This window comes from Stylophora pistillata, chromosome 3 (assembly GCF_964205215.1).
Source record: "Stylophora pistillata chromosome 3, jaStyPist1.2, whole genome shotgun sequence".
Lineage (NCBI taxonomy): Eukaryota > Metazoa > Cnidaria > Anthozoa > Scleractinia > Pocilloporidae > Stylophora > Stylophora pistillata.
Window position 1 is genome coordinate 43,468,747 of NC_142521.1, and position 134,718 is coordinate 43,603,464.

Below are 134,718 nucleotides of genomic sequence, written 5' to 3' on the forward strand. Positions count from 1 at the left end.
AAAATTTCCCTTTTGAATTAACACAATTCATCCTAGCGGTATTGCACAATTCGCGCCGGATACTCTGAAATATGACCTTGAGAACAGACAGAAATTCAAAGAAAAAATTATTTTAAAACCTTTCAGTCTTAGTACGGGTTTAAAAATGAGCCGTTTTCAAAGCAAAAATTTACTTGAAAAGTAAAAGCCAAACGTTTTCGACACTAGGTCATCATCGGGGTAAATAAGCACCGTCGGCTAAATTAATGTTCCTGATGTTTTGAACGGATTTTTCGAGGGTAGAGAAGGTATTCTTCAGATAAACAGTATCACTTGAAATTACATATTCTGAGTGTGTATGATAATTTCAGCGTGAGAAAATTAGCCAAAATTGAAAGAAACGACGGTAAACGACTTCGAGTTAAGATAGATTCTATCTGTGGCTTAATCAATGAAGAATTCAATATAAAGCAAAAAGATTTCGCTCTAAAAAGAATCAAGAAGGATCTGTTTATTTTGAATAGCGAGAAAGAGAGCCAGCTGTGTTTGTAGCAAAATAAACCCACGAGGGTCGGTTAAACCTTCTCTTTGTTTTGACTGTCTAGTCCTTTCTACCGCTTTCTGCGACTTCGTCGCAGACATCGTCCAAAAGTTACAATCAACCCCACGGCGAGTAAGTCACTGTGTTTTAGAAGCGCAGGGGCGTATTGATAGTTAAGCTTAAAACAGTAGGATAAAGTATTTGAATAAGCTTTGCGTTTGAAAGTCTCCGGTTTTTCTTTTCCCTTCTATTAATTCCTTTTGCAGATTTCTATAAATTTTCTTGTACTTATTTGGCAACAGCGGTTGATTCTTGATGTTTTCGTTGAAAATTTTACGCGGGGATTGCGCGGCTGGCCAGATTGATCCACTCGCGCATGCCCAACGTTTAACCTTGCTTCCAGGTCTTCCTATACTCGTCCTCCAATAAGGACAATTATGGTAAATTCAGTATAAGATTTCAAGGTGCAAAAATATGGAATTCAATAAGTGAAGAAATCTCTCCACAGGCTATCTTTTAAGAAAACCTTAAAAAGAGAAATTATACAATTATATTGATACGCAGTTCCTTAGTTTTACTTTCAATAAGTGATCTATATTGCATTGTAAGTAGCTTTATCTATTGCTTGTCACTATTCTTATGTTGTAAATATGGTTTTTTTTCCCTGTTCTTGCCCCTGTGTAAGGTTAGTTTGTTATTTCATGTCATATATCTATTTATATCTCTATTCCAAGGTTACCTTTACCTTATTAATACACATGACTGTAATCTTTTCTAATTTTTATTTCATAGATAGTTGCCTAATTTTCCTAGCCCTTATTGTTATTATAGGCAGCTAATACCTCACTCTTAAGTTTCAAAATCTATGTAATACTTTTACCTTCTTGGTTACAATGAATATATGAAGTTCATATATTTTGAACTGCGGTATTAGATACGTATAATGCACGATCCTCGCAGTAGATAGCGCTATTTATGCAATAGCGAAAATCAGACCTGAAAAAAATCAGGCCTGTACAGGATTCGAACCACTGACCTCTGCGATACTAGTGCACTTTCACAGGTTTATTTCGAACCAACTTAACGGCCTGCTCCCAGTTGGCTTGTTAGCTCAATTGGTAGAGCGCTGCACTAGCATCGCAGAGGTTAGTGGTTCGAATCCCGTACAGACCTGATTTTTTTCAGGTCTGATTTTCTCTATTGCATAAATAGCGCTATCTACTGCGAGGATCGCGCATCATACGTATTTTACCTTCTTGTTGGTATAAATAAATGTTCATCCTCACTCTGTGTCTTGTTGGAGATGTGTTTGCACAGAGTGTAAGATCCTTGGCCAGGAGTCTTCTTGTGCCCTGGCATGTGCATCAGACTCCCCTCCCCACGCTACGTAAGAAGCTTGCCATTGTCTGTTGTTCAGGAGTCTACACCATTACCCGAGGCACTTTGGGGGTAGACACAATGCTTGCTCCAGCGTCCTCCACCGGGATCTGTTCAGTTGCAACTTGCCTGCTGATGAACTCGTCGCATCGCCTACAAATTGCTTTAAAAAAAAAAAAAGAAAGTTAAATAAATGATATCAATTACTATTTCTAGGTATAAATTAATCAATCAGTTATCAATCAATGGATTATCAGTTACTCAGACGTGAAAAAAAAATGTTGGCAATATAAATTGCACAGTTTCATCTCTCAGTGTAAAATTTGCTAATTTGAGAAAGTTAAAAACTTATAGTGTCTTCTTTTGTTTTTGTTTATGGTATTAAAAATAAACATGAGTAAATCAATTTCATGAGAAAATTTATCGACAGAAGCATTTCAACTTCCACGACCCAACTGGAACTGAGGTGTTGGTGTTGCAAGGCTAGAAATATACATGGATTTTCGGCTATCTATTAGGGTAAACTTGAAAAAATGGCGAGAAAAATAGGTTACGTAGTCACTCTTGCCATTCACGTTTCACGTAAAATGCGGTACTAAATCTCACTAATGTCTAATCTCTCTAACCTCTTTATAATATTTGGAAATTTTGGTGAGTTTACATTGTTGTTTTTCAGAGGGCAGCATAATGAATAAATTGAAAAAAAAAATTAAAAAGCTCGTACTAATCTATTGTTCCGCATATTCAATCTTCTGTTACACCATTTTCTCGTTGCGTTCTTAATTAGACAGTTCTGTATACCGACTCAAAATGATGTTATACATACAGTGTAGGCACAGTTGTAAGAATCTCCTTCTAAACGGTTTCGAGAACCCAATCATTCATAAAAGGAGAATAACTGATAAGAACTACATTCGTACTTCTTGGACAATTTCGGCGATGGAAACGCAAAAAGCGGCAGACGATATTCAAACGAAGAAAACCGAAACGAGTCTCGTGAGCTTGTTGTGCTACAAACACAGTTTGGCTCTCGAAGTATGCAAGTCATTCTTAATTCTAAATAAAGCCAGTCTTTTTGCAATATAATAAATCCTTTATTAACCAAGCTTGTTCGGTTAAGATAGCTCAATATTAGGCTCGTTCTTTCTTCGCATTTTTATGGACCTGGACTTCATCTCGGTCAATAAAAATGCAAAACAAACGCACCCCAAACTTAGCAACTTAGTGAAGCCAAGTTCCCAGACTGAAAATTACGTAAAAATACTCGGTTATAAGACGCACCAAAAAGTCGAGAGTCAACAAAAGGTGTGATGGATCTGAGAAAATTTCACGGTTGCTCTGGCGGTGAAAGCGAATGGTGAAAAACTCCCCCCCGTAAGTATTTCATTTTAAGATTGTCTTTTCTAAATTCGATCGGAAAACGCTCGTTTGGAAGCCAGAAAAAGAAGGCAGCTTTGAAAAGTCTACTAGGGGGAGAAGATGTTCTTGCAGTTTTAACTACAGGCTTTGCAAAAAGCATGATTTTCTCCGTGTTTGGTATTGTCAGCGTGAGAGCTCAACAGACCAGTTTCAGTGTTGGTTATTTAGGCACTGAAGAGTATTATTGCTAATCTCTTGCACAACATTTATTTATGCTTCCGCGGAAAATTCTCTTGAGGAACGTTTTCCTCGGGCTGTCAGGCGTTTTTGAAAGTAAGATCGATTTTCGGCTATCTTAGTTTGCAATATTCCTTGAACTCTTCGTCCACGGCCCTTCTCAATGTTTCTGGAAGTTCAAGCCTGATCTGCTCATGTTTAAATGCTGCGTTTACTACAGTCTTCCAATTCTTTTTGCAGATATTTACAGTCAGTGCTTTTGATTCTCTATTGGAAAATACTGCCGCTTTCCACATTTCGACTGGGGTAAGCAACTACAACTTTTACCCGGGTGGTGGCCGGTTTGTTGACAGGTTCCACCATATTCATGCGCGCTAAAATCGAGGCCTCGTTCTTTTTCGCCCGAAATCAATTGACCTCTGTGCTGCACTTGGTTTTCTGCAAACTTTCAAGTTCATTCTTTCAGACGAGATCGTTGTCGCTTCTTCGCAATGTAAATCACGGTGTGGCTGATCACGATCGTTGTAAGTTTTAGGCTTGCCGTGGCTCAACTCAAGTAATTTGAAAAAACGATATGTGCTTCTTGAATAGACCAATTTCGATATATTTTAACGTGACAGACTAGTGACGAAACTGCAACACCAAAGCGAGGCTCCGGGGAATACGACGCGTATAATAAAAACAAACACACCATTGCAAACACTGCAAGGAGAGCCATGTGCGATTAATAAATAGGGAATATTCTCGGCTTTTTTTTTGGCCCATTGCTGTTCATCTTCGCGTGTAGCATGGTAAAGTATTGTGCTGTTGCGCTTTGCCGCAATGGGAGTAAGAAAAGATCGGTTCTCAGTTATTTTTGCTTTCCTACAAGGCCCAATGAGCAGAAGAAGTCGGGAAGTTTTCTGTAAGCGAGCAGATAAAAAATTCAAGGCACTGGGCGATCCACGAATTTGTTCCTTGCATTTTAAAGGCCCATTTCCAGCCGAGATGCCTTGCGCGCCCGGATCATTTTTCATATATGAAAAATACGCTATTTTCATGGTAGTTGCGGAATCGCTTTGATATCTTCTTTCATCTTACTAATTAGGGCTTTCAAAGTTCCATCCTGAATCATGTGCGTACAATAAACTATCGTAGTATCCATATCAGTAAATAGTTTTTAATTCTTACATGTATGACGGTGAAAAACGTCATTTGAAAAGTTGATGCCGCCGAAGAAGCGGTCTAGAGGAAGGCCGAGTCTGCCCGGCTCAGCAAAGGTTAGTAGACTTCGAGAGTCTGTGTATGATTTATGGAGGGTAAGGAAAACAACCATGGGTTTCGGTAACACTATGGACAGTGCTTTTGCAGAAATGTTATTGCATTGTTCCTACGATGGAACTAGAGACTCAGGGGAGATTTTTTCGAGGTGAGAATAATTATTTGACTGATTTGTACTTGAGATCCTGAGATATGTATGTAAGCGATCTCATTTGTACAAGTCATTATTCTATAATTGAAATGCGTAAAGTAAATCAGTTTTGGCCAATATTGGTTATTTGTTTATGTTTTATTTAGTGTTGACGCCGAACAATTTCTTTCAACATCAGGTAAGCTTCGTACAAGTTTTATTCACAGACTCGATTTATGATTTTTCAGTGTCAAATATTTAGCTGCAAATTTGTTTCCTGTGTTCTTCGCCAAATCTTTATTTTTCTTTTTAATAGTGTTTGTGAATGACTATCAGAGTTCGCCATTTACAACAGCGCGATTCCAAAGCAAAAACAAACGACTACAAAGGATCTCGGATGGAAATGGGCCTTTAAGGAGAGCGACATCGAGATTTCAATTTCTGGTAGAAAAAGTGTACGTTCAGACTGCTATCCGACTATCTTTGATCCAACGAAATCTACTAATACTGTGAGTTCTCGTTCGAAACGTCTTGCCGATAGGAATGCACAGTGTGATGAACAACCGCAAGCCAAGAAAGTTTGTCCCAGAAAGCTTGATGAGGACTCCAATGAGACTTGCGTGGATTTTAGTGCTGATGCGATTTTAGTAAACCATGATCACTCGTACTTTTGCAGCCAGGAACAAGCATCATCGAAAAGTAACGCGAACGGTTCTGGTACTACGCTTCCGAAAGGTTAATGTTCTACGGCATGTCAAACAGACTTGACAGCTGATGAATTAGGTTTCTTCAGAGTACTCGTTGGCCTTCCCAAGAAGATAGTTGCATATATCTGGGAAGGTGACTTCTGGAAATATCGAGAGGTTCCTACTCCAGTTCGATTTCAATATGGATGCAGGGTCTGGCAAAACACCCTCGTCTGTGGCAAGTAATTCGACCATGATATGATTTTCATTTTCACTTTCCCCTTCAGTCACTTTCGGGAGCTTCATTAAATGAGCATTAAACGCAAGCTCAACCAACTCGGCCTTTCTTTTACACTTTCCTTCTGAGGATGTTTGTATACCTCTTCCTTGAAGGAAGGTTCGCAACCACGGCAACTTTTGACGCTGAAAGTATTGTAGATTGATCTCACCTTTTTTTTTTCGACGTGGCCATGACAACGATGATTACTTCGATTTACTTTCAACTCGAAGAAACTACGAATTTACACTAGAACAACGATAATAACCCAAGAAAGCAGTTTCTGCTCGAAGATGTGAACAACCAAAGCTCGATTCGAATGAATTTTGTTTCCCGGAGCCTCGCTTGGGTGTTCAAGTTCCGCTACCAGTCTCTCACGTTGAAATATATCGAAATTGGTCTATTTCGATTACATGGCTTCCAAATTCTGTATCATAACTCATATGGATGCGTCAACTGAAAACCGAGTTCACTACATTGTACATAACTAATACAAAATTTTTTCGCCAAGTCATGAAACTCGGGGCTACTGTATTCCTTTCTTTTGGAGATCAAAAAGAAATTTTTCCGTTGATGTGTAACTTGTTTTCCCACACGGAGGACTAGCCGGGTTTTGCAAAATCTGCATTCCTCGTTTTCCAAATTTTTTCTTCATTTGAATATTTTTAACCGCTCTATTTAGTGTATCACTGCGCCGTTCCATCCCAAATTGCTGCACGTGAGTATTCTGTTTTAGTACATGATACACTTGTCAGTTTTAGACGAAAGGTTCCTGTTCATTTCATTTGATTGGTCCGTCACCAAATGTGACATGTCGTGGATGTCAAGCAGTCTAGGCAAGCGGTTTTTTCCCCTTCCCCCCTCACCCCTCGCTTTGTCACTCGTCCCGAACTTTCCACCCGTTCAATACGCGCATTCAATTAGCAATTAGACATTTGGACCCTTCATGACAAGTTTTGAGTGATTTGACATGTCAAACTCGACGTTTCAAACTGGAATTTTTACTGGCTCTGGTTATATCTGTCTGTTTGTCCCTATCTTCCTAAAAATGATCTTTATTTTTAAATTAAATTACCGTCCACCCTATCGGAAAACAATAGATTTAAAACACATCACTGCATATTAATGACTTATGCCAAGAAGCCAAACGGAATAAGTTCAACGAGAAGAATGTAAGAGCTGAAATCATATTATTCAAAGGTCCTGGACTCGGAGCATCTCAGGCAATTCTTTCCTTAATTTCGGAGAAGATGTTTACCTTGTCGCCAGAATTCTCACTCGTCGACAAAATAACCAAGATAAACGTATCCCAACTCAAATCACTGCACAAGGTTACAATTGGGGCACGAGTTGTTGGAGATAGTGGGCAAGTGTTCGAGTCGCACGCTCACTTTATCGCTGATAAACATGGCCAAGTTGAAGTTGACCGTGACCCGTCTGTGGGTGGATCTTATAACGGGGTTTCAGTCATGGGACTGTTATGGAGCACCAGGGCAGAGAAAAGGAATTCGACTGACGAAATATGATCTCACTAAACCTTATAATGTCGCCCTGTACTGTTTTGATGGTCATATAAATCCGCAGGAATCGAGCGTTTGGCAGCCTTTGTCAAACAAAACGTTTGAGAAAGGGTACATGGCGGATGGAACGAAAAGAGTGCCTGTAAGAGAAGGAAGAATCCGTGGAACCCTTTTTCCTCCACCAGGTGATGGACCTTTTCCCGGAGAGTAACTTCCTTTGCTCGAGCTCGTCACGCAAGGGAAAAGAAAACTGTTTTGCGTGACAAAACAGCTATGGTTTTCTAGGGTTTTTTTTTATATCAATAATTCGCCACTTATCGGGAAAGTGTCCGTGTCCTGGAGAAAGAAAAAGAGTTGCACGAATATTACCTTCTCTAATTTGAATTCTCTTCACTTTATCTGGCATGTACCACTTCTAAACAGTATTGCTAGGCTGCGAAGAGCTTGATTTCTGCGGATTTAACTGTTTCAGGGCGACATGTAAGGTTTAGTGACATCAGATTTCATTAATCGAATTCCTTTTCTCTGCCCTGATGCTGGTTTCTTGCTCCGTAACAGTCCCTTGGCTAAACCTCGGTTGTAGGATACACCCACAGACGATTCACGACAAACATCAACTTAGCCACCTGGCTTATCAGCGATGAAATGAGCGTGCGACCGTTGTCCGCTGTTCCCTACAGCTAAACACAAAAAAAGAAACGAGGAACTAAATCGCACTTGATACAATTCCTTGGCATGGGAATGTCTCATTAATGTGTTACAGAAAAAAAGCATTAATCAGGGTAAGATTATCATGATGTAATCTGGAATGATTCAAGTCGTTATACATTTATCTTAGTTATCTTGCCTATGAAAGAAGATTTAAGAGACAAAGTAAAAATATTTATGACCACAAAAATCTAGCCTCATTTTCGAAGCCTTCTCAAAATTGACCCCGGTTGAGAAAGACTGGAAACTACGTAAGGCGAAAGTCGAGGGATTTACGTAGTAAGTAGTTTGATAACAAAATGGCTGGGAGTTAGCGAATATCGCTAAAATTTTGTTGTTATTGTTTTTATGGCTACTTGCTCCTATTAAGGCGAAGCCATAATGTCCGAGATTTACCGGATATTCCTCTCTCTTTGCCTTTGTTTGTTTCGGAACATCTTCGGCGGTTCAACGCTTGGTGACGATTTTTCGGATCGCTTCGAATGCTACTCGGAATTAGTAGTACGTGACCACACTGTTTTCCGGAGCTACCTATTGTTTATTTCGGAAAACTACAAAAGGCGATAAACATCTCACAATCATTTTAGGGTGGCGTGTGAAAAAACAAAGCTGTCAGTTACAGGAATGTCTTCAACGGTGTGATCGGTGCTTCATGAAAATTAGAGGAAGCTTATTTTTTGAAGAGAGAACATTTTACCGTTGATTCAGTGAATTACGCCCAGTACATCCCAGGATAAAGGGGCTGTGACGCCACAAAATATGATAAACATCTCGAAATAATTTCAAAGTGGCGTCTCCAGCTTGGAGTTGAAAAAAGGCTTTTCCTTGCAGAAATATCTAAATAGGTTTGATCTGTACATCCTGGAAACTTTGAAGTGACCCTACTCGATGGAATTATAGGACACTAAACCTTACGGCACCGCCCTGAACTGTTTTCGCAGGAATCGAGCTCTTCGCAGCCTTTGTCAAGGAAAACGTTTGAGAAAGCGTACAAGGCAGATAAAGTGAAGAGAATTCCTGCGGGTGATGAACCTTTTCCCGTTGAGTAGCGAAAGTTTGACTTTTGTCTGAAAAAAACCCCATTAGTCCAGGCTCGAATAGTATTTTTGTCGATTAGAACTCAAAAGGAATTGATAGGGTAGCAACCGGATTCTGCTTTATAGTTTTACAGGTGTACGCAAGTGTCGTGATCTCTTAAATGTGACTACGGTGTTGGACATAAATCGTTTAGGTTTTTACCACCAATCACTCTTTGAGTGGATCGCCTCTGTGTACCCTATAGGTCGGAATTTTGAAAAAAATTTGTGCAAGAGATGGGCAGCGATCAATCTCATTTATCGCGCGCTGAAAACCTAAAAAAAATATTTCCGTGATGCAAGGTGATCTTAAAAGAGTAAAGAGATGCAAGATGTGTCTTTTTCCGATGGTTTGAGCAATTTTCATTAATGAAGCTATTCCTAAACTATCTTAGTTGTTTCATTCCCCTAACCAGGCTCCTTTCTCTCCTCTTTGTAATCCCAGACTTAAGTCTCTTTCTCGCTGAAAAAGGGTAGGACAGACGTTGGGCTAACTTTGCAATAACAGCAGAAGTTACATAGATTAAACAGTTTTAAGTAAAACTCAATTTAAAAGTGAAAAACGAGAACTTACATCATGGCTCATTTCCCATTTCGCCATGGTTTCCACACATGAATTGATTTAACGTTTTATGATGCTTTGGCATTCTTTTGGAGAGGAGAGTTAATATAGCATCTAAAATGATTTCATTCTTAAATAACTATTGATGCAATGCAAGGGTACTATTGAGGTAAAACAATACTAAACCTAAAAGACGCAAGACAGATGTGAGACAGAAAAAAATCCCCTTAACAGGCCTACCCTGGGGTATTAAGTCGCCGTAACTTTGGGCGACTTTGGGCGATTTAAGGTGACTTAAGGCGACCTAAGCAAAACTGGCGGAAAAAACATTGCAACTTTAAACGATTTAAGGAAACTTAAGGCGACTTAAGGCGACTTTGGCAACTGAAGGCGACTTAAAGTGATTTTATTTGACTGAAGTGATAAAATCGCCTTTGATCATCCTATAATGTTAAAGAACGCTATATAAGTAAATAAATAAATAAGTAAATAAATCAAAGTTAGCAACAGTCTCTCCATAAACCTTAAAGATATTTACAGAATACCTTGCAATAAACACAATAGTCATTTTGGTTAGTTGTGTACGCTCGTAAGTCACCGTAGTCAAAAATATTCAGATTTCAAACCAATTTAGCTAAAAGTAATCAGACAGAATTACCACAACAGTTATTGTTAAATTATAAAGTCAAAGCTAGACTAAGTGAATAAATAGCCAGGAAACCAATTTAGCTCAAAATGTTTAGAAAGAATTACTACAACAGTTATCGTTGAATTATACAGTCAAAGCTAGTGAATAAATAGCCACGGCCCACTTATTCAAAGGCTGATTAATCGGGGTTTCTTTATCCTTTTTGTTCAACAGCCTTTCTACAATAATTTTCTCTATTCTTTGGAGGGCATCCAATCATCAAATTGTAGACAAAACGAATTGTCCTGAATTTTCTTTTAAAGCTTTCAGATCTGAAATCGGATTTCACACTAATCCTGGGTTATCTTAACCCAGCTTTGAACAACCCGGCCCAGGAAAACATATTACGGGTTATATGCCCAACATCAAACAAACCTATCAAAAATATACATATTAAGATACACATTTTTAATTTAAAAAAAAGAGACATAATTTACATCAAACTATCAATACATTTCCCGCATAATTAACTAAAAATCAATTGATTATTTAATTATTTCACAAAGCCTCGCAAATTATAAAAATTATTATCTTGGTAAACTTGTCTCCCATATTTTTTGCCACTTGCACTGTCAATTTTGGCATGAAAGCTTGACAAGTCGCATGCCTTCCAACGGCATCCAAAATTGCTCGGTCCTTTTTAGCGACCCAACCACTTTGTTGTTCTCCTGCCTCAGTTTGACAAAACACTCCAATACCATACTGAGAACCACCTGCTAAGGTCTTTCTCCGCTGTTAATGGGGTCAGCAAGACGTTCTAAGCATTCAAGTTTTATCTTTAGCCTGGTGGCACTATTACAGGTTTAAAAGCATTTATTGTTACCTCACAACTGTCCAAAGACTAACGAGTCACGACGAAATTCTCCAAGGGATAACTGGTTCTCTGGTCTCCGCCATTTTAATTATCCCAGCAACCTTTGCGTCGCTAACTACTTTTTATGCTTCGAAGTTAGGAACGGGACGACATTATAGGGTTTCTCTCGCCAAGTATGCCCATAGCATCTGCTATTACCAAAACATTTCCTTAACTATACATCGAATTTACTATTTCTTTCCGCAATGCAAGCAGGTAACCAATCAATAGACACAAGGTGGACTTTTTCGGTGGGTACGGATTGGAAAGAATGCAGGCCATAATGATAATGTGCTCCTCGAGGGAAGAGCACGAGCGTGGTGTTTTCATGGAAGCGGTCGCCCAGTTTAGCTTTCAGAGTAAATTTATTAAAATTTCTTTGATGATTTTTTTTTTGTTGCACAAATAAATTAATTATCTCACTGTACGCTTTTCAGCAGGCTCGCGTGCGTGTTGTTACGGCTCACCTGCACTTTAGTCACGAGACAAAACTTATGTCACGTGATCATATATTTCTAGCAGACATGTTCGTTGTGAAAGGCTTTTCTTGGCTCAGAAGTAGTTCATGTATGTTGATCATCAAACTGACGAAGAAGAAATGTACAAAAAGACTATCAAAGTCTCAGGATAGATAAATATTTACGCCTTTAGTAGGTTCGTTGAGCTACAAAGTTGAAATGTTTTCAGTTGGTCGAATACCATGGTGGAACTACCTAGTACAGATCAATAAGTTTATGCTGGAGAAATGGCCCACTTTTGTCATTCTTTTACTCTGGGTAAGTTAAGTGGATAAAATTTAGCTTCTTTTAAGTTTAGTTGACTTTTCATAAAGTTATTTATACTGCACAAGGTATAAGTGAGTGGCAAGAATTCAGCCTTTCTCCAGAATACCTTTCTATCGTTTAAACTTGATGATCTGATACTGTAGGTTTTTTGTGATTCAATATTTATTATATCCTGATGATAATAAACAGTGTCTTGGATTTCATGATGAAAAAGTTGCTAAAAGGGTTGACAGAAATTTTTTTGAAACGAATAGCTGTTTCAGTAAGAAAATGGAAGAGTATACACTCATATTTCCTCAGCAATCTAGAAAGCGTTCGTAATTAAACAGTCCTTTACACTCAAGTTATCAATGCTGTGGCAATAGGGACATGTTTTCCTTGTGCCCCTACCATTTTAGAAGGTGAGGAAGGAGGCGGGGGCACTTATTCTAGGAGGGGACGCTTGTTTGATATCATGGACAAAAGCGTGGGAGCTTCCTCGAAGAAATTCAGTATGTCGTTTTACTTTAAAATGAAATGCATGGAAAAAATAAAACTTTTAGCGGTATGCGATAGCCTCCGGCCATTTCTTAGCAAGCTATATACTATGTATATCCCTTGACTATCGGCTTACGTAGTTTCCAGTCTTTCATGGCCGGAGCCAATTTTGATGCTTTACAGTGCTTTAGTGCTTTACTGCGAAGGATCGTTCTCATATACGTCTCATAACCGCAGTTCACACATATGTTTCATATGTTTGTTGTTGTTTGATTTATCATCTACGGGTTTATATCGAATTAATTTGATGGCCTGCTCCCAGTTGGCTTGTTAGCTCAATTGGTAGAGCGCTGCACTAGTATCGCAGAGGTCAGTGGTTCGAATCGCGTACAGGCCTGAAATTTTTTTCAGGTCTGATTTTCACTATTGCTCTAATAGTGCTTTACTGCGAAGGATCGTTCTCATATACGTCTCATAACCGCAGTTCACACATATGTTTCATATGTTTGTTGTTGTTTGATGCTTTACTTGTTTATTGAAACGCTAAACTAAACAATTTGACTATACTAAGTAAAGCGCACCGGTGCTTTAAAAATCCAAACTAAACTAAAAAACCCAAGGAAATAAAAAGATGAAAATAAAAATATCGAACCTCAGCATCAGTTCCAGCTCAAAGCAAACTTTTCGCTCAAGTTCAAGTTGAAATTAAAGATTTCTGCGCGACTGAATTCATTGGATGAGGGGCTCAATGAGGTAATGGCTTGTACGGCTAAAAGGAAGAAATTTGCTTTTATGTAGCTCAAAACTTGTGTAAAAGTATCTTCCGGAAACTGTAGTAACTAACTCAAACACTTGTAGCAAAACTGTCATATTCGAATTTTTGTCGTAAACAAATCTTTGGCCTTCCCTCGCCCATCCCCTTCGTTTAGGAAATTGTTTAGGAATACCACTTGAGTTTTACAGATGTTGAAATACTTTGTTGTGCTTGAACAACGCTTGTAAATTCGCAAACCAAAAACACACACACACAAACACATGCACATACGAAAAAAAAAAAAAAAAAAACTCATACAGGAATCGAGAGTTACAATATGCTTCTGGTTCTTTTAGTTATCCCCCTCACTAAAAGTTTCTCTTCTTTACGTGGGCTTATGCTGCTGCTTTTAGACAATTATAATCCACACATTATTGTAAAAACTAACAGTTTGTTTAGTACTTACTTCCGATATCACACACCTAATATTGGAATAAAGAGGAGATAGAAAGATATAGATCATAAACTGGTTATGCCGGAGTTTCACACTAGAATCTTAGAAAAATTCCACTAATAACATGTCGACAAAAATTAACCACAGAAGAATGGCAATGACTGATTGATAAGGATAGAAAAGATAACAATAACGATGATGATAAGGACGATTATAATATGAATTGCGAGTAAAAACTTAGTAGAGGTAGTCAAATTAAAAAAAGTCAGAAAAATTGATATCTATTACCGCTGCTCATGGGGCTATTCACCAGCCAGGAGGTCCGTATTGGGAAAAACTGTGCCCGAGGTCTTGGTACTCAAGACAGAGGGCACAGTTTTTCCCAATACGGACCGACCTATGCTGGTGAATAACATTTTTTTTTTCTAACAATTAACAAAATGATTGCCATAAGAACCCGAATGATTTAGGGCTATAATTACGAGTTTAATTACGGGAAAATCCTCCATAACGATAACAATTTGTTAGCGAGTAGATGATAAAGAATACAGACGTTATTCAAATTAAAGAGAAAGCTATCACGGAAATATTTTTAATTTGTAAATGTAACTGAAAAAGCTTCGGAGCAAACTTTGAAACATTTTTGACAGGTAACTGTCACCATGTCACACCTGTCAACTGAAGAATAAAAAAAAGCGTACGCTTTTCAATAAACAACAGTTCTGGTGTGACAAACACACACGAGTTAAATGACAATGCGGCGACCTTCTCGTAAAAAAAAAAAAAAAAAAAAACACTCAGAGATCTTACAGAAAGTATTGTTTATTTCCAACGACGATTAATTTTCGAAGATTTCCCTCTGTACCGTCTGAAGATGTCACGCAAAGTCAATCTGTAAGTGAATGCAAATGTGTGTTCTGAGTTGTTAGTCTGTTTGTTCGTTTTCTGCAATGGTGTGTGTAAATCCACAGGCTTATCATCTTAAATATCCGTGGTTTCGGGTTTCTATGGTAATGGGTCCTGTAGCATTTACATAGCCGTTATAAATGTAGTTCAAATATATTGCCTCTAGAATTTGCCCCTAGGAGTCAGTCTGCGTTTCAGTTATCGAATTTCGGACCCAGCCACCCTACCCGATGAACAAAAAATGTGAAAAACTGTATTCCCTGTCGGGGCCCCAAAGGTACTACTTTGTACTTCCGGCGGATGTCGTAAGCCAAGATCGACCAATAAGAATCGAGATAGTTTTTGTAAACATTCTCAGGCAAACCCATCGAGTGTTAGATATGTAAGTTTGAATTTGCTTTAATGGTTATTAACGCATGTTTGGAATTCCTTTGAGTACCCCTCATGTCCGGATTCCCAGAAGGGCTCCAAATCTACGAATTTGCGTTCCATTTTCTCGTAAACCGTTGAATGGAATGATTCAAAACCGAGTCACCGTAACAACTGGATAATCCTTCTGTGGCCTGTTGAATTTCGGTGGGAAAACAAGACCTAGAAGGTAAAACATATCTGTCTCGAGTACGAGGTGGTGTGCCGGATCTGGATGCCTAAGCTGCCTGCCTTGTCGCATTTCTTTTAAACTATGGAGAGCAAGCTGAGTTAACCGCCGAACTTTGAAAGCCCCAAACGAGCGATTTTGAGGCTTTCTGGCAGAAAAAACACTTCCAAACAAGTAATGAACTATTGAGCTTTATTCTGAGATGATTTTTTTTTTGAAGACTGACTACTAGGGACAAATTCTAGAGGCAATATATTTGAACTACATTTATAACAGCTATGTAAATGCCACAGGACCCATTACCATAAAAACCCGAAACCAAGGATATTTAAGATGGTAAGCCTGTGGTAAATCTGTCTTTCTTCGACAAAAAAGCTTAAGTCAGTGAGACTCTTTCCAGCTAGACATAAGGGGATTTAATGCGACTTTTATTTATCAAATTCTTCCGGTTCCTGATGAGAAATTGATGGAAGAAATGTCCAAATTCAAGGGATTTGCAAGAATAGGCGAAAGTGTATTTAGAGAAGAACTCAAATACTTCGCACAACGTTTCAAAAACGAACAGATTGTGTTGAAGAATTCAGATATTAACGAATGAGAGTCACATTGATTAACGTAATTGTTAGCCTGCAACCACCTCTCGTTGTAACTTTCTGAGTTACTTTTTGTGAAGGATTATTAACGAAGCTTGATGTTCTGCAAAGTGAATCGAGCGAAACGGATACCGCCCGCTGTGAGCGGGCCGGATAGGGAGAATACTGCCCGCTCTCGGAACCAATCAGATTGCAGGATTTGTAGAATACCGCCCTCTCACGAACTGAGAAAAAAAATTCTCATATTAGAGGGCATTTCGACAAATTTGGCTACGATACTAGTTTATCATTTTCAATTCTGTTTAAAGTGTTGCTCAGATACGATTCAGATACCTTACAGGCACCTTTAAAAATCCCGAAGGCCTATTTTAAAGCTATTCTTTGGTAGAATTAGTCAGTAAATAGTGTAAATATCCCTTCTCGATACAGGTACGCGAGTTAGTTTAGCACTTCAGTATTCTTCATCCTCACTCTCTGTGTCTTGTTGGAGATGTTTTCGCAGAAATTGCAAAATCTTTGACCAGGAGTCTTCTTGTGCTCTGGCATGTGCACCAGTCTCCCCTCCCCACGCTATGTAAGAGTCACCACCCAAATCTTTAGAAGATTTGTTGTAAGAGGAATCACAAAGAGGGGAGTAAGGTGGCTCGATGAGATGTCCTGCTTGGGGATAATGCAGATTAGTGCACAAATGCTCTTTTCCATTCTCCTTCAAGCGATCAACAATGAACTTTACCGCAAATTCGGCGGGGATGTTCAAGTCGTCAGTTCCAGAAACCAGCATCACTGGGCAATTGATGTTCTCAACTGGTGTTATAGCTGAGTATTTGGAGACTGTTGGATTCATGCCGTCGATGTCAGTTGATAGAGCAAAACGCCAGATGCTACCTTTCTCTGAAGACAACACTTCGCTAGTGTTAAGGGGGATCATATCAGAGACTCTCCCTTTTAATTGGAAAGGGTGATGGTAGGCGATTACCAAAGGTGAAATAGCAACAATGGCCTTTATTGCTGCGATCTGATAGCTTGCCATCAACAGCGCAATCCATGACCCATAACAAATGGTGTGCATGCCTATACCATGTGGAAGGACTTTAGGGTGACTTACAAGCCAGTTAGCAGCTTCTTGAAAGTAATCCAAGTTTATTGAAGATGGAGACAATGGTTGATCATAATCAATGTAGGCTAACGCAAGAGTAGCGAATCCATGAGATGCCAACAGCGAAGCCTTAAATTCCACTAATCCACCTATAGTACCGAGCAGATCTATCACTCCTGCAAAGATAACATTGACTAACTCAGTTCAAGATATGTCAAATATCAGCAGCGAAAATCGTATGATTGTAAGACTGATTGTAAGACTGATTGTAAGACTTAAGAAGACTAAAGAAAGGCGGCAAAAACTATGAGACGCTCACCAACTTTAAACAGCTCAAAATGTCGGATGCGCGATAGCAAGTTCCTTCACGAGCGTCTTGATAACATATCTAGAAGGGTGCTGTTAGCTGCTTTGTAACCTTGTTAGCTTAAAGTTTATTCCAATATACTTCCTGCCGGGAACCAGCCCTGACGAAACGTTCGACATGTCTTAGAAAGAAATTGAAACGCTCAATACAGACCTCGATCTTATACGGATCACTCAGTTTTGTTAAGTATTAGATTTTAAGAGGATTGTCAAATCAACACACGATTTAACTGAATTTACAGTCAAGAAGAAATGAGACATATTCACACTGAACCAATATTGAAACTAAGTTTTTTAGGCTAAAAATTACACTAATGGCTTTCAAAGTTTTGGTGTGTATAACATGAGTGAAACCCTCCAACATTATTGCATTGAAAACAAGACAGCTAAATGACAATAGTATTTGAAATACTTCCAAAATTACACTAATGGCTTTCAAAGTTTAAGTGTGTATAACATGAGTGAAACCCTCAGACAAACATTATTGATCATTATTGTATTGAAAAAAAGACAGCTGAATGACAATAGTACTTGAAATACTTCCAAAATTACACTAATGGCTTTCAAAGTTTTGGTGTGTATAACATGAGTGAAACCCTCCAACATTATTGCATTGAAAACAAGACAGCTAAATGACAATAGTATTTGAAATACTTCCAAAATTACACTAATGGCTTTCAAAGTTTAGGTGTGTATAACATGAGTGAAACCCTCAGACAAACATTATTGTATTGAAAACAAGACACCTGAATGACAATAGTATTTGAAATACTTCCAAAATTACACTAATGGCTTTCAAAGTTTTGGTGTGTATAACATGAGTGAAACCCTCAGGCAAACATTATTGTATTGAAAACAACACAGCTGAATGACAATAGTAGTTGAAATACTTCCAAGTTTATCGTGCAAAATTGATTCAAGCCATGTGTGAGCAATTCCTCTAGTAGTAAAAGAGCCCAAGGGGTAGATAATCAGGTAATAATTTCTGGAAGTTTTTGAGGCTGAAGAATAGGGTACGGACGCGTGTACCGCAATTCTCATCAGCTTTAGACTTCACCTCGTTTGCAAAGCCTTGACTCAAGCAACCTCTATGCAAACCACAAGAATACAAATTGACGTCAATGTGTTGATTTGTTTGTCGCACAAATCATCTTACTCCAAGGTTTTCAACTTTTCGCTGCTGGGCTCTTTATGCAGCTTCTTAAGAAAAAACTAAATGGCATTAAGATTGGCGTCAACAGATATGATCAAATTCGTCCTCAATTGTCAAGTTGTTCAAAATAAAGCTACTCAAGAAACAGACAAGTGAAGACGTAAAACGTCCGCACCCTAAAATAAACTTACGCCGACCCAGGTCATCGAATACGATGTTTCTGATTTTTCGTGGGAAAATGACATAAATGAGATAAATAACATCTACCTGTTGTCTCATTTCAAGAGCCCTAGCAAAGTGGTGAACTACTTGGGTTAATTGAGACACGGTTGATCTCCTATCAGCCTGGCAAAAAGCTATGTTATCATTGCGTAATATAAAGGTATATATTACCAAAGATCTCAGTACTAAACTTGCCTTTCCAATAATTTAGAAAGTGCATCAAAAAGTGAAATACCCCGATAATTAGACACTAGAGGTCTAGAGACTTTTTAAAGCAAATTTTCGTGTAATGTGCTAGGAATGCTCGTACGGCATATATAAAAAAAGAATTCTATTTTAGAGCTTTGATTTCTTTAATTCTATTAATATTCATTTCGTTGTGTTGGATGATGATGTAGGACGTCAATAGCAAATTCCTTCACGAGCGTCTTGGTAACATTATTTTTAGAAGGTTGCTGTTAGCTAATTTGTGACCTTGTTAGCCTAGAGTTTGTTTCAATAACGTCAATGATAATTGAAATATTACCAGAGGCTACAACAAATCTTAACAATACACACTAGTGTTAAGAGAGATTTTTTTTCTGTCTCTCGTGCGTCTCACGTCTTTCAGGTTTAGTTTTGTTTTACCTCAATAGTATCCTTCCATTGCATCAATAGTTTTCAAGAATGAAATACTTTTAGATGCTATGTTAACACTCCTTTCCAACAGAAAGCCAAAGCATCAGGCAATGTAAAATCAACTGATGCGCGGAAACCATGGCCAAAGGGGAAATGAGCCACGATGTAAGGGTCTCGTTTCTTTTAAGTGATGTTTCCTTGTGACTGTTTCCTTTATGTAAATTCTGCTGTTATCGCGAAATTAGCCCAACGTCTGTGCTGCCCTTTTTCAGCGAGAAAGAGAATTTCTGCTATGAGAGTTAAGGTTGGGATTACAAAGAGAAGAAAAATGAGCCTCGTAAGGAGACTGAAACAACTAAGATAGTTTAGGAATACCTTCGTTAATGAAAGTTATTAAAACTATTGAAAACACTACATCTTACATCTCTTTATTCTTTCAAGATTACCTTGCGTCACGGAAAGATTTTTTTTTTAGGTTTCCAGCGCATGATAAATGCAATTTATCTCTGTCGATCTGTTAAAATAGCTGAGCACAAAGTGTTTTCAAAATTCCGACCTGTAGGATGCACAGAGGCAATCCATCGAAAGAGTGATTCGTGGTAAAAACCTGAACGATTTACGTCCGACACCGTAGTCACATTTAAGAGATCACGAAACATGCGTACACCTATAAAACCCAAAAGAGGATTCCGTTGCTACCCAGTGAATTCCTTTTTTTGTTAAAACCATTGAAAAACACTACATCTTGCATCTCTTTATTCTTTCAATATCACCATGCATCACGGAAAGATTTTATGGGGGGTTTCCAGCGCGCGATAAATGACTAACGAGGTTTTTTAGAATAAATGTCAAACTTTCGCTACTCACCTGGAAAAGGTCCATCATCCGGAGGAATAAAAAGGGTTCCATGGATTCTTCCTTCTCTCACAGGAATTCTCTTCACTCCATCCGCCATGTATCCTTTCTCAAACGTTTTGCTTGACAATGACACCAAAGAGCTTGATTCCTGCGGATTTATGTGACCATCAAAACAGTTTAGGGCGATATTGTAAGGCTTAGTGACATCAAATTTCATCAGTCGAATTCCTTTTCTCTGCCCTGGTGCTGGTTTCATGCTCCATAACAGTCCCATGGCTGAGACTCCGTTGTAGGATCCACCCACAGACGGGTCACGACAAACATCAACCTGGCCATGTTTATCAGCGATGAAGTGGGCGTGCGACTCAAATATTTGCCCTCTATCTCCAACAACTCGTGCCCCTAGCGTAATCTTCTGCATCGATTTGAGTCGGGATACGTTTATCTTGGTTATTTTGTCAACGAGTGAGAATTTCGGCCACAAGGTAAGCATCTTCTTTGAAATTAAGAACAGAATTTCCTGAGATGCTCTGCGTCCACGACCTTTGAATAAAATGAGTTCTCTTACATTCTTCCTATTGAATTTATGGGTAGACGGTAATTTAATTAACAAAGACTATTTAAATGTAGATAGGATGAAACAGACAGATAACTAAAGCCATAAAAGTATGCGCATATTGGACGGGTGGAAGGTTTGGGACGAGTGACAAATGGGGGTGGGGGGGGTAGATAAACCACCTGCCCAGATTGCTTGACATCTCCGACATGTCACACTTGACGGACCAATCAAATGGAATGAAATGGAACCCTTAATTCGTCTAAACTGACAAGCGTATCATGTACTAAAACAGAATACTCACGATCGAGGCTGGAACGGCGCAGTGATACACCAAATAAAGCAGTTAAAAAAAATTTAAATCCAAAGGAAATTTGCAAAACGAGGAATGCAGAATTTGAAAAATAGGGCTGGTACTCCGATATGGGAAAATAAGTTACTTATCAACGGTAAAATGTATTTTTTGATCCCCAAAAGAAAAATACAATGGCCCCGACTTTCACGACTTTGCGAACAAAACTTTGTATAAGTTATGTGCCGTGTACTGAGCTTGATTTTCAGTTGACACATTCATATGAGTTATCAAACAGAACTTGCAAGCCATGTGTTAGAAATTTTAGAAGCGGATAATTGATTTTTTAAATTGCTTGAGTTGGCCGAAGACAAGCCTAAAACTTACAACGATCGTGGTCCGCCACACCGTGATTAACTTTGCGAAGAAGCGACAAGTCAATTGGCTCACACAATCTCGTCTGAAAGAACGAAAACGAAATTTTGCAGAAAACCAAGCGCAGCTCAGAGTTCAATCAATTTCGGGCAAAAAGGAAAAAGAGGCCTCGATTTCAGCGCACATGAACATAGTGGAGCTTGTCAACAAACCGGCCGCCACTCAGGTAAATTTTGCAGTTATTTACTTAAATGAAATGTGGAAAGCCGCATCATTTTTCTCAGAAGAATCATTGAGCGAGTAATTTTTGGTTCGAAGTGGAGGTATTTCTCTTTTAATTCACATAGCTAGGTATTGCCGAACAGGAAATTATATCTCAGCTGATTTGGTCCAAAAAACGGGTACAGATATTGAACTGTATGCACAAAAACCGGATAACGATTCAGAAAGAGCCGCAGCAATCTTTTGGGGACTTTAAGCAGTCAGGACGGCAACGCCACGAAAGACGTCGATTAAAAAATGAGTTTCTACTTTTGATTATAATTTCGAAAATGGCTGAATGTGTTTACCGTCTCATAGGGCGCCAGACCTCAAACTCCAACATAACGCATAAAAGTAGCGTTGAGTTCCAAATGTAAATTAAAATAACTTGCCGCCGCGGTTTCGTAAGATCTCTGTTTTTACAAATAAAAATCTTTCGGCGAAAGTTTTCTCTTTAATTTGAATAACATTTGTTTTCTTTATAACTCACTCGCAATCAAATTGTTAAGTTCAAGGAGGATATTCCCGTAATTAAACTCGTAATTGTAGCCCTAAATCCTTCGGGTTATTCAAATTAAATTTGAATAACATTTGTTTTCTTTATAACTCACTCGCTATCAAATTGTTAAGTTCAAGGAGGATATTCCCGTAATTAAACTCGTAATTGTAGCCCTAAATCATTCGGGGTCTTCAAATTAAAGAGAAAACTTTCTACGAAAGATTTTTATTTGTAAAGGTAGTTAAAAGGCTTCCGAACAAATTTTCAAACATTTTTTGGAAAAGTAACTGTCACGATGTGACACCTGTCAATTGAAGCATACCCATTTGAAGAAACAGCAGTACTTGTGTGACAAACACACACGAGTTAACTGATCATGCGACGATTTTCTCGTAAAGAGAAAAACAGAGATCTTACGAAAAGTATTTTTTATTTCCAACGACGATTAATCTTGGAAGATTTACCTCTGTTCCGTTTTAAAATGTCACGGAAAGTCAAATTGTAAGTGAATGCAAATATGTTTTGGAGTCGTCAGTCTGCTTGTTTGTTTTCTGGAACGGCGTGTGTAAATCGGTTATTCTTCCACCGAAAAGCTGAAGTCAATGAGACTCTTTCTACCTAGACACAAGGAGATTTAATGCGACTTTTATTCATCGAATTTATGCGTTTCTGCCGTGAAATTCACAACGAAAGTGTATTTTAGGATTTTGAACTGGTGCTGAATAAAATTCTTTCTTAGCCTAAACTTATTACTTCGTTTGTATCTGTGCATGTCAAACCCATGTGTAGCTTAAAGGTCAAACAGGGATTCACTAAATTGGTCACTCACTAAATTGGCTCGCCATTAAGTCTTGTGATCGCCTTCGTATGAAATTGTTTTTTTGTTGTTGTTGTTGTTAAGTCCGCGTTTACTAGTCCGCGTTTTATTAGTCCGCGTTGTACTAGTCCGCGTTGTACTAGTCCGCGTTGTACTAGTCCGCGTTTTACTACTCCGCGTTTTACTAGTCCTCGTTTTGCTAGTCCGCGTTTTACTAGTCTGCGTTTTATTAGTCCAGCCCAGTCCAGTCCAGTCTACGAAATACCATATGCCGTACGATTTTTATTCACAAGTTGTGTAAAACAAACTCACTCGCTCCGCTCGTTCGTTTGTTTTACACAAAGAGTGTATAAAAATCGTACAAGCGAACTAACTATGAAATAACTTATTTATTATATACATACCGAGATTCATAAGCAAACAGAACTCAGAGATAAACATATCTTTATTTTCTTACAAAGGAAAGCAACGCGCGGTCAAGCCGCTGTTCGGGAGTTGCACTGAAATGGCTTCCTTGTAAAATACTTCTTTACATCTAAATTATCAAGCGAAAATGCCGTTAAAATGCAGAACTAGGTAGAATCAATTAAGAAATCCTGAAAATATGTCGAAATAGTTCTATGGAAGTTCAAAATTTGAAATAAAGAAGTGAAAACCCGAGACTTAATATTTTTGTTTTTGTTTCGCCTTTCAAAACAAGAAATTCGTGGAACAGAGCGACATCGTGTTTGGTCTTTTTCCTAGTGTTTTCATTTTCCTGTCCGTCTATGAACTCTTCTACTGATGAATCTAGGCTCTGAAAACGGTTAGTCTGATTTGAAGCCATCTTTCTAAGGAAAAATGCGCCTAAGCTCTTAGAAATGTGCAATTTGTCAGTCAAGAAGAGCGGCGAGCGAGCGAGCGACACGGTTTTGTTCACTTGTGAAAATAATGATATAGCCAATCAGAGCGTCGATACGTCCTTTTTCACCAGTGAAAAAAAATCGTATGACCAATCAGCTGGCTCCTCTAGCGCGAAGAGACTATTTTTATCGCGATGCTTTTTGGCGCGTAAATCTCTTTATGTATATAATAAAAGTATTTATCTTTTCATCTGCAAACGAGTGATATAGAAAGAGAAGTAAATAAAATTTGTCATTTTGGTAACAGTTTTGAATGACATTCACCAAGTATTGACTTTAATACTGCTGCAATACTTTACTGAATATGAATATATGAATATAGTTTATAGCTGACCACTTGCAGCCCAGAGGATGAATTACGGGTGCAGTGTAAGGTTGAGAACAGACGTCAGCATATCAGGCGCCTCTGGCAGCCGCTTCAGTCTATCGATCTCACCTTCCCACCCATCCCATCCCAGGGGAGGACATCCATCACACAGCAATCTCGTGTGTGGGAAATTAACGTCTCCTATCCCAACCCTGCAGGAGACGGGACCCCCATTTAATCCTCCCTATCCGAGAAGACTAGAATATCTAACTATTTCTTGATGTTATAGAAAGGTAGCAAATTCTTCTCAATTATTTTAAGACCTTGAGTGTTGGTCCGGCCGGGGCTCGAACCCTCGACCTCCCGCACAACAGTCCAGCGCACTATCCATTGAGCTTACCGGGAGGCGGTTATTCTGCTTCAACAGTGCATATAAACTCACAAACCAAACACTCACACACAAAAATACTCATATAGGAAACCGAGAGTTACAACACGGTTCTCGTTCTTATAGTTGTCTTCCTCACAAACAGCTTCTCTTCTCACGTGTGTCTATAATGCTGCTTTAACAAAATTATAATCCACATATTATTGTCAAAACTAGCCGCAATTCCTTTAGTACTTACTTCCACTACCAGACGCCTATTATTTCAATGAAGACGAGACAGAGATGATAACCTGGTTATGGTCTACTCTCTACGAGCGTCTTGGTAACATTTCTAGAAGTTTGCTGTTAGTTGCTTTAATTTGTAACCTTGTTAGTTTAAAGTTTATTCCAGTATCGGCTCCCCGCCGGGAATCAGCTCTGAGGATACGTTCGACATACTTTAGAAAGAAATAAAACGCTCAATACAGACCTCGATCTTACATGGATCACTCAGTTTTATTAGAGATTGGATTTTAGTAGGATTGTCAAATCAACACAAGATTTAATTGAATTTACACTCACGAGGAAATGAAGCATATTCACGTTTAACAAATATTGGAACTAAGTCTTTTTGGGCTAAAAATTAAACTAGTGGCTTTCAAAATTTTGTTGTGTATTCCATGAGTGAAACCCTCCAGCATTGTTGTATTGAAAACAAGAGAACTGAATGACAACAGTATTTGAAATACTTCCAAGTTTCTCATGCAAAATTGATTCAAGTCCTGTGTGAGGAATTCCTCTAGTAGTAAAAGAGAATAGTAAAAGAGCCCAATTAAGTGGAAGTTTGAGGCTGAAGAATAGAGTACAGACGCTTGTACCGGAATTCTCATCAACTTTAGACTTCACCTCGTTCGCAAAGCCTTGTCTCAATCAGCCTCTATGCAAACCACAAGAATACAAATTGACGTCAATGCGTTGATTTGTTTGTCGCACAAATCATCTTTCTCCAAGGTTTTCAACTTTTCGCCGCTAGGCTCTTTATGCAGCTTCTTTAAAAAATTAAATGGCATTAAGATTGGCGTCAACAGACGTGATCGAAACAGTCCTTGATTGTCAAGTTGTTCAAAATAAAGCTTCTCGAGAAACAGACAAGTGATTACTTAAAACGTTTGCACCCTAAATTATACTGACGCCGACACACGAGGTCATCGAATATGATGTTTCTGATTTTAACAAATTAATTGTAACTGTAAACTACTGCATTTCTGGAAAACCTTCTCAGTTTCCTTTTTGTTTATGTTTGCTATGTATTTCATCTTGATTAAGTTTAAGCAAAAAAAAAAAAAACCTTCCAAGAAATTAAGACGAGTTTCAAAATTTGCATGAACTATCCTAAGCTTTAACTTTCACGTCGTAGATTGCCTAGTTTCTTGCGCCCATATTCTCACTTCACAAGCATTTTGGATTTGACTGTTAGAGGCCTTCTATTCCCTGCTCTGTGCTTTCAAAATATTATCTTTGTGACACTAGTGTGCCAATTCCCCTTCGTCTGGGAAAATGTCTAAGAAAACCGTTTGAGTTTGACAAATATTGAAACACCAGCGAAAATATCGCATTAAATCTTTATTCTTTGATACAATTTCCAAATTAATTACATTGAACAAGTCAATTCAATTGATTTGAGGACAACTTAAAACAGAATACAAGATTCATTTAAATAAGCGGGCCGCCCTGATTATTTACAAATCAATATTTTACAGAAGTTTGTTACAAGGGCGAAACGATACCTAGTTAAAAATGTCTAAATCATGTATGTTCTTATACATTAAAAAATGAATACTAAACCATGGATTACCCTTCGATGTTGTGAAGGTGGTAAATTTAATTTACTAAGGCACTCGTATTCAATATATTCCTTGCCGAGAATGAATCTCCTGGCCCTGCGTTGGATTTGTTCTAAGTTAGCAATATTTATTTTTGTGTAGGGTGACCCACACTACGCAGCTGACAATATATTCCAAACGTGATCTTGATACTAAGGCACTCAAGCTTAAACAATTTTTTTTTGAGGGAAAATGACATGAATGAGATAAATGACATCCGCCTGTTGTCTCATTTCAAGAGCCTTTACGAATAGGCGAACTACTTTTAGCTTAGGTTAATTGAGACACAGTTGATCTGATCTACGTGGCAAAAAGCTATGCTGTCATTGCATAATATAAGGGAATATACTACCTAAGATCTCAATACAAATTGCCTTTCTAATAATTTAGAAAGCACATCAAGAGGTGAAATGCCCCGATAGTTAGACAACAGAGACCTAGAGACTTTTTAAAGAAAATTTTCTTGTAATATGCATTTCGTGTCGGAATGCTCCTGCGGCATATAACAAAGAGCATTCTATTTTAGAGCTTTGATTTCTTTAAATCTATTAATATTCATTTCGTTGGGTTGGATGATTTTGTATGAGGTCAAAGATAGTTAGAGGATAGAACACACCTTAACAGCAACCACTAATGTTAAGAGGCCTACTCTGGAACCGTAAGTTGTCTTAAGTCGCCTTAAGTCGCCTTAAGTCACCTTAAGTTGCCTTAAGTCGCTATTGGTTACACAATGTTATGAGGGTTCCACCCTAATCACAATTGACCCCATTCACTACGGTCTAATCATAAGGATCAGAGGAGGAGGCATGGTGGCTCAATGGTTGGTGTACTGGACTCGACATCAGTCCAGTTTTGGTGTCTAGTGTTGGGGTATTTCATTACGTTCTTGGGCAAGATACTGTAAGCTCAAAGTGCCTCACTTTTTCCAGGCGTAAATATGAGTACTGGTTGGCAGGGGGGGAAGGTAACCCTGCAATGGACTATGAATTTAATTATTGTCATTGTGAGGTGGGCAATGGCTTCCATATACCTAGAAATCCCATTTGAAAATAGGCATGCACCTGTCTAGCCCCTATGCTGACGTGGGTAACTCCTACATGTAGACAATACTGATGTAGGAAATATGACAATGCATACAGCGAATGCAAATATGGCGTGCAATTTGAATTGCCATTGTTCTGGACTCACTAGCCTCGTCTTCACGTGGAAACACAAAAGGATTATTACACGTGTGCGAGGCTAGAGAGTCTAGAACAATGGCAACTCAAATTGGTCACCATATTTGCATTCGATGTATACTCTTCCATTTTCTTAATAAAACAGCTATCGTTTCAACAAAATTTCTGTCAACCCTTTTAGCAAGTTTTTCATCATGAAATACAAGACACTATTTATTATCATCAGGATATAATAAATACTGAATCACATAAAACCTACAGTATCAGATCATCAAGATTAAACAATAGAAAGGTATTCTGGAGAAAGGCTGAATTCTTGCCCCTCACTTATACCTTGAGCAGTATAAATAACATTATCGAAAGTCAACTAAACTTAAATGAAGCTAAATGTTATCCACTTAACTTACCCAGTGTTAAAAGAATGACAAAAGTGAGCCATTTCTCCAGCATAAACTTATTATCTGTACTAACTACTTCCACCATGGTATTCGACCAACTGAAAACATTTCAACTTTATAGCTCGACGAACCTACTAAACGCGTAAATAGTTATCTATCCTGAGACTTTGATAGTCTTTTTGTACATTTCTTCTTCGTCAGTTTGATGATCAACATCATGAACTACTTCTGAGCCAAGAAAAGCCTTTCACAGCAAACATGGCTGGCAGAAATATTTGATCACGCGACTTAAGTTTTGTCCCGTGACCAAAGTGCACGTGAGAACAACACGCACGTGAGCCTGCTGAAAAGTGTACAGAGAAATAATAAATTTATCTGTGCAAAAAAAAAATCATCAAAGAGCTTTTAAAAAATTCACTCTGAAAGTTAAACTGGGCCACCGCTTCCATGAAAACACCACGCACGTGCTTTTCCCTCGTGGAGTAGATTATCATTATGGCCTGCATTCTTTCCAATCTCAGCGCTCTGGCTCTGCCTAAACTTATGTATGGAATATCAGTATATGGTTCATCTCCACCAGAACTTACTACCATACAATGCTTCTTGGATCGTTGTTACAAACGTAGATACACGTCTTCTCTGGTTTCTACTATCAATTGCTTAGATAAGTCTGAGATAGGTATCTTCAAAAAATTAAGCGCGTGGGAACATCATCCATTGTACCACTCCCTTCCCAGGATTAATTCTGCTACCCGTAGTCTTAGGCAAGTTAAGCCAATATATCCACTTTACAATAGTGAGCGTTTTAAAAATTCTTTTATTAATAGACTTAGTTTTAAGCATAACTTAGCTGTAAGTAATTAATACATATTTTAGTCCATTACACTTTATATGTAACACTTGATATGTACTTTATCAGTGAAATAAAGACTATTTACTTTACATTTACTATTTACTATTTACTTTATTTACCCGCCGAAAAAGTCCGCTTTGTCTATTGACTGGTTACCTGCTTCTACTGCGGAAAGCAATGATAAATTTGAGATAAACTTGAGAAAAATTTTCGGTTTAAGCAGATACTATGGGCATACTTGGCGAGAGAAACCCTATGATGTTGTCTCGCTCCTAACTTCCAAGCATAAAACTAGTTAGCGGCGTAAAGATTGCTGGGATAATTAAAATGGTGGAGACTATACACCGGATGCAATTATGGCGTCCAATTTGAATTGCCATTGTTCTGGGCTGACTTGCCTCGTCTTCACCAGAAAACACAAAAGGATTATTACATGTGTGAGAGGCTAGTCAGTCCAGAACACTGGCAATTCAAATTGGAAGCCATATTTGCATTCGGTGTATAGAACCAGTTATCAGCTTCGAGAATTTCGTCGTGCCTCGTTAATTTCTGGAAAATTGTGAGGTAACAACGAATGCTTTTCAACCTTAAATACTGCCACCAGGCTAAAGATAAAACTTGAATGCTTAGAAGGTCCTCCTGACCCGATCAACAGTGGAGAAAGACCTTAGTATGTGGTTCTCAGTATGGTATTGGAGTGTTTTGTTTAACTGAGGCAGGAGAAAAACAAATTGGTTGGGTCGCTGGAAAGGACCGAGCAATTTTGGATGCTGTTGGAAAGGCATGCGACTTGCCCAACTTTCATGCCAAAATTGACAGTGTAAGTGGCAAAAATATGGGAAACAAGTTTACCAAGATAATAATTTTTATAATTTGTGAGGCTTTGTGACATGAAATAATTAAGGTGGCTCGTAGTAGTTTCCTCGCGCGGGGAACAGATAACTTTTGCGTCACGCGCGAGAGAAACGTGTGAAAGAAGCGCGAGATTAGAAGAGGAAAATTTAAAACAAAAATGGCGGCGCGAGGATTTTTTCTACTTTTATGATGGGTTCACTAAAGAGTATGTATTTGATGTGTTGAGTGGCCACTGTGAATGCAGGAGATAGAAACTAAAATAAAAAAGACGATTTTGGGAGAAGTAAAGGTTGCTTTACTTCACATCTAAAAGAAATATTCAACCGATATGAAATCTTGCGACGGCGAAAAAAGAAGAACTTAAGTGAAGGATGATCTACCTGATGTGGAAGAAGACTTTGAAACTTAAAGGAAAATAATATGATATAGCCAGAAGTCGTGTGTAGGATTTTTAAGATGAGCCCGGGAGGCTCTCTCTTTGACAGCTTTAAATGATTTTCTTAGCAGTAAACGTCTGTAAACATCAGATCGTAGGCGCTCGCGCGAGCACACGCAATTATCAGCGGTAGCTATAACAGATCATGAGCAAATATCGATCTTATAGAATCCAGACTTTTAAATGCGCGAGAACGCGCGTGGAAATTGCTAAACTCACGAAAGCTATTGCATGAAAACTAGTCCGGTGACCCCTTCTTTTATTGTTCCAATATGATAATAACTTCGAAAGGAATCATCAGAAAAAAAAAATAGAAAATTCTACGGAAGGAAGTTTGCGATGTGTGAAAATTGCCTTTTTAGTAGATATTCTGAACTTCCGCTCCGTAGAAATTTTTAAAAATCTTTGTGCATTTTCCTTTTCAAGGGACAAAAGCAATCACTGAAAAAAATCAGGGGGTCACCGGGTTAGTTTTCGAGTTATTTAAGCCACAAGCTAAAAAATGGGTCTTAATAAGCCTATGAAAGCGTTGCCATGGAAACTGCTAGTGACGAATTGACACCTGGTTTTGGATAACCAATGATTATATAATTCAACCCCGTAAAAGTGTTCAACTGGCCTTGTTCATCCTTTCTGTTGTATTCTTTCAAAGTTACAAACCATCAAAAAGATGAAAACCGGTACGAGCCACCTTAAATAATCAAGTTATTTTTAATTAATTATGTGGGAAATGTATTGATAGTTTTATGTAAATCGTGTCTCTTTTCTTAAACGAAAAATGTGTGTCTTTATGTGTATATTTTGATAGGTTTGTTTGATGTTGGGCATATAACCCGTAATGTTTTCCTAGCTATTTATTCATTAGCTTTGACTGTATAATTTAACAATAACTGTTGTGGTAATTCTGTCTAAAACATTTTAAGCTAAATTGGTTTCCTGGCTATTTATTCACTAGATAATTTGGATATATCAACAAAGTTGAAATGGTAAATTGGCCACCGTAATGACTACAAAAGCTTACATTTCGAGCGTTAGCCCTTCGTCGGAGCGAAGAGAGGAATTGTGGGTTGTGTGTGCTTTAAAAGGCAGAAAATGGAGCTACGTTATTGGTGGGAACATGGCAACGAAAAAAACACGAATAAATTAGTGGAATGAAGAGCTTTCATTGATCCCTGTGGGATTTAGACTGCCAGTTTGAAGGAGGAGCTTTTTTTCAAGAGTTTTACCGCTTTCCGTGCTACCTAAGTGTAAGGAATGACCGCAGATTGCCATATGTTGCTTAGAATGATTAGGTAAATTAAAATGTCTAGCGACTGATTTCGATGTGTCCTTGTCATTCCTTTCGACGTCGCGAAGATGTTCTTGGAATCGGTCACCTAGTCTTCTGCCTGTTTCGCCGATGTATATCTTTTTGCAATAAGTGCAAGTTATGCAATAGATTACATTGGCGGAGGTACGCGTGAAGTGATCGGTGATCTTAATGGATCGTTTGGGTACCGCTATTTTATCAGTGTTGTGAATGAAAGGAAGCGTTTTGCATCGTGCAAGGGCACATTTAAAAGTGCCTGGTTGGTCATTAGTCTGAAAAGAACTTCTGACCAGAAAATTACCTATATTTTTGTCGCTTTGAATGAAATGAGCGGAGGCCGCGAAAAGATAGTGCTTGTCTCTAGATCGTTTTGAAGTAACTTAAGTTTTTAATAATGATGGATTTAACTGAGTGGTTGTGAGGGTGAAATGTGAGAGTGAATGGAATGCGGTCGGAATCTTCCTTTTGTGACGTTTGTATTGCTGAATGTCGATCAATAAGTTGGGCGAGGTGGTAACCCGCTTGAACGACAGAAACAGGGTAACCACGTTTATCAAAAAACTGGCACATTGACTCTGATTTGTGGTGGAAATCAGAGTCATCACTACATAAACGACGAAGTCTTAGAAACTGAGAAAAAGGAAGGGAATTCTTAACGTGGGATGGATGCGAAGACGAATATAACAAGTAATTATGCGAGTCTGTAGGTTTGTAATACACACTAGTGCATAAACCGTTGCTTTCAATTGAAACTTTGATGTCTGAAAAGGATAAATAATTGTCACAAATTTCCCAGGTATATTTAAGAGCCGGGTGAAAAGAATTGACTGCGGTTATGAATTGAGTCAGCTCTTCTCTGGTAGAGGAGGTAGCGCCGATACAGTCGTCGATGCATGCAGCGACCGTAGAGTTCAGGTTTGGAGCCGTTGTATTGGCTGAAAAATTGGTGTTCGACAAAACCTACAAAAAGATTGGCATAGCTAGGTCCCATTTTGGTGCCCATGGTTACACCATTGGTTTGTTTGAAGAAGTTGTCCCCGAATGAAAAACAATTGAGTGTGAGCACTAGTTCGGTTAAGTGTAGTAGTGTTTCAGATTTAGGTTCCTTAACAGTACGTTGATCAAAAAAATGTTTAAGGGCCAGAAGGCCTTCGCCATTAGGAGTGACAGTGTAAAGAGACGTAATATCCATGGTGAAAAGAAGTTTATTTTGGCCAAGGAAATTAAAATCGCGAAAAATTTGAAGAGCGTGTTGCCTGTCTTTGATATATGATGGTAAAGTTTTGTCGATGGGAGCCATAATTTTACAATAACTGTTGTGGTAATTCTGTCTGATTACTTTTAGCTAAATTCAGGTTTTGAAATCTGGATATTTTAGACTATGGTGACTTACGAGCATATACAACTTACCAAAATGACTATTGTGTTTATTGCAAGGGTTCTGTAAATATTTTTAAGGTTTATGGAGAGACTGTTGCTAACTTTGATTTTATCACTTCAGTCAAATAAAATCACTGCCTCAAGTCGCCTTAAGTCGCCTTAAATCGCCTAAAGTCGAAATTTTTTTTCTGCCAATTTTGCTGGAGTCCCTTAAGTCACCTTAAATCGCCCAAAGTCGCCCAAAGTCGCCCAAAGTTACGGCGACATAATACCCCAGAGTAGGTCTGTTACGGGAGATTTTTTCTGTCTCACATCTGTCCTACGTCTTTTAGGTTTAGTTTTGTTTAACCTCAATAGTTCCCGTGCATTGCATCAATAGTTTTTTTAAAAATGAAATCATTTTAGATGGTATATTAACTCTCCTCTCCAAAAGAATGCCAAAGCATCATACAACGTTAAATCAATTCATGTGTGGAAACAATGGCGAAATGGGAAATGAGCCATGATGTAAGGGTCTCGTGTTTCAGTTTTAAATTGAGTTTTACTTATAACTGTTTTATCTATGTAACTTCTGCTGTTATTGCAAAATTAGCCCAACGTCTGTCCTACCCTTTTTCAGCGAGAAAGAGAGTTAAGCCTGGGATTACAAAGAGAAGAAAAATGAGCCTCGTCAGGGGGATTGAAACAACTAAGATAGTTTAGGAGTAGCTTCATGAATGAAAATTGCTCAAACCATCGAAAAAAGATACATCTTACATCTCTTTATTCTTTCAAAATCACCTTGCATCACGGAAAGATTTTTTTAAGGTTTTCAGCACGCGATAGATGAGATTGATCCCTGCCCATCTCTTACACAAAATGTTTTCAAAATTCCGACCTATAAGGTACATAGAGGCGATCCACTCAAAAAGAGATTTGTGGTAAGAACCTATACGATTTATGTCCAACACTGTAGTTACATTTAGGAGATCATGACACGTGCATACGCCTGTAAAACTATAAAGCGGAATCCGATTGCTACCCTATTAATTCCTTTTGAGTTCTAATCGATAAAAATACTATTCGAGTCTGGACTAACGGGGTTTTTTTTAACAAAAGTAAAAGAGTTCCACAGATTCTTCCTTCTCTCACAGGAATTCTCTTCACTCCATCCGCCATATACCCCTTCTCAAACGTTTTGCTTGACAAAAGCTGCGAAGAGCTTGATTTCTGCGGATTTGTGACCATCAAAACAGTTCAGGGCGGTGCTGTAAGGTTAAATGACATCAGATTTCATCAGTCGAATTCCTTTCCTCTGCCCTGGTGCTGGTTTTATACTCCATAACAGTTCCATAGCTGAAACTTCGCTGTAAGATCCACCCACAGACGGGTCACGACAAACATCTACCTGGCCATGTCTATCACCAATGAAGTGAGCGTGCGACTCAAACACTTGCCTGCTATCACCAACAACTCGTGCTCCTAGTGAAATCTTCTACAGTAATTTGAGTCGAGATACGTTTATCTTGGTTATAAGAAGATCAGGGAGAAGACGGGAGCGCATATTCGAGAGGGGGGCCTTGTTTGATTTAAAATGAAATACACGCGAAAAAAATTAACAGTTAAGATTGCATATGGCTACTGCTGCCGCACCTCCGCCATTCCTCCGTTCCATCAATCCATCATTCCATCTAGTAGGGTCACCTCTTGAACTCAAGGTATTGTACTTCGGACCTTGCCCGCTTCCCAATTTAGCGGCTCTTTCGAGCATTTGTCACTGATTGAAATGGTAAAATACTCGCTTATCGATTATATAGATCAAAATGTTTTTCAAATTTTCCCGGATGTGCAGATCAAACCTATTCAGATATTTCTGCAAGGACGTGCTGGAGATGCAACTGTGATGAGCTGGAGACGAAACTGTATACTTATTTTGACATGTTTGTCATCTTTAATGGTGTCACAGTCCTTATATCCTGAGACCTACTGGGCGTAACTCGCTGAAATAAACGGCAAAATGCTCTCTCTCTCTCTTCCTGAACCAAAAACACAAAAAGACATTCTTTAAAGTTTTATGATGCGCCGATCACACCTTTGAACACATTTCTGCAAATAACAGCTTTGTTTTTTCACGCGCCACCCTGAAATGATTGTGAGATGCTTATCGCCATCTATAATTTTCCAAAATAAACAAAAGGTAACACCGGAAAATAGTGTGATCACTTAATGCTAATTCCGAGTGAGATTCGAAGCGATCCGATTAATCGTCCCGAGGCGTAAATCATTATGCTTCAGTAAAACAGCACCGGTTGATGGCGTGTACTTCACTCCGACCGAGTATCCTAATCTTCAGGGTTATGTTTCTTCACTAGAATGATACCTAACTGAGGAAATATAGGTTATAAAAGTATGTTGATACATGACTACACCACGATAATATTACTCTAATTAATTTTTTTTCCATAATATATTGATGAGACATTCCCATGTAAAAGAGTGGCAACAAGGGCGATTTACTTCCTCGCTTTTGTGTGTGTGTGTGTGTTTTGTTATTACCGAGGTTTACGCGTGGAAATATCTGTGAGAGTTGCCAAACAGGAGAGGAAACAAATATGATTGTAAGTTCATGCGTAGGACTATTTGTAAAAGTTCCCAAATACATAGCGAGCATTCATGTATTCTTCATCTTCATTCTCTGTGACTTGCTGGAGATGTTTTCGCAGAAAGTGTAAGATCTTTGGCCAGGAGTCCTCTTGTGCTCTGGCGTGTGCAACAGTCTCCCCTCCCCACGCTAGGTAAGCGTCACCACACCATTCTTTAGTAGATGTGTTGAAAGAGGAATCACAAAGAGGAGAGTAAGGTGGCTCGATGAGATGTCCAGCGTGTGGATAACGCAGATTAGTGCACAGGTGTTCTTTTCCATTCTCCTTCAAGCGATCAACAATAAACTTTACTGTAAAGTCGGTGGGGATGTTCAAGTCGTCAGTTCCAGAAACCAGCATCACTGGGCAATTGATATTCTCAACTGGTGTTATTGCTGAGTAATTAGAGATTGTTGGATTCATGTAGTCGATGTCAGTTGGTTGGGCGAAGCGCCAGATGCTTCCCTTCTCTGAAGACAACACTTTGCTATTGTTGAGGGGGATCATGTCAGAGACTCTCCCTTTGAATTGGAAAGGGTGAAGGTAGGCGATTACCAGAGGTGAAATAGCAACAATGGCCTTTATTGCTGCGATTTGATAGCTTGCCATCAACAGCGCAATCCATGACCCATAACAAATGGTATGCATGCCTATGCCATGTGGAAGGACTTTAGGGTGACTTGCAAGCCAGTTAGCAGCTTCTTCAAAGTAATCCAAGTTTATTAAAGACGGAGACAATGGTTGATCTTCATAACCAATGTAGGCTAACGCAAGAGTAGCGAATCCATGAGACGCAAAAAGCGAAGCCTTAAACTCCACTAATCCGCCTGCAGCACCAAGCAGATCTATCACTCCTGCAAAGATAGGATTGACTTATTTAGTGCAAGATATGACAAAGAAGTACAGTGAAATCCCTACGATTATGAGACTGACTACTTTCAGTGGTAATCATTTGCCAAAGAGAGGCGGCAGAAAATATATGACATGTGCATAGCCCTCACCAAGTTTGGGCAACTCAAAATGTGGGACGAGCCGTAGCAAATTCCTTCATGAGTGGATCGGTAACATTTCTAGAAAGTTGATTTTAGCTGCTTTGTAACCATGTTGGCCTAAAGTTTATTCCAATATACTTCCTGCCTGGAAATCTGTTCTGGGCAAAGTTCGACTTACGTCTCAGAAAGAAATTGAAACGCTCAATACAGACCTAGATCTTTTTATGGATAGCTCAGTTTGGTTAAGGATTGGGTTCCAAAAGAATTGTCCGTTCAACACGCAATTCAATTGAATTTGCAACCACGAGAAAATGAGACATATTGACGCTGAACAACTCTTAGAACTAAGTTTTCGTTAGGCTAAAAATTAAATTAACGGCTTTCAAAGTTTTGTTGCGTTTTCCACGGATGAATCCCATCAATATTATTGAAACCACAAGAGAGCTGAAAGATGATAGTATTTTAAATACTTCTAGTTTTTTCATGCACGACTGATTCAAGTTAGGTGAGAGAAATTCGTTTAGTTTTAATAGGGCTCAATTGGTAGACAATCAGGCAATAACTTCTAAAAGTTTGACGCTAAAGTCGAATAGAGTACCAAAATCCTCATCAACTTTAGACTTCACCTCGTTCGCAAAGCCTGAACTCAATCAGCATCCATGCAAACCACAAGAATACAAATTGACGCCAGTGTGTTGATCAGTTTGTCGGACAAATCACCTTACTTCAAGGTTTTCAACTTTTCGATGCTGTACTCACTAGGAAGCTTCTTAACCAAACTAAATGGCATCATGCTTGGTGTCTACAGACGTGATCGAATTGTCCTCAATTACTGTTCAAATAAAGCTTCTCAAGAAACAGACAAGTTAAGTAATAAAACGTTCGTGACTACTGACTTTAATACTTTGGAATTTTCATCTAAAAATTGATTTTCTGTTCATCGGATATGATTTATTTGGATTGATCCACAGTAAAATCGACGATGCGTAATTCTTTTTCCCAGGCAATAGTTAATATCTTTAATCGTGATCAATTTATCCTGTCAAAATAATAAAGATGCAATGCATTTGCTTCATTAGATCAATCTCTTTCGCGCTACATTGATTGCATATTTCAATGATTTATTTTAGTACTCCAATGATGCAAGAATGATTCCAATGTTCTATGTAATTAGGAAAATCCACTCGTCGCAATTTTTTCAAAACCTGAAGTTTTGTAATTACAAAATCTGTGTACGAGTCTCATCCAGAAACTATGTTACTAACTCACACACTTCTAACAAACCTGTCATATTGCAATTTTTGTCGTAAACAAAACTTTCACTTTCCCTCGCCCATGACCTCTATAAACCACAGCTATAGGAGTTTTACGTCAATGATAAACTTTACATCATGCAAAACAATGTACTTAAGCAGCCGCAAGAAAAGACTGCAATTACATTCTTCTCAAGCTCTTGCTAATTACCTTTTAATACTGACTAAAATAAACTGACGCGGACACAGGTCATATGAAATTTATTTATATCTATTTTGTTGGGTTGGATAATGTCATATGACGTCAATGATAGTGTATTATAAACTACTACCAGAGTCTTTAGCACATCTTAACAGTAAACACTAGTCTTAAGGGACATAATTTCTGTCTCACGTCTTTCACCCTGGCAGGTTTATTTCTGTTTTACCTCGATATTGACCCTTGCATTGCATCAATAGTTTTTAAGAATGGAATATTTTTAGATGCTAAATTGACTCTCCTTTCCAACAAAATGCCAAAGCATCAGACAATGTAAAATCAATTGATGTGCGCCATCATGGCGAAATGGGAAATGAGCCATGATGTAAGGGTCTCTTTTCTTCAATTAATTTTTCCTTCAAAGTGTTTTTTTCATGTAACTTCATGTCTACTGACACAGGTCATCGATTATATTTCTTTCTTAAAAAAAATTAAAGTAACTGAAGGCTACTGCATTTCTGGAAAACCTTCTAGGTATTTTGTTGAGATCAGTTTTATCTTAAATTAAATTAAAATGACTAGTTTCTTCCTTCCATATTCTCGGTTCACCATAAGCATTTTGAGTTTGACTATAAAGAGACTTTGTATTCACTACTCTTTGCTTTCAAAATATCCTCTTTGCGACACTTAAAAAGCGTGCCTATTCTCCGATCCCTTCGTTTGGGAACGTTAACGAACACCGTTTGAGTTTGACAGATATTAAAACACCAGAAAAATTTCGAAGTTAAACAAATTTTTGTGTAGTATGCAAGGAATGCTCGTAAGGCTTCTAAAATAAGCATTCTATTTTAGAGCTTTGATTCTTTTTAAAAACATATAGATATCCATTTCGTTGGATTGGGTTTTCTCATATGACGCCAATGATAGTTTATTATAAACAATTACCAGGGGCTACAGTACATCTAAACAGTAAACGCTATTGTGAAGAGAAATTATTTGTCTCGCGTCTTTCACCCTGGATGGTTCATTTCTGTTTTACCTCAATAGTAGCCCTTGCAATACATCAATAATTTTCAATGATAAAATGCTTTTAGAAGGGTCTCACTTCTTTTAATCGATTTTTCCTTCAAATTGTTTTATTTACGTAACTTCATGTTTGCTATTATTGCATATTTCGAAATTAGTCCTGTGTGTGCTACTCTTTTTCAGGGTGAGAGAGAATTTCTCTTAGGAGGGTTAAGCCTAGAATTGCAAAGAGAATAAAAACGAGCCTTCCCAGGAGACTGAGACAACTAAGATAGTCTAGGTATACCCTCATTAATGAAAATTGTTCAACCATTGAAAAAACATCTTACATCTCTTTATTCTTTTAAGATCAGCTGGCAGACAAACGTTTGCAGCGCGCAATGAATGAAATTAATCTCAGCTGAGTTGTTCAAATAGCAGAGCACAAAATATTTTCAAAATTCCAACCATTCAAAAAGTGATTCGTGGTAAAAATCTAAATGTCCAACAGATCAAGACATATGCTTACACCTGTAAAATTATAAAGCAGATTCTGGTTGCTACTCAGAAATTCCTTTTCAATTTTAATCGATCAATTTCTATTCTTGTCTTGACTAACAAGGTTTTTTCTAACACAACGAATATCGGAAATTCATATATCTGAACTGCGGTTATAGAAACGTATTTGTACACGATCCTTACAGTAAAGAGCACCCTTTAACCAATAGTGAAATTCAGACCTGAAAAAATTCAGGCCTGTACGGGATTCAAATCACTGACCCCAGCGATACAGTGCAACGCTCTACCAATTTGAGCTAACAAGCCAACTGGGAGCAGGTCACCAAATTAATTCGACATAAACCCGTAAGATGATGAATCAAACACAACGAATATATTAAATTCATATATCTGAACTACGGTTACAGAAACGTATTTGTTGTTTAGATAAACGTCAAACTTTTGCTACTCACCAGGAAAAGCTCCATCACCCGGAGGAAGAAAAAGAGTTCCACGGAGTCTTCCTTCTCTTACAGGAATTCTCTTCACTCCATCCGCCATGTAACCCTTCTCAAACGTTTTTCTTGACAAAGGCTGCGAAGAGCTTGATTCCTGCGGATTTATGTGACCATCAAAACAGTTCAGGGCGATATTGTAAGATTTAGTGACATCAGATTTCATCAGTCGAATTCCTTTCCTCTGACCAGGTGCAGGTTTCATGCTCCATAACAGTCCCATGGCTGAAACTCCGCTGTAAGATCCACCCACAGACGGGTCACGACAAACATCAACCTGGCCATGTTTATCAGCGATGAAGTGAGCGTGCGACTCAAACACTTGCCCACTGTCACCAACAACTCGTGCTCCTAGTGTAATCTTCTGTAGTGATTTGAGTCGAGATACGTTTATCTTAGTTATTTTGTCGATTAGTGAGAATTTCGGCCACAAGGTAAGCATCTTCTTTGAACTTAAGGACAGAATTGCATGAAATGCTCTGAGTCTACGACCTTTGAATGAAATGATTTCTCCTCCATTGTTCTTGTTGATTTTATTCCGTTGGCTTCATAAATCATCAACAATGACGTGTTTTCAATCCATTGTTTCGGAAAGGGTGGGTAGTAAATTAATTCGAAAAAGAACTAATGAGTATAATGTTATGTAGATAGGCAGATCTGGAACAGAGAATGATAACCAAACCGTAAAAATTCCGACATGTCGCGTCACTCAGAACTTATCATGAGGGGATCCAAATGTCTAAACTAGCACTTGATTTAGTGACATCAGGTGCAGGAGCGAGTCCAAAATAGGGTGCTTAATATAATTTACCCCAAGGCTGAGTCATATGCTTATGCCTTCAGCTAGGTAAATTAAATAGGTTAGGTGACAGAATAGTAGACCTGTGCTATAAATACATGGCAAAAGTGAAGTCCCCCAGTCACCCGCTACACCATATGTTTCCCAGCCCACTCCTGCACCCATCTAGCTCCACTTAAGACAGAAAACACAAAAGTACTATCTCTTCCGAAACATTCAGATATGTAAGACAAAGAGAATGGAGGACTTTTTCACATTTAAATATTTTAAATGACTCAATTGTTATTATCATTGTCATAGTCGTAAGTTTTAGTTTTTAGATCATGGTTGTCTTGAGATTGTAAAATACACTCAATAATTCAGGTCTTTTGCTGCTAGAGAGTTTAATAAACTAGCCATTTTTTTATTAAAAAATTTAATTTGCTTTGCTCCGGTGTGTAATTCATCGCAGAAAGGCATGAGGGGCGTTGCCCACAGAAAAAAATGTATGCAAATTTGGCTGATCCCATTGTTTACCGAAAGTACACGAAATATTTGTTCCGCCGGATAAACTTGTATTTGATGTATTTGCTGCTGATAGAGCTTGCTTGGAGTTGACAGCGGTACTACCTTCCAGAGTTAGGACATACTAATACTACATTTGGTAGCGCGTTTGTAAATTGGAATGCTAGCAGTTCTGGGCCTAGCTGGGCAAAGTAACTACGGGTAACGTTATCTAGCGAATAAGTGTTAGCAAAACGTACTGCGCTATCCACTAGATCAGACAGAAGTTTGTCCAGTGGATAGCTTTATCCAACCTTCAAACAACCGCGGCCTGATGAAAAACTTCACTGTGTTTGATTCGTTTCTACTCAGCTCGTGAGTGGGCGTAGTTCCAAAAATCTTGTAATCTGACTGGTTCCTAGAGCAGGTGGCATTCGACTTTCCAGCCTGCTCATAGCTGGCAGTAACCGTTGCGTAATCACTTACATCATTTGCTTTGGCACAATTTCTGTTTATTCTATATGCATATGCTGTTTTGACGGCTTCCCAATTTAGCGGCTCTTTCGAGCATTTGTCACTGATTGAAATGATAAAATGCTCTCTTATCAATCATACATATCAAAATGTTTTTCAAAGTTTTCAGGATGTGCAGATCAAACCTATTTAGATATTTCTGCAAGGACGTGCTGGAGATGCAACTGTGACGAGCTGGAGACGCAACTGTAAATTATTTTGACATGTTTGTCATCTTTTATAGTGTCACAGTCCTTCTATCCTGAGACCTACTGGGCGTAATTCGCTGAATTAAACGGCAAAATGCTCTCTCTTTCCGAAATAAGAACATTAAAAAGACCTTCAAATTTTAATGATGCGCCGATCACACCTTTGAAGACACTTCTACAAGTAACAGCTTTGTTTTTCCACGCGCCACCCTAAAATGATTGAGATGCTTATTGCCATCTGTAGTTTTCCAAAATAAACAAAAAGTAGCACAAGAAAACAGTGTGATCACTTAATGCTAATTCCGAGTAACATTCGAAGCGATCCGATTAATCGTCACGAAGCGTTCAACGGCCGCAGATGTTGTGAAACAAACAGGAGCCAAGAGAGAGGAAAATCAGTTATAACTCAGACAACATTATGGCTTCGCTTTCACAGGAGCCGAAACAGTAGCCATAAAAAAAAAATAACAACATAATTTTAGCGATATGCGCTAGCTTCCAGTCATTTCCTAGCAAACTACTTACTTTGTAAATCCCTTGACTTTTGCCTCACGTAGTTTCCAGTCTTTCTCTACCGGGGTCAATTTTAAGAAGGCTTCGAAAATAGAGCTAAATTTTTGTGGTCATAAATATGCTTACTTTGTCTTCTCAATCTCCTCTCATAGACAAGATAACTAAGATAAATGTATTACTACTTGAATCATTGCAGAAGCCTTACACTAGAGGTACGAGTTGTTGGAGACAGCGGCCAAGTGTTCGAGTCGCACGCTCACTTCATCGTTGATAAACGTGGCCGAATTGATGTTTGTCGTGACCCTTCTGTGGGTTGGATCTTACAGCGGTGTTTCAGCCATGGGACTATTATGGAGCATCAAAAGAGCACCAGGGCAGAGAAAAGCAATTCAACTGATGAAATCTTATGCCAGTAAACCTTACAATGTCGTCCTAAACTGACGGTCATATAAATCCGCAGGAATCAAACTATTAGCAGCCTTAACTTTGCCAAGGGAAACCTTTGAGAAAGGGTACATGGCAGATAAAGTGAACAGAATTCAAGTGAGAGAAAGTAACATTCGTGCAACTCTTTTTCTTCCTCCAGGCCACGGACCCTTTTCCGATAAGTAGCGAATTACTGATATCATAAAAACAAACAAACAAAAAAAAAAACAGAAAACTATAGACTGTTTTGTCAAGCAACACAGTTTTACTTTTCCCTTGCGTGACGACATCGAACAAAGGAAGTTACTCAAATATTATGTGAATATTCTTGAAAAGAAGCTGAGTAGAATTCAAATCATTATGATTCAGTAAAGCAGCACCGGCTGATGGCGTGTACTTCGGTCCGACCGAGTATCCTAATCTTCAGGGTCATGTTTCTTCTCTAGAATGATACCTAACTGAGGAAACATCGGTTATAAAAGTATGTTGAAACATAAATGTCTACACAACGATAATTTTACTCTGATTAATGTATTTATCTATAACATATTGATAAGACATTCCCATGTAAAAGAGTTGCGACAAGTGCGATTTATTTCCTCGCTTTTTTTTTCTGTTTTGTTATTACCGAGGTTTACGCGTGGAAATATCTGTGAGAGTTGCCAAACAGGAGAAGAAACAAGCATGATTGAAATTTTACGCGTAGGACTATTTATAAAACTTCCCAAATACATAGTGAATATTCATGCATTCTTAATCCTCACTCCCTTTGTCTTGCTGAAGATGTTTTCGCAGAAAGTGTAAGATCTTTGGCTAAGAGTCCTCTTGTGCTCTGGCATGTGCACAGTCTCCCCTCCCCACGCTAGCTAGGTAAGCGTCACCACACCATTCTTTAGTCGATTCACCGTGTTGAAAGAGGAATCACAAAGGGGAGAGTAAGGTGGCTCGATGAGATGTCCAGCTTGGGGATAACGCAGGCTAGTGCACATTAAGTGTTCTTTTCCATTCTTCTTCAAGCGATCAACAATAAACTTTACTGTAAAGTCGGTGGGGATGTTCAAGTCGTCAGTTCCAGAAACCAGCATCACTGGGCAATTAATGTTCTCAACTGGTGTTATTGCTGAGTAATTAGAGACTGTTGGATTCGTGTTGTCGATGCCAGTTGGTGGAGCAAAACGCCAGATGCTTCCCTTCTCTGGAGACAACACTTTGCTATTGTTGAGGGGGATCATGTCAGAGACTCCCCCTTTGTATTGGAAAGGGTGAAGATAGGCGATTACCAGAGGTGAAATAGCAACAATGGCCTTTATTGCTGCGATTTGATAGCTTGCCATCAACAGCGCAATCCATGACCCATAGAAAATGGTATGCATGCCTATACCATGTGGAAGGACTTTAGGGTGACTTACAAGCCAGTTAGCAGCTTCTTCAAAGTAATCCAGTTTATTGAAGATAAACTGCACCAACAATGTTTGGGAGATCAGAAACATCTTGAAATGTCTCTATACAAACCCGGGTTTCCGCTTCTGTAATGGGGATATTTATGTAGACATTCCTCAGGTTGAAAAGGGCCTCCACAACGTTTTGGACTGCTTCTAGAACAGTCGCTCTTCCAACATTGAAATTTGGCCCAATTCTTTCATAACTGTTCCCGAGCGCCAGAGGATACAAACCAAGTGCGAGTACTTTTTCTGGAGCGATGCAGTCACGCAATCTTGTATTTTCGCGTGTTACGGCAGGTCGCAAGACATTCAACAACATATCAAAGGTACGACGATTCATTCACAGTTGTTTGCGGAAATACTCTTCGGGAATTCTTCGGTCATTGAAGTGGATCTCGAACCAAGACTGGTTTGGTCTTGGAAGTTTCCAAAAGTAGGGGATGTGTCAACGTGCCCGGCGTCTCTGTCTTCTACAGTGTTCAACCATTAAAAGGGCTGCTTGGTTTAAAAGAAATTGATGCCGTAAAAACAAGCACATCATAAGCAGCGTTTCTTCTGCGATCTGGGCGAGATTTAGAAGCACGAAACATGCGACTAGTAAGAGAATTTGAATGCGATCCATTATCCCGCCAAAATGTTCGATGTTTTGGCGCGTGCAAAATTAAAAGTTTAAATTATAATCATTGCTGTTAAGGTGTTGACAGAATTTGCCAGCTTTGAAAATTTGAATGCGGACACCGCATACAAGACAAAAATTTGTCCTGACAAAATTTGTCCTTCGATTTTGTCGGAACAATTCTAGTTTTGTCCGCTAGTGCGGATAGGCCCTTTAATGGTTTCTTAAACTTCTGAAAAACCTTATTTATAGTAACCGATTACATCATGAGATAGAATAAATATATGAAGTTCATATATTTTGAACTGCGGTATTAGATACGTATGATGCACGATCCTCGCAGTAGATAGCGCTATTTATGCAATAGCGAAAATCAGACCTGAAAAAAATCAGGCCTGTACGGGACTCGAACCACTGACCTCTGCGATACTAGTGCAGCGCTCTACCAATTGAGCGAACAAGCCAACTGGGAGCAGGCCGTTAAGTTGGTTCGTAATAAACCCGTGAAAGTGATAAATGAGATAGAATAAATATATGAAGTTCATATATTTTGAACTGCGGTATTAGATACGTATGATGCACGATCCTCGCAGTAGATAGCGCTATTTATGCAATAGCGAAAATCAGACCTGAAAAAAATCAGGCCTGTACGGGACTCGAACCACTGACCTCTGCGATACTAGTGCAGCGCTCTACCAATTGAGCTAACAAGCCAACTGGGAGCAGGCCGTTAAGTTGGTTCGTAATAAACCCGTGAAAGTGATAAATGAGATAGAATAAATATATGAATAAATATATCTCATTTATCACTTTCACGGGTTTAATATGGAGAAGTCTCAAGCAGAACTTATAAAAATAGCGATGCGGTAAATCAATGTTCTTTTATGTTCCCTTGATTTCTGGTTACTTCGTTACAGCTTTCATTCGGAGTAAACTGCCGACTACGGCTTGCTGGTCTCGGGAGAAAGAGAAAGGTGTGAAGCCAATTCAACCTGCTGTATGTCGAATGCGATTCCGGTACCACAGGTAAATTATACCCAGTATTAATTCTTCGCCCCTTGAGGCGTTAAATTTGATCGTTGAGTCAAAATCTCTGCCCCTTGAGGTAGATTATTGGACCATTGAGTAACATTTGCCGGTTGAGGCGAAAGAAAACTTGTAATCATAGATTCAAAATGTGGATTGCTCGGTAAAGCTAACCATTCAACAAAATGTGGATCGTTCCTCGAAACTAACCATTCAACTGTAAACTCAAATCACTGTTTGCGGGAAAGATTTTCATAGACCCCCATACATTAATTATACATTCCATTTCATAAAGACAAAATATAAAGGTTTCTTCGCAACTCTCTATGCAAAATTAATGTCTGGGGTTATATGGAAATCTTGCCCTGTTTGGGCTTTGAGACAAATTCTTAGACGAATTCACTCATTGAGAACATCCATTCGACCGTTTAGTCCAATTGTTTTAAACCTTTGAGTAAAAAGAAAACTTCTCGAGCACAACATGAAGTTGTCGTTTGCTCAATGACGTTAAAGATTCTTCAAATTGTGTTGGTCTTGCCGAAAGGTGTTTGGCGAGCTTTGAAGGACAAAAGCTTGATTGTGATATTTACAACATAAAATATGGAGAGCGCCGACAAGGGTTGATCAATACGAATAACACCCTTTATCCTTGTCTTTCCTTTTGTTCAACATTGATGAATACTTTCACAACTTACAAGCAATTACAAAATGGAAAAGCTACACCAACCCCTATTATACCGTTTATTTCAAATCGTATTATCAGTATTTTCTTCAAGCTCTGGCGCCAGCACCCACTTTCACATGGAAACTTCTAGTTATAAACTATTACCAGAGGCTACGGCGCATCTAAACAATAAACACTAGTGTTAATGGAGATTTTTTTCTGTCTTACGTCTTTCACCCTAGAGGGTTTATTCTTATTTTTACTTCAATAGTAACCCCTGCATTGCATCAATAGTTTTAAGGATACCCCATTTTTATATGCTACATTAACTATCCTTGCCAACAGAATGCCAAAGCCGATCAGACAACGCAATTTCAAATGATGTGCAAACAACATGGCGAAATGGGAAATGAGCCATGATGTAAAGGTCTCGTTTCTTTTCATTGATTTTTCCTTAAACTGTTTTCGTTACGTAACTTCGTGTTTCCTGTTATTGCATAATGCGAAATTAGCCCTAAGTCTGTGCTACTCAGTTTGAGCGAGAGAGAGAATTTCTCTTCTGAGGGCTAAGCCTGGACTTGCAAAGAGAATAAAAATGAGCCTTCCTAGGAGACTGAAACAACTAAGATAGTCTAGGAATATCCTCATTAATGAAAATTTTTCAAACTATTGAAAAAAACATCTTACATCGCTTTATTCTTTCAAGATCAGCTGTTAGACAAACGTTTGCAGCGCACAATGAATGAAATTAATCTCTGCTGATTTGTTGAAATAGCAGAGCACAGAATATTTTAAAAATTTCAACCTGAAGGATTACACAGATGCGATCAGTTAAAAAATTGATTCGCGGTAAAAACCCTAACGATTTGCGTCTAACACCGTAGTCACATTTAAGAGATCACGACATATGCGTACACCTGTAAAACTACAAAACGGATTGCGGTTGCTATTCAATCAATTCCTTTTGAATTCTAATCGATAAAACACTATTCTAGTCTTGACCAATCGAGTTTTTCTTAGATAAACGTCAAACTTTCGCTACTCACCGGGAAAAGGTCCATCACCTGGTGGAAGAAAAAGAGTCCCGCGGATTCTTTCTTCTTTCACAGGAATTCTTTTCACTGCATTCGCCATGTACCCCTTCTCAAACGTTTTACTTGATAAAGGCTGCGAAGAGCTTGATTCCTGCGGGTCTATGTGACCATCAAAACAGTTCAGAGCGACATTATAAGGTTTAGTGACATCAGATTTCATCAGTCGAATTCCTTTTCTCTGACCCGGTGCAGGTATCATGCTCCATAACAGTCCCATGGCTGAGACTCCACTGTAAGATCCACCCACAGACGGATCACGACAAACATCAACCTGGCCATGTTTATCAGCGATGGAGTGAGCGTGCGACTCAAACACTTGCCCGCTGTCTCCAACAACTCGTGCCCCTAGTGTAATCTTCTGCAGTGATTTGAGTCGAAATACTTTTATCTTGGTTATTTTGTCGATGAGTGAGAATTTCGGCCACAAGGTAAGCATCTTCTTTGAAATTAAGGACAGAATTGCTGGAGATGCTCCGAGTCCACGACCTTTGATTAAAATGATTTCTCTTACATCCTTCTTGTTTACATTATCCAATTTGGCTTTTCGGCATGATTCATTAACACGCAGTGATGTGTTTTCAAGCAATTGGCCAGAATTAGACTGCGAATAATCAGTCTCAACATCCAATTCACATCGAATTGATTCTGTCAGAAGCTTCCAGGTGATCTGTGACGTCATTGCCATCAACCAACGCGTGCATCAAGTTAATCTGTTTTTATGGCAGCCGGTCGGCGTGATGCGAGGTCGATGTCGCTAACTACTTTCGCACTTTAACAAGTGAGAAGACTTGTCATGAGCAGTTTGAACAATGCAGCTACTGCCGTGAGAAACTCCGTGTCTGCGTGGTTAAATACTTTGACAGCTTTTCGCGATGAACATTGCAGACAATCCAAACGTAAGCTCGATGTACTCATGCATTGTATGAAGTTTGCTTTTTTATTTCTTACTTCTGCTTACTTATGTACTGGATCGGGCATTCGCTTTATCAACAGTAAATGTTATTCGTATTAAAGCTGCCTTGTTTCTGGGAATGGTGTGTTTGTGTTGATTTTATTTTTTATATGTGCTGATTTTAAAGAAGTTTTGATCGAGCCTTCGTTGCTCTCTCGAAGTCAGTTCCATTATCGCGGGCTTTTTGACGCGGCGATATTCAGCATTTAAAGTACTTTTAAATATGTATTGTTTCTTTTGCCGGCTAATTGTTTTTATTGTGATTTTTATTGTTTGTTTGGATGTCTTATCGAGCAAAGGAAAATGTGCTTCATGCCGAGTCAGTAATTCGACTTAATTGCCTATTTTAAAATTGTGCTAAGTTTTAGAAAAACAAAAAGAATTTAAACGAACATCTTCGTCTTTATCCGGAGGACAAACTGGATGGCTTGTCAACCTCTCGGAAACGGGTTTCATCAAGACAATGCACAGAAGACTTTCTAGACGACGAGAGTAATCCTTATTCCAGGAAGCAAAGGGCAAGTGAACCCCTGAACTGTCTGAACGATGAAGAACTTGTGGATTTAGTTTTACCAAAGATTGCAAAAATTGTGTCACCAGTGGACTTTTTACTGCAAGGAACTGATGGAAATCATGATTTTCACAGCAAATTATGCAAGTTCAGAGATGAACTTTTCCTGCGCTACCCAAAACTTTAAGCAGTTTTGTCCAGAGCCCTCACCAAACACTGGCTTCTATAACCAGAGGCAAGTGTTCACTGAAATAGTTCAAAAGAACAAACATAATTCTTGCAACTGGCTCCTTGAAATTGACAATAGACCACTTTCATAAATGGCTGCTGGATTGGTATTCTTTTGTTTAAATTTAAATTAGCCCTTCTGGCCTCGCTAGAGATAATGTATTCTTTTGAATTTTGTACTGGAGAATGAGGCCAGAAGGGCTAATTTAAATTTAAACTAAAGAATATTAATCCAGCAGCCATTTATGAAAGAGGTCTATGGTTTTCTTTTCAAGGATGTCGTTATGCCTTGTGTTTTTAAAAACCAGCACTCTGCATTTTTAGAATTTTCTTGTGGAATTATTGGGTCCCTTGCGATTGGACGAAAGGAAACACAAGATGCACTAAGAAACACGTGGGCAAAAAATTGGAAGTGGCCATTGGCATCAATCCAATTTTAAGTAAAGATGAGATTTTTGGTAATCTGAATGACACCTGCCAATTACTGAAACAAATTGGTCTAGAATTTAATGAATTTGGAGAAGTGGTTGTAGGCCATGTTGACATTGAAAAGTACATTTCATTGTTTCTTGCCCAACCTGGAACTCAGAGTGTAATAAATACACCCAACAATTATCTGATTCTAATGGATTACAAAGATGGTTTTCCATGGCTTAAATGGTCTCATCATTTTACTGCAGAAACCAGTGTAAGAGTGAAACTAGTTGAGCCTTACAATTTACTTAGCACAGTTTTGACTGTTGCCCTTTGGTTGGGGAATGATGACTATGAGACAACAAAAAAGTGGTCATGCTGTTTATAATCAGCTTCAAGAGCTAAAAACAATTAAACATCCACTGACTAGGCAAGAAATAAAAATTATTAGTCTAAGACACACTTGTGGGGATGGTGAGGAAAGGAGGTTATCTACTGGCAGTTCATCTGCCAGATCTAGTTATCCAATCCCAGAAGCCCCAGAGCCAACTGGGTGACATGAAGATCATCTGTCCAGAACCAGTTTGGACAGTGTTAGATGCAGAGAGTTGCCAAAAAAAATTTGAGAATGAACTATGTAGAAAAGCCCCCACTAAAGAAAAGCGCATAGAGTTTGCAAAACAAAATCTTGGCAACACTGGGCATACAAATTTGAATGGTACAGCCTTTTCGGAGTACTACCCTGGTACTGCTCACCTTGGGTTTCGGTCACCTGAAACACTATGTTTGCGAATTGCGAAAATTGCAGCAGGTAAAATGTGCCTTTTTCAAACTATAGTGTTTACATCAACAGTGATTGTATTGTGCAAGAAAATATCTATATTTCATCCACAGAAAGTTTTTTTGGTTTAACACACTTAGGCACAGGGAAGTTGTCTCTAGCTTTACTTTCCTTGCAACAATAGAGGTAGGGGTCTGTAGGGTGATTATGGATATTTCTACAAAATGTGTAGCTCCGTAAAATTTGATATCTCCCCTATGAAAGGGATTTTTTATAACACCGCCCCCCACCCTCCAGAAATTATGAAAAATCTCCAAAAATTTCTTTTATAGGTTTTGGTATTTGAGAATGAGACCCCCAGGAATTTTCATTTGCCTTCTGTGGAGGGGGGGGGGGTGAATGGCTTGTTACTGGAACTACACAATAAGAATAACAAAAACAAAATGTGTACAGCAACATGTTCAAAAATTATCAAAGTCCTTTTAAAATTAGGAAATAACATGTATGCCTATCACAAGTTTGCACCCTTTCAATAAAATTCCTGTAAAATTATAATCTATATTTTACATAAATTGGGTATAGTATACAACCCAACTGATACTGTATACCACAATGATATCTGGAATTTTTACAGTTTAAAAAAGTAGTTGTGTGCTACACAACTCTGCAAGTCTGTTCATTTCATTTCTGTTCATCTTTATGACTGAAGATTCCTTGAGTCTAGATGTCATGTCATTACCGAAGTTGGAGAGGAAGGTTCGAAGGCAGAGTTGTATTATTGAAGCAGAAGTCAACCAGAAATCGAGTGGCAAATGGACGGAGGAATGTATCCTGGCAAGTGAAAAACCACCATACCGGATTACGGTGGGACTGATGCGTCAAAATGAGCCAAAATTGAGCCAGTTGAAAGAGCTGCTACAAAAAATTCCATCCTTGACGCGAGCAGCTGATGGAGGCCTTCAGGCAACTTACCAACCAAGCTCAAACGTCCATGGAAATCCCGAGGAAAGGTATCCGATCTTGAAAGATCCGACTCTCGTCAGAGCCGGGTAGTTCGCTTGTGTACGTCTCTTAAGCACATTAACATCGCAAAATAAAACTGGGTACGTCGTCAAAATGTACTCCCAGATGGAAATGAAATTTTTAAAACAGTCTTCTGCGGGAAAGAATCGAGCGCTGAGTCGAGAATACTATCCCAGCATTGGACTCACAGAAGCCATCCAAGTAAGTAAAATTTTCCTCTTTCAGAACAATAGCTGTCTTTCAGAACATTTCTTTGTCGCAAACTTTTCTCCATGTTGTACGGCCGGCCACCATGCTTCTAAGACAGATTGGTGCTCGCGTTGGTTTATGAGATACGGCATTAAAATTTCTTTCCCCAGGCCCCCGAAATGACGTCACAGATAACCTGGTTGATTTCTAGTTCACTTGGACTTTTGAGTTTGGATCAAAACCCATTTACAAGATGACTTACTCTCTCTCATACTCTTCACAAAACACAGGAATTGAACAACTGAACATAGATTTGATTTGAGTGCGACTTAGACTTATTTTGGCCCGAGCCGCTGAGCGAGAGTTAAATAACTCCGAGGAGGGCTCAAAACGAATTTTTGCCCAATGACACAAACTGTATTACTATTATAATCAGCTTGAAGGGCGCTAGGAAAATAAAAACAGAAAAATGACAATAAAACTGCCAAGTAAATCATATCTTTTCGCCCGCCAAATTCTCAATTTTAACACGCAAAAGGCACCCCAAAACTGTGCATGGAAAATGTTGAAAATCACGTTTTCAATTTCATATTAAGATATTGTGGGAAATTGTGTCTTTATTCTTTGTGAATAAGCCTTCATAAACGTTTATTATAACTAGATAACCACATGACGTCAATGAGCGTTAAAAATGAAAATTAAACATCTAAAAAAAGAAACTCCTAAAATTCATGCAACCTAAGATCATTTCCGTCTCACGTTTTATCCCAGCTGGTTTATTCTTGTCTAACATCTTCAATAATAGCTCTTGTATTACTTTTATAGTTTTTAACAATGGATAATCTTTTAAAAGACATTCACTTGTACCGTCGGTAACTGGAGGTTTCGCCCCGTTGCAAGTTCGCCCCCTCCACCTTTGCGAGTAGGCCCCTTTTTCTGTCGAAATCGTGAATTTTTTTTCTCTGAGTCAAATACTTGACGAGTGCATGCACGCTAAGTCGTCATGGAACGACACACGAGTGCGAGAATTGAATTATGAATTACCTACGTTTGGATAGGATGCATGCTGGTCGAAACATGATTTCCACAGGAAATGATTACGTTCTGTGGTAAGGAAACGAGTCCAAAGATTTGGGGACGAACTGGCTCAGGTGGGGACGAACTGGTGCCGGTAGAGGTAAATTTTTTTTAACGCTAGAAGGCGAGAAACCTCCTCACTTGCGGAGTCCAAGTGCCTGCTTGATAGGAGAGAAGCTGCAGAGCTAGACCAAAATTCCTTTAATGGGTAATTTCCACTGAAATTGGGGTTGTATCCTTGACCAGAGGGTGAAAAACATTGACAGTTTCACGGCAAAGTATGTGGACACTTTCAAAGGGGACCTCCGGTGCAAATATGAACTTTTTTCATGTAAAAGGTCTAATTCTTTCCTGGTAATTTCTTGTAGTTGTTAGTGAAATTGAGTAAGAGACTTCAGAATTGCTATGTTGAAGTGAGCTTAAAATTCGATTAGAAATCCGCCATAACGAGTACCAAGTAAGCACCACATTATATCTTCTTTGTCTCCCGAATCTTGCTCGAATTCCAATGATTTTCAATAAAATACAGTGGGAAGGTGTGGGATACAGCCGTATCAGGTAGAACTGCGTGTAGAAACTGTTCCATCTGATGAAGCTCGAAGCGCTCGAAGCTCTTCGGAAAAAGACGAGGATGTGGAGATCGAGGAAAAAGAGCGAAAGCCACACTTGCAAAATTCAGACTTGTAGGTAACGAAGTCCTGTATGTTTCTGGCTGAAATAATATTTTTCGTTAACCGTCGATTTCCGTCGTCTCAACAATTAAAGTTTACGTAGCATCTCCTTCGTGTGTGAATGTTCATTTCAGTGCTTGTTGCAATTGTGCCATCTGCTCGGTTATTTCAGTTGCTCGAGCAAGGTTAAGACTACTTTAAATCATCACTTGATTTAATAAATAAAATCGATCTGAACGCGTATTGTGGTTATTTATTTTTATGCAATGTTGTGTTAAGAAACAGAACTTGAAAGAGAATAAATTAAAATTGTGTAAACACGGCTTGTGAAGAACGATACCACCCTTCTCAATTTCAGACCTTCCGCAGTGCTGTCTCTCTGCTTATAAGCTTACGCTCTTTTTTAAATGAGAATATTGTTTTGCGGCCGAGGCTGAATATTCTTATTTTTCAGCCGATTTCAGGCTGGAATATTCGTGCGAATATTCTTAGATTGTAGCGCGTAATTAATGTGATATTTCTGTTTTGGGATGTGCTTAAAACCATGATGCACACTTATTGCAGAAATTTTGTTAGCAACAAACGTACGGCTAGCCCTGTCCTTGTTGCATTTTGGCCAGTCAGTGGAGAAGGGTAGAATTTTATACGGTTTGGTTAAAAAGATATATTAAACTTAATTGTATAGTACTTACAAATTTTCAGCACAAAAATATATATTTTTCAAAATCTCAAATTCAGGTTTATTCTCTAGAAGATGTACAATTATGTATTCTGATAAAAAAGAAAGAGTGTATTTACAAAACTTTACCGATAGTAAGGCAGTTCTATTTACCCTATCACAAAATAGGTGCGCATATGGCAATTTTCAGGTCTTGGGAAGAGTGGAAGTCTGCACATGCTGCTAAGAAACTGAGGCAGTTCAAAAAAAAAATATTGAACCTGTTACCAATGGTGAATGCGACGAGCGGCCACAATGCATCACACTGCACCCTGGATTTTATGCAGTTTGCATCGATAGAGGAGTGTTGCAGGTAGCCTGGTACCAGTACAAGCCGCAGTATAAAGCTGCCTATCACGGACGGGAAGACAAACTTTTCTGGAACATAGCATACACTCAGCTTACCCGGTGGTGTTGAAGTATATCGGGGAAAAAAATTCGAGTTGTGCTTCCCGCCTGTGTAGTTATGTGTATCTGGAAATTTTATCCTCCTCTAGGACCAGAGGAAGAATTTGTATTTGAGTGGTTTCATTATGCAGATGCGTGACTGTTTACTGACCCTAGTCATCAATATCAATTCTGATTAGTCTTGGTGGTATAAATGGTGAGCATGTATTATACATAGCTAGGAATCGCATTTCATTGTAACCTCGTGTGTCGTATCGTTGGGTTCGCTCCCTCTGTGAATTATCGTATTCCCCATCCCTTCCCTCCCTTGGTAGTTGTATTTGTCCCAAATGGAAAATATATGTAGCTGCTCATCGATGGCCCACATACTTACGATTGTTGTCTTTATTGCGGGATTAAAAATTCAAAACATAGTATTTCTGATTTGTGCCCATGTACATGTACCTTAAATGGGTTATAACTAGTCAAACCTATCACACTCAATATTTTGACTAAATGATTTTTTCCTTTTATATGCTGCAAATGTTTTCCTAGCTGAAGCCCCAGTGTATTTATATTTTTTTTTTTGTTGAACAATAGAGAGTATTAAGAGGACATTTCTGCCACAAGTCATTTTTACACTCACAGTTGTTGGACTTAGACTAGCATTTTTGCTCATCAAGGAATGATGAGATTGCAGTGGTGAAAGTGTGATCAAAAATTATTGTGCCTACAGTCACCTTCATCTTCTAATCAATGTCAATCTGTTTCATTGTCTTTTGTCGGGTATGCTGTAAATCAAGAGAGATAGTTTCTTAGTTGTGGTATCGCATGATTATCTGTTAAATCTTGAACGGCGATTAGCTAGTGAATCTTGAACGGCAATTAGCTAGTAAATCTTCCTTTGGTGGTGCTCAGGTTCTGAAGCAAAGTTGCGGGGAGGTACAACAGGTAGTGGTTCTGCAACAGCATTACCGCCCTCACACCGCTCAAGAACTTGTGCTAGCAAGACTGACAAACACTGGTAAGATTTTTTTAACTTACAGGCTTCACAAACCAACGTTTGTGAGCCTTTGGAAAGCAAGCCTTGTACCTTTCCTCGCCAGCATGTTCACCTGACTGCACCAAAGCTTGTAGTCTTTCAGCATTGGCATTGTTGTCTAACGCTGCAAATGCAAGTTGTGTCCTTGCAACCATGCCTTTGTACGAAAAATGTTCCCGTTTTGAATGGTATTTCAGCATACACCTCTATTTTACCAATGTGGCAAAAGTCTGTTAGCTTAGCTAGGTCTTTGAGAAGCTTTGTGTTGAGGACAACTTCTTCCAATGGTAAGTGAGTAGGTGAACCTGGCTTAAGCCAACAGATGTTCTTTGCTTCTGATGGTGGGATTCGCCTGTGGCCACATTGATGAAATATAGTGTTGCGCTTGTTTACTATATGATGTAATACACATTTCCACTTCTCTCGCAAAAGGAGCAAATTGCCATCACAGGTTGCTGTACACTACCAAAGATGATTGGAAATCGATTGTATCCATGGCATCAATTCCTCGCAACTCTTGTTGTGCCTTACTAGTTAATTTTTTCACCACCCACTTCGAAAGGTGCCAGACATCATATTAGTGATTTGTTTGTGGACGTTCTGTATTCATGAAGCTGCTGATGGACACATGTCTGTCAGTGGCCATACGGTTGAATTCAATGCTATCACCCTCTAGGCTTTCAATACAACGTTTGAAACCTTCCTCCTCCATGGCATTAATTAGAGGAAGTGACCTCAGAAACCTGGACAACACTGAATGTCACCACTTTACCATTGTCATCGTACATTAGTGTGTAAGTGCCATACTTGGCATTGTGTCCAGGGCTGTCACAACGCCCATCACCATTTAAATGAATGGCACTCTTGTTAACCAGCTCCTGCCTTACCATTTGTTGTTCATTTTCTCATGCCTGATTTAAAACTGGAAAAATAAGCCGCCTCTGCGTATCATAGAAAACACTCTCACTAATACATTGCAAGTTCAGGCATGATGCTAACCGGCCTACACCTGCAAAGGTGTTACCTATAAACAAAATTGAAGCTGCCAAGAGTAGGTTTCCCACTGGTTTTCTTTTAATGATTGGTTGGAAGTCCCAGTGGGTGGTATGGCCATCAAGACAAATCATTTCTACAGTTAGAATACTCCCAGTTATTTTCTTTTTTTGGCTTGTTACTGTTACACCACATTTGGGGAAACGTTTAAGCAACTGATCTAAACAGTTCCTAAAAACAAATTTTGTTTTGTTTGTGTAAGGAGGTTCTAGTTCACCTTCTGATTCTTCCTTGGAGGACTCGTTTCCATCCGAGAGCGGGATTTTTTTACCCTTTGGTTAGTTCCAGTTTGGGTCCTTATACTCATCATCAAAGTCATCAACTTAGACCTCCTTGTCATTAAAGCCATTGTCAATGCTATTTTCATCAAGGGGGTCAATTTTTGTATGTGGGGCAAGTGAATCTTCATCAACACCGTAGGTAGGGTACACCATGGGGACAGATATTGAATAGGTATGATCATGGGATATCTTCCATTCTTCAGCAGGAACAGTGAAACTTGCTTGAGTTTTAACCAGAGAACTGCCATTACTTGAATTACCTTGGGATGCATTCAATATGCCCAGATACATACAGCAAGCCCTTAACTGAATGAAATAAACACTTCTGGAGTATGTGGAAAACAATAAAGAGGTAAGGGATTTAATAATACATATAGCTTGATTTCGGCGTTTGGATTAATAATTTGTTCAAACAAATGCATAGAAATACAGTCCATTGATGTATGTTTATTTTTCTTTCGTCCCTGCACCAACAGAATCAAATGCAATAACAGTGAAGGCGCATGTTTCATACCCCGTTTTACAATGCAAATTATTTTTAGCTCCATATCTAAGGACTTAGTGAATTTTTACATGTCTTAGAGTACTAGGCAGGCTAGCTTGCTAGAATGATTATACAAGATAGCTGAAGACAGTAATATTTTAGTAGTGGTAAGTCGCATAGCCACGATTGCTCGACATTATACTGATCATGAATGATTGAAATACATATTTCTGAAGAAGAACGAGAAGAAAATGATACCAACTTCTTCGTGGCTTCGACGTCGAGGACGATTTTCGCTGGACAGCCTCGGCTTCTTCCCCGGCGGACGAAAGCAGAACTCCGATGGTACGACATCCTCCTTCAATCTCCGTTTTGCTTCAATAAAAGAGAAATCAATTGAAAGTAGCTTTTTTTTCTTTGTTTCTGTCCCACATTCTTCTCTCATCCCGCCCCTCTTTTCCCACTATTTTCATCACTAGCATCTTCTTTCTTTTCTCTTTTCATCGCCATCTTTGGGCTGATTGTACCATAGCATGCACATGATAAATTACATATATTGGATTACAAAGAAAGGCATTTCAAGAAGAAATTAAAGGCCCGGTAAAAGCCTCTTAAGAAACACCCATCCCTCCCCTCTGCTAATCAATCACTATCTCCTTACGTGTATACTAAGCAAATAATAAGTCACATTCCGAATAGAGAACAAGTTTTCCTTGAAATTTATGAAAGCGATCCTCGCAGTAATAAACCCTACTTATGTAGTCTGGAAATAAAACCTGAAAAAAGAAACAATTAAATAAGTTCAGACCCGTACAGGATTTGAGCACTTGACCTCTGCGATATCTGTGCAGCGTTCTACCAACTGAGCTAACGAGCCCACTGGGAGCTAGACGGTATGTTGGTTCATATTAAACCGACCGAAGTGATATAAATCAATGAGTTTTGAATATATGGAAATCGTATATGCGTACTGCGGTTTCATGAACACGACGTGGTATGAACGCGATCCTCGGAGTAATAATATAAACCCTACTTATGTAGTGGTGCAAGTATGGCCTGAAAAATATTCAGCAAATAATATTAATTTTGAGTAGAAATTTAAAGTTTCATTTAATGGTGGCCATGCCATGCATATAAACAGCAATACGCAATTTATTCATGACAAGTTTTTTTCTGTTGACAAGTTTCTTCATTAAAAAACTGACTCTCTTTGGACATGAAGATTTGTTGAATAAAGGAAAAACCTGCTGGCGGGGAAATGCATCTTTATCACAAAAGAAATTGACACGTTGTAAAAAAAAATCAACTCATTTCATTCCTATTTTCGTATTTGCCAACTAAAATATTTTTTAAACATTTTACAGACGACATAGTACTTTATGTAGGTTTTTTTGTAGAAAACTTAAAATGTTTGGCCAGGCATATTCTTGAGCCTTTGAATGAGCTTTCACTTCACCTCCAAACACCAATTTAAGTATTCCAGTGTCTTTCTAGAAAGCTCTGCAGTGTGATGCAGAACAAAACGGCGAGTAAGGAGGTTCAATCAGAGGACCTGCCCCTGGATAACGTAAATTTGCGCACAAATGTTCCCTTCCATTTTCCTTCATGCGATCAAGAATAAACTTTACTGAGAACTCTACGTTCACATTCAGGTCATCCGTTCCAGAAACCAGTAGAATTGGACAATTGATTTTTTCAACTTGTGTAATAGCTGAGTATTTAGAAGCGGGAGGACCAGCATAGCCTTTATCTATGGGTATAGCATCGCGCCAAATGCTACAATCTTTTGTGTCTGTTATTCTGTTACTGATAAAAGGTATTACATCTGAGATTCTACCTTTGTACTGAAAAGGTAGAGCAAAAGAGGCTACAAGCAGAGAAATGGTCACAATTGCCTTGAATGGTTTGATATGCGGACTGGTCGATAAAAGAGCAATATATGTAGTACGTTATGGCGTGAACACCAACGCCATGTGGAAGGCTTTTGGGTGATTAACAAGCCAGTTTGCTGCCTCCTCAAAGTAGTCGATAGGTTATACCGATAATTAAACAGACAAGTAGATCATCATAAGCAAAGTAAGCCAATGCGAGTGCTACAAATCCATTAGATGTTAAGAGTGAAGCCTTAAACTCTACAAGTCCACTTACACCACCAAGCAAATCAATAACACCTGTAATTAAAGAAAGCACAGAAAAATGGAATTTAGTAATTAGAAAGTGAGAACATCAGTACAGGCAGCCTAAGCTCCCATAAAAGTCAGTACTCAGCTCATACAATACCAACAAAGAGCGAGGCCGCGCAAAACAACATGCCCCTTGAGCGACCTTGGTACTGGCTCGGTCAATCCCAGCGTTCATTTTGACCCCAGTATTAGCACTTTGCACGGCCGAGTGGTTTTCAGGTGTCAAATTTTAATGTAAATCTGGCGGAACCGATGAGATTCGTTATCTTTATTACCAGTCAGTCTTCGTTTCATCGCAACATACAGGTCGCTTGATGACAGATTTCCGGCCGATAGCTGATCATATTTTTGCGTTGGGAGCGCAACGCATAATTTAAACTCTTGGGCTTATTGTTCTTAATCCGTAGTTCGTAGCGCATCGGTGTCACTTCATAAGTTCCCCGCGGCGCGCTAAGAGCAATTTTTCGAAAAGTGTACGGAGAAATAATTAATTTATCTGTGCAAAAAAAAAATATCATCAAAGAGCTTTTAAAAAATTCACTCTGAAAGTTAAACTGGGCGACCGCTTCCATGAAAACACCACGCACGTGCTTTTCCCTCGTGGAGTAGATTATCATTATGGCCTGCATTCTTTCCAATCTCAGCGCTCGGGTTTTGCCTAAACTCACGTACGGAATATCAGTATATGGTTCATCTCCACCAGAACTTACTACCATACAATGCTTCCTGGATCGTTGTTACAAACGTAGATACACGTCTTCTCTGGTTTCTATTATCAATTGCTTAGATAAGTCTGAGATAGGTATCTTCAAAAAATTAAGCGTGTGGGAACATCATCCATTGCACCACTCCCTTTCCAGGATTAATTCTGCTACCCGTAGGCTTAGGCAAGTTAAGCCAATATATCCACTTTGCAATAGTGAGCGTTTTAAAAGTTCTTTTATTAATAGACTTAGTTTTAAGCATAACTTAGCTGTAAGTAATTAATACATATTTTAGCCCATTACACTTTATATGTAACACTTGATATGTACTTTATCAGTGAAATAAAGACTATTTACTTTACTATTTACTATTTACTTTATTTACCCGCCGAAAAAGTCCGCTTTGTCTATTGACTGGTTACCTGCTTCTATTGCGGAAAGCAATGATAAATTTTCGGTAATAGCAGATACTATGGGCATACTTGGTGAGAGAAACCCTATGATGTTGTCTCGCCCCTAACTTCGAAGCATAAAACTAGTTAGCGGCGCAAAGGTTGCTGGGATAATTAAAATGGCGGGGACTATACACCGAATGCAATTATGGCGTCCAATTTGAATTGCCATTGTTCTGGGCTGACTTGCCTCGTCTTCACCAGGAAACACAAAAGGATTATTACATGTGTGAGAGGCTAGTCAGTCCAGAACACTGTCAATTCAAATTGGACGCCAAATTTGCTTTCGGTCTATAGAACCAGTCATCAGCTTCGAGAATTTCGTCGTGCCTCGTTAATTTCTGGAAAATTGTGAGGTAACAACGAATGCTTTTAAACCTTAAATACTGCCACCAGGCTAAAGATAAAACTTGATTGCTTAGAAGGTCCTCCTGACCCGATCAACAGTGGAGAAAGACCTTAGTATGTGGTTCTCAGTATGGTATTGGAGTGTTTTGTTTAACTGAGGCAAGAGAAAAACAAATTGGTTGGGTCGCTGAAAAGGACCGAGCAATTTTGGATGCTGTTGGAAAGGCATGCGACTTGCCCAACTTTCTTGCCAAAATTGACTGTGTAAGTGGCAAAAATATGGGAGACAAGTTTACCAAGATAATAATTTTTGTAATTTGTGAGGCTTTGTGACATGAAATAATTAAGGTGGCTCGTACTAGTTTCCTCGCGCGGGGAACAGATAACTTTTGCGTCACGCGCGAGAGAAATGTGTGAAAGAAGCGCGAGATTAGAAGAGGAAAATTTAAAACAAAAATGGTGGCGCGAGGATTTTTTCTACTTTTGTGATGGGTTCACTTAAGAGTGTGTATTTGATGTGTTGAGTGGCCACTGTGAATGCAGGAGATAGAAACTAAAATAAAAAAGACGATTTTGGGAGAAGTAAAGGTTGCTTTACTTCACATCTAAAAGAAATATTCAACCGATATAAAATCTTGCGACGGCGAAAAAAGAAGAACTTAAGTGAAGGATGATCTACCTGATGTGGAAGAAGACTTTGAAACTTAAAGGAAAATAATATGATATAGCCAGAAGTCGTGTGTAGGATTTTTAAGATGAGCCCGGGAGGCTCTCTCTTTGACAGCTTTAAATGATTTTCTTAGTAGTAAACGTCTGTAAACATCAGATCGTAGGCGCTCGCGCGAGCACACGCAATTATCAGCGGTAGCTATAACAGATCATGAGCAAATGTCGATCTTATAGAATCCAGACTTTTAAATGCGCGAGAACGCGCGTGGAAATTGCTAAACTCACGAAAGCTATTGCATGAAAACTAGTCCGGTGACCCCTTCTTTTATTGTTCCAATATGATAATAACTTCGAAAGGAATCATCAGAAAAAAAAAATAGAAAATTCTACGGAAGGAAGTTTGCGATGTGTGAAAATTGCCTTTTTAGTAGATATTCTGAACTTCCGCTCCGTAGAAATTTTTAAAAATCTTTGTGCATTTTCCTTTTCAAGGGACAAAAGCAATCACTGAAAAAAATCAGGGGGTCACCGGGTTAGTTTTCGAGTTATTTAAGCCACAAGCTAAAAAATGCGTCTGAATAAGCCTATGAAAGCGTTGCCATGGAAACTGCTAGTGACGAATTGACACCTGGTTTTGGATAACCAATGATTATATAATTCAACCCCGTAAAAGTGTTCAACTGGCCTTGTTCATCCTTTCTGTTGTATTCTTTCAAAGTTACAAACCATCAAAAAGATGAAAACCGGTACGAGCCACCTTAAATAATCAAGTTATTTTTAATTAATTATGTGGGAAATGTATTGATAGTTTTATGTAAATCGTGTCTCTTTTCTTAAACGAAAAATGTGTGTCTTTATGTGTATATTTTGATAGGTTTGTTTGATGTTGGGCATATAACCCGTAATGTTTTCCTAGCTATTTATTCATCAGCTTTGACTGTATAATTTAACAATAACTGTTGTGGTAATTCTGTCTAAAACATTTTAAGCTAAATTGGTTTCCTGGCTATTTATTCACTAGATAATTTGGATATATCAACAAAGTTGAAATGGTAAATTGGCCACCGTAATGACTACAAAAGCTTACATTTCGAGCGTTAGCCCTTCGTCGGAGCGAAGAGAGGAATTGTGGGTTGTGTGTGCTTTAAAAGGCAGAAAATGGAGCTACGTTATTGGTGGGAACATGGCAACGAAAAAAACACGAATAAATTAGTGGAATGAAGAGCTTTCATTGATCCCTGTGGGATTTAGACTGCCAGTTTGAAGGAGGAGCTTTTTTTCAAGAGTTTTACCGCTTTCCGTGCTACCTAAGTGTAAGGAATGACCGCAGATTGCCATATGTTGCTTAGAATGATTAGGTAAATTAAAATGTCTAGCGACTGATTTCGATGTGTCCTTGTCATTCCTTTCGACGTCGCGAAGGTGTTCTTGGAATCGGTCACCTAGTCTTCTGCCTGTTTCGCCGATGTATATCTTTTTGCAATAAGTGCAAGTTATGCAATAAATTACATTGGCGGAGGTACGCGTGAAGTGATCGGTGATCTTAATGGATCGTTTGGGTACCGCTATTTTATCAGTGTTGTGAATGAAAGGAAGCGTTTTGCATCGTGCAAGGGCACATTTAAAAGTGCCTGGTTGGTCATTAGTCTGAAAAGAACTTCTGACCAGAAAATTACCTATATTTTTGTCGCGTTTGAATGAAATGAGCGGAGGCTGCGAAAAGATAGTGCTTGTCTCTAGATCGTTTTGAAGTAACTTAAGTTTTTAATAATGATGGATTTAACTGAGTGGTTGTGAGGGTGAAATGTGAGAGTGAATGGAATGCGGTCGGAATCTTCCTTTTGTGACGTTTGTATTGCTGAATGTCGATCAGTAAGTTGGGCGAGGTGGTAACCCGCTTGAACGACAGAAACAGGGTAACCACGTTTATCAAAAAACTGGCACATTGACTCTGATTTGTGGTGGAAATCAGAGTCATCACTACATAAACGACGAAGTCTTAGAAACTGAGAAAAAGGAAGGGAATTCTTAACGTGGGATGGATGCAAAGACGAATATAACAAGTAATTATGCGAGTCTGCAGGTTTGTAATACACACTAGTGCATAAACCGTTGCTTTCAATTGAAACTTTGATGTCTGAAAAGGATAAATAATTGTCACAAATTTCCCAGGTATATTTAAGAGCCGGGTGAAAAGAATTGACTGCGGTTATGAATTGAGTCAGCTCTTCTCTGGTAGAGGAGGTAGCGCCGATACAGTCGTCGATGCATGCAGCGACCATAGAGTTCAGGTTTGGAGCCGTTGTATTGGCTGAAAAATTGGTGTTCGACAAAACCTACAAAAAGATTGGCATAGCTAGGTCCCATTTTGGTGCCCATGGTTACACCATTGGTTTGTTTGAAGAAGTTGTCCCCGAATGAAAAACAATTGAGTGTGAGCACTAGTTCGGTTAAGTGTAGTAGTGTTTCAGATTTAGGTTCCTTAACAGTACGTTGATCAAAAAGATGTTTAAGGGCCAGAAGGCCTTCGCCATTAGGAGTGACAGTGTAAAGAGACGTAATATCCATGGTGAAAAGAAGTTTATTTTGGCCAAGGAAATTAAAGTCGCGAAAAATTTGAAGAGCGTGTTGCCTGTCTTTGATATATGATGGTAAAGTTTTGTCGATGGGAGCCATAATTTTACAATAACTGTTGTGGTAATTCTGTCTGATTACTTTTAGCTAAATTCAGGTTTTGAAATCTGGATATTTTAGACTATGGTGACTTACGAGCATATACAACTTACCAAAATGACTATTGTGTTTATTGCAAGGGTTCTGTAAATATTTTTAAGGTTTATGGAGAGACTGTTGCTAACTTTGATTTTATCACTTCAGTCAAATAAAATCACTGCCTCAAGTCGCCTTAAGTCGCCTTAAATCGCCTAAAGTCGAAATTTTTTTTCTGCCAATTTTGCTGGAGTCCCTTAAGTCACCTTAAATCGCCCAAAGTCGCCCAAAGTCGCCCAAAGTCGCCCAAAGTTACGGCGACATAATACCCCAGAGTAGGTCTGTTACGGGAGATTTTTTCTGTCTCACATCTGTCCTACGTCTTTTAGGTTTAGTTTTGTTTAACCTCAATAGTTCCCGTGCATTGCATCAATAGTTTTTTTAAAAATGAAATCATTTTAGATGGTATATTAACTCTCCTCTCCAAAAGAATGCCAAAGCATCATACACCGTTAAATCAATTCATGTGTGGAAACAATGGCGAAATGGGAAATGAGCCATGATGTAAGGGTCTCGTGTTTCAGTTTTAAATTGAGTTTTACTTATAACTGTTTTATCTATGTAACTTCTGCTGTTATTGCAAAATTAGCCCAACGTCTGTCCTACCCTTTTTCAGCGAGAAAGAGAGTTAAGCCTGGGATTACAAAGAGAAGAAAAATGAGCCTCGTCAGGGGAATGAAACAACTAAGATAGTTTAGGAGTAGCTTCATTAATGAAAATTGCTCAAACCATCGAAAAAAGATACATCTTACATCTCTTTATTCTTTCAAAATCACCTTGCATCACGGAAAGATTTTTTTAGGTTTCCACACGCGATAGATGAGATTGATCCCTGCCCATCTCTTACACAAAATGTTTTCAAAATTCCGACCTATAAGGTACATAGAGGCGATCCACTCAAAAAGAGATTTGTGGTAAGAACCTATACGATTTATGTCCAACACTGTAGTTACATTTAGGAGATCATGACACGTGCATACGCCTGTAAAACTATAAAGCGGAATCCGATTGCTACCCTATTAATTCCTTTTGAGTTCTAATCGATAAAAATACTATTCGAGTCTGGACTAACGGGGTTTTTTTTTTAACAAAAGTAAAAGAGTTCCACAGATCCTTCCTTCTCTCACAGGAATTCTCTTCACTCCATCCGCCATATACCCCTTCTCAAACGTTTTGCTTGACAAAAGCTGCGAAGAGCTTGATTTCTGCGGATTTGTGACCATCAAAACAGTTCAGGGCGGTGCTGTAAGGTTAAATGACATCAGATTTCATCAGTCGAATTCCTTTCCTCTGTCCTGGTGCTGGTTTTATACTCCATAACAGTTCCATAGCTGAAACTTCGCTGTAAGATCCACCCACAGACGGGTCACGACAAACATCTACCTGGCCATGTCTATCACCAATGAAGTGAGCGTGCGACTCAAACACTTGCCTGCTATCACCAACAACTCGTGCTCCTAGTGAAATCTTCTACAGTAATTTGAGTCGAGATACGTTTATCTTGGTTATAAGAAGATCAGGGAGAAGACGGGAGCGCATATTCGAGAGGGGGGCCTTGTTTGATTTAAAATGAAATACACGCGAAAAAAAATTAACAGTTAAGATTGCATATGGCTACTGCTGCCGCACCTCCGCCATTCCTCCGTTCCATCAATCCATCATTCCATCTAGTAGGGTCACCTCTTGAACTCAAGGTATTGTACTTCGGACCTTGCCCGCTTCCCAATTTAGCGGCTCTTTCGAGCATTTGTCACTGATTGAAATGGTAAAATACTCTCTTATCGATTATATAGATCAAAATGTTTTTCAAATTTTCCCGGATGTGCAGATCAAACCTATTCAGATATTTCTGCAAGGACGTGCTGGAGATGCAACTGTGATGAGCTGGAGACGAAACTGTAAACTTATTTTGACATGTTTGTCATCTTTAATGGTGTCACAGTCCTTATATCCTGAGACCTACTGGGCGTAACTCGCTGAAATAAACGGCAAAATCCTCTCTCTCTCTTCCTGAACCAAAAACACAAAAATACATTCTTTAAAGTTTTATGATGCGCCGATCACACCTTTGAACACATTTCTGCAAATAACAGCTTTGTTTTTTCACGCGCCACCCTGAAATGAATGTGAGATGCTTATCGCCATCTATAATTTTCCAAAATAAACAAAAGGTAACGCCGGAAAATAGTGTGATCACTTAATGCTAATTCCGAGGCGTAAATCATTATGCTTCAGTAAAACAGCACCGGTTGATGGCGTGTACTTCACTCCGACCGAGTATCCTAATCTTCAGGGTTATGTTTCTTCACTAGAATGATACCTAACTGAGGAAATATAGGTTATAAAAGTATGTTGATACATGACTACACCACGATAATATTACTCTAATTAATTTTTTTTTCCATAATATATTGATGAGACATTCCCATGTAAAAGAGTGGCAACAAGGGCGATTTACTTCCTCGCTTTTGTGTGTGTGTGTGTGTGTTTTGTTATTACCGAGGTTTACGCGTGGAAATATCTGTGAGAGTTGCCAAACAGGAGAGGAAACAAATATGATTGTAAGTTCATGCGTAGGACTATTTGTAAAAGTTCCCAAATACATAGCGAGCATTCATGTATTCTTCATCTTCATTCTCTGTGACTTGCTGGAGATGTTTTCGCAGAAAGTGTAAGATCTTTGGCCAGGAGTCCTCTTGTGCTCTGGCGTGTGCAACAGTCTCCCCTCCCCACGCTAGGTAAGCGTCACCACACCATTCTTTAGTAGATGTGTTGAAAGAGGAATCACAAAGAGGAGAGTAAGGTGGCTCGATGAGATGTCCAGCGTGTGGATAACGCAGATTAGTGCACAAGTGTTCTTTTCCATTCTCCTTCAAGCGATCAACAATAAACTTTACTGTAAAGTCGGTGGGGATGTTCAAGTCGTCAGTTCCAGAAACCAGCATCACTGGGCAATTGATATTCTCAACTGGTGTTATTGCTGAGTAATTAGAGATTGTTGGATTCATGTAGTCGATGTCAGTTGGTTGGGCGAAGCGCCAGATGCTTCCCTTCTCTGAAGACAACACTTTGCTATTGTTGAGGGGGATCATGTCAGAGACTCTCCCTTTGAATTGGAAAGGGTGAAGGTAGGCGATTACCAGAGGTGAAATAGCAACAATGGCCTTTATTGCTGCGATTTGATAGCTTGCCATCAACAGCGCAATCCATGACCCATAACAAATGGTATGCATGCCTATGCCATGTGGAAGGACTTTAGGGTGACTTGCAAGCCAGTTAGCAGCTTCTTCAAAGTAATCCAAGTTTATTAAAGACGGAGACAATGGTTGATCTTCATAACCAATGTAGGCTAACGCAAGAGTAGCGAATCCATGAGATGCAAAAAGCGAAGCCTTAAACTCCACTAATCCGCCTGCACCACCAAGCAGATCTATCACTCCTGCAAAGATAGGATTGACTTATTTAGTGCAAGATATGACAAAGAAGTACAGTGAAATCCCTACGATTATGAGACTGACTACTTTCAGTGGTAATCATTTGCCAAAGAGAGGCGGCAGAAAATATATGACATGTGCATGGCCCTCACCAAGTTTGGGCAACTCAAAATGTGGGACGAGCCGTAGCAAATTCCTTTATGAGTGGATCGCTAACATTTCTAGAAAGTTGATTTTAGCTGCTTTGTAACCATGTTGGCCTAAAGTTTATTCCAATATACTTCCTGCCTGGAAATCTGTTCTGGGCAAAGTTCGACTTACGTCTCAGAAAGAAATTGAAACGCTCAATACAGACCTAGATCTTTTTATGGATAGCTCAGTTTGGTTAAGGATTGGGTTCCAAAAGAATTGTCCGTTCAACACGCAATTCAATTGAATTTGCAACCACGAGAAAATGAGACATATTGACGCTGAACAACTCTTAGAACTAAGTTTTCGTTAGGCTAAAAATTAAATTAACGGCTTTCAAAGTTTTGTTGCGTTTTCCACGGATGAATCCCATCAATATTATTGAAACCACAAGAGAGCTGAAAGATGATAGTATTTTAAATACTTCTAGTTTTTTCCTGCACGACTGATTCAAGTTAGGTGAGAGAAATTCGTTTAGTTTTAATAGGGCTCAATTGGTAGACAATCAGGCAATAACTTCTAAAAGTTTGACGCTAAAGTCGAATAGAGTACCAAAATCCTCATCAGCTTTAGACTTCACCTCGTTCGCAAAGCCTGAACTCAATCAGCATCCATGTAAACCACAAGAATACAAATTGACGCCAGTGTGTTGATCAGTTTGTCGGACAAATCACCTTACTTCAAGGTTTTCAACTTTTCGATGCTGTACTCATTAGGAAGCTTCTTAACCAAACTAAATGGCATCATGCTTGGTGTCTACAGACGTGATCGAATTGTCCTCAATTACTGTTCAAATAAAGCTTCTCAAGAAACAGACAAGTTAAGTAATAAAACGTTCGTGACTACTGACTTTAATACTTTGGAATTTTCATCTAAAAATTGATTTTCTGTTCATCGGATATGATTTATTTGGATTGATCCACAGTAAAATAGACGATGCGTAATTCTTTTTCCCAGGCAATAGTTAATATCTTTAATCGTGATCAATTTATCCTGTCAAAATAATAAAGATGCAATGCATTTGCTTCATTAGATCAATCTCTTTCGCGCTACATTGATTGCATATTTCAATGATTTATTTTAGTACTCCAATGATGCAAGAATGATTCCAATGTTCTATGTAATTAGGAAAATCCACTCGTCGCAATTTTTTCAAAACCTGAAGTTTTGTAATTACAAAATCTGTGTACGAGACTCATCCAGAAACTATGTTACTAACTCACACACTTCTAACAAACCTGTCATATTGCAATTTTTGTCGTAAACAAAACTTTCACTTTCCCTCGCCCATGACCTCTATAAACCACAGCTATAGGAGTTTTACGTCAATGATAAACTTTACATCATGCAAAACAATGTACTTAAGCAGCCGCAAGAAAAGACTGTAATTACATTCTTCTCAAGTTCTTGCTAATTACAGGTCATATGAAATTTATTTATATCTATTTCGTTGGGTTGGATAATGTCATATGACGTCAATGATAGTGTATTATAAACTACTACCAGAGTCTTTAGCACATCTTAACAGTAAACACTAGTCTTAAGGGACATAATTTCTGTCTCACGTCTTTCACCCTGGCAGGTTTATTTCTGTTTTACCTCAATATTGACCCTTGCATTGCATCAATAGTTTTTAAGAATGGAATATTTTTAGATGCTAAATTGACTCTCCTTTCCAACAAAATGCCAAAGCATCAGACAATGTAAAATCAATTGATGTGCGCCATCATGGCGAAATGGGAAATGAACCATGATGTAAGGGTCTCTTTTCTTCAATTAATTTTTCCTTTAAAGTGTTTTTATCTCACTCTGTTGATCGTCTAGTGACGGAGAAAGTCGGCGAAGGAAGAACCGGCGGCAGAAAGGGTAAATCTATCGCATTCTTCTTTTTCTCTGTGGGTTTCGTCTGACTCCGACGAAGAATCTTGTTTACAACCTTCTGTGGTGCTGATTTTAATTTAAGCTGTGCCCCAAGGATAATCGAAGGCTGCCAATCTTTAAATACGATGATTTATTTTTATCTGATTTTATACTTCATATATTCATCATATTTGATTTATCATCACGGGTTTATTACGAATCAACTTAACGGCCTGCTCCCAGTTGGCTTGTTAGCTCAATAGCGCTTTATACTATTGATAAAAATAGATTTTGTGACGTGATAACCTATGAGACCCCCCGCACAGACTCAGACAAACATTGCGACCAGCTTAAGGAAATGTATGAGCGAGTGCTGTAAAATTAAAACAAAACGACGGAAAATTTCGTCAAAAAATGACTTGGCGTTCTAAAAGGAAGCGGCATAGTTGGTACCAAACACTGTTGTTGGGGTGAGTGTAAAACAGACTCCAGATATGCAGATGAATGGCCAAAATCACTCAAAGAGTGAAAGGAATCGGGGAAGAAAGTATTCATTCCTTTCCCAAAACCTTCGCGAGACATGGCAAAGTGCAAGCGTAGGCTAGTGGCTTGTTCGCGTTAGTTTTTTACGCTGAAAAACATAACAAGAAACACTTAAGTTATATTTTTGCTCTTCTCTGGCCTGGCGAAAAAGGTCCAACAGCCGAATTTCCCGATCCACTGAAGGCAAATCTAGGACCAGCGCAAGTAATTTGAGCACATGCTCCTAAGAGGAAAGCACCGAAAGAAAGAGAAAATTCAGCGTCAAAGAAACAGAAACTATTCAATGACAACTGCATGAACATTAACTACATGAACTGGTATTTAAAAGAAACACAACCAGTATTGAGCGAAATATACAAAAATCCGCCGCTCGTATCTTACAAAAGAGGGCGATCGCTCAAAGACATACTCGTGAGGGCCAAACTTTGAATAGGCTATTCTAAACACGCGCTGGGGAGTCGTGTAGGCCTGTCAAACCCCTTTTTACATCGTTTACATCAGAATTTTCTTGAAAAACTTTGGCAGCAAACCATTTTCCATGATCGATTGCCGAATCAAGGGTGTGATAATTCCCGCACCTAACACAGTCTGTACAAGATCTTCTCGTTTACCGCTTAATTTTAAGCCCCTACATTTTAACTACCGCTTTAGCTGGTCTACATTGTATTCTTCCGGTTCTCTTTCAAATTTGGAGCCAGGAACGCCGTCCTCTTCGGTCAGAACTGCAAGGAAATAAGCGAACCACTCGCCATTTCCCTTGTAGCTCTCAAAGAAGTGTAGTTTGTTTGTCGGAGTCACGCGGGGGTCTCAAATTTCATGACGTCATTAGTATAAAGCGCTATTGGTAGAGCGCTACACTAGTATCACAGAGGTCAGTGGTTCGAATCCCGTACAGGCCTGATTTTTTTCAGGTCTGATTTTCGCTATTGCATAAATAGCGCTCTCTACTGCGAGGATCGTGCATCATACGTATCTATAACCGCAGTTCAAAATATATGAACTTCATATATTCATCGTATTAAAATATGCAAATGACATGAAATTCCCGCGAATATTCCACTGGGGGGTTCGCCCCATACACCTTCCTGATTTATTAACTTTTATTTGAAAATAGGTTTTTCTAAATTAGTCAGACGCTTTTTGAGATTTCAATTTTTTTTTTGTACACGTTAGTTAAAATGCCTAACTTCGATCTAGTCAAAAAAAAAATATATTTTCGGCTTTTGAAGGTAGGCAGATTCTTGTTGCTACTCGATCAATTCATTTCGAAATGTAATCGATCAAAATCTAATCTTGTCTCGACAAACTACGTTTTGGCGAGAGTTCCATATCACCCCATACAGTAATTATGCATTCTATTTCATAAAGACTAAATATAAAGGTTTCTTTGCAACACTCTATGTATAGTTAATGTATGGTGTTGTATGGAACTCTTTCCCTTCGTTTTCTTTCTTTTAGATAAACCTCAAACTTTGCCGCTTACCGGGAAAAGGTCCATCACCCGGAGGAAGAAAAAGACTTCCACGGATTCTTCCTTCTCTCACAGGAATTCTTTTCACTCCATCCGCCATGTACCCCTTCGCAAACGTTTTGCTTGACAAAGGCTGCGAAGAGCTGGATTCCTGCGGATTTATGTGACCATCAAAACAGTTCAGGGCGACATTGTAAGGTTTGGTGACATCAGATTTCATCAGTCGAATTCCTTTTCTCTGCCCTGGTGCTGGTTTCATGCTCCATATTAGTCCCATGGCTGAAACTCCTCTATAAGATCCGCCGACAGACAGATCACGACAAACATCAACTTGGCCATGTTTATCAGCAATGAAGTGAGCGTGCGACTCAAACACTTGCCCGCTATCTCCAACAACTCGTACTCCAAGTGTAATCTTCTGCAGTGATTTGAGTCGGGATACGTTTATCTTGGTTATTTTGTCGACGAGTGAGAATTTCGGCCACAAGGTAAGCATCTTTTTTGAAATTAAGGACAGAATTACTTGAGATGCTCCGTGTCCACGACCTTTGAATAAAGTGATTTGTCAGTCTTCTTGTTTAATTTATTCAGTTTCGCCTCTCTGCATAAGTCATAAACATGCAGTGATGTGTTTTCAATCTTTGTTTTCAGATAGGGTAGACGGTGATATGATAATCAAAAAAAAAAACAAAACAAAACAAAAAAAGAAAACAAAAGAGGACGATTTTTATATAGATAGGGAGAAGCAGACAGAGATAACTGAAGCCATAAAGAAAATTCCAGGTTCAGACGTCGAGTTTGACATGTCGGGGCGTCACTCATAACTCGTCGTGAATGGTCCAACTATTTAATTGCTGATTGAATGCGCATATTAGACGGGTGGAAGCGCGAGGGGAAAGGGAAAAAAATACCGCCTGCCTAGTTAGACTGCTTGACATCCCCGTAATGTCACACTTGACGGAATTAAATGCAACCTCTTGTCTAAAGCTGATAAGCGTATTATGTACTAAAACAAAATATTCACGTGCAGCGATTGGGGATGGAAAATCAAAGAGAAAATAGCTAAAATGATCAAATGATTGTTAAGAGGCTGTCTCTCTTATTTCCACCCGGTCAATTTCGCATCAAAAATAATTTTGCCTGAAACTCTGTCAACAGAAAGACTTTACTTAGGAAAGAACTAAATTAGATTTGGTTTGTTTCGAAATAATTTTCTGACTGCGTTAGGGGCCATAATTGTTTCCCAGTCTCTTGGGACCGTCGCAAGGTCTCGAAAATTGAAAAATAGGCATATTTTGTAACATTGTAAAATATTTGATTCGCATAGTTAAGCCACCGAATTTATATCATATTGCTTAAAAACCTTTCTAGTTTGCCAAGAAAGTTAGAATTTTCCCTCTCAATATATCTCAATGTATCTGAAAAGGCGAATTTTAGCATATTCTGACCCCTATAAATCTCCATCGACCGATGACCGAAAATAACCTTGATTTAGACGTTAAGTTTTGGGATTTGGGACCTGGTTGACAACTCTATCATACACAGCCGTTAAGTTTAGACCTTCATAGGCAAAGAAATGCAAAAACCCCTGTACATTTTCGATTTTTCAAAAGTTATGACCGTTTGAATCAGCACATGTACGAACATTCGCGATTTTTTCACCTACAGGTGCCACTGTTATCTATAAGTATTACTCTGCTTATTATCATTTTGCATTATTGTTGTATTTCGTGCTTTTCAGTAATCTGTGTATCTTGTTACAAGCTGCACAAGATCAAACTCGCGGAGAACATGACGTTGTTGCAAGATCCTATAAGTAAAGCAGACCATGATATGCATTGACACCTAGAGAACTTTCAAGGACAAATGTTCAATGGAAATGTTGCATGCAAGCAAAATTGTTTTCCTCGGCGTGGCCACACACTAAAATACTTCGCGCAACATTGCTAATGCAGTAAGCAAATTATTTTTACTGGTGCATGGCCAAAATGGGAAAAATTTTCGAAAAAATGACAAACAGTGTTTTGGCTTTAAATTGGACGACTTTAAAAGAGAAAATGGTTGATAATGTACCATACAACTGCACGCGGTGATGCTGATTGTGAACAGGACGGAATTTTTGCGCGTATTGCTGACGAAGATGAACTAAATTCTACTTTCGCAACAATGCCCTCAAAAATTTCAGTGGTGGACACACTATGCAGTTAATCACATGGCGGGAGGACTTCTAATTTTTGTTTGATTTTCTCAACGCCCAGACTCGCCAAACGAATGACAGCTATAAATCTTGCAACGGTCACATCAACGCCTGCCGTGAGGCCGCCTCGACCGAGAGCGAATGCCTTTACATCTGATTGGACTCTAAGATGTAGATCTGGGGCCGACAGCCAGAGCTCTGGAGACGAAGAGGCAGCTGAAAGTACCAGCGAGTTTGCAATGTCGGCGTTTACAGGTGCCACGGAGAAACTGAACCCACTAGCAACCGGTGGTGGTCACGTCAGTCCCTTGACCTTTCAGCTGAAAAGTACATGGGAGGAGGCAAAAGAACACGAGAAAGAGATTTGCATCGACATGGCTACTGAAGCTGTACTCTCGTTTGTGATGTCATAGCGCCGAAGGCTGGACAAGAGCTATTTCAGGCCTGTTTCACACCCGATAAAGGGACCAACCCCATGAACCCTGTACCGTTGATGCAGGCCTATAGCAATGCCATGACGAGTACCTTGAAGACCCAAATTCTTAGCCTGTATTCGTATCGATATCCAGTGAAGACGCTTCAGAAAATCCACGAGCCATACGCAAAGTTAACCGAGTGGCAAATTAGACGCGCTAGAGCTCATGCAAGAGAATGTGGTCCGGGTTCTTTGGTCGAAAAGTCCCCTTGTCATCGAGTTCGACTGCCACCAATAAAGCTTGACCATTTCTTAGACTTCGCGAACCGCCCCTACTTTTATCAAGACGTGTCATTTAGTACGAGGAAACTGAGGCTCAGCAGTGGCGAGAGGATCACAATACCAAATGTCATTCGCAAAGTCACAAGGTCAACAATGGTCAAGCAGTGCCTTCAGTTCTGCGAAGAAGAGCACTTTGAACCACTGAGCCGTTCAACCCTATTTCGCATCCTCGAGGTAAGGGAAGCCTCTCAACAGAAGTCCCTTAGCGGCTTGGATAACACAGCAGCTGATGGGTCGGCGGGGTTCGCGCAACTTCTCCGAATAGTGGAAGAGCTTGATCAGATTGGGCTCGCAAAGAACGTGGCAGACGAACTGCGAAGAGCCCTCAGCGAGGGGATGAGGTACCTCAAAACCCAGTTTCAGGGTCACTGCCGGGAAGATGAGATCGAATATCCCGACCACTGTGGTAATTTTGGTCTCCGCGATCCAAACGATCCAGATTTCCGAGAACAATGCTCACATCAACACACGCTTCTCTGCTCTCAATGCGACGAAATTACTTCCGTTTTGCAGAAGATGCAACAGATTGTTAAGGATAACAAAACCTTAGTTTTTTATAAATCCAAATTATTACACTTAGGTAGCACGGAAAGCCGTAAAAATCTTGAACAAAAGCTCAGCTTTCAAACCGGCAGTCTAAATTCCACAGGGATCAATGAACGCTTTTCATTCCACTAATTTATTCTTGTTTTTCTCGTTGCCATGTTTCCACCAATAACGTAGCTCCATTTCTTCCTTTAAAAGCACACACAACCCACCATTCCTCTATTTGCTCCGACGAAGGGCTAACGCTCGAAACGTCAGCTTTTGTAATCGTTACGGTGGCCAATTTACCATTTCAACTTTGTTGATATATCCAAATTACTTAGTTTTTTACAGCGAGGACCAAAAAAATTACTAGTTGTACGATATTCAGAAATCTTCGGAGGCTATCGTTTAGTGGAAAGCTCACATTATGAGGTCCGTGAATCAGGAATGTGCAAAGCAAGATATCATCGCAAAACTTGACCAGACTTCGTGTCTTCTTGTTATAGATTGGGCCATGAAGTTTCTGCAGCTGCGCTATAGAGAGAAGCAAAGTGACTGGTACGGAAAAAGAGGGTTAAGTTGGCACATTAGTAGCGTTGTGTCTCGAAGCCAGTCTAACACGGCGGAAGCCATCTCGTACGCTCACCTCTTTGATCAGTGTACTCAGGACTGGTATGCAGTTACGTCAATTCTCGAAGATCTTCTAAAGCAGCTGAAAGTCAAGAATCCTTTGCTGCTAAAAGTTCATCTGAGGTCAGATGAAGCCGGTTGCTATCATAACAGCTCCCTAGTAACCGCTGTGAGAGATGTCGCAAAAGGAGTTGGGGTTGAAGTTCATAGTTATCACTACTCGGAGCCGCAGTCTGGTAAAGACATTTGCGATCGTATCCTCTGCCCAATGAAGTCCTCTATTCGCGCTTACTGCAACGAAGGGCACGATGTTCTAACTGCCGTGGACATGAGAGATGCATTCATGCAACACCCAGTGAAGGGAACAACCGCTGCAGTTAGCATAGTCCACGAATCAAAGAACACTCTCTGTGTAAATAAGATTGAGCATTTCAGTAGCTTCCACAACTTCGAATATGGAGATACCGGTCTTGAGAGTTTGGAAATGTTATGGCATCGGTAAAGGGAAGTACATCCCATATGACGTGATTTATATCAAGCACTAAGGTGAAACGTCCCTTCAAACCATAGAATTTCAAGGGTTTTAATGATCCTCCTGAAAAGCGTGTGGTCAAGCGTCGTTCAAAGGACAGCAAGGAAACAGAGAGTACAACGCCATTGTTTGAATGCTCTGTGCTTGGGTGTGTTGAAGTGTTCGAAACGTTTTCGCAACTAGAGCTCCACCTGGACGTTGGAAAGCATACAGTCAGCAGGTTAAGCAAGTATGCTGCAATCAAAAGGGACTGGGCCCTTAAGTTCTCGTCAATAGATACCGCTGGTATCGAGTGTTTGAGCTGTTCGTCGGATTCCAGTATACCACTCACTTCTCCTGGGGATACTTCGCCCCTCTCGACTCTACGAACAGGATGGGTCGTAAGCAAACCGCGGGGCAGTGTTAGATTTTCAGAGAATGTAAAAGAATACCTAACGGCACGGTTTACACTTGGAGAAAGAACTGGGCGAAAGGCAGACCCCGCCCAAGTTGCACTGGACATGCAAAATGCGAAAAATGAATCAATTGCACGTTTGTTCACTAGAGAACAGTGGCTGACAAAGAGCCAAGTTCAGAGCTTTTTCTCTCGGCTAGCAGAAATGCGACGCAAAGATCAGGGTGTGATCGGGATATCGCTGGACGAGCAGGAAGATGTCCAATACGTCCAGGAGAATTCCGAGAGACAAGATCTGGTAGACAAAGTTAACAAAGAGATCAAAGTCTCGCATCCAATCTGCTACGACACGTATGACCTCTGTGAACGTTACCACAGTAACACATTTCAGAAATTCAATGTGGTTTTGTTGCGAGCCATCTGCAGTCATTTTGAGATCCCTGTAAAACTGAGAGACAAAAAGCAGATCCTCGTAGACAGACTGTCCGACGTGATTAAGGATTGTCCGTGTGTTTCACAGTAGACTTATGTAAACAATGTCCTATACAGTTGCTGAAAGTGTAGAATATTGTCTACAGGTACAAACTTCCTTTAGTTCCGATATCAAGTTCTGACGGCGTTGTTATAGAGTAATACTCAAAGCTTACGATATCTGTGGCATTAAATTTTGTCGTGCTTTACTCACTTAGAATTAAGAACTAAATCAGTGAAAGATAGTACCTAGTTTGACGACACATCAAGCAGTGTCTTATACACGATATAGGCATCGTACTGAGCCTTGCTCTGCGAGTCAAAATCATTGTTAACGAAAACAGGGATGAGTGTGTTCAGCTTGTCGCAATCAGTGATATTGTTTTATAAAAAAGATTGAAGATTTACCAAAAGCGACACTTGTAACATCTGTTCATACCAAGCATGTGTCAAAATTTTTATCACGTTTGTAGCCGATTTCTGCGGCTATTTACAAGTTGCTGGTCTGTGGACACAATCGACGCGGAACCGAGAGAAGCAAGCTCAGGACATTTGAAATTAATTGATTAATTATATCATATCAAACTCCAGCTTGAAAGCATTTATTCATTTCAGCTACAATTTTCTTCCCAGATATTACGTTGAGGTGTAAATTAGGATAGAACAAAATCATACGACACAACGCACGGCACAAGCTATCAGCGGTCTTCTCTTTTGTGCGGACCTTTGTGAGAACAGTACAACATCGAACTGGATCGTCGTGATCTAAGTTTAAGCGATTATTTCTTCACTTCAGAAGCCTAAAACCTTCATTTCCCCCTCAGCTTCCAGACATGGAGATTTCATATTCTTATTCTGGAAAAACTCGCCTCGGAAGCGATATTGAGTGGGTAATTAACTGCGAAATGTGGCCATAATTCCGACCGGGGTAACATGTGAAGGTGTAGTCTGATCGTCCGGGTGAGTGTAGTCCTGAGAAGGACTGTTGTCGGTGGTAGTGACTGACGTTTCGACAACCTGTGCGGAAGTCATCATCAGAGTCAAGTGAATGATTGTTGTCAGTAGAATGTTCTTATTCCAGTTCGTGTGAAATGATCGGTTGGTTTTGCCGTGATGCTTTTGGCTGTAAGACTCAAGTGACGTAAGTCGGTCGTGATTGGTCTGTTTCGATCTGTCGGTAAAGTTAGGTCGTTCTTTTTCAGTCGTTTGTGATGTGTATGTCGTGAATGAGTCGTTTGTATGGAGCGGGTAGTTGTTGACATCTGTTTAGGGGAGTCTGTTCTAAGTTAGTAAACCAGCTTACCAGAGTCAGTCGTTGAAAATAGTCAGTGCTGTAGGTTAGGCATTGCGCAGAGTCCCAGTCAATGTTGTGGTTGGTAAATCGATGGTGTTCAGCAATGTGATTGCTGACATCACCTTTCCTCGTCGCCCGTCTGTGTTCAGTCAGTCTTGTTGTGAGGTTTCTGCCAGTCTCACCGATGTAGGAGGCTTGGCAGTCGGAACAATTGATCATTCACTTGACTCTGATGATGACTTCCGCACAGGTTGTCGAAAAAGTCACTACCACCGACAACAGTCCTTCTCAGGACTACACTCACCCGGACGATCAGACTACACCTTCATAATTCCGACCATTTGTTTTGATACCACGATCGAATCACGATGGATGCAGCCTACTTTTCGAAGGCAATACCTAGCAATTTGTTGAGCTTGTCATGGATTTCAGCAGTTTGGTTATTACAAAAATACTGAAGTTAGCCATGAAGCTAGGCTGCAAAGCGGGTAAGTTGTATTTTTGACGAAATCTGCTCCAGTAGTTCCGGCGATTTTGGTGTAGGTGATGAAATCGCGAATGCTCGTACATATGCTGATTCAAACGGTCATAACTTTTGAAAAATCGAAAACGTACAAGGGTTTTTGCATTTTTTTGCCTATAAAGGTCTAAACTTAACGGCTGTGTAGGATAGAGTTGTCAACCAGGTCCCAAATCCCAAAACTTAACGTCTAAATCAAGGTTATTTTCGGCCATCGGCAAATGAAGATTTATAGGGGTTAGAATATGCTAAAATTCGCCTTTTCATATATATCGAGAGGGAAAATTCTAACTTTCTTGGCAAACTAGAAAGGTTTTTAAGCAATCTGATATAAATTTGGTGGCTTAACTATGCGAATCAAATATTTTACAATGTTACAAAATATGCCTATTTTTCAATTTTCGAGACGTTGCGACGGTCCCAAGAGACTGGGAAACAATTATGGCCTCTAACGCAGTCAGAAAATTATTTCGAAACAAACCAAATCTAATTTAGTTCTTTCCTAAGTAAAGTCTTTCTGTTGACAGAGTTTCAGGCAAAATTATTTTTGACGCGAAAATGACCGGGTGGAAATAAGAGAGAGCCTCTTAAATGATGATAAAATGATGGTTAAAATCGAGATAACATGTGGAAAGCCAGGAATGCAGAATTTGCAAAACCGGGCAAGTCCTCCGATATGGGAAAAATAGTTATACATCAATAGACCACTTTCATAAATGGCTGCTGGATTAATATTCTTTTGTTTAAATTTAAATTAGCCCTTCTGGCCTCGCTTAAGATAATGTATTCTTTTGAATTTTGTACTGGAGAACGAGGCCAGAGGGGCTAATTTGAATTTAAACAAAAGAATATTAATCTGGCAGCCATTTATGAAAGTGGTCTATGAGAAATTTTTTTTGATCCCCAAAAGAAAGGAATACAGTAGCCCTGAGTTTCACCTTGAGTACCTATGTTGAAGTCCTAAATGTAATAACTTTCCCAAATGTAATGAAGTCCTAAATGTAACAACACTTGGTCCTAAACGTAATAAAGTCCTAAATGTAATAACATTTTGTTCTAACGTAATAAAGTCCTAAATGTAATAACATTTTGTCCTAAATGTACTGCATAAGCCTCCAATGCAATAATCTAACTGTGCTTGTGTACCCACATTGAGAAGTTAAAGTGACAACTGTTGCACCACAGAAACCTCTGACCAAAATTCATGACGTATTGTGGCTCTCTCGCTCATTTTATCAGGGTCTTTTTTTTGCTTGAGATGTAGGCCGAGGAGCACTGCCTACAAACCTTCTTACTATGCCAGCATAGGGGCTAGATAGGTGCATGACTATTTTCAAATGGTTTGGAAATATCAACAAAGTTGAAATGGTAAATTGGCCACTGTAACGATTACAAAAGCTGACGTTTCGAGCGTTAGCCCATCGTCCGAGCGAATAGAGGAATTTTGGGTTGTGTGTGCTTTAAAAGGCAGAAAATGGAGCTACGTTATTGGTGGGAACATGGCAACGAGAAAAACACGAATACATTTGTGGAATGAAAAGCGTTCGTTGATCCCTGTGGGATTTAGACCGCCGGTTTGAAAGATGAGCTTTTGTTCAAGAGTTTTACGGCTTTCCGTGCTACCTAAGTGTAAGGAAAGACCGCAGATTGCCATATGTTGCTTAGAATGATTAGGTAAATTAAAATGTTTAGCGACTGGTTTCGATGTGTCCTTGTCATTCCTTTCCACGTCGTGAAGGTGTTCTGGGAATCGGTCACCTAGTCTTCTGCCTGTTTCGCCGATGTATATCTTTTTGCAATAAGTGCAAGTTATGCAATAAATTACATTGGCGGAGGTGCGCGTGAAGTGATCGGTGATCTTAATGGATCATTTAGGTCCCGATATTTTATCAGTGTTGTGAATGAAAGGAAGCGTTTTGCATCGTGCAAGAGCGCATTTGAAAGTGCCTGGTTGGTCATTAGTCTGAAAAGAACTTCTGACCAAAAAATTGCCTATGTTTTTGTCGCGTTTGAATGAAACGAGCGGAGGCTGCGAAGAGATAGTGCTTGTCTCTGGATCGTTTTGAAGTAATTTAAAGTTTTTAAGAATGATGGATTTAACTGAGTGGTTGTGAGGGTGAGACATGAGAGTGAATGGAATGCGGTCGGAATCTTCCTTATGCGACGTTTGTATTGCTGAATGTCGATCAATAAGTTGGGCGAGGTGGTAACCCGCTTGAACGACAGAAACAGGGTAACCACGTTTATCGAAAAACTGGCACATTGACTCTGATTTGTGGTGGAAAAAATAAACGCATAAACTGCATAAACGACGAAGTCTTAGAAACTGAGAAAAAGGAAGGGAATTCTTAACGTGGGATGGATGCGAAGACGAATATAACAAGTAATTATGCGATTCTGTAGGTTTGTAATACACACTAGTGCATAAACAGTTGCTTTTTTTCAATTGAAACTTTGATGTCTAAAAAGGATAAATAATTTTCAGAAATTTCCCAGGTATATTTAAGAGCCGGGTGAAACGAATTGACTGCGGTTATGAATTAAGTCAGCTCCTCTCTGGTAGAGGAGGTAGCGCCGATGCAGTCGTCGATGCAGCGACCGTAGAGTTCAGGTTTGAAGCCGTTGTATTGGCTGAAAAATTGGTGTTCGACAAAACCTACAAAAAGATTGGCATAGCTAGGCCCCATTTTGGTGCCCATGGCTACTCCCTTGGTTTGTTTGAAGAAGTTGTCCCCGAATGAAAAACAATTGAGTATGAGCACTAGTTCGGCTAAGTGTAGTAGTGTTTCAGATTTAGGTTCCTTAACAGGAGGTTGATCAAAAAAATGTTTAAGGGCCAGAAGGCCTTCGCCATTAGGAATGACAGTGTAAAGAGACGTAATATCCATGGTGAAAAGAAGTTTATTTTGGCCAAGGAAATTAAAGTCGCGAAAAATTTGAAGAGCGTGTGGGCTGTCTTTAATATATGATGGTAAAGTTTTGACGATGGGAGCCATAATTTTACAATAACTGTTGTGGTAATTCTGTCTGATTACTTTTAGCTAAATTCAGGTTTTGAAATCTGGATATTTTAGACTATGGTGACTTATGAGCATAGACAACTTACCAAAATGACTATTGCGCTTATTGCAAGGGTTCTGTAAATATTTTTAAGGTTTATGGAGAGATCGTTGCTAACTTTCATTTTATCACTTCAGTCAAATAAAATCACTGCCTCAAGTCGCCTTAAGTCGCCTTCAATCGCCTAAAGTCGTAATGTTTTTTCTGCCAGTTTTGCTGGAGTCGCATTAAGTCACCTTAAATCGCCCAAAGTCGCCCAAAGTTACGGCGACTTAATACCCCAGAGTAGGTCTGTTAAGGGAGATTTTTTCTGTCTCACATCTGTCCTACGTCTTTTAGGTTTAGTTTTGTTTAACCTCAATAGTTCCCGTGCATTGCATCAGTAGTTTTTTTTTTAAAATGAAATCATTTTAGATGCTATATTAACTCTCCTCTCCAAAAGAATGTCAAAGCATCATACAACGTTAAATCAATTCATGTGTGGAAACCATGGCAAAATGGGAAATGAGCCATGATGTAAGGGTCTCGTGTTTCAGTTTTAAATTGAGTTTTACTTATAACTGTTTTATCTATGTAACTTCTGCTGTTATTGTAAAATTAGCCCAACGTCTGTCCTACCCTTTTTCAGCGAGAAAGAGAGTTAAGCCTGGGATCACAAAGAGGAGAAAAATGAGCCTCGTCAGGGGAATGAAAAAAGTAAGATAGTTTAGGAGTAGCTTCATTAATGAAAATTGCTCAAACCATCGAAAAATGACACATCTTACATTTCTTTATTCTTTCAAAATCACCTTGCATCACGGAAAGATTTTTTTTAGGTTCTCAGCACGCGATAAATGAGATTGATCCCTGCCCATCTCTTACACAGAATGTTTTTAAAATTCCGACCTACAGGGTACATAGAGGCGATCCACTCAAAAAGAGATTTGTGGTAAAAACCTAAACGATTTATGTCCAACACCGTAGTTACATTTAAGAGATCACGACACGTGCATACACCTGTAAAAATATAAAGCGGAATCCGATTGCTACCCTATTAATTCCTTTTGAGTTCTAATCGATAAAAATACTATTCGAGTCTGGACTAACGGGGTTTTTTTTAACAAAAGTAAAAGGGTTCCACAGATTCTTCTTTTTCTAACAGGAATTCTCTTCACTCTATCCGCCATTTACCCCTTCGCAAACGTTTTGCTTGACAAAGGCTGCGAAGAGCTTGATTCCTGCGGATTTGTGACCATCAAAACAGTTCAGGGCGATGCTGTAAGGTTTAATGACATCAGATTTCATCAGTCGAATTCCTTTCCTCTGCCCTGGTGCTGGGTTCATGCTCCATAACAGTCCCATGGCTGAACCTTCGCTGTAAAATCCACCCACAGACGGGTCACGACAAACATCTACCTGGCCATGTCTATCAGCGATGAAGTGAGCGTGCGACTCAAACACTTGCCTGCTATCACCAACAACTTGTGCTCCTAGTGTAATATTCTGCAGTAATTTGAGTCGAGATGCGTTTATCTTGGTTATAAGAAGATGAGGGAGAAGACGGGAGCGCATATTCAAGAGGGGGGCCTTGTTTGATTTAAAATGAAATACACGCGAAAAAAAATTAACAGTTAAGATTGCATATGGCTACTGCTGCCGCACCTCCGCCATTCCTCCGTTCCATCAATCCATCATTCCATCTAGTAGGGTCACCTCTTGAACTCAAGGTATTGTACTTCGGACCTTGCCCGCTTCCCAATTTAGCGGCTCTTTCGAGCATTTGTCACTGATTGAAATGGTAAAATGCTCTCTTATCGATTATATAGATCAAAATGTTTTTCAAATTTTCCCGGATGTGCAGATCAAACCTATTCAGATATTTCTGCAAGGACGTGCTGGAGATGCAACTGTGATGAGCTGGAGACGAAACTTTAAAATTATTTTGACATGTTTGTCATCTTTAATGGTGTCACAGTCCTTATATCCTGAGACCTACTGGGCGTAACTCGCTGAAATAAACGGCAAAATGCTCTCTCTCTCTTCCCGAACCAAAAACACAAAAAGACATTCTTTAAAGTTTTATGATGCGCCGATCACACCTTTGAACACATTTCTGCAAATAACAGCTTTGTTTTTTCACGCGCCACCCTGAAATGATTGTGAGATGCTTATCGCCATCTGTAATTTTCCAAAATAAACAAAAGGTAGCACCGGAAAATAGTGTGATCACTTAATGCTAATTCCGTGTGAGATTCGAAGCGATCCGATTAATCGTCACGAAGCGTAAATCATTATGCTTCAGTAAAACAGCACCGGTTGATGGCGTGTACTTCACTCCGACCGAGTATCCTAATCTTCAGGGTTATGTTTCTTCACTAGAATGATACCTAACTGAGGAAATATAGGTTGTAAAAGTATGCTGATACATGACTACACCACGATAATATTACTCTAATTAATTTTTTTTTTCTATAACATATTGATGAGACATTCCCATGTAAAAGAGTTGCAACAAGGGCGATTTACTTCCTCGCTTTTGTGTGTGTGTGTGTGTGTTTTGTTATTACCGAGGTTTACGCGTGGAAATATCTGTGAGAGTTGCCAAACAGGAAAGGAAACAAATATGATTGTAAGTTTATGCGTAGGACTATTTGTAAAAGTTCCCAAATACATCGCGAGCATTCATGTATTCTTCACCTTCATTCTCTGTGACTTGCTGGAGATGTTTTCGCAGAAAGTGTAAGATCTTTGGCCAAGAGTCCTCTTGTGCTCTGGCGTGTGCAACAGTCTCCCCTCCCCACGCTAGGTAAGCGTCACCACACCATTCTTTAGTCGGTTTGTTGAAAGAGGAATCACAAAGAGGAGAGTAAGGTGGCTCGATGAGATGTCCAGCTTGGGGATAACGCAGATTAGTGCACAAGTGTTCTTTTCCATTCTCCTTCAAGCGATCAACAATAAACTTTACTGTAAAGTCGGTGGGGATGTTCAAGTCGTCAGTTCCAGAAACCAGCATCACTGGGCAATTGATATTCTCAACTGGTGTTATTGCTGAGTAATTAGAGACTGTTGGATTCATGTAGTCGGTGTCAGTTGGTTGGGCGAAACGCCAGATGCTTCCCTTCTCTGAAGACAACACTTTGCTATTGTTGAGGGGGATCATGTCAGAAACTCTCCCTTTGAATTGGAAAGGATGAAGGTAGGCGATTACCATAGGTGAAATAGCAACAATGGCTTTTATTGCTGCGATTTGATAGCTTGCCATCAACAGCGCAATCCATGACCCATAGCAAATGGTATGCATGCCTATACCATGTGGAAGGACTTTAGGGTGACTTGCAAGCCAGTTAGCAGCTTCTTCAAAGTAATCCAAGTTTATTAAAGACGGAGACAATGGTTGATCTTCATAACCAATGTAGGCTAACGCAAGAGTAGCGAATCCATGAGACGCAAAAAGCGAAGCCTTAAACTCCACTAATCCGCCTGCAGCACCAAGCAGATCTATCACTCCTGCAAAGATAGCATTGACTTATTTAGTTCAAGATATGACAAAGAAGTACAGTGAAATCCCTACTATTATGAGACTGACTGCTTTCAGTGGTAATCATTTGCCAAAGAGAGGCGGCAGAAACTATATGACATGTGCATGGCCCTCGCCAACTTTGGGCAACTCAAAATGTGGGACGAGCGGTAGCAAATTCCTTCATGAGTGGATCGCTAACATTTCTAGAAAGTTGATTTTAGCTGCTTTGTAACCTTGTTGGCCTAAAGTTTATTCCAATATACTTCCTGCCTGGAAATCTGTTCTGGGCAAAGTTCGACTTGCGTCTCAGAAAGAAATTGAAACGCTCAATACAGACCTAGATCTTTTTATGGATCGCTCAGTTTTGTTAAGGATTGCATTCCAAAAGATATTTCCGTTCAATGCGCAATTCAATTGAATTTGCAACCACGAGAAAATGAGACATATTGACGCTGAACAAATCTTAGAACTAAGTTTTAGTTAAGCTAAAAATTAAATTAACGGCTTTCAAAATTTTGTTGTGTTTTCCACGGATGAATCCCATCAATATTATCGAAACCACAAGAGAGCTGAAAGATGATAGTATTTTAAATACTTCTAGTTTTTTCATGCAGGACTGATTCAAGTTAGGTGAGAGAAATTCATTTAGTTTTAATAGGGCTCAATTGGTAGACAATCAGGCAATAACTTCTGAAAGTTTGAGGCTGAAGTCGAATAGAGTACCAAAATCCACATCAACTTTAGACTTCACCTCGTTCGCAAAGCCTGAACTCAATCAGCATCCATGTAAACCACAAGAATACAAATTGACGTCAGTGTGTTGATCAGTTTGTCGGACAAATCTTCTTACTTCAAGGTTTTCAACTTTTCGATGCTGTACTCTTTAGGAAGCTTCTTAACCAAACTAAATGGCATCATGATTGGTGTCTACAGACGTGATCGAATTGTCCTCAATTATTGTTCAAATAAAGCCTCTCAAGAAACAGACAAGTTAAGTAATAAAACGTTCGCGACTACTGACTTTAATACTTTGGAATTTTCATCTAAAAATTGATTTTCTGTTCATCGGATATGATTTATTTGGATTGATCCACAGTAAAATAGACGATGTGTAATTCTTTTTCCCAGGCAATAATTAATATCTTTAATCGTGATCAATTCATCAAATCAAAATAATAAAGATGCAATGCATTTGCTTCATTCGATCAATCTCTTTCGCGCTACATTGATTGCATATTTCAATGATTTATTTTAGTACTCCAATGATGCAAGAATGATTCCAATGTTCTATGTAATTAGGAAAATCCACTCGTCGCAATTTTTTCAAAACCTGAAGTTTTGTAAAATCTGTGTACGAGTCTCATCCAGAAACTATGTTACTAACTCACACACTTCTAACAAAACTGTCATATTGCAATTTTTGTCGTAAACAAAACTTTCACTTTCCCTCGCCCATGACCTCTATAAACCACAGCTATAGGAGTTTTACGTCAATGATAAACTTTACATCATGTACAACAATGTACTTAAGCGGCCGCAAGAAAAGACTGTAATTACATTCATCTCAAGCTTTTGCTAATTACCTTTTAATGCTGACTAAAATAAACTGACGCGGACACAGGTCATATGAAATTTATTTGTATCTATTTCGTTGGGTTGGATAATGTCATATGACGTCAATGATAGTCTATTATAAACTATTACCAGAGTCTTTAGCACATCTTAACAGTAAACACTAGTCTTAAGGGACATTATTTCTGTCTCGCGTCTTTCACCCCGGCAGGTTTATTTCTGTTTTACCTCGATATTGACCCTTGCATTGCATCAATAGTTTTTAAGAATGGAATATTTTTAGATGCTGAATTGACTCTCCTTTCCAACAAAATGCCAAAGCATCAGAAAATGTAAAATCAATTGATGTGCGCCATCATGGCGAAATGGGAAATGAGCCATGATGTAAGGGTCTCTTTTCTTCAATTAATTTTTCCTTCAAAGTGTTTTTTTCATGTAACTTCATGTCTACTGACACAGGTCATCGATTATATTTCTTTCTTAAAAAAAATTAAAGTAACTGAAGGCTACTGCATTTCTGGAAAACCTTCTAGGTATTTTGTTGAGATCAGTTTTATCTTAAATTAAATTAATATGACTAGTTTCTTCCTTCCATATTCTCGGTTCACCATAAGCATTTTGAGTTTGACTATAAAGAGACTTTGTATTCACTACTCTTTGCTTTCAAAATATCCTCTTTGCGACACTTAAAAAGCGTGCCTATTCTCCGATCCCTTCGTTTGGGAACGTTAACGAACACCGTTTGAGTTTGACAGATATTAAAACACCAGAAAAATTTCGAAGTTAAACAAATTTTTGTGTAGTATGCAAGGAATGCTCGTAAGGCTTCTAAAATAAGCATTCTATTTTAGAGCTTTGATTCTTTTTAAAAACATATAGATATCCATTTCGTTGGATTGGGTATTCTGATATGACGTCAATGATAGTTTATTATAAACAATTACCAGGGGCTACAGTACATCTAAACAGTAAACGCTATTGTGAAGAGAAATTATTTGTCTCGCGTCTTTCACCCTGGATGGTTCATTTCTGTTTTACCTCAATAGTAGCCCTTGCAATACATCAATAATTTTCAATGATAAAATACTTTTAGAAGGGTCTCACTTCTTTTAATTGATTTTTCCTTCAAATTGTTTTATTTACGTAACTTCATGTTTGCTATTATTGCATATTTCGAAATTAGTCCTGTGTGTGCTACTCTTTTTCAGGGTGAGAGAGAATTTCTCTTAGGAGGGTTAAGCCTGGAATTGCAAAGAGAATAAAAACGAGCCTTCCCAGGAGACTGAGACAACTAAGATAGTCTAGGTATACCCTCATTAATGAAAATTGTTCAACCATTGAAAAAACATCTTACATCTCTTTATTCTTTCAAGATCAGCTGGCAGACAAACGTTTGCAGCGCGCAATGAATGAAATTAATCACAGCTGAGTTGTTCAAATAGCAGAGCACAAAATATTTTCAAAATTCCAACCATTCAAAAAGTGATTCGTGGTAAAAATCTAAATGTCCAACAGGTCAAGACATATGCTTACACCTGTAAAATTATAAAGCAGATTCTGGTTGCTACTCAGAAATTCCTTTTCAATTTTAATCGATCAATTTCTATTCTTGTCTTGACTAACAAGGTTTTTTCTAACACAACGAATATCGGAAATTCATATATCTGAACTGCGGTTATAGAAACGTATTTGTACACGATCCTTACAGTAAAGAGCACCCTTTAACCAATAGTGAAATTCAGACCTGAAAAAATTCGGTTCTGTCCTGGTGTACCGGTTCACAAGGGAATTACCATTGTTCTTTCTTTGTTTAGGAGTCATCGGTTAGCTATTGTGTATTGTTTGGTCTTTTGTATTGGCTCTTGTGAACCGGTACACGAGGACAGAACCAAAAATTCAGGCCTGTACGGGATTCAAATCACTGACCCCAGCGATACAGTGCAACGCTCTACCAATTTGAGCTAACAAGCCAACTGGGAGCAGGTCACCAAATTAATTCGTCATAAACCCGTAAGATGATGAATCAAACACAACGAATATATGAAATTCATATATCTGAACTACGGTTACAGAAACGTATTTGTTGTTTAGATAAACGTCAAACTTTTGCTACTCACCAGGAAAAGCTCCATCACCCGGAGGAAGAAAAAGAGTTCCACGGAGTCTTCCTTCTCTTACAGGAATTCTCTTCACTCCATCCGCCATGTAACCCTTCTCAAACGTTTTTCTTGACAAAGGCTGCGAAGAGCTTGATTCCTGCGGATTTATGTGACCATCAAAACAGTTCAGGGCGATATTGTAAGATTTAGTGACATCAGATTTCATCAGTCGAATTCCTTTCCTCTGACCAGGTGCAGGTTTCATGCTCCATAACAGTCCCATGGCTGAAACTCCGCTGTAAGATCCACCCACAGACGGGTCACGACAAACATCAACCTGGCCATGTTTATCAGCGATGAAGTGAGCGTGCGACTCAAACACTTGCCCGCTGTCACCAACAACTCGTGCTCCTAGTGTAATCTTCTGTAGTGATTTTAGTCGAGATACGTTTATCTTAGTTATTTTGTCGATTAGTGAGAATTTCGGCCACAAGGTAAGCATCTTCTTTGAACTTAAGGACAGAATTGCATGAAATGCTCTGAGTCTACGACCTTTGAATGAAATGATTTCTCCTCCATTGTTCTTGTTGATTTTATTCCTTTGGCTTCATAAATCATCAACAATGACGTGTTTTCAATCCATTGTTTCGGAAAGGGCGGGTAGTAAATTAATTCGAAAAAGAACTAATGAGTATAATGTTATGTAGATAGGCAGATCTGGAACAGAGAATGATAACCAAACCGTAAAAATTCCGACATGTCGCGTCACTCAGAACTTATCATGAGGGGATCCAAATGTCTAAACTAGCACTTGATTTAGTGACATCAGATTTTATCAGTCGAATTCCTTTTCTCTGACCAGGTGCAGGAGCGAGTCCAAAATAGGGTGCTTAATATAATTTACCCCAAGGCTGAGTCATATGCTTATGCCTTCAGCTAGGTAAATTAAATAGGTTAGGTGACAGAATAGTAGACCTGTGCTATAAATACATGGCAAAAGTGAAGTCCCCCAGTCACCCGCTACACCATCTGCTCCCCAGCCCACTCCTGCACCCATCTAACTCCACTTAAGGCAGAAAACACAAAAGTACTATCTCTTCCGAAACATTCAGATATGTAGGACAAAGAGAATGGAGGACTTTTTCACATTTAAATATTTTAAATGACTCAATTGTTATTATCATTGTCATAGTCGTAAGTTTTAGTTTTTAGATCATGGTTGTCTTGAGATTGTAAAATACACTCAATAATTCAGGTCTTTTGCTGCTAGGGAGTTTAATAAACTAGCCATTTTTTTAATAAAAAATTTAATTTGTTTTGCTCCGGTGTGTAATTCATCGCAGAAAAGGCATGAAGGGCGTTGCCCACAGAAAAAATGTATGCAAATTTGGCTGATCCCATTGTTTACCGAAAGTACACGAAATATTTGTTCCGCCGGATGAACTTGTATTTGATGTATTTGCTGCTGATAGAGCTTGCTTGGAGTTGACAGCGGTACTACCTTCCAGAGTTAGGACATACTAATACTACATTTGGTAGCGCGTTTGTAAATTGGAATGCTAGCAGTTCTGGGCCTAGCTGGGCAAAGTAATCCACAGCTAACTACGGGTAACGTTATCTAGCGAATAAGTGTTAGCAAAACGTACTGCGCTATCCACTAGATCAGACAGAAGTTTGTCCAGTGGATAGCTTTATCCAACCTTCAAACAACCGCGGCCTGATGAAAAACTTCACTGTGTTTGATTCGTTTCTACTCAGCTCGTGAGTGAGCGTAATTCCAAAAATCTTGTAATCTGACTGGTTCCTAGAGTAGGTGGCATTCGACTATCCAGCCCGCTCATAGCTGGCAGTAACCGTTGCGTAATCACTTACATCATTGCTTTGCCACAATTTCTGTTTATTCTATATGCATATGCTGTTTTGAGGGCTTCCCAATTTAGCGGCTCTTTCGAGCATTTGTCCCTGATTGAAATGATAAAATGCTCTCTTATCAATCATACATATCAAAATGTTTTTCAAAGTTTCCAGGATGTACAGATCAAACCTATTCAGATATTTCTGCAAGGACGTGCTGGAGATGCAACTGTGACGAGCTGGAGACGCAACTGTAAATTATTTTGACATGTTTGTCATCTTTTATAGTGTCACAGTCCTTATATCCTGAGACCTACTGGGCGTAATTCGCTGAATTAAACGGCAAAATGCTCTCTCTTTCCGAAATAAAAACATTAAAAAGACCTTCAAATTTTAATGATGCGCCGATCACACCTTTGAAGACACTTCTACAAGTAACAGCTTTGTTTTTCCACGCGCCACCCTAAAATGACTGAGATGCTTATTGCCATCTGTAGTTTTCCAAAATAAACAAAAAGTAGCACAAGAAAACAGTGTCATCACTTAATGCTAATTCCGAGTAACATTGGAAGCGATCCGATTAATCGTCACGAAGCGTTCAACGGCCGCAGATGTTGTGAAACCCATAGGAGCCAAGAGAGAGGAAAATCAGTTATAACTCAGACAACATTATGGCTTCGCTTTCACAGGAGCCGAAACAGTAGCCATAAAAAAAAATAACAACATAATTTTAGCGATATGCGCTAGCTTCCAGTCATTTCCTAGCAAACTACTTACTTTGTAAATCCCTTGACTTTTGCCTCACGTAGTTTCCAGTCTTTCTCTACCGGGGTCAATTTTAAGAAGGCTTCGAAAATAGAGCTAAATTTTTGTGGTCATAAATATGCTTACTTTGTCTTCTCAATCTCCTCTCATAGACAAGATAACTAAGATAAATGTATTACTACTTGAATCATTGCAGAAGCCTTACACTAGAGGTACGAGTTGTTGGAGACAGCGGCCAAGTGTTCGAGTCGCACGCTCACTTCATCGTTGATAAACGTGGCCGAATTGATGTTTGTCGTGACCCTTCTGTGGGTTGGATCTTACAGCGGTGTTTCAGCCATGGGACTATTATGGAGCATCAAAAGAGCACCAGGGCAGAGAAAAGCAATTCAACTGATGAAATCTTATGCCACTAAACCTTACAACGTCGTCCTGAACTGACGGTCATATAAATCCGCAGGAATCAAACTATTAGCAGCCTTAACTTTGCCAAGGGAAACCTATGAGAAAGGGTACATGGCAGATAAAGTGAACAGAATTCAAGTGAGAGAAAGTAACATTCGTGCAACTCTTTTTCTTCCTCCAGGCCACGGACCCTTTTCCGATAAGTGGCGAATTACTGATATCAAAAAAACAAACAAACAAACAAAAAAACAGAAAACTATAGACTGTTTTGTCAAGCAACACAGTTTTTACTTTTCCCTTGCGTGACGACATCGAACAAAGGAAGTTACTCAAATATTATGTGAATATTCTTGAAAAGAAGCTGAGTAGAATTCAAATCATTATGCTTCAGTAAAGCAGCACCGGCTGATGGCGTGTACTTCACTCCGACCGAGTATCCTAATCTTCAGGGTTATGTTTCTTCTCTAGAATGATACCTAACTGAGGAAACATCGGTTATAAAAGTATGTTGAAACATAAATGTCTACACAACGATAATTTTACTCTGATTAATGTATTTATCTATAACATATTGATAAGACATTCGCATGTAAAAGAGTTGCAACAAGTGCGATTTATTTCCTCGCTTTTTTTTTCTGTTTTGTTATTACCGAGGTTTACGCGTGGAAATATCTGTGAGAGTTGCCAAACAGGAGAGGAAACAAGCATGATTGAAATTTTACGCGTAGGACTATTTATAAAACTTCCCAAATACATAGCGAATATTCATGTATTCTTAATCCTCACTCCCTTTGTCTTGCTGAAGATGTTTTTGCAGAAAGTGTAAGATCTTTGGCCAAGAGTCCTCTTGTGCTCTGGCATGTACACCAGTCTCCCCTCCCCACGCTAGGTAAGCGTCACCACACCATTCTTTAGTCGATTTGTTGAAAGAGGAATCACAAAGGGGAGAGTAAGGTGGCTCGATGAGATGTCCAGCTTGGGGATAACGCAGGCTAGTGCACATTAAGTGTTCTTTTCCATTCTTCTTCAAGCGATCAACAATAAACTTTACTGTAAAGTCGGTGGGGATGTTCAAGTCCTCAGTTCCAGAAACCAGCATCACTGGGCAATTAATGTTCTCAACTGGTGTTATTGCTGAGTAATTAGAGACTGTTGGATTCGTGTTGTCGATGCCAGTTGGTTGAGCGAAACGCCAGATGCTTCCCTTCTCTGAAGACAACACTTTGCTATTGTTGAGGGGGATCATGTCAGAGACTCTCCCTTTGAATTGGAAAGGGTGAAGGTAGGCGATTACCAGAGGTGAAATAGCAACAATGGCCTTTATTGCTGCGATTTGATAGCGTGCCATCAACAGCGCAATCCATGACCCATAGAAAATGGTATGCATGCCTATACCATGTGGAAGGACTTAAGGGTGACATACAAGCCAGTTAGCAGCTTCTTCAAAGTAATCCAAGTTTATTGAAGATAAACTGCACCAACAATGTTTGGGAGATCAGAAACATCTTGAAATGTCTCTATACAAACCCGGGTTTCCGCTTCTGTAATGGGGATATTTATGTAGACATTCCTCAGGTTGAAAAGGGCCTCCACAACGTTTTGGACTGCTTCTAGAACAGTCGCTCTTCCAACATTGAAATTTGGCCCAATTCTTTCATAACTGTTCCCGTGCGCCAGACGATACAAACCAAGTGCGAGTACTTTTTCTGGAGCGATGCAGTCACGCAATCTTGTTTTTTCGCGCGTTACGGCAGGTCGCAAGACATTCAACCATATCAAAGGTACGACGATTCATTCGCAGTTGTTTGCGGAAATACTCTTCGGGAATTCTTCGGTCATTGAAGTGGATCTCGAACCAAGACTGGTTTGGTCTTGGAAGTTTCCAAAAGTAGGGGTTGTGTCGACGTGCCCGGCGTCTCTGTCTTCTACAGTGTTCAACCATTAAAAGGGCTGCTTGGTTTAGAAGAAATTGATGCCGTAAAAACAAGCACATCATAAGCAGCGTTTCTTCTGCGATCTGGGCGAGATTTAGAAGCACGAAACATGCGACTAGTAAGAGAATTTGAATGCGATCCATTATCCCGCCAAAATGTTCGATGTTTTGGCGCGTGCAAAATTAAAAGTTTAAATTATAATCATTGCTGTTAAGGTGTTGACAGAATTTGCCCGCTTTGAAAATTTGAATGCGGACACCGCATACAAGACAAAAATTTGTCCTGACAAAATTTGTCCTTCGATTTTGTCGGAACAATTCTAGTTTTGTCCGCTAATGCGGATAGGCCCTTTAATGGTTTCTTAAACTTCTGAAAAACCTTATTTATAGTAACCGATTACATCATGAGATAGAATAAATACATGAAGTTCATATATTTTGAACTGCGGTATTAGATACGTATGATGCACGATCCTCGCAGTAGATAGCGCTATTTATGCAATAGCGAAAATCAGACCTGAAAAAAATCAGGCCTGTACGGGACTCGAACCACTGACCTCTGCGATACTAGTGCAGCGCTCTACCAATTGAGCTAACAAGCCAACTGGGAGCAGGCCGTTAAGTTGGTTCGTAATAAACCCGTGAAAGTGATAAATGAGATAGAATAAATATATGAAGTTCATATATTTTGAACTGCGGTATTAGATACGTATGATGTACGATCCTCGCAGTAGATAGCGCTATTTATGCAATAGCGAAAATCAGACCTGAAAAAAATCAGGCCTGTACGGGACTCGAACCACTGACCTCTGCGATACTAGTGCAGCGCTCTACCAATTGAGCTAACAAGCCAACTGGGAGCAGGCCGTTAAGTTGATTCGTAATAAACCCGTGAAAGTGATAAATGAGATAGAATAAGTATATGAATAAATATATCTCATTTATCACTTTCACGGGTTTAATATGGAGAAGTCTCTAGCAGAACTTATAAAAATAGCGATGCGGTAAATCAATGTTCTTAATTGTTCCCTTGATTTCTGGTTACTTCGTTACAGCTTTCATTCGGAGTAAACTGCCGACTACGGCTTGCTGGTTTCGGGAGAAAGAGAAAGGTGTGAAGGCAATTCAACCTGCTGTATGTCGAATGCGATTCCGGTACCACAGGTAAATTATTCCCAGTATTAATTCTTCGCCCCTTGAGGCGTTAAATTTGATCGTTGAGTCAAAATCTCTGCCCCTTGAGATAGATTATTGGACCATTGAGTAACATTTGCCTGTTGAGGCGAAAGAAAACTTGTAATCATAGATTCAAAATGTGGATTGCTCGGTGAAGCTAACCATTCAACAAAATGTGGATCGTTCCTCGAAACTAACCATTCAACTGTAAACTCAAATGACTGTTTGCGGGAAAGATTTTCATAGAACCCCATACATTAATTATACATTCCATTTCATAAAGACAAAATATAAAGGTTTCTTCGCAACTCTCTATGCAAAATTAATGTCTGGGGTTATATGGAAATCTTGCCCTGTTTGGGCTTTGAGACAAATTCTGAGACGAATTCACTCATTGAGAACATCCATTCGACCGTTTAGTCCAATTGTTTTAAACCTTTGAGTAAAAAGAAAACTTCTCGAGCACAACATGAAGTTGTCGTTTGCCCAATGACGTTAAACATTCTTCAAAGTGTGTTGGTCTTGCCGAAAGGTGTTTCGCGAGCTTTGAAGGACAAAAGCTTGATTGTGATATTTACAACATAAAATATGGAGAGCGCCGACAAGGGTTGATCAATACGAATAACACCCTTTATCCTTGTCTTTCCTTTTGTTCAACATTGATGAATACTTTCACAACTTACAAGCAATTACAAAATGGAAAAGCTACACCAACCCCTATTATACCGTTTATTTCAAATCGTATTATCAGTATTTTCTTCAAGCTCTGGCGCCAGCACCCACTTTCACATGGAAACTTCTAGTTATAAACTATTACCAGAGGCTACGGCGCATCTAAACAATAAACACTAGTGTTAATGGAGATTTCTTTCTGTCTTACGTCTTTCACCCTAGAGGGTTTATTCTTATTTTTACTTCAATAGTAACCCCTGCATTGCATCAATAGTTTTAAGGATACCCCATTTTTATATGCTATATTAACTATCCTTTCCAACAGAATGCCAAAGCCGATCAGACAACGCAAGTTCAAATGATGTGCAAACAACATGGCGAAATGGGAAATGAGCCATGATGTAAAGGTCTCGTTTCTTTTCATTGATTTTTCCTTAAACTGCTTTCGTTACGTAACTTCGTGTTTCCTGTTATTGCATAATGCGAAATTAGCCCTAAGTCTGTGCTACTCAGTTTGAGCGAGAGAGAGAATTTCTCTTCTGAGGGCTAAGCCTGGACTTGCAAAGAGAATAAAAATGAGCCTTCCTAGAAGACTGAAACAACTAAGATAGTCTAGGAATATCCTCATTAATGAAAATTTTTCAAACTATTGAAAAAAACATCTTACATCGCTTTATTCTTTCAAGATCAGCTGTTAGACAAACGTTTGCAGCGCACAATGAATGAAATTAATCTCTGCTGATTTTTTGAAATAGCAGAGCACAGAATATTTTAAAAATTTCAACCTGAAGGATTACACAGATGCGATCAGTTAAAAAATTGTTTCGCGGTAAAAACCCTAACGATTTGCGTCCAACACCGTAGTCACATTTAAGAGATCACGACATATGCGTACACCTGTAAAACTACAAAACGGATTGCGGTTGCTATTCAGTCAATTCCTTTTGAATTCTAATCGATAAAACACTATTCTAGTCTTGACCAGTCGAGTTTTTTTTAGATAAACGTCAAACTTTCGCTACTCACCGGGAAAAGGTCCATCACCTGGTGGAAGAAAAAGAGTCCCGCGGATTCTTTCTTCTTTCACAGGAATTCTTTTCACTTCATTCGCCATGTACCCCTTCTCAAACGTTTTACTTGATAAAGGCTGTGAAGAGCTTGATTCCTGCGGGTCTATGTGACCATCAAAACAGTTCAGAGCGACATTATAAGGTTTAGTGACATCAGATTTCATCAGTCGAATTCCTTTTCTCTGACCCGGTGCAGGTATCATGCTCCATAACAGTCCCATGGCTGAGACTCCATTGTAAGATCCACCCACAGACGGATCACGACAAACATCAACCTGGCCATGTTTATCAGCGATGAAGTGAGCGTGCGACTCAAACACTTGCCCGCTGTCTCCAACAACTCGTGCCCCTAGTGTAATCTTCTGCAGTGATTTGAGTCGAAATACTTTTATCTTGGTTATTTTGTCGATGAGTGAGAATTTCGGCCACAAGGTAAGCATCTTCTTTGAAATTAAGGACAGAATTGCTGGAGATGCTCCGAGTCCACGACCTTTGATTAAAATGATTTCTCTTACATCCTTCTTGTTTACATTATCCAATTTGGCTTTTCGGCATGATTCATTAACATGCAGTGATGTGTTTTCAAGCAATTGGCCAGAATTAGACTGCGAATAATCAGTCTCAACATCCAATTCACATCGAATTGATTCTGTCAGAAGCTTCCAGGTGATCTGTGACGTCATTGCCATCAACCAACGCGTGCATCAAGTTAATCTGTTTTTATGGCAGCCGGTCGGCGTGATGCGAGGTCGATGTAGCTAACTACTTTCGCACTTTAACAAGTGAGAAGACTTGTCATGGGCAGTTTGAACAATGCAGCTACTGCCGTGAGAAACTCCGTGTCTGCGTGGTTAAATACTTTGACAGCTTTTCGCGATGAACATTGCAGACAATCCAAACGTAAGCTCGATGTACTCATGCATTGTATGAAGTTTGCTTTTTTATTTCTTACTTCTGCTTACTTATGTACTGGATCGGGCATTCTCTTTATCAACTGTAAATGTTATTCGTATTAAAGCTGCCTTGTTTCTGGGAATGGTGTGTTTGTGTTGATTTTATTTTTTATATGTGCTGATTTTATAGAAGTTTTGATCGAGCCTTCGTTGCTCTCTCGAAGTCAGTTCCATTATCGCGGGCTTTTTGACGCGGCGATATTCAGCATTTAAAGTACTTTTAAATATGTATTGTTTCTTTTGCCGGCTAATTGTTTTTATTGTGATTTTTATTGTTTGTTTGGATGTCTTATCGAGCAAAGGAAAATGTGCTTCATGCCGAGTCAGTAATTCGACTTAATTGCCTATTTTAAAATTGTGCTAAGTTTTAGAAAAACAAAAAGAATTTAAACGAACATCTTCGTCTTTATCCGGAGGACAAACTGGATGGCTTGTCAACCTCTCGGAAACGGGTTTCATCAAGACAATGCACAGAAGAATTTCTAGACGACGAGAGTAATCCTTTTTCCAGGAAGCAAAGGGCAAGTGAAGCGCTGAACTGTCTGAACGATGAAGAACTTGTGGATTTAGTTTTACCAAAGATTGCAAAAATTGTGTCACCTGTGGACTTTTTACTGCAAGGAACTGATGGAAATCATGATTTTCACAGCAAATTATGCAAGTTCAGAGATGAACTTTTCCTGCGCTACCCAAAACTTTAAGCACTGTTTTGTCCAGAGCCCTCACCAAGCACTGGCTTCTATAACCAGAGGCAAGTGTTCACTGAAATAGTTCAAAAGAACAAACATAATTCTTGCAACTGGCTCCTTGAAATTGACAATAGACCACTTTCATAAATGGCTGCTGGATTGGTATTCTTTTGTTTAAATTTAAATTAGCCCTCCTGGCCTCGCTAGAGATAATGTATTCTTTTGAATTTTGTACTGGAGAACGAGGCCAGAAGGGCTAATTTAAATTTAAACTAAAGAATATTAATCCAGCAGCCATTTATGAAAGAGGTCTATGGTTTTCTTTTCAAGGATGTCGTTATGCCTTGTGTTTTTAAAAACCAGCACTCTGCATTTTTAGAATTTTCTTGTGGAATTGTTGGGTCCCTTGCGATTGGACGAAAGGAAACACAAGATGCACTAAGAAACACGTGGGCAAAAAATTGGAAGTGGCCATTGGCATCAATCCAATTTTAAGTAAAGATGAGATTTTTGGTAATCTGAATGACACCCGCCAAGAATTACTGAAACAAATCGGTCTAGAATTTAATGAATTTGGAGAAGTGGTTGTAGGCCATGTTGACATTGAAAAGTACATTTCATTGTTTCTTGCCCAACCTGGAACTCAGAGTGTAATAAATACACCCAACAATTATCTGATTCTAATGGATTACAAAGATGGTTTTCCATGGCTTAAATGGTCTCATCATTTTACCGCAGAAACCAGTGTAAGAGTGAAACTAGTTGAGCCTTACAATTTACTTAGCACAGTTTTGACTGTTGCCCTTTGGTTGGGGAATGATGACTATGAGACAACAAAAAAGTGGTCATGCTGTTTATAATCAGCTTCAAGAGCTAAAAACAATTAAACATCCACTGACTAGGCAAGAAATAAAAATTATTAGTCTAAGACACACTTGTGGGGATGGTGAGGAAAGGAGGTTATCTACTGGCAGTTCATCTGCCAGATCTACTTATCCAATCCCAGAAGCCCCAGAGTCAACTGGGTGACATGAAGATCATCTGTCCAGAACCAGTTTGGACAGTGTTAGATGCAGAGAGTTGCCAAAAAAAAATTTGAGAATGAACTATGTAGAAAAGCCCCCACTAAAGAAAAGCGCATAGAGTTTGCATAACAAAATCTTGGCAACACTGGGCATACAAATTTGAATGGTATAGCCTTTTCGGAGTACTACCCTGGTACTGCTCACCTTGGGTTTCGGTCACCTGAAACACTATGTTTGCAAATTGCAAAAATTGCAGCAGGTAAAATGTGCCTTTTTCAAACTATAGTGTTTACATCAACAGTGATTGTATTGTGCAAGAAAATATCTATATTTCATCCACGGAAAGTTTTTTTGGTTTAACACACTTAGGCACAGGGAAATTGTCTTTAGCTTTACTTTCCTTGCAACAATAGAGGTAGGGGTCTGTAGGGTGATTATGGATATTTCTACAAAATGTGTAGCTCCGTAAAATTTGATATCTCCCCTATGGAAGAGATTTTTTATAACCCCGCCCCCCCACCATCCAGAAATCATGAAAAATCTCCAAAAATTTTTTTATAGGGTTTGGTATTTGAGAATGAGACCCCCAGGAATTTTCATTTGCCTTCTGTGGAGGGGGGGTGGGTTAATGGCTTGTTACTGGAACTACACAATAAGAATAACAAAAACAAAATGTGTAAAGCAACATGTTCAAAAATTATCAAAGTCCTTTTAAAATTAGGAAATAACATGTATGCCTATCACAAGTTTGCACCCTTTCAATAAAATTCCTGTAAAATTATAATCTATATTTTACATAAATTGGGTATAGTATATAACCCAACTGGTACTGTATACCACAATGATATCTGGAATTTTTACAGTTTAAAAAAGTGGTTCTGTGCTACACTGTAACTCTGCAAGTCTGTTCATTTCATTTCTGTTCATCTTTATGACTGAAGATTCCTTGAGTCTAGATGTCATGTCATTACCGAAGTTGGAGAGGAAGGTTCGAAGGCAGAGTTGTATTATTGAAGAAGAAGTCAACCAGAAATCGAGCGGCAAATGGACAGAGGAATGTATCCTGGCAAGTGAAAAACCACCATACCGGATTACGGTGGGACTGATGCGTCAAAATGAGCCAAAATTGAGCCAGTTGAAAGAGCTGCTACAAAAAATTCCATCCTTGAAGCGAGCAGCTGATGGAGGCCTTCAGGCAACTTACCAACCAAGCTCAAACGTCCATGGAAATCCCGAGGAAAGGTATCCGGTCTTAAAAGATCCGACTCTCGTCAGAGCCGGGTAGTTCGCTTGTGTACGTCTCTTAAGCACATTAACATCGCACAATAAAACTGAGTACGTCGTCAAAATGTACCCCCTGATGGAAATGAAATTTTTAAAACAGTCTTCTGCGGGAAAGAATCGAGCGCTGTGTCGAGAATACTATCCCAGCATTGGACTCACAGAAGCCATCCAAGTAAGTAAAATTTTCACCTTTCAGAACAATAGCTGTCTTTCAGAACATTTCTTTGTCGCAAACTTTCCTTCACGTTGTACGGCCGGCCACCATGCTTCTAACACAGATTGGTGCGCGCATTGGTTTATGAGATACGGCATTAAAATTTCTTTCCCCAGGCCCCCGAAATGACGTCACAGATCATGTGGTTGATTTCTAGTTCACTTGGACTTTTGAGTTTGGATCAAAACCCATTTACAAGATGACTTACTCTCTCTCATACTCTTCACAAAAACACAGGAATTGAACAACTGAACATAGATTTGATTTGAGTGCGACTTAGAATTATTTTGGCCCGAGCCGCTGAGCGAGAGTTAAAATAACCCCGAGGAGGGCTCAAAACGAATTTTTGCCCAATGACACAAACAGTATTACTATTATAATCAGCTTGAAGGGCGCTAGGAAAATAAAAACAGAAAAATGACAATAAAACTGCCAAGTAAATCATATCTTTTCGCCCGCCAAATTCTCAATTTTAACACGCAAAAGGCACCCCAAAACTGTGCATGGAAAATGTTGAAAATCACGTTTTCAATTTCATATTAAGATATTGTGGGAAATTGTGTCTTTATTCTTTGTGAATAAGCCTTCATAAACGTTTATTATAACTAGATAACCACATGACGTCAATGAGCGTTAAAAATGAAAATTAAACATCTAAAAAAAGAAACTCCTAAAATTCATGCAACCTAAGATCATTTCCGTCTCACGTTTTATCCTAGCTGGTTTATTCTTGTCTGACATCTTCAATAATAGCTCTTGTATTACTTTTATAGTTTTTAACAATGGATAATCTTTTAAAAGACATTCACTTGTACCGTCGGTAACCGGAGGTTTCGCCCCGTTGCAAGTTCGCCCCCTCCACCTTTGCGAGTACGCCACTTTTTCTGTCGAAATCGTGAATTTTTTTTTTCTCTGAGTCAAATACTTGACGAGTGCATGCACGCTAAGTCGTCATGGAACGACACACGAGTGCGAGAATTGAATTATGAATTACCTACGTTTGGATAGAATGCATGCTGGTCGAAACATGATTTCCACAGGAAATGATTACGTTCTGTGGTAAGGAAACGAGTCGAAAGATTTGGGGACGAACTGGCTCAGGTGGGGACGAACTGGTGCCGGTAGAGGTAAATTTTTTTTAACGCTAGAAGGCGAGAAACCTCCTCACTTGCGGAGTCCAAGTGCCTGCTTGATAGGAGAGAAGCTGCAGAGCTAGACCAAAATTCCTTTAATGGGTAATTTCCACTGAAATTTGGGTTGTATCCTTGACCAGAGGGAAAAACATTGACAGTTCCACGGCAAAGTATGTGGACACTTTTAAAGGGGACCTCCGTTGCAAATATGAACTTTTTTCACGTAAATGGTCTAATACTTTCCTGGTAATTTCTTGTAGTTGTTAGTGAAATTGAGTAAGAGACTTCAGAATTGCTATGTTGAAGTGAGCTTAAAATTCGATTAGAAATCCGCCATAACAAGTACCAAGTAAGCACCACATTATATCTTCTTTGTCTCCCGAATCTTGCTCGAATTCCAATGATTTTCAATAAAATACAGTGGGAAGGTATGGGATACAGCCGTATCAGTTAGAACTGCGTGTAGAAACTGTTCCATCTGATGAAGCTCGAAGCGCTCGAAGCTCTTCGAAAAAAGACGAGGATGTGGAGATCGAGGAAAAAGAGCGAAAGCCACACAATTCAGACTTGTAGGTAACGAAGTCCTGTATGTTTCTGGTTGACATAATATTTTTCGTTAACCGTCGATTTCCGTCGTCTCAACAATTAAAGTTTACGTAGCATCTCCTTCGTGTGTGAATGTTCATTTCAGCGCTTGTTGCAGTTGTGCCATCTGCTCGGTTATTTCAGTTGCGTGAGCAAGGTTAAGACTACTTTAAATCATCAATTGATTAAACAAATAAAATCGATCTGAACGCGTATTGTTGTTATTTATTTTTATGCAATGTTGTGTTAAGAAACAGCACTTGAAAGAGAATAAATTAAAATTCTGTAAACACGGCTTGTGAAGAACGATACCACCCTTCTCAATTTCAGACCTTCCGCAGTGCTGTCTTTCTGCTTATAAGCTTACGCTCTTTTTTAAATGAGAATATTGTTTTGCGGCCGAGGCTGAATATTCTTATTTTTCTGCCGATTTCAGGCTGGAATATTCTTGCGAATATTCTTAGATCGTAGCGCGTAATTAATGTGATATTTCTGTTTTGGGATATGCTTAAAACCATGATGCACACTTATTGCAGAAATTTTGTTAGCAACAAACGTACGGCTAGCCCTGTCCTTGTTGCATTTTGGCCAGTCAGTGGAGAAGGGTAGAATTTTATACGGTTTGGTTAAAAAGATATATTAAACTTAATTGTATATTACTTACAAATTTTCAGCACAAAAATATATATTCTTCAAAATCTCAGCTTCAGGTTTATTCTCTAGAAGATGTATAATTATGTATTCTGATAAAAAAGAAAGAGTGTATTTACAAAACTTTACCGATAGTAAGGCAGTTCTATTTACCCTATCACAAACTAGGTGCGCATATGGCAACTTTCAGGTCTTGGGAAGAGCGGAAGTCTGCACATGCTGCTAAGAAACTGAGGCAGTTCAAAAAAAAATATTGAAGCTGTCACCAATGGTGAATGCGACGAGCGGCCACAATGCATCACACTGCACCCTGGATTTTACGCAGTTTGCATCGATAGAGGAGTGTTGCAGGTAGCCTGGTACCAGTACAAGCCGCAGTATAAAGCTGCCTATGACGGACGGGAAGACAAACTTTTCTGGAACATAGCATACACTCAGCTTACCTGGTGGTGTTGGAGTATATCGGGGAAAAAAATTCGAGTTGTGCTTCCCGCCTGTGCAGTTACGTGTATCTGGAAATTTTATCCTCCACTAGGACCAGAGGAAGAATTTGTATTTGAGTGGTTTCATTATGCAGATGCGTGACTCTTTACTGGCCCTAGTCATCAATATCAATTCTGATTAGTCTTGGTGGTATTAATGGTGAGCATGTATTATACATAGCTAGGAATCGCATTTCATTGTAACCTCGTGTGTCGTATCGTTGGGTTGGCTCCCTCTGTGAATTATCGTATTCCCCATCCCTTCCCTACCTTGGTAGTTGTATTTGTCCCAAATGGAAAATACATGTAGCTGCTCATCGACGGCCAACATACTTACGATTGTTGTCTTTATTGCGGGATTAAAAATTCAAAACATAGTATTTCTGATTTGTGCCCATGTACATGTACCTTAAATGGGTTATAACTAGTCAAACCTATCACGCAATATTTTGACTAAATGATTTTTTCCTTTTATATGCTGCAAATGTTTTCCTAGCTGAAGCCCCAGTGTATTTATATTTTTTTTTGTTGAAGAATAGAGAGTATTAAGAGGACATTTCTGCCACAAGTCATTTTTACACTCAAAGTTGTTGGACTTAGACTAGCATTTTTACTCATCAAGGAATGATGAAATTGCAGTGGTGAAAGTGTGATCAAAAATTATTGTGCCTACAGTCACCTTCATCTTCTAATCAATGTCAATCTGTTTCATTGTCTTTTGTCGGGTATGCTGTAAATCAAGAGAGACACTTTCTTAGTTGTGGTATCACATGATTATCTGTCAAATCTTGAACGGCGATTAGCTAGTGAATCTTGAACGGCGATTAGCTAGTAAATCTTCCTTTAGTGGTGCTCAGGTTCTGAAGCAAAGTTGCGGGGAGGTACAACAGGTAGTGGTTCTGCAACAGCATTACCGCCCTCACACCGCTCAAGAACTTGTGCTAGCAAGACTGACAAACACTGGTAAGATTTTTTTTTACTTACAGGCTTCACAAACCAACGTTTGTGAGCCTTTGGAAAGCAAGCCTTGTACCTTTCCTCGCCAGCATGTTCACCTGACTGCACCAAAGCTTGTAGTCTTTCAGCATTGGCATTGTTGTCTAACGCTGCAAATGCAAGTTGTGTCCTTGCAACCATGCCTTTGTACGAAAAATGTTCCCGTTTTGAATGGTATTTTGCCACATTGGCTATTTTACCAATGTGGCAAAAGTCTGTTAGCTTAGCTAGGTCTTTGAGAAGCTTTGTGTTGAGGACAACTTCCTCCAAAGGTAAGTGAGTAGGTGAACCTGGCTTAAGCCAACAGATGTTCTTTGCTTCTGATGGTGGGATACATACATACATACATACATACTTTATTTATTCCAGAAGCAGACTATGTATACACTACGAGGAAATGGAAAATATGCTTCCAGAAAAGGAAGTTAAGAGGTTATCCCTATGTGAAAACTCCCTAAAAAATAAGTCTAAATGAAAAGATCCGCCCGTGGCCACATTGATGAAATAAAGTGTTGCACTTGTTTACTATATGATGTAATACAGATTTCCACTTCTCTCGCAAAAGGACCAAATTGCCATCACAGGTTGCTGTACACCACCAAAGATGATTGGAAATCGATTGTATCCATGGCATCAATTCCTCGCAACTCTTGTTGTGCCTTACTAGTTAATTTTTTCACCACCCACTTCGAAAGGTGCCAGACATCATATTAGTGATTTGCTTGTGGACGTTCTGTATTCATGCAAGCTGCTGATGGACACATGTCTGTCAGTGGCCATACAATTGAATTCAATGCTATCACCCTCTAGGCTTTCAATACAACGTTTGAAACCTTCCTCCTCTATGGCATTAATTAGAGGAAGTGACCTCAGAAACCTGGACAACACTGAATGCCACCACCTTACCAGTGCCATCGTACATTAGTGTGTAAGTGCCATACTTGGCATTGTGTCCAGGGCTGTCACAACGCCCATCACCATTTAAATGAATGGCACTCTTGTTAACCAGCTCCTGCCTTACCATTTGTTGTTCATTTTCTCATGCCTGATTTAAAACTGGAAAAATAAGCCGCCTCTGGGTATCATAGAAAACACTCTCACTAATACATTGCAAGTTCAGGCATGATGCTAACCGGCCTACACCTGCAAAGGTGTTACCTGTAAACAAAATTGAAGCTGCCAAGAGTAGGTTTCCCACTGGTTTTCTTTTAATGATTGGTTGGAAGTCCCAGTGGGTGGTATCGCCATCAAGACAAATCATTTCTACAGTTAGAATACTCCCAGTTATTTTCTTTTTTTGGCTTGTTACTGTTACACCACATTTGGGGAAACGTTTAAGCAACTGATCTAAACAGTTCCTAAAAACAAATTTTGTTTTGTTTGCGTAAGGAGGTTCTAGTTCACCTTCTGATTCTCCCTTGGAGGACTCGTTTCCATCCGAGAGCGGGATTTTTTTACCCTTTGGTTAGTTCCAGTTTGGGTCCTTATACTCATCATCAAAGTCATCAACTTAGACCTCCTTGTCATTAAAGCCATTGTCAATGCTATTTTCATCAAGGGGGTCAATTTTTGTATGTGGGGCAAGTGAATCTTCATCAACACCGTAGGTAGGGTACACCATGGGGACAGATATTGAATAGGTATGATCATGGGATATCTTCCATTCTTCAGCAGGAACAGTGAAACTTGCTTGAGTTTTAACCAGAGAACTGCCATTACTTGAATTACCTTGGGATGCATTCAATATGCCCAGATACATACAGCAAGCCCTTAACTGAATGAAATAAACACTTCTGGAGTATGTGGAAAACAATAAAGAGGTAAGGGATTTAATAATACATATAGCTTGATTTCGGCGTTTGGATTAATAATTTGTTCAAACAAATGCATAGAAATACAGTCCATTGATGTATGTTTATTTTTCTTTCGTCCCTGCACCAACAGAATCAAATGCAATAACAGTGAAGGCGCATGTTTCATACCCCGTTTTACAATGCAAATTATTTTTAGCTCCATATCTAAGGACTTAGTGAATTTTTACATGTCTTAAAATACTAGGCAGGCTAGCTTGCTAGAATGATTATACAAGATAGCTGAAGACAGTAATATTTTAGTAGTGGTAAGTCGCATAGCCACGATTGCTCGACATTATACTGATCATGAATGATTGAAATACATATTTCTGAAGAAGAAAGAGAAGAAAATGATACCAACTTCTTCGTGGCTTCGACGTCGAGGACGATTTTCGCTGGACAGCCTCGGCTTCTTCCCCGGCGGACGAAAGCAGAACTCCGATGGTACGACATCCTCCTTCAATCTCCGTTTTGCTTCAATAAAAGAGAAATCAATTGAAAGTGGCTTTTTTTTCTTTGTTTCTGTCCCACATTCTTCTCTCATCCCGCCCCTCTTTTCCCACTATTTTCATCACTAGCATCTTCTTTCTTTTCTCTTTTCATCGCCATCTTTGGGCTGATTGTACCATAGCATGCACATGATAAATTACATATATTGGATTACAAAGAAAGGCATTTCAAGAAGAAATTAAAGGCCCGGTAAAAGCCTCTTAAGAAACACCCATCCCTCCCCTCTGCTAATCAATCACTATCTCCTTACGTGTATACTAAGCAAATAATAAGTCACATTCCGAATAGAGAACAAGTTTTCCTTGAAATTTATGAAAGCGATCCTCGCAGTAATAAACCCTACTTATGTAGTCTGGAAATAAAACCTGAAAAAGAAACAATTGAATAAATTCAGACCCGTACAGGATTTGAGCGCTTGACCTCTGCGATATCTGTGCAGCGTTCTACCAACTGAGCTAACGAGCCCACTGGGAGCTGGTCGGTATGTTGGTTCATATTAAACCGACCGAAGTGATATAAATCAATGAATTTTGAATATATGGAAATCGTATATGCGTACTGCGGTTTCATGAACACGACGTGGTATGAACGCGATCCTCGGAGTAATAATATAAACCCTACCTATGTAGTGGTGCAAGTATGGCCTGAAAAATATTCAGCAAATAATATTAATTTTGAGTAGAAATTTAAAGTTTCATTTAATGGTGGCCATGCCATGCATATAAACAACAATACGCAATTTATTCATGACGAGTTTTTTTCTGTTGACAAGTTTCTTCATTAAAAAACTGACTCTCTTTGGACATGAAGATTTGTTGAATAAAGGAAAAACCTGCTGGCGGGGAAATGCATCTTTATCACAAAAGAAATTGACACGTTGTAAAAAAAATCAACTCATTTCATTCCTATTTTCGTATTTGCCAACTAAAATATTTTTTAAACATTTTACAGACGACATAGTACTTTATGTACGTTTTTTTGTAGAAAACTTAAAATGTTTGGCCAGGCATATTCTTGAGCCTTTGAATGAGCTTTCACTTCACCTCCAAACACCAATTTAAGTATTCCAGTGTCTTTCTAGAAAGCTCTGCAGTGTGATGCAGAACAAAACGGCGAGTAAGGAGGTTCAATCAGATGACCTGCCCCTGGATAACGTAAATTTGCGCACAAATGTTCCCTTCCATTTTCCTTCATGCGATCAAGAATAAACTTTACTGAGAACTCTACGTTCACATTCAGGTCATCCGTTCCAGAAACCAGTAGAATTGGACAATTGATTTTTTCAACTTGTGTAATAGCTGAGTATTTAGAAGCGGGAGGACCAGCATAGCCTTTATCTATGGGTATATATATATGCTACAATCTTTTGTGTCTGTTATTCTGTTACTGATAAAAGGTATTACATCTGAGATTCTACCTTTGTACTGAAAAGGTAGAGCAAAAGAAGCTACAAGCGGAGAAATGGTCACAATTGCCTTGAATGGTTTGATATGCGGACTGGTCAATAAAAGAGCAATATATGTAGTACGTTATGGCGTGAACACCAACGCCATGTGGAAGGACTTTTGGGTGATTAACAAGCCAGTTTGCTGCCTCCTCAAAGTAGTCGATGGGTTATACCGATAATTAAACAGACAAGTAGATCATCATAAGCAAAGTAAGCCAATGCGAGTGCTACAAATCCATTAGATGTTAAGAGTGAAGCCTTAAACTCTACAAGTCCACTTACACCACCAAGCAAATCAATAACACCTGTAATTAAAGAAAGCACAGAAAAATGGAATTTAGTAATTAGAAAGTGAGAACATCAGTACAGGCAGCCTAAGCTCCCATAAAAGTCAGTACTCAGCTCATACAATACCAACAAAGAGCGAGGCCGCGCAAAACAACATGCCCCTTGAGCGACCTTGGTACTGGCTCGGTCAATCCCAGCGTTCATTCTGACCCCAGTATTAGCACTTTGCACGGCCGAGTGGTTTTCAGGTGTCAGATTTTAATGTAAATCTGGCGGAACCGATGAGATTCGTTATCTTTATTACCAGTCAGTCTTCGTTTCATCGCAACATACAGGTCGCTTGATGACAGATTTCCGGCCGATAGCTGATCATATTTTTGCGTTGTGAGCGCAACGCATAATTTAAACTCTTGGGCTTATTGTTCTTAATCCGTAGTTCGTAGCGCATCGGTGTCACTTCATAAGTTCCCCGCGGCGCGCTAAGAGCAATTTTTATTGGTAGGTTGGAAAATATAGAATGCCGGAATTCGGAACCAGAATACTTTGAATATCCGGAATACCTAGAATTTCAGGAATGACCGAAAAATGATAAATTAAAAAAAATTAATTAATAATTAAAGCAATAAATTTTAATAAATAATTAGTTAATTGATTAAAAAATACAAATAAAGTAAGAATAAGAATAAAAAGGGAATAAAGGAAAAATAAAGGAAAATCAGTTCTCTATAAATAAAACAAAAAGCAAAATAAATTGCAGGGAAACACGTGACATAAGAAAGAACTACCTATGGCACTGTTCACAGGGATGCACATAGTAGAACTACCCGTAGCTTACAGCCTCCAATATACAAACTGATGCTGAAGATTGCTTCAATGTAAATAAACCAGAAACGTTGTTAATTATTGACAGACATGAAGCACTGTGGGTTTTAAGTGAAAAAGAGGATGTAAATACGTTAAGTACTTGGCGAGCAACCCCAAAGTATGACCGCATCATTCCCTCTTTGAAGGAGGTTCTATTCTAAGTAATTTGCGCAAGATAAAACGACTAGTTTTATCAGGGTATAATTGACAGTCTGATGACACACTTCCGTTCATTGCTCAATATGTTCTAACTTGCAGCCTTGCAACTCAATCAGTCTCAGTTCTTGCATCACGTACACCACCAGCTTGTTTGATTTTTCAGTTCCCTCCCATCTCTCCCAATTAATAATTTCTCGTATTGTAGCTATCCTTATTTCCATCTGTTGTAACTTTGTTACCTTCCGCAGGGGTTTATGATTGTATTTTTTTTTAATTAGGGTGGGCGCGTCTCGTTTAATCGTTACCTGTCAATAAATAAACTACCAGGCTAGACTGTCACGCCAAAATTGCTTGCTGTTTATTGTCGCAGACGTGTCTACCATTGTTTGCAAAGAAACTTTGGACCATGTCGTGTCCATCAACTTCATCAAGAGTACAAATCTCCACGCACCAGTAATTTTAAGAGCAACGCCTCTTTCAAAGTTATCTCCGAAACTATTAAAACTGTGTTCTCTGAATAAATTTATCATTTTTCGATCATTCCTGGATCGATCGAATTCCGAGTATTCCGGTTCCGGTTCCGAATTCCAGCATTCCATATTTTCCAACCTACCATTTTTTTTCACTGACTACTTTTACTCGCGTCACAGATTTCGCTCGTAGCCTATATCAAATAATTTAATAATAGAGCTCTATTTTTCAAAATTAATATCCTTTGTGTTTTTTTCTGTAATTAAACTTCCTTTTTAAAAGACACAACAGGACGATATTGTTTGAGGGAGATGACAAAACGCGGAGCCCTACTCTATGGAGTATCCTATGGAGTACCTGGATGGAGTACTCCTAAAAATCATGTATTAGTCAAATAAAATACTTTATTAACATGGTGAATCGTTTAGATGTACATATCCTGATATATTTTGAGCTTTTCAGCTCTCCGATTGTCGCAGTTCGATGTAGTACACGAATTGACCGCAATCTTGAAATTAACATTAAACTGCTGACAACTTCCAACTGAAAGCTTTACTGTAGCTAGCATCCATGAACATTATCGTTAATAGGCCGACTACCATCTATTTTCATATAATCTTCAAGAGGCCAAAAGGACGGACAACCTTCATTCTGCAACGGGTTTTACGTCTTCCAAAATACCTGTTTATGTATGGCGTCTGTAAGAAGTGTGGCGCTCCATCCAATAATAACACACTGTGATTTTCACTATTGCTCAAATAGTGCTTTACTGCGAAGGATCGTGCTCATATACATAAATAACACACTGTGTTATGGATGGCCTCATGGGTTTCTTAATTGTGCGAAACGATGAGGATACAAGCTTGCCTTTGTAGGTTGAGACATAAAAAGGTAATCCATATCTTTAAACAGAGCTTCTCCTCACCCACCTATTTGTAGCGCAATAAAACTGAGGTATGTAAACAAACCAAAAAAAACAAAAAACAAACAGTGACGGGTCGGCAAATAAATCCGACTGGGGTTGTTGATCTGGGAAATACAGTAAGCTTAAATATTTCACCTCGTGCAGAAGTCGAAACAGTGGGTTTTGTTCATCACATGGAGTTGTTTGTCTTCTCGTCAAAGGACTCATTACACAGCGGTAAAACCAAAATGGACGAACGAATAAGACTGAGACCCTAGTCATATGTCCTATAATTAACTGGATTGTATCAAACTGAGACATTCGGAGAGCTGGTAAGCTCAATATATTTTAGGATATGTACATCTAAACGATTCACCATGTTCATAAAATATCTTTTTTGACCAATACATGACTTTTGGGGGTACTCCATTAAGGTACTCCATAGGGTACTACCATGGAGTAGGGCTCCGCGTTTTGTCATCTCCCTATTGTTTGATTATTGAACGTAAAAGTTTTCCTTGGGTTACGTGATGTTAACTGATTTATATAACGAAAGAGTACGCTATTACAGCTACGACTTTATCTTGGTCGAGGTATGAGTATGCTCCATGCAAAAAATCTTATAGAGTTCGAGTGAAAAAGTAGCCTATCTCAGGCTTTAGCTTAATTGAAATATGTCCGTAACTTTACAGATCACGGTATATATTGGACGACCTTAATGATAATGTCAGCAACCTTGATAAATACACTAGCTAGTCAAACTCGTGTCACTTACCATGAAAGGGTCCGTTGCCTGGAGGAAGAAAAAGAGTTCCACGAATGCTTCCTTCTTTCACAGGAATTCTCTCCTCTCCGTCCTCCATGTACCACCTCTCGAACGTTTTGCTTCACAAAGGCTGCGAGGAGCTTAATTCCTGCCGATTTAAATGGCCATCAAAACAGTTCAAGACGACACCGTAAGGTTCAGTTACATCAGATTTCATCAATCGCAATCCTTTTCTCTGCTCTGGTGCTCGCTTCATGCTCCATAACAGTCCCAGGACTGAAACTCTGCTGTAAGATACACCCACGGACGGGTCACGGCCAACATCAACCTGGCCATGTTTATCAACGATCAGGTGTGAGCGTGCGACTCGAAAACTTCGCCTTTATCACCGACAAGTCTTGCACGAAGTGCGATCTCTGACCAACCTTCAAACCTGCGACAGATATGTCGACTCCCTCGTCGATAAGAGATGATGAAGGTTTACATCTTCCATTGGTTTCTCCATTTTGATTTGGCGTTGTTCCCATCATGGGTCGTATCTAAAAGTGGCTCATCTCGGAGTGAGTACGAATGACCTCACGAGTGTCCGCGTGAATGACCGCGCGAGTGATCCCACGGGTGACGACGCAAGTCACCATAAGCGACCACGACTGACCCGGTCACGTTAGACGCAGACTGCAGACCATGCAGAGCGCGTAGACCGTGCAGTTTTTTTTGTTTGCTTTTTTTCTTTCATGAAACCATAGTTAAGTCTGGTGGGTAGTACGAGGCGTAGTGAAGAGAAGTTCACGGTCGGCGTGTAATGGTTTTCGATTCCAAGATGGAATTTTTTGTCAATTTTGTTGGAATAACTTCTAATAAGAATAAGACCGGAAAATAGGAAGATACTCTGGCCTACAACTGTCACATTAAATTAAAGTCACTCACATCAAATTAAAGTCACTCACATCAAATTAAAATCACTCACATCAAATTAAAATCACACATCAAATTAAGATCAGATAGGGTCTAAAAGTACTTACGAGTGACCACGAGCGACCACGAGTGAGATTAAATCAAAATATCTCAGTTTTGTTACTATGACGTCATTAGGCAGTCAAATTCACATCATTTCATCAAATACGTATTAGAAAGCATCCTCGGAGACCCAGGGGCTGTGAGTCGATTTCAAGTTAAGGGCAAAAGAGCCCCTGGGGACATTGTCTTACAAGACTAGTTCCAAACGGTCGCACTCGTTCTGGCATCTGATTGGTGCCAGAAAATCTTTGTGTTTTTCTGCCCAATCAGAGTGAAGTGTCCTTTGGAGTCCTTTCGTGTGTTTTAACACGCACATCTACTACAAGCTCTGTTGCTCGCCATGTTTGTTTGGGCCGTGCGACGAAGCTTTGCCCGAGGTGAAAAGTTTCAGTCTCAGCACACAATGTAAGAGAAATAGATCAGATTGTCCGCGAAATCTTACCGGAAAATTATACTGAATACTTTCGCAGGTATCACAAGAGAACGTGTTAAAAAGTTTGCGGGGTTCGTGTAAAACATGATGGTTGCAGGCATTGATATGTCGCTTTAAACTTTAGATGAGATGTAAGCCTAAATCTTTCAAGATTTCTGTACAATTTGTTGTGACTGAAACTTTTCCAATCCCGTGAAGTTATCTCGTCGCACGGGCCACGCAGGTATGTCAAGCAACTGGCGCTTACGCTAACGTAACTTTCTGTGAGCGCCAAATTCTAATCGTTGCTTTGTAGTAAAGTCTTTCGCAATATGGCCAAGGTTGCAGAGAACGTTAAGTACGTGAACGACCTCCAGCAAGCGCTTAAAGAAAGCTTAGCTGTGTTTCCGATTAGCTAATTAAATTCTTAACCAAAACTAATCGAGAACATCGTGGAAAGGAGATATGTTTCGGACAGTTACCGAAGGGGTTTGGAAAAAGTTTAATCTTTCAGCTGCTGTGTACAGTGTTTAAATTCTTGAGCTCGAAAGGCCACGGATTCTCTTCTAGTCCCTTGGTCATTGTCATTTCACCTCATTTTTCGATTGTTGAAGACCAAGTTAAATACCTTTGATCATTGGGAATCGATGCTGCTTTCATTGGGGAAAACAAAACCAAAGAACAAGAAATATTAGATGGAAAGGGCGGACTTCCTTTATTGTAAATGTCAGCTTAGTACAGGGTTATCTACCCACATCTAATAAACAAAAGTTTCCACGTTTAGCTTTTTTTTTTTTTTTTTTTTTTTTAAGCGAAGATTACATTAGATTTTGGCCGGGCGTGCACAAAAAGTTGCGTAAGCGCCAGTTGATCGACATACCTGCGTGGCCCGTGCGACGAAATAACTTCACGGGATTGGAAAAGATTCAGTTACAGCAAATTGTACAAAAAATCTTGAGAGACTTAGGCTTACATCTCATCTAACGTTTAAAGCGACATATCAATGCTTGCAACAATTATGTTTTATAAGAACCTCGCAAACTTTTAAACACGTTCTCTTGTGATACCTGCGAAAGTATTCAGTATAATTTCCGGTAAGATTTCGCGGACAATCTGATCGATTTCTCTTACATTGTGTGCTGAGACTGAAACTTTTCACCTCGGGCAAAGCTTCGTCGCACGGCCCAAACAAACATAGCGAGCAACAGAGCTTGTTGTATATGTGCGTTTTAAAACACACGAAAGGACTCCAAAGGATACTTCACTCTGATTGGGCAGAAAACCACAAAGATTTTCTGGCACCAATCAGATGCCAGAACGAGTGCGACCGTTTGGAACTATTCTTGTAAGACAATGCCCCCAGGGGCTCTTTTGTCCTTAACTTGAAATCGACTCACAGCCCCTGGGTCTCCGAGGATGATTAGAAAGGAGACTAATATTTTCCGCGGCATACGTCCGATAATTGAAAAAAATTCCAAAAAAATATATTTAAAAAGCCATAACTACAGCAAAATGTATATTATATCACCGTGTTATTTAACTTTTTGAAATCACGCTAAGCGTTTGATTTGAATATTTCCTTTGAGACACAACGCAACCAACGTTCCGCCGCTGTCATCTACTCCTCCTCTACTCGACCGTAACAAAAATACAACTTCAGAGCGCGTGAAGTCTTTACGCGTCTTGTTTATAAGTCAGCCATTACCGAACTTGACAAGAAACACGCAAACCCATTCTAAAGCGCGCGGAAACGCCCAAATTGCCCCCCATGGTGTCTAGCTGCCTAGTTCCCACGGTTATTGTTGTATACTATTTTTGGAATCATACGGAGAGGTTAGGTGTTATAAAAAGTTGTCACGGTAAACATATAATCATACGAATCTTTCACGACTCAAGCGATATATGAGCTGAGAAAATAGCCGGACTATTATTTTGACGCTAGGAGTAGTGAGTTTACGACGCAAAACCCAATGAAGTACTTGTCCAGACCTCTCGTCGGCAGTACATTTGAAAGTTGAGTGGGATTTTCCAAAGTGAGGGGTTGATCATTGGGTTGTTAAAATAGAGCCAAATAAAATGATCATGTGATATTTATGACTATTCTTAAAATCGTTTTTGTTTTTAACCTATCGTAACTGTGCTATCTGTAATGTATAGTCCACACTGCAAGTTGTTAAATATTATCGCATCTGTTTCTCATGTTTTTCAAATCGTCCGCTATACATTTATACAGTGAATAACTTCAGTTTTCGTAAGTGATTATTTCACGAAATTAAGCGTAAAATGATTTCGTAATGACGTCATAGTAACAAAACTGAGATATTTCGATTTAATCCATCCTCGGAGACCCAGGGGCTGAGCCGATTTCAAGTTAGGGCATGAAGAGCCCCTGGGGACATTGTCTTACAAGACTAGTTCCAAACGGTCGCAGTCGTTCTGCCATCTGATTGGTGCCAGAAAAGCTTTGTGTTTTTCTGCCCAATCAGAGTGAAGTGTGCTTTAGAGTCCTTTCGTGTGTCTTAACATATACTAGTAGCTCAGTTGCTCGCTTTGTTTGTTTGGACCGTGCGACGGAGATTTACTTGAGGTGAAAAGTTTCAGTCTCAGCGCACAATGTAAGAGAAATCCATCATGTCCGCGAAAATCTTACCGGAAATTGTACTGAATACTTTCGCAGGTATCACTAGAGAACGTGATTTAAAGTTTGCGAGGTTTGTACACAACACGATGGTTGCAGTCATTGATATGTCGCTTTAAACGTTAAAGGAGATTCAAGCTTAAATCTTTCTAGATTTTTTGCATAATTTGCTGTGACTGAAACTTTGCCAATCCCGGGAAGTTATTTCGTCGCACGGGCCACGCAGGTATGTCGAGCAACTGGTTCTTGCGCAACTTTCCGTGCGTGCCAAAATCTGTCATCTTCGCTTGAAAAAAAAGAAAAGCTGAGCGTGGAAACTTTTGCTCATTAGATGTGGGTAGATGATCCTGTTCTACTAAGCTGACATTTGCAATAAAGTAAACCCACCCTTTCCATCCAAAATTTCTTGGTCTTTGGTTTTGTTTTTCCCACTGAAAAAAGCATCGGATCGATTCCCAATGATCAAAGGTATTTAACTTGGTCTTAAACAATCGACATAAGAGGTGAAATGACAATGACCAAGGGACAAGAAGAGAATCCGTGGCCTTCCTGGCTCAAGAATTTCAACACTCTAGGCAGCAGTTGAAAGATTAAACTCTTTCCAAAGCCCTTCGGTAACTGCTTGAAAACATCTCTCCTTCCCGCGATGTTCTCGTTAATAAGTTTTTGTTCAGATTTTAATAAGCTAACCGGAAACACAGCTAAGCTTTCTCTTAGCACTTACTGGAGGTCGTCCACGAACTCAACGTTCTCTGCAACCTTGGCCGTATTGTCTTTACTACTAAGATTAGATTTTGGCGCGCATAGAAAACAGAAAGCTACGTAGGCGAATGCGCCAGTTGCTCGACATACCTGCGTGGCCCGTGGGACGAAATAACTTCATGGGATTGGCAAAGTTTCAGTCACAGCAAATTATGCAAAAAATCTAGAAAGATTTAATCTTAAATCTCCTTTAACGTTTAAAGCGACATATCAATGACTGCAATCATCGTGTTTTATACAAACCTCGCAAACTTTAAAACACGTTCTCTAGTGATACCTGCGAAAGTATTCAGTATAATTTCCGGTAAGATTTTCGCGGACAATCTGATCGACTTCTCTTACATTGTGTGCTGAGACTGAAACTTTTCACCTCAAGTAAATCTCCGTCACAAGGTCCAGACAAACATAGCGAGCAACTGAGCTACTAGTATATGTCCGTGTTAAAACACACGAAAGGACTCTAAAGCACACTTCACTCTGATTGGGCAGAAAAACACAAAGCTTTTCTGGCACCAATCAGATGGCAGAACGAGTGCGACCGTTTGGAACAAGTCTTGTAAGACAATGTCCCCAGGGGCTCTTCATGCCCTAACTTGAAATCGACTCAGCCCCTGGGTCTCCGAGGATGGATTTAATCTCACTCGTAAGTACTTTTAGACCCTATCATTAAGATCACTCACATCAAATTAAAGTTACTCACATGAAATTGAAATCACTCACATCAAATACAAATCGTTCACATCAAATTCAAATCGCCCACTTCAAATTCAAATCGCTCACATCAAATACAAATCGTTACATCATTTGGTCAGCGGCTAAGTCAATGAATGCTATCCCCAATGTTTACTCGGTCTTCCACTTTACCGCCATTTTGTACGATCGTTCTCTTCCCAAAATCCCACTTAGCTTCACACGTGCAAGTCGATGTTGAGCCGAAGTGGGCAACACTGGATCTCACCGATCGTCCATAATATATATGTAGAACATGTGCAACATTTCTCTTACCTTTGCCACAGGTTCTGCAGAATTCGCAGTCAAAGAACGATCGTACAAAACGGATCGTACAAAATGACGGTAAAGTGGAACAACGAGTAAACATTGGGGATAGCATTCATTGACTTAGCCGCTGACCAATTGATGTAACGATTTGTATTTGATGTGAGCGATTTGTGTTTGATGTGAGTGATTTCAATTTAATGTAACTTTATTTTGATGTGAGTGATTTTAATTTGATGTGAATGACTTTAATTTGATGTGAATGACTTTAATTTGATGTGACAATTGTAGGCCACCGTTGTAAGAGGCCAAAGTGCAACCCAACATCTGAGTTCACAACAAACATCTCGAAGCTCTTATACGTGCACAAAAGCAGAAGGTCACGAACGTTTATTGCTTTATGTTTCTTACCGGGCAGTAAAAAAATTCAAACAAAAAAATATTGATATTAGCACCAGTATACGCGTTTTTTTAGTGAGACAATTTTCATTGATAGTCGAATTCAATCAAGTCAGTCGTTTCGTTTAGTTTTTGCTAACGCCTTGTTTCCTTTTTTTTAAAGCGGTTTACAACCGGACCTAGTTGCATTTCTATTTAATTTAGTTTTGTGTCGCTGTTCTTGTTGCTGTTATATCTTGTACTTAGATATTGTATTAATTACTTATTTTCAGTCTTATCGCTCACACACACACAAGCGCGCTTTGATCCTAATTATTGCTTAAAAGTTCTCAATAAAGTTTATTTCCAGCCTTTGCCGAATGTCATTATCAAAAATGAACAACTCAGTCCTGACGCTTGGCAAGAAGTACGTAAACAGAAGCCTTCACTTCCTCCAATCCCGCCAAACCCTCGTACGAGTGAGCATGCTTCTTTTTACACTTCTTAATAAATAAGGTTTTTTTTTAAAAAAAAGGCCATCTAACATAATTTAAGGACCAAATTATTAAAGCAGAGTAAAGACGTTCTTTTACCACGACCACCTTTTAAACAACCCTCGACAAAGGCAAAAGTTGAATCTAATCGTTAATTTTTTTTAAAGCAACGTCAAGGACGGTTCTGATTAATACTGAAAACACGCACTGAACTCAAACAACCCACATGCAAAGAGTTCTCGTGGACTATCGATTGCCTACACCACAGCCAGATGCCAGATTCCAAATTCACAAGAATAGCAGGCATTTAAAGCTTAATACATGCTTTAGGGACTGCGATGGTGAGACTTCATAGGGAACCAGCTTTGATTATCTTGAACAAGCCGTTGACATTGTTGTTCTTGATCGCTTGTCGGCAGCCAGCAATAACTTGAGATTTAGCTTTTCCCACTGCAGGAGAAAATAAGAGATTAGATGACGGTAAAGCATCGCTACAGGCTGTTCAGCACTCCGCTAGATAAATTGAAACCATCAAAATAGGACCACGCCGGGCTCATCAATACCTACAATCAATGTAGGTCATCCAGATAGAGGACTCGTCTATGAAAGGGACTTACTATGGAGGGGCTTATGAGAGAGGGGTTTTCTGGAGACATCAGCTAATTAAGAAAGGACTTGTTTTAGGGGGCAGTTTATAAGAGAGAAAATGGGGGAGAGCTCATTAAGGTGCCAAGCTCTTTCTTTTCTCCAGCAACTGAGCAAAATATCTTAATGCAGTTCGTTTCATCCTTTCATTCCCACGAATTCAAAGTTAACTCCCTAACTAATGATTACACATTTTCTTAGGGTTCCTAAGGAGAATTTGAGAGATATCACAAAAGAACTTCTGAGATACTTTGCTGAATTCTCATTACCTTACTCCAGAACAGTGTCTTATAATTGTCAGGAGAATGGAACAGATGATCATTCCTGAGGGTGAGTGGGTGAATGCACTGAGTTAATCCGTTACCTCTAAGCTTTCCAGAGCGTTAAATGGCCTGATTGACAAGTTTGCTAAGCTCTCATAACCTAACTCCAGAACAGTGTCTTAAAAATTGCAAGGAGAATGAAACAAAAGATCATTCCTGAGAGTGAGTGGGTGAATGTACTGAGTTAATCCGTTACCTCTAAGCTTTCCAGCGCGCTGAATGGCCTGGTTGACTAGTTTAAGACAGGAAAGAAGCTCTGTGTGATTGTTACATCTGATCTTGTACCCGTTAATTAGATCTCTGTTTAGGTCATACAGTTCCATGTAGCCCTTTCTCATATTTTTCCTGCAGAGAAAGAAAGAAAGAACAGGAAATTGGAGGAACGAATTGACGAATTTGTTAACCGTGAAAGGGTTGAGTGAAACATTGCCCAAATGATAAAAGTGTTTTAATCCTGAAATCTTCTCCAAAAATAAAGAAAGATGAAGCTACTCGGTCAGCGGCAAAGAGAAACTTGAAACAGGAAAAACTGAGTGCTTCAAGCAAGGAAAACAACACAGTTATCTCCAGTTGAACCTTTCGAGCTTGTATCTGAACAGGAATTTCAATAAAAGCCGATTGCCGCCGACAAGACCTCTTGCCACCACCGTCCTTTTAGCCTACAAGCAGGCTCGCGTGCTTGCGTCTCGCGTGCACTTTAACATGAGTGAGTTACGAGCCGGTAGAGGGGTCTTGAAAAGAGAGCCTCCCCACAAGCCATTGATTTTCGAATTTTCTGCGTTTATCGACGAGCGCTGCATTCTCATTGGTTGAGAACGTCAAGCAAACAGAGGTGTCAATAAATATTATTTTGAAAAGAACACTCTCTTTGATTCCCAGAATGCTGAAAATTGCACTTCCAAGCTTCTTGATTTCTTTTTTTTTTTTTTTTTTCCTGAGGCAGCATGCCCCTGGACCCCTAGGAAAAACAGGCCGTACGGCCTCTTTTCCGTGCACCCCCGCCCATAACACCATCGGCAACCGCTTATGGAAAAGGTAATTGAAACTCCTGTATCAAAAGCGCTAACTTGAGACCACCACATCTCAGGAGGGCGGGTAACATTGATCAACATTGATCAACATTAGATACAATGAAATATATGAAGTTCATACAATTTTGAACTGCGGTATTAGATACATACGGTGCATGATCCTCGCAGTAGATAGCGCTATTTAAGCAATAGCGAAAATCAGACCTGAAAAAAATCAGGCCTGTACGGGACTCGAACCGCTGACCTCTACGATACTAGTGCAACGCTCTACCAATTGAGCTGACAAGCCTTAACGGCCTGCTCCCAGTTGGCTTGTTAGCTCAATTGGTAGAGCGCTGCACTAGTATCGTAGAGGTCAGCGGTTCGAGTCCCGTACAGGCCTGATTTTTTTCAGGTCTGATTTTCGCTATTGCTTAAATAGCGCTATCTACTGCGAGGATCATGCACCATATGTATTGATCAAAATTGATCAACATTGATCAGCATGCTCACATGTCTCCCATCAATCTGGCATCTTCAGCTCTGACGACCAAGCTTCTGATCAAGTTGGAGTGATCCGCCATCTCAGCAGTCAGTTTTTGTCTCACAGCATGCAGTTCGTCCACCTGAATGACAATAATTTGAAGGCATGCATCGCTTCAGTGATCAAACACCTCAAACAGGGCTTTTCGATAGAGTGCCGTAAAACATAAGTATTTACGACCAATCAAATTAAACAGAGACATCAGAAAGAGCCAATGAGAACGCATTTTGAACTCACTTAGCTGGCTCCAAGGGAGCGAACATAAGGGCGACACAATTACAGTGATTTAGCTTCATGACTAATTTCTTGGGAATTTGGTACTAGAAGCGTACCAAAGCAACAAAATACATTTTTCACGTATTTCAGCTGTCGCGGCTGAGAGATTGTCCGAAAATCAAAATTTGGCCAAGAAGCGAAGCTTCCAGAGGAAATGTTAAATTTTTTGGACAATCTCCCAGCCAAAGACATTACCAGCCGATATATTAGCAAGCCGGAAAGGGGTTTATCGATTATATAACCCTTTCAACCCACGTCTCGCAAAAACCGCTCGCCAACATTGACCTCAACATCGATCTGATTGTGGATGCGTATTTGAGACCAGCTTTTTATTATCACTACCTTCCGGGTAAAATAATCGAGATGAAAAGATGAAACTCTTCAGCTGGCTCATTTTCCGCCAGCTTTGCTTTATTTCGACGGAAATAATCGGAGAACAAATATTGACGAAGGCGGGAGTTATTGCGTGATGTTGCTTCACATGAAACAAAGTGGCCAATAAAATCGCGCAAAAAGTGATTGGTGGTTTATAAGGCCAAATATACAGATAGGTTCAATAACGGTAGGAACAACACTGCATTTTGGTCATAGTAACAGGTACTGTCTTAAAGAAGTTTTGTTCAGGTTTACCTTAAGTAACACCCCACGAAGTTCTTCCAAATGGTCAGGAAATTCTGCTGTGGTCTGTAAGTCCTGAGGTAAAATCGAGTGATTAAGTGTTTAGTTCACCTATAGAAAAGTATTGAATTTGCCCAGAGAGTACAGCACGTGTTCCCTCGAAAAAAAAATTTTAGAGGTAACTTCTTTCACCAAAAAAAAAATTCAATTTCGCTGCTGTAAGAAGTGCTCAAAAAGGGACGCTCCATTCTAATCAATCAAACAAAGGCAAACAGGAAACAACAAGTTCAACTAACAGGACTTGAACGAACCCTCAAATGTTCGTTACGAATGCAGACAAGGTACACAATGAAAAAAAGAAAAAATTATACCGCCCAGAGTAAAGTTACCTCAATTCCCAAGAAGGTTGCGAGTGCCTGAATGATGTCTCCTGCTAAATCCATGTCATCTGTCTTGATACTCACCTACACAGAACACAAAACTTAAACCTGCCAGGTAGATTTTACAATAGAGCGCTTTTCGAATAAGTGTCCTAAAACCAAAGCCAAAGTCATCACAACAGCCAACCAGAAGAAAGGAAATACCATAAAGAACCAATGGGAACTCAAAGTAAAGCGCGGGCAAAGTAAAGCTGTTCTAAAGCGCGGGAAAACGAGGGCGAATGAGTAAAGTGTGGGAAAACACAGGCGAACAAACCGTGATTGGTTTTAGTTTTGCATCTGATTGGAGGAGAGGGCGACGCGAGTTTTCTAGCCCAATCACATAGCAATGCAAAGCAAAACCAATGCAGTCTCAGATTACTTTCGACATTCTTTTGAAAGTTGCTTTGTTTTCTAATTCTACAAGTTTGCCTTAGCTTCCAACAACCTAAAAGAACGTTTTCGCTGTTGCAGTGAACAGCTTTGTTGCGAGGATGGTACACAAATACGTTTGTTAATTCAGTAAGGTAAAAAAAAACAAAGTCCTAATCTATTTGTACTCGGTGTTGAGTCATCACAAAGCTTGCTTAGATTACAGACTTAATATTTTTACGGTTTAAGGGTTCACACATTAGCCCGGAGAGGCTCCCTAATACAGGCATGAGAACTTGTAGTGTATAAAAATCAATAGGCCATTTTACAGTTGTGCACATAGTTGCCAAGACTTTGATTTGGAAAAAGGCTGAAGGTGACCTTGTCGTGATAGAGACCTGTACCTAGTTAGCATGATAACAAAGGGATTTACTTTGTTCTTCTTATCCCCTTTATCTTGCTTTTTGTATACATTTACTGATTTACTTTTCATGTTTTATCCGTGGAAGGCTGTAGATCGACAGCCGAAAGCTTATGTTTTCAAACACTTTTGGCCAGAGAACTTCTTCATTGTATTTTAATATGTCTCATCCTGGCTGCGCTTCAATTTTCAAAAGTGATTTACATTTGAAAAGCAACAACGTTTGTACCATAACAAGGTCACCCTTAGCCCCACTCTTGTCCGAAGACTTGGCAACCGAGCACACAACTGTGAAATGGATTATTGCACTCCTTACATTTCCGCTTTGATCCATTTTGATTGCCAGGGGGTTACCAGTTCTCAGAGAAAGGAACATTATGTCAAGATCCCCATCCCTGCTCTCTATCTCATCAGGGAGGAGAAAATTCTGATTTAGCCACATAACAGCCTGTATTGGAAACACAACATAGATATCAGTTAACAGCAATGATCAGATATCTGTGCTAACCTTTACACCCCTCCCCCCCCCCCCCACAAAAAAAGTACGCACATTCCCCTCACTGTTCGCTATACATTTCCTAGGGTGCTGACAAGGAAAATTTGTTCAACAATCAAGAGCTTTTTAGTCGGTGATCTTTTCCTTCACTCGTGGAACCTTAATGTGCGATTCAGGGGTAGCATTCTAAGGAGAAAGTAGATCCTAGTCACTCAACTGGGCTTACCCTGTTCACTCGTTCATTAATGTGAAAGGAGCAGCTGGATTTTGGTTCAGCATAACCGTCTGGGCAAGATATGTACAGAGTGAATCTACACAACAGAAATAATTAACAATTATTCCATGAGCATGCGTTGGATGTAAGATGATAGATAGTTAAATTAAATTATTAAATTTTATTAAAATTTTAGCTCCTTTTTAATTTTAAGCTGACACGTATGCTTACCATATTTGTAGATTATGGTATATTGGCTGATATACCATAATGGCTAAGCCAATAAAAAGTCTTGAATTGCATTATCCAATGACCTAGTTTTTAATAATGCTGATAAACTCTGGTAATAAAACCATACGTGATCTATATAATCTGTTTACCGATGTAATAACTCAATGGGGATGTTGGAAGAACACATGAAAAGTTTGTAAATCATGAGCTGCAGGCAAGTGATTTCAAAAAAACTCTTCAAGTGTTCTACCCAGCCACATCCCAAGTGGGTTATTATTATGGGTTATTATGCAGGAAAATCAATAGAAAGTGCCAAGTATTGCTTTTATAAAATAACTATTGATTAATCTGTGAAATAAACAATACACTTTTTAACCAGCTTGTAGTGCAAAGTAACAGTAGTAATATATGGAATGTTTTTGGTTATTTAAAGAGCTAAATGGAAAAACGCATCTTAGACTTAAGGACTAACTGAAAGCATAGCTAATAGTTTGCTCTATTAACTATGCTGAAAGCTACTATGAAATAAGCTGTATCATTCAATCCATCCGGAGGCACACAAATCTTGTGTGGTTGAGAGAGAGCATTAGTACCATACAATCTTGTTCACACATTTACAATGTTAGTGGCCCTGTTCAACTGCTATCTAGGAGGCCGCCAGCGAGATTCAGTACCCAATGAAGCCTGAGGTTTCAGATTTTTTTCCAAAATTGATTCTAAATTCATACAGTTAACCTGTAATGCTCAAATTGTCACTTATAGTTCATATTGCTAGTATCTAAAATTTATCAAGGGGTATACATTTTATTACCTGGGCAGCTGTCTTGTAAGCTCAAAAACATGGAAGTGGTTGCTGCAAAACAGAAAACAAACAAACTAAAAACAAAACAAACAAATTAAGAAACCAACACAAAATAGAATCAAATGGTAAGGTAAAGGTGTGTTTGTCCAACTAAAAGCACTTGCACATGACTTCTTTTATTTCTTATTTGCATGACTGTAAATTTTTGTGATTTGAGATAATCTATTTTCTTCCCAAGTTTATAGTGCCATCACCTTGACAACATAAGGAGAGAACACCATCAAATTTACAGGAGTGCAATAATGATAGCTCAAGTTATAGAATAAGAAATGTCTGTCACTATCCCTGAAAATCCAAAATGAGATGTTGCAGCCATGCTGAACTATGTAACTATATTTATTATTTGTTTTACTCTTTGAAATTAGACACTTATCCACTGACAGAGGAAGTAACAAGTCTACTAACCTGGATTTCTGGCCAACAAAAGCTTTGATGTGAAGATCAACAGGAATATCTCTGGGTGGAAACACTGGAACTTGAAGTGATGACTTTAAACTTTGTTGTGATGGATGGACAACATGACTTTCCCCCTCAAACACTCCTTCAGCAAATATCATCACAGTTCGAATAACAGTTTCATTGGTGGTTGAAATTGAGAGCTGCACATGAGGCTGAACTTGTTCACTCCCTGGGTTTACCAACAGCGAGGTCTGCAGTTGAGTATTGGCTGGTATGACTCCCATCTGTGATTGGTCAACCTCTTGACCTCCGACCTTTCCAACCTATGATGATTTTGTCATGTCATTTGCCTTTTTTATTAGCCTTTGGATTTGATTAATTAGACTAAGCCAAGGCAGCATGAATTTGTGTCATGGAACCATTTTGATTGGTACATGCTAGTAATTGTCACCAACAAATTAGTCAAAGCTAGTTCATACAACCTCTCTCACTCAGGTGGGAAGAAATGAGGAGAAAGCTAGATCCCAAGAAAGAGGTCACTTACTCAACTAGAGGGATTCTGAAAGTTTTCTTATCACTTGTGACAGAAAGGAAAAAATCAGACATAAGCATATTAAACACTGGCAGGCACTGTGCTGATGAAAAACAAGGCAAAAAGGGCTAAAACTAAACATAGGACTCAACTTAAACTACATGATATCTAATATTAGCTTGATCCAGTGGAAGAGGAGGGTAAAGCTACCAACAGTAACTGCTCATTCCATCTCCTCTTCCATTCTTAAAATTGCAATTAACCAGCCAGTAAATTAACACTTAGAGGACCCATGCAAGCATGATATCATTGCACTGTACTTCACGGACACCAACAAGAAAATTGACATTTCACTTTACAATATTACAACATTGAATCATAACTCTTACCTTAGCATTTTCCTCATAATTTTTCAGTTCCAACAGTAAATTTTGTTTCCTTTGCGCCAAGTCTCGTAGTGCATCTTGTTCAACATTGACGTCCATCAAGTTGCCTTTCATTTCGGCAGATGCTGGCAAGTACCCACGAACTGAGAAAAAAAAATGTGAAACAATTCTTAAAGGCAAGAAAACTTGACCGAGCAGAATACCTGAGTATGCAATGTCTAAGCCACTCACCTGCAGGCTCCTTCCCACCACTTGTCAAGCTTATATCCAATCCCCTTACAAGCCCCTATACTCGTGCCCCCTTTCAAGCCTTATCTATTGTCTTCTTGTTGACCCATCAGTTTGTTCAGACTGCAAAGTCTACAAGAAACAAACTCCCCTTCAAAACTCCTTAAAAAAACAAGGACTATACCAGGATGATATGATTTATGAAAAGAAAAAACTGAGATCCTGTGAGCCCACTGACTGGTCAAAAACCTAAACATTGTTTATTGCACTGATAACCCCATTGAAAAATTAACACATACTGTGCTTTGTTTTAAGCTCTTTTAACGAAGCAATAAACTGCACTTTCAATCAGTTTAACAGTATAAACATCCCCTTGAACATTGGGACACACTCCAAAAGTCTGTAAATCACTCAGCTTTAGCTCATGCTTTACAAACATTTCTTATGTTCTACCTACATTGCACATGGGTTATTACACCAGTATACCAATGGAAAGTGTGGTCTAACTTAATATTGCACCAATTAATAACTAATATTTCAGCTTCCAGCGATTTTAAAGTTTTTCCTCTCAAGATACCTTTAACACAAGTACAACTGATAGAAAATAGCATTTATTAACTCAACATGTGCTTCAAAATTACCTTCCCCCTCCACTGAACAACAAATAAGTTCCACTTTGCCATCCATGCGATAGTCTCCTTCAAGAATACCACCAATTGCAGCAGAGAAGTTATCTTTAAACACCACCTCTCCTGTTCTGTCGCTACGAGCATCAATCTGAGGATGAAAAAATTCAAGGAGCTCAAATTTTACAATACAGTATTACACGACTCGGGCAGTCAGAGGGCCAATAACTACAATCAACCAATCAAAATGCTCTATTGCCGGTCCAATAATCTCTAAGTATTGGACCGGGCACTGTCCCGAATGATACCGCACTTGTGTCCCTTTGAACTTCAGTTGTATAATAAATCTCTTATTAACCAAGCTTGCTTGGGACCGTACTGGAAGAATATCCGCCCTCGGTCATTTTTGTATGGACCGAGATGCGCTCGGTCCGTACCGTACTGTCAAGACCTCAGGCCAATATTCTCCCAGTACGGCCCTCGTGCTTGGTTAATAAGATCATGTATTTAACATCTCAAACAAAAGTTGCAAGCAGGGCTAGACACTAACTTTTCAACTTACTAGCCAAGTAGCTAGTGGCAACTTAGATGTTACAACAATTTCAGTTTGTTTACTAGCCAAACTGGCTGGTGCAAATTAAAAAACTACTAACCAAAACTAAATTTCTACTGTAGTCTGTGGCTAGCTGGCTACTGTTAATGTCAAGCCCTGGCAAGGGATAGTGGACAACTGTTAACCTTCTCAAAGCATTACACTGGCATGAAGATACTTTAAAGAGCTACATGTGCTCATAGCCTCTTGTTAACCTCTTGTTGGGTGACCAACAAGCAATTTCAACTTACATTATCAATGCATTGTCAAGCTGAAATGTAACAACATTTAAGGAAATATCACCACAGGATACTTTTCTGATTTAGCAACTTCCTTTTTGCATATTAAATCACAGGAAATGTAAGGCAGAGGGAAAAGGATAATTTGTTTATCAATCAAGAGATCAGTTCCTTTATTCTCCTGACCTTACTGCTTGATTCAAGGGTGATATTGTAAGGAGAAATTACATGCTTGTCACTCTAAGGGGTAAAGGGTTAATTGGATAGAGATGTAGAAGATCACTGCAAGACACATGATCTTTAGGTAGCCTTCCTTGACTGACCCACCGGCAACTCAGCTAGACATAAGTTTTGTTTTTCTTTTGCAAAAGACAGAATATCTTCACCTTTCCATTGGACCAACCAGTGATGAGCTCTGGCACTCCATCAGAATCAAGATCAAAACTGTGAATGGTGATTGCCTGGTTTTTTGACTGAATAAGGGGGAAAAAAAAAGAAAAAAAAGATAAGAGATGTATCATTACCACTAGGGCATGGAAAACAACTGTAAATGCCAAAGTGGATAGGCTGGAAAACTGCATATTATAATCTTATGACAAAAGCCAGTGATAACTATTAGCAGTAATTAAGCCATACTTTCTCAGAAGGATCACCCACCTATCATAAGTCTTTTATTCCAAAGCATTAATTAGTAATAAATAAAATCAAAAAATAAGATAAAGTCTTCTCTAACTATTTGACAGCAAATTGGTAGGAATTTTTTTTCACTTGTTCTAGATTTGGCTATTCTAACTAACACATTAGCAGGGCTGTGGTCTAGCAGCACCTGGTGGCCCCTGGCACCTTACTTTTGCTATTGGGCAACTCAGGAATCTTACTTTTTTCATAAAAAAGCATATGCTGGGCACCCTGGATTTCACAGTTTCAGGGCACTGGGCTTCCTTCAATTTTTCTTAGCTAGAGCACAGCCTTGCATTAGTCTATGTTACCCAGGCAAATGAACAAAATAAAGGTCAGAAGGAATAAGTATGGCAAACAAGTGAAAAAAGTTTACTCTGTTACTTAGGAAGAGATTATGTGGTGATTGCAAAAGCTTGGAACAAGTACAGTTGTCTTAGTTTGATACATGCAGCAGGTAGTGTAAAATGGCCAAATAAATAAGAGCTGACAAGACATGGTATTAGACATTAGTAACAGTGCTTTTACAACTGTCGAGACTGAACCAATGAACTAATTTGAGTTTGAGGGCATACTTCCAATCTACATACATGCATTTCTAGGAAAAAAATAGCTGCTTTATACCTTTATTCTCCAGTATCTGGCTGTTTTATCATAAACTCCCACAGTGCCATTTCCTAGGGCATAACCAAATCTTGATCCTCTGATTGGACAGAGAGAGGTTACAGACTATGGAAAAGAGAAAAAAAAAAAAAAACTGAACAACAACAACATTCACAACTGTTGAATATAAAATACATTCTAGATCTTGAAAATAGATATAGAACTGATGCACCCACCTCAGTTTCGGTCATCTCTGCGATAATTTCATCTTCTTTAAACACTCTGATGTCAAAGTCTTCTGAACCAACAAGTAGCTGTGTAGATAAAAAATATTTACAATTTCAAAATCAGTTGTAAAATGTAAACTTAAACCTACAGGAAACTGACAGACTCTATCAAGATAAAGAGGAAGTTTGCTATTTGTGAGCGCCTGGATAGAACATTTCCATTTTGTTAAAGTCACAACTGAGATTAGTTGACATTTCAACACTGTAAACAAAATACCTCTGCCAGTCCATCACCGTTAAAATCACACATTGCCAAAGAGCAGACATTGTCTCCTGTCACCTATGCAGATGCAACAAATGGAATGGAGGAACTTAAAGTTAGTATTTCTGCTACTGCTTTTATGCATCTACCAAAAAATCAAAATCTACAATTACATTTAGATAGCTTACTAATTTCTATTTTTTTTGAGAAGCAAAATTACCCTCTAATAAATATTATTAAATACACTGCATAACATTTATAGTGCTGATAATCAGTTCATAAATATTATAGTTTGTCTCTATATGTACTCACTTCCAAAAAATTACCTCTTCAACTCACTTGTCCCTAATGGGACAAGTGCATTATTCATTTTTCATTACTTAAGTATGGACCACATGCTTAGTTGTCCAAAAAACCGTACAATAAAAGCTACAGGGTGAGAAGCTGGACTTGGATGATAATTATTAGCTGCACTTTGCATATAAATGAAATCAGAGATATGTATTAGGTACAAAAATGACATTTACTATACTTGCTGTAAGCAGTAATTATTTTCAGTCAACAATTATCACTACTTACTGTCCAGAATTCATCATTTCCTTCAAAGTCAAATCCTTGAATAGAACAATTTCCACCCACTATTGCTAACGGATTCTCAAAAGATCCAAGTCTGCCTGTCACAATTACATTTGCTCCATCTGCAATCTACAATGATAAGTCAGATGAATGCCCAAATTTAAAATTTAATTTTATACCTGCACTTGTTTTTACCACCGTACCTAGTACTGACTTTTTTCCTTGCTAAGTAGTCCACTCTTGATTCTTATCTTCTTCCTAAAAACTGTTGTTCCACTAACAATTTGCTTTCTTCTGTTTTATACCATTAATTTTTTTCTATTTGATAATTTTACTTTCATAAACTTATATGAACTGGGACAGGCAAGGGGTGCCTATTCAAGGGGAAAAGAGCATACTTAATCTGATTTGTAAATGGAAAGGCACCCTCTTCAACCCCAAAACAGGAGGAGTGCTAATTTGAGGATGTATCAAAATGTGACTATGATAAATTCTGCATAACTTCCAAATGTTTTTTTTTTTCTCTTCTAAATGACCACCTGAGGCCTTCATCAATTAACCCCGATATCACATACATCTTTATAGAAGAGGTCAGAATTGTTCTCCACGTCATAGGCCAAGAAGTTCGTGGGTGTTCCAACTAGAAGTGTGTCGCATCCAGTGGAATTCAATGGACCAGCGGCAACAGCAGACACTTGTTGGTTGATGTTTAAAATGCTAATGTCATTATCGTGACTTGCAATGGCTCTGCCACCTTGTAAGGCACTACTGTGGGGATTGTGGATAAAAACCTACATGCCAATGATCATGAAATAGATCATTAAAATTAATAACATTTCATTCTAAAAACACTTATTACAACATTACTGTAAAAGATCTCACGAAAGAAACTGAGAGACAAGGTGCATCTGAAAAGTAATAGCACCAGAGTCCAGTCTCTGAGAAACACAAAATTGATATATCATATCTTCTCCCCATATCCAATTCCAATGTAAATCACCATAATCTTAAAAAAAGTAGCCTTCAATTAATCATGTATCATTACATGACCAGTCTTGCCCCGCTCACACAATCCCATAGAAAACCAAAATGAAAGTTGACATGTGTTGGGCTAGATGGGTTAACATGAGTCAGTCCAGGAAAAAGCTGTCCTAGTGTACATGTGCTTGTATGTCAACACTGTTTCCTATTATTACGAAAAAAGAGTGACAGAAGTGCAAAAATGAAAAAATGAATAACATTTTGTGATGAATTGTGAGTTTCTTTTTCCCGACACGTAAAAATAATTTAAGGAAATGTTATAATTCTAGAAGCTTTTTTTGTGGTTTTCCTTAACACGCCAGTCTGTTGCATTCTATTTAAGTTACAGCAAACTTTTTGGAATTGTTCAAAACTTAGTCAGAGATCACACGATAAAAATTTAGTGATTATTGAATTCATCACTTCAAACCAAATATTTTCCCGTCCAGCCCTCCCACTTAGTCATAGTGAGGTGTGAGTAGTCCAGTGGTCCTTTGTCAGAGCGAAAGGGTTAACGCTCGAAACGAAGGGCTAACACTCGAAACGTCAGCTTTTATAATCGTAACGGTGGCCAATTTACCATTTCAACTTTGTTGATGTATTAACTAAACTAATAGGTACACATTATGATCCTATAGTTCGATTCAAGTTTTGAATTAATTTCCCTTTGTCTTGAGCCCATCAAATCAGTTTATCAAAATGTAATTAAAAAAAAAAATTCTATATTTATTTTTGGCATTGTTCAACCTTGCTGTATGCCAAACAATTGTCAAGAACTAAGCTGTAGCATACGTGCCTGATGATCTAGCTTGCCAAGTTGTTCCTTGTGGCTCAGTTAGAAGATCACCTGCCCATAAAATTGGGACTTCAATAGAGATTCAGATTTTTTTATTTCTCCCATACTACAGAAAAAAGTTTGACAGCTCCAATTGGCTTGAAATTGTCAGGCAAGACAAGCAAGACCCTCAATTGTAACATATGAAAGCAGGTGTAAGCCCACACTTCAGTGACCTTCAATAAAAAATGGCCACGATTACGATAATTTTTCTGCCAAACAAAAGAGCCAAACAGAAGATCACAGGTTTCACTGTGTTTTATTGCCGAAATCGTACAAATGGAATAGTCGCCCGGTATGTATAAACTATTATACGGTTAATCGTGTTGTTTCCTGTTTTCAAATAAGTACACGATTTCTCAGTTTCAGTTACTATTTATTCAATTTAGAAAAGCCAGAAAAAGAAAACACATTTCGATAAAAAAAAAGTACCAAAACAAAAATAGCTAACCTTTCCAGCCGTTGTGCCCGCTGTCAGGCAAGGATGTCTTCCATCGTACCGTCCCAACGCAGCTGTTCGTGGATGGATTTTATGGCCCAGTTTGAGGGTAAAAATAGGAACAAGCATTGCAAAAGAAACCTTAATTATATAAAAGGAAGGGAATTCATCGCATAATCATTATTGTGAGAAAGGAATGAATAGCGACGTGGTTGCCGCTCGCCTTGGAAACTGTAAATTATTATTGCGCATAAGGCACTGTGCGCATTTGTTTTTGTCTATTTACGCTGATCCGAAAATGTGCACGCAGTAAGAGTTGTAGGACTGTAGTCTCCTGTTGTCTTTGGGCCGGCTTACAAGTATTTGCATAACAGATCTAGCTTCAAATAGTCGAGTCGAGGAGTGTTGAGTTCAGTTTGGCAACACACAACACTACCCAGTCTATAGTAGCACGTCGATCGGGGATGCTGCGGAGAATCGGATCTATTGTTGGTGTTGTAAAGTCAAGATTATTTCTTTTCTCAACAATGTGATAATAAATAGAACGCAAGGGCGAAATTTGCGAGAAACGATGGTTGGTTTAGAATCGATTAGTGTTAAAGCTCTGGCTGAGGCCTCGTCCATGTCAGGTGTTAAGTACAAAAGATCGTGTTTGCCACGTGCCCGATACAAAACAAAAAGGAAAGTTAAAAAATAAACTCAATTAGCTAGATATTTTTCGTCGATCGCAAGCCCCACTTTTGCCTTTCAAACGCAGCAGATTGAAAAGCCTTGCAAATCATGCACCCCTGCAAAAGGTTTCTACAAGAAAATTTCGGCAGAAAATCCAGACATCGATATCTTCCTCTTTCGGCGATAAAATTTACTTTCACATCAATTCGCGGCAAGTAAATAGGAAATGTGTCCCAAAGGAATTGACGTACATTTGAACTTGCCTCGACCAATCAAAACAAAACAAGATATTAGCTCCGACCAATCACAGGAAAGTAGTCGTGGCGGTCTATTTGAAGCGTGAGTGATTCAAACCGCATCTCGGTTTACAACAAAAAAGAAGGCTGAAGAATTGTAGGGTTCTTTCTGGGTTTTTGGCTCAGGATTTCTACGGATTTCCTCGAGGATGGCAAATGCCTACTTTTATCGGTAA

At 39.1% G+C, this 134,718-nt stretch overlaps 8 protein-coding genes, 1 long non-coding RNA gene and 7 pseudogenes across 10 annotated transcripts in view; 4 read left to right on the forward strand and 12 right to left on the reverse strand.

Moving 5' to 3' along the window:
* Positions 1 to 4,592: 4,592 nt before the first annotated feature.
* On the forward strand, positions 4,593 to 6,184 carry LOC148736240 (uncharacterized). Its single transcript, XR_015999500.1, has 2 exons — positions 4,593 to 5,082; positions 5,200 to 6,184. It is a non-coding gene; the product is annotated as an uncharacterized LOC148736240 (long non-coding RNA).
* Positions 6,185 to 15,402: 9,218 nt separating this feature from the next.
* On the reverse strand, positions 15,403 to 20,667 carry LOC111339338 (bile acid-CoA:amino acid N-acyltransferase). Its single transcript, XM_022945988.2, has 2 exons — positions 20,143 to 20,667; positions 15,403 to 17,092 (listed from the first exon to the last, which is right to left on the reverse strand). The coding sequence occupies exons 1-2, from the start codon at positions 20,624 to 20,626 to the stop codon at positions 16,272 to 16,274; spliced, it is 1,305 nt and encodes a 434-aa protein (XP_022801723.2). The 5' UTR covers positions 20,627 to 20,667; the 3' UTR covers positions 15,403 to 16,271.
* A 14,041-nt stretch (positions 20,668 to 34,708) lies between these two features.
* On the reverse strand, positions 34,709 to 40,507 carry LOC148736241 (bile acid-CoA:amino acid N-acyltransferase-like). Its single transcript, XM_088754459.1, has 2 exons — positions 39,843 to 40,507; positions 34,709 to 36,276 (listed from the first exon to the last, which is right to left on the reverse strand). Exons 1-2 carry the CDS (start codon positions 40,324 to 40,326, stop codon positions 35,417 to 35,419), a joined length of 1,344 nt encoding a protein of 447 aa, XP_088610585.1. The 5' UTR covers positions 40,327 to 40,507; the 3' UTR covers positions 34,709 to 35,416.
* Positions 40,508 to 42,592: 2,085 nt separating this feature from the next.
* LOC148736242 (bile acid-CoA:amino acid N-acyltransferase-like) lies at positions 42,593 to 48,194 on the reverse strand (annotated as a pseudogene).
* A 55-nt stretch (positions 48,195 to 48,249) lies between these two features.
* Positions 48,250 to 51,657, forward strand: LOC148736243 (uncharacterized). Its single transcript, XM_088751538.1, has 2 exons — positions 48,250 to 48,565; positions 51,265 to 51,657. The coding sequence occupies exons 1-2, from the start codon at positions 48,463 to 48,465 to the stop codon at positions 51,606 to 51,608; spliced, it is 447 nt and encodes a 148-aa protein (XP_088607664.1). The 5' UTR covers positions 48,250 to 48,462; the 3' UTR covers positions 51,609 to 51,657.
* A 1,169-nt stretch (positions 51,658 to 52,826) lies between these two features.
* On the forward strand, positions 52,827 to 54,780 carry LOC148736244 (uncharacterized; annotated as a pseudogene).
* Positions 54,781 to 55,480: 700 nt separating this feature from the next.
* LOC148736245 (uncharacterized) lies at positions 55,481 to 56,552 on the reverse strand (annotated as a pseudogene).
* A 2,256-nt stretch (positions 56,553 to 58,808) lies between these two features.
* On the reverse strand, positions 58,809 to 66,364 carry LOC148736246 (bile acid-CoA:amino acid N-acyltransferase-like; annotated as a pseudogene).
* A 138-nt stretch (positions 66,365 to 66,502) lies between these two features.
* Positions 66,503 to 72,694, reverse strand: LOC148736247 (bile acid-CoA:amino acid N-acyltransferase-like). The gene is made up of 2 exons (XM_088754458.1): positions 72,115 to 72,694; positions 66,503 to 68,044 (listed from the first exon to the last, which is right to left on the reverse strand). The coding sequence occupies exons 1-2, from the start codon at positions 72,596 to 72,598 to the stop codon at positions 67,185 to 67,187; spliced, it is 1,344 nt and encodes a 447-aa protein (XP_088610584.1). The 5' UTR covers positions 72,599 to 72,694; the 3' UTR covers positions 66,503 to 67,184.
* Positions 72,695 to 83,640: 10,946 nt separating this feature from the next.
* Positions 83,641 to 84,036, reverse strand: LOC148736248 (acyl-coenzyme A thioesterase 5-like). The gene has a single exon (XM_088753050.1). It carries the CDS (start codon positions 84,034 to 84,036, stop codon positions 83,641 to 83,643), a length of 396 nt encoding a protein of 131 aa, XP_088609176.1.
* Positions 84,037 to 84,394: 358 nt separating this feature from the next.
* Positions 84,395 to 90,905, reverse strand: LOC148736249 (bile acid-CoA:amino acid N-acyltransferase-like). Its single transcript, XM_088755173.1, has 2 exons — positions 89,674 to 90,905; positions 84,395 to 85,971 (listed from the first exon to the last, which is right to left on the reverse strand). Exons 1-2 carry the CDS (start codon positions 90,155 to 90,157, stop codon positions 85,112 to 85,114), a joined length of 1,344 nt encoding a protein of 447 aa, XP_088611299.1. The 5' UTR covers positions 90,158 to 90,905; the 3' UTR covers positions 84,395 to 85,111.
* A 1,548-nt stretch (positions 90,906 to 92,453) lies between these two features.
* LOC148736250 (bile acid-CoA:amino acid N-acyltransferase-like) lies at positions 92,454 to 98,445 on the reverse strand (annotated as a pseudogene).
* A 6,900-nt stretch (positions 98,446 to 105,345) lies between these two features.
* Positions 105,346 to 106,566, reverse strand: LOC148736251 (uncharacterized; annotated as a pseudogene).
* A 2,133-nt stretch (positions 106,567 to 108,699) lies between these two features.
* On the reverse strand, positions 108,700 to 113,331 carry LOC148736252 (bile acid-CoA:amino acid N-acyltransferase pseudogene; annotated as a pseudogene).
* Positions 113,332 to 119,004: 5,673 nt separating this feature from the next.
* Positions 119,005 to 134,176, reverse strand: LOC111345084 (BBSome complex member BBS2). The gene is made up of 18 exons (XM_022952342.2): positions 133,587 to 134,176; positions 131,856 to 132,071; positions 131,284 to 131,409; positions 130,720 to 130,782; positions 130,452 to 130,529; positions 130,237 to 130,341; positions 129,321 to 129,407; positions 128,119 to 128,254; positions 127,253 to 127,392; positions 126,338 to 126,654; positions 125,882 to 125,923; positions 124,852 to 124,936; positions 124,446 to 124,577; positions 123,307 to 123,381; positions 122,930 to 122,992; positions 121,993 to 122,105; positions 120,666 to 120,814; positions 119,005 to 119,951 (listed from the first exon to the last, which is right to left on the reverse strand). The coding sequence occupies exons 1-18, from the start codon at positions 133,701 to 133,703 to the stop codon at positions 119,851 to 119,853; spliced, it is 2,145 nt and encodes a 714-aa protein (XP_022808077.2). The 5' UTR covers positions 133,704 to 134,176; the 3' UTR covers positions 119,005 to 119,850.
* A 394-nt stretch (positions 134,177 to 134,570) lies between these two features.
* The window catches only part of LOC111345081 (myb-related protein A), an 18,004-nt gene continuing 17,856 nt past the window's right edge, over positions 134,571 to 134,718 (forward strand). The window contains exon 1 of one of the 2 annotated variants that reach the window (XM_088751998.1): positions 134,571 to 134,714. In XM_088751998.1, the coding sequence (XP_088608124.1) occupies positions 134,692 to 134,714 (23 nt within the window). In that variant the 5' untranslated portion in view covers positions 134,571 to 134,691. The remainder of the gene's footprint in view (positions 134,715 to 134,718) is intronic. The other variant, XM_022952339.2, reaches the window with a different exon arrangement.

Bases quoted from the DNA above. Each gene is read 5' to 3' on its own strand.
- LOC111339338 (XM_022945988.2), bottom strand. From the start codon at position 20,626: ATGCTTACCTTGTGGCCGAAATTCTCACTCGTTGACAAAATAACCAAG. The intron at 17,093-20,142 runs GTGAGTAGCGAA...TTATCTTTGCAG, and splicing joins GGATGATGGACCTTTTCCAG to GAGTGATAGATCTGCTCGGT.
- LOC148736241 (XM_088754459.1), bottom strand. From the start codon at position 40,326: ATGCTTACCTTGTGGCCGAAATTCTCACTAATCGACAAAATAACTAAG. The intron at 36,277-39,842 runs GTGAGTAGCAAA...CTATCTTTGCAG, and splicing joins GGGTGATGGAGCTTTTCCTG to GAGTGATAGATCTGCTTGGT.
- LOC148736243 (XM_088751538.1), top strand. From the start codon at position 48,463: ATGAGCAGTTTGAACAATGCAGCTACTGCCGTGAGAAACTCCGTGTCT. The intron at 48,566-51,264 runs GTAAGCTCGATG...TTATGACTGAAG, and splicing joins ACATTGCAGACAATCCAAAC to ATTCCTTGAGTCTAGATGTC.
- LOC148736247 (XM_088754458.1), bottom strand. From the start codon at position 72,598: ATGCTTACCTTGTGGCCGAAATTCTCACTCGTCGACAAAATAACCAAG. The intron at 68,045-72,114 runs GTAAGCGGCAAA...CTATCTTTGCAG, and splicing joins GGGTGATGGACCTTTTCCCG to GAGTGATAGATCTGCTTGGT.
- LOC148736248 (XM_088753050.1), bottom strand. From the start codon at position 84,036: ATGCGCTCCCGTCTTCTCCCTCATCTTCTTATAACCAAGATAAACGCA.
- LOC148736249 (XM_088755173.1), bottom strand. From the start codon at position 90,157: ATGCTTACCTTGTGGCCGAAATTCTCACTAATCGACAAAATAACTAAG. The intron at 85,972-89,673 runs GTGAGTAGCAAA...CTATCTTTGCAG, and splicing joins GGGTGATGGAGCTTTTCCTG to GAGTGATAGATCTGCTTGGT.
- LOC111345084 (XM_022952342.2), bottom strand. From the start codon at position 133,703: ATGCTTGTTCCTATTTTTACCCTCAAACTGGGCCATAAAATCCATCCA. The intron at 127,393-128,118 runs GTAATTTTGAAG...TTTTTTTCTCAG, and splicing joins TTGTTCAGTGGAGGGGGAAG to TTCGTGGGTACTTGCCAGCA. The intron at 120,815-121,992 runs GTGAGCATGCTG...CTTTCTCTGCAG, and splicing joins GCCAGATTGATGGGAGACAT to GAAAAATATGAGAAAGGGCT.